General features: G+C 45.7%; 9 protein-coding genes across 17 annotated transcripts in view; 5 read left to right on the top strand and 4 right to left on the bottom strand.

Moving 5' to 3' along the window:
• Positions 1–2,521, top strand: part of pomgnt2 (protein O-linked mannose N-acetylglucosaminyltransferase 2 (beta 1,4-)) — an 8,018-nt gene extending 5,497 nt beyond the window's left edge. The window contains exon 3 of the mRNA XM_057045515.1: positions 1–2,521. This exon is cut by the window's left edge and continues 596 nt beyond it. Within this exon, the coding sequence (XP_056901495.1) occupies positions 1–1,270 (1,270 nt within the window). The 3' untranslated portion in view covers positions 1,271–2,521.
• A 2,602-nt stretch (positions 2,522–5,123) lies between these two features.
• gask1a (golgi associated kinase 1A) lies at positions 5,124–18,748 on the bottom strand. Of its 3 annotated transcripts, XM_057045696.1 has the most exons (6): positions 18,419–18,748; positions 9,455–10,921; positions 6,756–6,878; positions 6,553–6,656; positions 5,959–6,181; positions 5,124–5,626 (listed from the first exon to the last, which is right to left on the bottom strand). In XM_057045696.1, the coding sequence occupies exons 1-5, from the start codon at positions 18,419–18,421 to the stop codon at positions 5,977–5,979; spliced, it is 1,902 nt and encodes a 633-aa protein (XP_056901676.1). In that variant the 5' UTR covers positions 18,422–18,748; the 3' UTR covers positions 5,124–5,626; positions 5,959–5,976. The 3 variants fall into 3 exon arrangements, with proteins under 3 accessions (XP_056901676.1, XP_056901675.1, XP_056901677.1); XM_057045695.1 differs by having other exon boundaries at positions 5,124–6,181; XM_057045697.1 differs by lacking the exon at positions 5,124–5,626 and having other exon boundaries at positions 5,932–6,417.
• A 16,803-nt stretch (positions 18,749–35,551) lies between these two features.
• On the top strand, positions 35,552–53,114 carry tgfbr2b (transforming growth factor beta receptor 2b). Of its 4 annotated transcripts, none has more exons than XM_057046213.1 (10): positions 35,552–35,790; positions 41,624–41,768; positions 41,842–42,032; positions 46,938–47,230; positions 47,310–47,558; positions 47,658–47,771; positions 47,842–47,979; positions 48,587–48,728; positions 51,982–52,109; positions 52,194–53,114. In XM_057046213.1, the coding sequence occupies exons 1-10, from the start codon at positions 35,718–35,720 to the stop codon at positions 52,452–52,454; spliced, it is 1,734 nt and encodes a 577-aa protein (XP_056902193.1). In that variant the 5' UTR covers positions 35,552–35,717; the 3' UTR covers positions 52,455–53,114. The 4 variants fall into 4 exon arrangements, with proteins under 4 accessions (XP_056902193.1, XP_056902196.1, XP_056902195.1 ...); XM_057046216.1 differs by lacking the exon at positions 35,552–35,790 and adding an exon at positions 35,903–35,923; XM_057046215.1 differs by lacking the exon at positions 35,552–35,790 and adding an exon at positions 35,964–35,984.
• A 1,995-nt stretch (positions 53,115–55,109) lies between these two features.
• On the top strand, positions 55,110–76,956 carry LOC130533075 (dolichyl-diphosphooligosaccharide--protein glycosyltransferase subunit STT3B-like). Its single transcript, XM_057046212.1, has 16 exons — positions 55,110–55,670; positions 68,038–68,146; positions 68,447–68,734; positions 69,120–69,185; positions 69,988–70,087; positions 70,867–70,965; positions 71,245–71,391; positions 72,071–72,119; positions 72,588–72,742; positions 72,967–73,178; positions 73,292–73,479; positions 74,138–74,309; positions 74,477–74,650; positions 74,869–74,982; positions 75,051–75,260; positions 75,377–76,956. The coding sequence occupies exons 1-16, from the start codon at positions 55,399–55,401 to the stop codon at positions 75,455–75,457; spliced, it is 2,436 nt and encodes an 811-aa protein (XP_056902192.1). The 5' UTR covers positions 55,110–55,398; the 3' UTR covers positions 75,458–76,956.
• An 85-nt stretch (positions 76,957–77,041) lies between these two features.
• kiaa1143 (KIAA1143 ortholog) lies at positions 77,042–78,382 on the bottom strand. Its single transcript, XM_057046223.1, has 3 exons — positions 78,149–78,382; positions 77,825–77,975; positions 77,042–77,741 (listed from the first exon to the last, which is right to left on the bottom strand). Exons 1-3 carry the CDS (start codon positions 78,260–78,262, stop codon positions 77,530–77,532), a joined length of 477 nt encoding a protein of 158 aa, XP_056902203.1. The 5' UTR covers positions 78,263–78,382; the 3' UTR covers positions 77,042–77,529.
• Positions 78,343–112,425, top strand: LOC130533080 (adrenocorticotropic hormone receptor-like). 2 transcript variants are annotated; one of them, XM_057046220.1, is made up of 3 exons: positions 78,343–78,861; positions 110,655–111,297; positions 111,418–112,425. In XM_057046220.1, the coding sequence occupies exons 2-3, from the start codon at positions 110,945–110,947 to the stop codon at positions 111,968–111,970; spliced, it is 906 nt and encodes a 301-aa protein (XP_056902200.1). In that variant the 5' UTR covers positions 78,343–78,861; positions 110,655–110,944; the 3' UTR covers positions 111,971–112,425. The 2 variants fall into 2 exon arrangements, 1 of the variants encoding a protein (XP_056902200.1); XR_008952477.1 differs by lacking the exons at positions 110,655–111,297; positions 111,418–112,425 and adding an exon at positions 89,015–89,155.
• On the bottom strand, positions 100,199–106,989 carry zdhhc3a (zinc finger DHHC-type palmitoyltransferase 3a). 2 transcript variants are annotated; one of them, XM_057046218.1, is made up of 7 exons: positions 106,842–106,989; positions 105,644–106,054; positions 105,417–105,541; positions 105,166–105,262; positions 104,990–105,071; positions 104,523–104,653; positions 100,199–101,232 (listed from the first exon to the last, which is right to left on the bottom strand). In XM_057046218.1, the coding sequence occupies exons 2-7, from the start codon at positions 105,977–105,979 to the stop codon at positions 101,026–101,028; spliced, it is 978 nt and encodes a 325-aa protein (XP_056902198.1). In that variant the 5' UTR covers positions 105,980–106,054; positions 106,842–106,989; the 3' UTR covers positions 100,199–101,025. The 2 variants fall into 2 exon arrangements, with proteins under 2 accessions (XP_056902198.1, XP_056902199.1); XM_057046219.1 differs by lacking the exon at positions 100,199–101,232 and adding an exon at positions 101,555–103,593.
• Positions 112,426–112,565: 140 nt separating the features above from the next.
• On the bottom strand, positions 112,566–122,557 carry mc5ra (melanocortin 5a receptor). The gene is made up of 5 exons (XM_057046217.1): positions 122,448–122,557; positions 117,323–117,521; positions 117,116–117,222; positions 116,266–116,454; positions 112,566–115,126 (listed from the first exon to the last, which is right to left on the bottom strand). Exons 2-5 carry the CDS (start codon positions 117,476–117,478, stop codon positions 114,556–114,558), a joined length of 1,023 nt encoding a protein of 340 aa, XP_056902197.1. The 5' UTR covers positions 117,479–117,521; positions 122,448–122,557; the 3' UTR covers positions 112,566–114,555.
• A 10,311-nt stretch (positions 122,558–132,868) lies between these two features.
• LOC130533081 (uncharacterized protein C18orf19 homolog A-like) lies at positions 132,869–135,732 on the top strand. 2 transcript variants are annotated; one of them, XM_057046221.1, is made up of 5 exons: positions 132,869–133,020; positions 133,611–133,646; positions 134,019–134,477; positions 134,904–135,015; positions 135,102–135,732. In XM_057046221.1, the coding sequence occupies exons 3-5, from the start codon at positions 134,056–134,058 to the stop codon at positions 135,414–135,416; spliced, it is 849 nt and encodes a 282-aa protein (XP_056902201.1). In that variant the 5' UTR covers positions 132,869–133,020; positions 133,611–133,646; positions 134,019–134,055; the 3' UTR covers positions 135,417–135,732. The 2 variants fall into 2 exon arrangements, with proteins under 2 accessions (XP_056902201.1, XP_056902202.1); XM_057046222.1 differs by lacking the exon at positions 133,611–133,646 and having other exon boundaries at positions 132,871–133,020.
• The last annotated feature ends 4,044 nt before the right edge of the window (positions 135,733–139,776 follow it).

The following is a 139,776-nucleotide window of genomic DNA, read 5'->3' as shown; positions in this document are numbered from 1 at the left end:
CGACGACCTGCTTCCAGCCTTCTACACCATGAAGCAGTTTTTGGACTCGGACGAGGATGCGCGCCTGGTTTTCATGGAAGGTTGGGAAGAGGGGCCGCATTTCGAGCTCTACCGGCTTCTCAGCAACAAGCAGCCGCTGCTGAAGGAGCAGCTCAGGAACTTTGGAAAGCTCATGTGTTTCACAAAGTCCTACATTGGCCTGTCCAAGATGACCACCTGGTACCAGTATGGCTTTGTCCAGCCGCAGGGGCCCAAGGCCAACATTCTGGTCTCTGGGAACGAGCTCCGGCATTTTGCCAAAGTCCTCATGGAGAAAATGAACATCACACGGGCGGCAGGTGGCGAGAAGGACCAAGGCAACGCTGAAGATGAGAAGACCAAGGATGAATACATCGTGGTGTTCAGCCGGTCGACGACCAGGCTGATCCTGAATGAAGCCGAGCTCATTATGGCTCTGGCGCAGGAATTCCAGATGAGGGTGGTGACGGTGTCCCTGGAGGAGCAGAGCTTCCCCAGTATCGTCCAGGTGATCAGCGGCGCCTCCATGTTGGTCAGCATGCACGGAGCTCAGCTGATCACCTCACTGTTCCTCCCTCCCGGAGCCGTCGTGGTCGAGCTGTACCCCTTCGCTGTCAATCCAGATCAGTACACCCCCTATAGAACACTGGCCTCCCTTCCAGGAATGGACCTCCACTACATTCCCTGGAGGAACACGGAGGAGGAGAACACCGTCACCCACCCAGACAGACCCTGGGAACAAGGCGGCATCGCTCACCTGGAAAAGGAGGAGCAGGAGCGGATAATGGCGAGCAAGGACGTCCCCAGGCACCTGTGCTGCCGCAACCCAGAGTGGCTTTTCCGCATCTACCAAGACACCTTAGTGGACATTCCGTCTTTTCTAGAGGTGCTTCAGGAAGGGGTGAAGGCAAAGCCCCTTTTGAAGAAGTCAAAGCTGTCCAGCACGCTTCACCCCGGCCGGGTCAGGGACCCCCAGTGTCAGACCTCCGTACAAACCAGTAATGAGGCTAAACTGACCGTCTCCTGGCAGATCCCCTGGAATCTGAAGTACCTGAAGGTCAGAGAGGTGAAGTACGAGGTGTGGATTCAGGAGCAGGGAGAGAACACCTACATGCCTTACATCCTCCCCCAGCAGAACTACACTTTCTCAGACAACATCAAGCCCTTCACCACCTACTTGGTGTGGGTCAGGTGCATCTTCAACAAGAACCTCCTGGGTCCCTTTGCAGACGTTCTCATGTGCAGGACGTAAACGGGCGGCAGCACTTGGACCCAGAACTCAGCAGATTTATTCATGTGCAGAATAATTTATGGAGATGATCTAGTATTAGTCCAACACTGGTTCCTGACCTTTTCCAGTATGCAATGTAGCTTCTCTGTGGACAGCAAGAGACTTTTTTTTAACCTTTTCTGATGTCCTCTGGTTTAGCGGCTGGTTTAGCTGTTGCAGTTACCTACATTGTTGTTTTTTTAAACCAAAGTAACCTTTTACACAATGTTATTACCCCAATATTTAATTAAACTGGTACCACTATCCCTGCAGTCAAGGACAGCGTTCTTCTGATGACGGCTTTTTACCCTGAAAGCAAAAAAAAAGAGCTATAATTTATGGACCATTTTGTGACGTTTTCTCGACTTTTACAACTATTCAACAGCGTAAATAAATGAACGTTCTGGAATTTATGCTAATTAAATCAGCAGAGAGTGAATTTATGAGGCAAGGCTGTAATTAGTGTTTCAGTCCTTGGCAGCGAGTTGGCCACATATTTAACACTGATGTTCTCATTAAAGGCTCATTTATGCTCTTTGTTTGGGAAAAGGTGTGCGTACAAACACCGGAACAGGAAATGCTCAACCAATAGGTGTACATTTAAAAACCTGTGAAGTGTCAACCGCTTGCATCAAAAACAAAACCAGATGATTTTTCAATGTGGAAAGTCAGCGGTTTTCCCAACAGTTTATTTTTTAGTTAATTTCTAGCTAATTATTGAAATTATTGTGCAATTTGTGCCTCACAGGTGCCCCCTGGTGGACAAACCTCTCGAATATCCTATGTAAAAAACAAGCAAACGTGTATCGCATAAAACTGGACCATTTTCCCAGTAAATTCCCAGCATCCACCTCCCCATCGTCCATCCACAGCCCGATCACAGGATTTGAATCGGAAGCTTTATTTAAAAAGGTCTTAGACGCACAGCAGCAGCCGGTTGTCGGAGCTGTGAAGGTGGAATAAAACTGACTCCCAGTGACGTTTGTGCCATGTTTTGGTGATGATGTGAACCTTCTTGATACTTTTAATGCTTTTATTTTCTTTACCGTGATGTAATATTTTGTCCTCTTTGTCCTTTTAATGCAGTTTTTCCACAAAGTTCTCAGATGCAGTTCAGAGATGTAGGATGTTGGTGGTTTTCATGTCTTGTGTTGCATCCATCAAGTGTTTTTGGTTTTTTTAGGAAATAGCAGAGTTTTATGTCAGTGGTTTAATAAAGAAGTTTATTTCTTACAGTGTCTGATTTGTTTTTATATTTTCAGGGGAGAATCATCTTACAAATTCCATCAAAAGGTTCATTTATCCCATAAAGATCAATTTCTATTGTTCATTGTCTCAATGTTGTTGCTACCGGCTGGAAGACCTTGGGGGAAAAATGTCACGCTTTCATGCGCATTTATGTAGAAACAGAGAAAACGTTAAAAGAGCTGAAGGCGGACGTGCGGCCAGAGCTGAGACTCGCTCCTCTCCTCAGCTCCCACAATGCTCTCTGCTCCCTGGGCTATTTTCTGCTAGCTTAACCGCAGAGACGAGATGGCGCCTGACAGGTGCAGATGGGCGGCGCTCGGCTAAGTGACAGTGGCCTTCAGTGGAGCAGCTCTCAGATGGACTGCTGCTGTGTAATGGAGTGTGTGTGTGTGTGTGTGTGAGAGAGAGAGAGAGGAAGGGGGTGGGGGGTAAATGGACCTGAGCCTCGAATAAATTCCAGATCCGTTCTTACACCTGAGCAGAATAACGACACGCTGTGAGACTCCGCTGGGAAAGACGAGGTCCAGGGTTTTCTTTGCAGGGATTAAATATTTTAGCGGGTTTCTCCAGCATGTTTAGCGTCATTAAAGGTTAAATCAAATCCGACCTCAGAGCAAAATCTGAGCTGCTTTGACTCCTTAGACTGGAGAATCGTGGAGCTAAACAACAGAAGCAGGTCCCAACGCATCCGTTTGGAATTCATCCCGCTCCTCTGGAACACGTGGCGGTGGCGAGGAAGGCCGGGAGGTTAAGCTGCGTGTATTTGAAGTGGTGGTTGCGCCTCATTGACTCTCCCTTTCTTCTCCCATCGCTCTCTTCATCTCTCCTTCGCTCCTTATCTCTTTCCTCATGCCGGCTCTTTGAACTGAGGCTGAAGCTTCCCAGGGTCTCTGGCTCCATTTCTCTTTTATTCCTCCTCTTTGATGTGTGTTAAAAGGTTAAGGTGACTTTGCGGCTTGGTTCAGGTTGCAGAGGGTGGAAGGTTCTGGTTCTGGTTCTGGTTAGGAGTGAGTGCCGTAGGTGAACGTTACTAAATCAGAGGTCAAGAGTTCCATGTCATTAAACTGATCCTCTTGTATGTGTAGAAGTACCTGCACGTTTTGCAACATGGTGACGTGCACAGCGTGCTCACGTGCCATTTCTACCATAAATGACCCCTGTTCTACGGGTGTTTGCCCCATTTTGCTCACAGGTGAGGATGAAAGATGGCTGCTGAGTCGGCACTTCTGTCCATCTGCCTCCATCTATCCTTCATCCAGCTACTTTACCCTCCGAGCTGGTGCAGAAGACACACACGCGCGCACACACACCTTTCTGCCTACCTAGGGAAGAGGTTTGTTGTTATGGATACAGACAGAAATAAAAACTGTGAGAACTATGAATTATTTCAGCGAGGTGGGCGGAGCTACAGGACCAGATGAGGCCATTGGCTGATGGATCCAACGGCAAAAAAGGAGATTACTTTAGATTCAGTAATGAGGACTGAAAAATTGATGAGGCCTTTAGAGGTCCGAGCAGCAGAAATGGAAATAAATTTAGGTTTTACAAGCTCTGGGTTATTCCAGCTGTCGGGCGGCCATTAATATTTCAGCCTGCAGATGAATGTGAGCTGCTGCACCTCATCAGGACTGTCTGGCTTTCCTTAAACATGGCAGATGCTGTCCCAGTATAACCAGTCCATTCATCCACTGTCTCAGTACGAGACATTAGCACCGAAGGCTAATTAGAGTTGATCATCTTTAAGGAGAAACCCAGCAAAGCTAACAAAGACACTGATGCAGCTAATGCTGCTCACGTTGGGCCTCTCAACTGACAACGGAACATGTGAGTGATTCTGAAGTCGGCGTTGAGCTAGCAGAGCTCTGAATGTTGGCGCCGCCTCTGCTCCTTTGCCCTCCAGCTGTTCCCAGTCTGCAGAGACCAGCAGATCAGTGACAGTGGAACATTTGTCTTCTCTTCTGTCGTTTCCAGGCTCCGGGGCTGCAGGTAATGCAGATTCAAACCTCATAAATGTTAATAAACCACAAGACTCAGCGGGTAAACCTGAAATCACATTACAGGGGAGATTAATTTAATATTTGCTGTCACTGTAATTAGGAAGAGGATAAAAAAACCTCATTATGGACCAAACTCCAGGTCACACAGACCCGACCTGCAGGTAAGAACTTTACATCACATCCTCTTAAATCGGAGCGTTGCTACTCCGTGACCCAGCCGTGGAGCCAATGTGTCGTTTTACACAGTCCCTGTTTTAACGACAGGATCCTAAAGGAATTTTGGGAAGTGAGATTCCAAGATAATTGCTCCCAGGACGGATGCAGAGATCCATCTGGAGTTTGGAAACCAACTGCTGAGAAATTGAAATGACTCTGTCTTCATTGTTGCCATTTGTCCCTGGGAATTGGGTCATTTTGAGCCACTGTCCATCCTTTGAGTGATCCTAATCCATATCTATAATCAACACGCTGAAGCATGACAGAAGGAAACGATCGCAGTGGAAACGCCGAGCCAACGAAATTCCGAGAATTGAACGGCAACAATGGGCGTGCAGCGGGAGAGCGAGCGGAGATCAAGAGAGGATCACACATTTGAAGCTTTCCTCATCAGACACGTTTATTGGGGAATGGCAGCGAGGAAATGTGGCTTGAATTACAATTCAAAAGCTTCAAGCCCCGAAAGCCTCGGCTCTTTAATCTCCTTTTATCTACTACAGTCTGGGCTTTTTTTAACAAAGTGCTGGAAAAACAAATTAAAAAAAACAACCTCTGGGGAAAAAAAAGATCCTTTTCTATCCCAGGGAAGCAGCTCTTTGGTTACAGTCATTTTTAATCCCCCGATTAGTGGAAAAAGCTTATCACAAAAGAGCAGCTGTCCAAATCAATCGCTGTCCGCTTTGATGTAGCTGGAATATTAAAGCACAACACCAGAGAGATTTGGGTCCATATGAAATCATTCTCCAAGGTTTTTTTTTTTTTCCTGTGAGGCAAAAACATTTGCGAGAGGAGTTTGACTGCAGCCTGCCAGCAGGGGGCAGCACAGCGGCTTTGAACTCCATTTGGAAGCTCTTTCATCTCAGCAGGTCGTCTTCTTCTGTAATTAAATTGCGAGTTGAAAGGTCAGCACCGCCAGGACACTGAGGTGAACAAGGACACAGAGGTGAACAGGTACGACGGAACCTGGATCAGACTAAACCCTGACGTTAGCTGCACATCAGCCAGGACAGTCGGTTTCACTGAGTGGGACACCGCCCCCTGCTGGATGCACCATGCCACATCTGTGCCGGTCCAAAGTGTGCAGCAGTAATTATTCTGAAATTTATGTTATCACATTTAAAACAGACTATTCTATCTCCCGCTTACACACACATGCACACACTCGTGTTGCCACCTTGAAGCAGCTGGATCAATAATGTGTTTAATCACTAGGAGGGTGGGGGTCAATCACAGGTCCCTCTTCAGCTGTAATTTCTTGTCCCTGATGTGCTGGAGGAGGATCTTCCCTCGGCGTTCCACAGAGCGGATGAGAGGCCTGAGACCCTCGGCCCCTCCCTGGCTCTCCCAGAATTCCCTGTCGGTGTAAAGGGAATGAAGGAGGAGACTCTCCAGACAGCCGGACTGGAGCACCGACACCGCCCTCTCTGGAAACCTGACAACAGAAACACTCAGCTAAGAGCCGCCCTCACATTTCCCTCAAATCCACCATATTTGGTTTAATGGATCACAAACAATTTCCAGGCTCACACTGTTTTCAGCAACAGACCAAAGGACGTCAGGCCCGGCTCCCTCTGCACGCTGAGCGGCAGGCTAATTGACTGCAGGCTAATCTATCCAGACAAGCTTCCAGGCAATGTTTCCCGTGTTGCTAATTTGAGTTTGGATCACCTGGGAAATATGTGGTTAGATCCAAAAACATTCTCTCAGCCTGCTGTGAGCACGAAGACGACCCGTGCTCAGCGTGGCGCCAGCCCGGATGCCAAAATGACCTTGGAATATGAATGCTGAGACTCTGAGACTCACTCGTTGATGCCCTCAACCAGCCGGAAGTTGAGGTTGTCAATGGACTGATGGGGTCTGCCGGAGTTGTCGATGAAAACCAGCCTGGATGGGTCTGCCCGCCTCACCTGATGCACATCACAAGCAGCATGCTCGCTCAGAACCAGTTCATTCCCAACACTCTCCCCTTGATCACAACAACAGTGTTAGCCTAGCTGCTAACGCACCAGGATATGAACCAGCAGCAGGTCTTTGGTGTTGCCACACCTGGTGCGGAGCATGTTTTCCACGCAGAGTTCCGTCGGATCAGGTGAGAATCCGCAGCAGTACCGGTCCAGCCGGTCGTTCACCTGCAGCAACAGACGACAAACAGGAGTCATTTGCTTGGACACGATCTGAAACCTCGATATCGAGAACACAAAATGAGCCGACTATGGACCCCAGCTTTGGACCATCCAGATGCACAAACCTTTTCTAAGCCGGTTTCTGAGCCACAAACAGAATAATTTTACACGTCGATGTTATTTTCCCTTTCAGCGACTCTCAGGGAACAAACAAGCGCTTGTTAAGAGAACCACATAATTCCCCTCCGTCATCTCCCCCACTTTTCTGTCACGTATGGGTACGTACAAGCTGTTGCCGAGGCAACCGCACAGATCGCTCGGTCGTCTGGATGCATAAAGCCTGACTAACCCGAACTCTCAGACTCCAACAGCGTGACCTCCGCGGCACCAAATCCTGCACGAGCAGCTGTTTGCAGATGACAACACGAAGGAGTTTGTCTCGTTCTGCACAAGAACAGCGATCGGTTGTTGCCGTGACGCTGATGTGAAGAGCCAAGCAGATGCAGCCCTGATGAGATCTGCCCTCAGGGCCCTGTGTCTGTTTAGACTCGTGTGTGTGTGAGTGTGTGTGTGTGTGTGCGCCTGCCGCTCTGCCCTGTATTGGAGATGGAGGAGGTGTTTGTGTAAAGCTGGGAATCCATTTGTGTGGTGATGCGAGGACATTGTTGCCACGGTTGCAGAGGAATTCGCTCTTTCAAACATCAAAGGAAACAGTCTGATCCTGCGCAGCTTGAAGAGAAAAGGAATCATTCTAATATGGGTAGAAGCACTGCTCTGTTGGTTGGACCATGCTGGGATGTGATGCAGATCAATGCCTGGCAGGAAGGGGCGGGGCCTGTCCACAGGTTATTCATGTTGGGATCCCAATACGGCAACGGCGGTCTGAGGAGGCGGAACGCCACCCTGAGAGGAAGCTGAGGCCGTCACCCGAAATCAATGAAAAGCTTTATGTTAATCAATGTGAAGGGAACCTGATACAAAAGTCTATTGGTGTTTACCGTCCAATAAAAGGCGCGCAGGGCAAAGTGAAGGTTCGATGTTTGCACTTTTATTTGGATCGTCTTAATTTAAAGTCATATTGATGTCACGTTTGTTATATTCAGTACTCGGGTGGAAACGCGTCCTGCGCCATCATCAGAACCACTTCTACCACCATTAAAGTGAGCCAGTGCGGTGGATGGTGTGGACACACACCTGTGCAGGGCTCTATTAGAGCTTTAACTGAGATGACAGCAGTGCCCTCATCAACATGCTGGACGCACCAGCTCATCAGCGAGTGTGTTCTGCTCGTTAAACGGCAGAAATGGTGCCTCGATTATCTTAATCTCTTAGTCCCTTCAGTAAAATGATCAGGTCAGAAAATCAATTTTCCTTCATTACGTATTGGCTACTGAAGACACACAGCAGAAACTCTCCTTACGTGTGTGTGTGTGTGTGTGTGTGTGTGTACTTATCTGTATATGAAGCTATAAGAAATATATATAAAGCAATCTTTGTTGAACCTGTGGGTGGAGCTTTGTAACAATGGGTGTGGCTTTGTGGCAGTGAGTGGACCTTATAAATGTGGGTGGGGCTTGTCTCATACCGGATTCTGTAGCATTAATGCTAACTGATTTCAATGTTTAAACAGCTCCCTCTCTAGTGAGGGACACACACACACACAACACACACACACACACTCCCGCAGCTCTTATGTGTCGTGTTTGTTGGCACCATGAACTGGACAATAATTTCTTGGCTTTTATGGCAAAACTCTGATTATAATGAATTACACCAACTTAGATGTGCTGTTGTTGCTCCCTGACAACATGACAACAAACCAACTGTTACCAAGCCGACTGCAGCAGCAAACAGCGACGCTAAATAACCATAACAATATTGCTGTTCGAGGAACACAGCGAGGGTTCCTCTAACAGCAATATTGTTATGGTTATTTAGTGTCGCTGCTCCTTATTCTGACGCAGGCCACCATTAAACACCTGTGTTCTTCTCAACCAGGTCAGGTGGTATCTTCTCACAATTAGCCTTTGATCACAGTCTCACTTTTATGATTCTGTCAGGATGACAACTGGAATGTGTGTGTGTGTGCGTGTGTGTGTGTAATGGGAAAGTGAGAACAGAGATGAGTCACTTCTTATTCTTTCAGCTAATGAAATCACACCATGTGCTTGAAGCAAATGTTTTCTGTTAGCGACCATTCAAACAGAGCTCACACCACACTCGCGTATTTTTAGCAGCTATCTGCTAAATTCCGCTCACGCCTCCTCCCACAACGATAATACCTGAGCACAGACACGAGCACCCATTTTATCATCAAACCTGGACTAAACTAAAGTCTTGTTTGAGGTGAGCAGATGGAATCAGGCTGCATCTGCGGCCACAAGGTGGCGCCAGAAACAAAAGGGGATCGCTGAACGCTAGGGTTAGCATTAGGGTACGGTTTGCTATATTTTGCCTGTGAGTATTGTGAGGGAGTACACGATGCTGTGATTGGGCCAACCCTTCAGGATTCCTGCAGTCACCAACAGGACTGGCAGCTGCACAGCTGCTTATATCAATAAAACAAAAGGAACATTATTTACCTGCAATAAGAAGTCAAAGAGCCCCAGTCTCCCCCACTCCGAGTGGTGAATTCCCACACAGGGCGCCGACCACAGACCCACGTCGATCCCACAGCGGATCTGGAGCAGCTCCTGGTACTGGACCCAGCTGAGTGGGACTGAATTCTGGTCATTGTCTCTGTTGGCCAGGTGCTGAATGTCTGGATCCCACCAGACTACAGGTCTGGGGACGCCGCTGATGTATCGATATGGCAAAATCTGGCTCTGGAACTTCCTCAGCACGGCCGGGAGGCTTCTGTTGAGCCCCAGAACTCTGTCCAGGTGGAAGGCGAAGACTTCGAACCAGTCGTCGGTGCGTTTGACGAGGGAACAGAAGCCCCGTTGGCAGCGTTCGTCGTGGGACTCGGGTCGTCTGTGTTCACGTGCGTCCTGCGATGAATTCCCCGCCACGCCATCACCTGCCCTCATCAACTGCGGGTTTGGAGCCAGCGCCACCTGGAGCACCTGCCCGTGCGCGGGCAGCTTGGCCTTACTCACCACCTCGCCCCCAGCAAGGAAAACCATCTTCTGGACGTCGTCCTCGCTGAGCCAAGGCAGAGGCCTGAGGGCGGGGCTGATCCTGACGCGCCTGCGGTCGGCGTCAGACAGGTCGTGCTCGCTGATCCTCGTGCACACGCCACCGTCGCCTCCATTCCGGGCTGTGTCGGTTTCCAACAAAGGCTTCCTGCCTTCCAGCGAAGCGGGCTTTTCCCTCGTCGAATCCTCGGGGGGATTGTGGCACTTTTTCAGATCTCTGAGGGGCTTTTCGACAGCCAGCTGCCGCTTCCCAACCGCGTTGGATTTCCCAGGGTGCCGTCTGTTCTGCTCAGCCAGCGTTTTCCCCGCGTGGCGGTCTGTCGGCACGTCTGTGCGTCCATGCTGTTGTTTACCTGCCTGTGTGTCTGAAGCTCTTGTGTTTACCTGCAGGTGTGGATCAGGGGATTTTCTTTCAACATGAGCCTGTACTCTGCGTCCCTCCCGCTGGCTGTGGCTGCCAGGCTGTTTCCTCTGCTGTGGCTCCTTGTTGCTGCCTGTCCACTCTGGGAGACCGAGGCGTCCGTTTGGATGCCGGTCGGCGCCTGCCGTCTTTTCCGCCTTGTGTTTATTCCTGGACACGCTGCTGCGGCGTGTATCCGCCCTCTTTTTGCCATTGTCGGGTACTATGGGGTGTTTGGATGGCGAGCGCCAAGCGTTCGAGGCCTGGTGGTTAACGTGGGCGGGTGGCGGCAGGGACAAAGCGGCTGGAAGCAGCTGCGCCGCTCGTGACCTGGGCCTGAAGTCCCCCGTAGAGCTCAGGGAGCGCGACAAGCGCTGGTCGATGTCGAACGGTGGCAGAGGGAGGGGGAGCGTCACCGTCATCACGGAGACCATGAGGAAGAGGAGGAAGGCAGGGTAGAGCAGGAGCAGCCATTTCTGACCACAGCAGACTTTTGACCACAATTTCCAGGCCTGGAAGAGAAAATAGAGGGAAGTCAGACCGAGAGAACCGTAATTATAATGGCAGGAAGCCATAAATTGTCAGAATGGCATGTTACTGATGGCAGATTCCTGAGAGTTAATGATCTCTCTGCTCCAGACATGTGGAAGGCAAATGTCTCCAGAAATAGGAAAGGAAAACGCAACATAATTCCACTCAGAGCTGCAGCGGGACAACAGAATCGGTGACCGACTCTGATGGCAGAGATGGAGCAGAGCAGCAACATCCTGCTTATGCTGCACAAATCTCAGGCACAACATAAAGCCGCCCTCACACCGCTCCGGGTTTTCAGCAGAATTGGACTCATCCAGCCGGGACCAATGAGACTGTGAGGTGACCATATCTCACTGCTGCCTTCCTGCACGCAGCAGCCGTATTTTTCCAGATATAGCTGAAGGCTTCATACAGGAGCTGTTTGCTGGAGGAATATCAAGCAGAAGCACCAGGATTTTCCAAGTCAAACGGCCAGTAGGTGGCAATCTTCATCGCCAAGACATCAAATATAGGAAGAAAACAAGTTTCCCTTTTGTACTTGAGGCTAAAAATCCCGAAAATGGCATTTTTGTTTCCACTTAAATTAAGCTGATTGAAATCTCACCATTAGACTAATGGTAAAATAAAATAAGTTCTCAACTTTAGTTGCCAGTCGCGGCTAAAAGAGAGAAAAAGATTCAAGCTAGATGCAGACAAGTAAATTTAGTGAGCAAGACAAGTTCTCTGAAAAGAACCCGTTTGGAACATCGGGAGTCCTCGTACCCTCCGAAGCCTTTTGATTTCTGTTATGGATGCAACAAAAGCCTTTAAAACACCCACAGTAGAGTCATCACCTGCCTGAGGAAAACCTTTACTGTAGGTGGCTGAAACGGATGGAGGAGGACGTCTCCCCAGCAGAAAGAGAGCTGTAATGTCTGGAGCAGCTTTATCAGCAGGATTACCCAGATATCTGCTCACTCCTCTCGCAGCTCCTTCATTTAGGCAAACACAGTGTTTTCAGGAATGTTCCAGGCCCCTGGGACGACCTCCCCATTTTTACAGCCTTTAACAACATTCCCAGATTCCTCCACCTGTGAAAGGATCCCATTATTCGCCGGAATGCCCTGATCCAGCAGGGCAGCATGGGTAATCTTGCCTTCATACTTTAGAAATGAGCTGTCCTTTTACAGCGAGGCAAGGCTGTGAATACTAATCGCCACGGAAGATGCTAAAGGAGCATATAATTGCCCCTGGGTGGTGCAGCTAAACTGGCTGCTCAGAGTTTATCGACATTCTCTGCTCACGCCATCAGGTTGGAGTTCAGATCAAATCTGATCCGCTACGGCAGCATGAAGGACAAGAGGAGTCCAGGCTGAGAGCAGACACACAATATCCAGCCTGGGGTTGGATGGGAAATGGAGTCCTGGGGGTCTCCTCTCCCTGGGGAGACATCTGGAAGGCTGTGTGAACCGTCTGAACTGGAGGATGAGGGGCAGCGGTGCGGGGTGAGGGTCTGTCTCTAATGAACCCTGACCCCGGCCTCAGACCGGGAGGCCTTCGTCTCTGCTCGTTCACACTTGGCTGCAAACCGCTGCAGCAGCAGCTGAAGGTCACCTTGTGATGACCGCGTCATCTGCCGAAATCAGAAATGGAATCCAAAGTCCACGACCCCACGTGGGCTGGTGAAGACCAGCTGGTCCAGTTCAAACCCCCCCGTCCATACATTCAGGCATTTATTTATCATGAGAAATGACAACGAAGACAAACCTGCAGAGTTGATTTTCAAGCCTAAAAGAGTGAAAGTGAAGCAACCAACAGGTTCCAGCCCAGCAGGAACGTTGCCTCGGTGCTGCCACGATGTTCCGCTACATGTCAGGACCCGTTTTTACTGCCGCCCCAACACGCGCAGCGTGGAGAGGAAGTGTCAGCGTGAGAGAGCGGCGTCGACCATCAACACCCCGTTACAGCAAAACAAACACGGGTGTTTGGACCGTGCTCTCCTGACCTTTGACCTGATACCCGGAGAGCAAACACGGCGCCACCACATGATGAAAACACAGGCGGTTCGCGGCGGGCGGCGGTGGTTTGTGGGGAAGAGAAAGGTGCTCCAGCCCGGTCATCCCACACTCAATGTGATCCCAGTCTCCATGGCAACAAAAAGGAGCCCGAGTTCAATCTGCTGTTGCAAAGATCGATGCTTGGCCAGTCAGAACAAGAGCTCAGCTGTCAATCATGAGCTTCCATTGAAACACATGCTAATTTCCGCTGGGCAGCCTTTTTCTGGGTTTCTCCTGACAGAACCGGGCCTTCCTCTCTTCCCCCACCCGCTCCAACAGGTGGCCCGACTCTGTTCCTCACAGCATCTGTGCCAGCTGAGGGCTGCAGGGACGGCATGCAGAGGCGAGGTGGAGACACGCCGCAGGCAGACGGCTGTCCCGAGGAGCGGGCACAGAGGACCGGCAGGAGGAGGGGCGGGAATGTCTGGAGGCGTCTCATTAAGCCGTCCCGGACATCCAGGTTCTGGAAAACACACTCAAAATGTGTCCAAAGTTAAGCTAATGCAGAGCAAAAGCCTCAATGTGTTCTTTATTTCTAAGCTTCTAAGGAAAATTTAAGAGCAGCTGATGAGGCGACAGATGAGCTGATGTTGCAAATGAACCGGCGGTTGTGGGTATTTAATCGTCGGCGGAGCTGGAAATATGTCTGAAATTCACGAGGGCAGCAGGTCTCTGCGCTTGATTAAAACAGCGTTCAGGCAGACGCGCCTCAGAATCAAAGCCCGATTTCTCCCCAACCGGATCAAAGAGGATTCAGAAAGTGATTCTGAAGGAAGAGGAAGAGAGACCCGCGCAGGCCGTCAGCCGCTCATTAGAAGGGAGACAAGCACCGTTTTCCATCAGAAAGCGGCATCTATAATTAGAATCCAGTCATCCAGCAGTTTAGCACCTCATTATTTAAAACAAAAGCGGTTCCGTAGCTCAGATCTGGCTCGTTTGTTGACGTCGACGATGCAAATCTTCACCCTTTCCTGACATTTCAGGCAGCAGGAGAGAATAAAAAATGGAGAATTTGAATCTAAATTTCTCTGAATCCCCTCTGACCGATCCGGAGGTAGAATCAGGGTTAAGGAGGGCAGGCGGGTCTCTGGGCTCTGTTCCCCCTGACGAACAGATCTAGACTCAAGTCTCACACGTGGCAGTTTTGGCGCCGAGCTTCTCTGCTCCGGCGCTCCGGTTCTGGAGTGGCGTCTCTTCATCCCTGCAGGCAACAGGTTATCTGCTCCATCTGCACTCTCTAATTACGTCCTCCTGCGCAGCGTTCAGCCATAAATACACGTCAAATTACGTGTTTATGTCCCGCGACAGCAGCTCGGAACCCAAACACACATCAACTCTCTCCGCCTCTTCAGCCCTCAGTTTTGTTTTCATTCGCTGTGAAAATCTGCAGCCGCATCGCAGGAACACGGCTCCCGGAGCCGAAGGAGACCTCATTCTGGGTCTAAATAAAAACTCACTAATAATTCTGCTGCCAGTTCTCCCACAGCGCCGCCATCAATCTCTCTTTAACGAGCTTAACCAAAGCCTCATCTGGAGGTCCGCGTATTTGGCTGCGGCCCAGACAAACCCGGTCAAGTCAGAGCCGAGCGATTTGTCCAGTGGCCAAGAGTTGGTGCTGCTCCACAGGCCAGCAAACACTCCACTATTAGACCAACGGGAGAAACCCGTGGAGAAAAAAGTGCAATTAAGATTCGTTCCTTGCAACAAAAAAAAGATATCATTCAGCTCCACTTCCTGCGAGTTTGTCTGATTGTTGCCCACAGCGGCACGACTGAGCTGCATCTGAACCAGAGCAGCATCGCAGGGAGGAGAGGCAGACGGCCGCCCCGTGTCCCACTCAGGAGACCTGAATATTGTCATTCCTCACAGGGAGACTGAAGCAGAGAACGGGAGACGAGATGGAAAGAACTTGTAAACACATTTAATGGGCGAGATGGAATGTGCACGTGTGTTTGCTTTATTACAATCCCCATTAGCCACAGGCCTGCCTCAGCTGCTCCTCCGTGTGTGTGTGTGTGTGTGTGTGTGTGTGTGTGTGTGTGTGTGTGTGGGTGTGTGTGTGTGTGTGAACCTGCCAACTGCAACATAACCACAATGAACCGGGTCAGGTCGTCGAGGGGGACGCGTGGAAGATAAAAGAAGGGCAAAAGGGAGGCACCAAGAGCCACCATGTTGGTGGAGGGCAGCTAAAGAGCAGTCAGGAGGCTGAGGATCAACGTGGCAGATGAGAAGTAAATACGAACGCTGGGCTCCAGAGACGGCGGAATGTGCCGAACAGAACAGATTTTCCCTTATCTTCCTGAGGAATGTCGGCAGGAAAAGCCATCATTCAGAGGGGATTCAGGGGAACGGCTTCACCGTGGAGCTTCCTTTCTATTGAGCCTCTGGAAACAACGCACAGCCGGAGAAGGGATGAGGGAAATTGAGTGGGTGTCAAAGTGTCGCATTTAAATTCCCAGCACATCCTGTGTCCCTTTCCCCGTAACCTTACGCTCATTTGTGTCATTTATGGTTTAAAAATGTGTGAAGGAGAGGAGGAATCCTCAAATGTTGCCGTGGTTTCACAGAGCAACGGGGTCAAACCTAAAATTTATGATTCTTGGACTTGGTAAAAACATCCCGAACACCCACATGCTGGACGCTGGAGCCGAGCGAGCAGCTGCTCAGCCCTGACAGACCGGTCAGTCATCGATCACCAGAATCTAGATCAGATCGGACTCCTTGCAGGTTTTTGGACTCATTTAAGGTTGTTAGCAGATTCCCGTGTGGTTTCACTGGTGCTGAACCGGGACGTGACCACACATTCGCCCCTGCAGTCAGTTTTCCTGCTGAAACCAAGGCGGAGGCGGGACGAGGGTGCAGCGATGCAGGAATAGGTGGTAATGCGGCGGCCGGAGGCGCCCGAGGGGCACGAACGCACCAGCGAGCGGCGGAGCGGCTGTAAGAGCCGATAAATGACGCTAACGCTCACGTGTGCAGATGTGAAATGGCGCCGCGAGCTGCTGCGCACGTTGTTAGTTTCCTGTTGAGGGGCGAACGCACCGATGAGCAGGTGGCGGAGCAGCCGGGCCCAAGAGGAACGTTTCACTGTTGACGACCGCCATGTTTCTGTTGCAGCCCGAAATCCTCGGCTGGGATTATTTTGGCCACCGTCTGGTTTGTTTAGCGATATCTCCAGACGGGTTTGTTCCCTCACACATGCTGCAGCTGCAGGGGCATGAAAACACCAAAACCATCGCGATTCATCTCGAAGAGACGGCCGGCACGTCCGCAAATCTTCACGTCTCCCAAAGATTTTAGCCGAACGCTGAAGAATAAATTGGATTTTTCTAGATTCAACTATAAAAAAAGGCCATTTTTATGGATTATGGAGCTGGAGCTCCAGGGATTAGCTCTGGTCCAGGCTCTGAGCGGCCTTATCGCCCATTTTTCCTCAGTATAAGGATCTTTGGACAGAAGAGGCAAAAGGAAAAAAAACCTCTTTACCAGGAATAAACCTTGAGCAGGACCAGACCCACGGGCTCTGACGCTCTCTGATCCTCAACTCTTTCTTCTGCCGTGCACAGATTCACATGTGGCTCCCAAATGCACATTTGGAAAAGGAAGCAAATGAGCTTCAACACTCGCCAAGAAAAGTGGCTGACTGAGAGTAACCGACGGGGCCGTGTGAGCCGAACTGCTTCCTGTTTGCTCAGTGACTCAGGGACAGAGGCGAGTTCCCTGCTCTGTACAATCGGAGGAGGCGTTTGGACACAGGCCACCAGGCTTTTAGCGGCGCGTCGTGGTCACACCTCCACGATAAAGACGACTATAAACACACTCGTCTCTGTTCACCCTCCTCCCAGAGTAGAAGCTTCAGTCCTGCAGCGCTGGACGGCGTCTGACTGCTTTAACCAGAGAAATGGGTCATTTTATCTGTTACAGATGAAGAAACCCCGATTGTGTCGAGGGAACCGTGAGCCGTTGAGGCAGCAGCCGCCATTCGCATCAAGCAGCAGAACCTCAGAGGCCCCTTCCTGATTAAATAAGAGGGGTAAATCTGCTTCAGCTGGGCTGTGCTGGGTGTTCTGGGTAAATAAGCATGCATTAGAGCATTCCGCTGCACCCCAGGCGTAGCCGCTCATCATATCGAGTAACCCGGTTCAGAATCCAGAGGTCCCCTAGAATTTCCTGGGTCAGTTTAACCAGAAGGCTAGCACGCTTGCTCTAGCCCGCTATCAATAATAGGAGCTGCGTTGGGTGTTGGGGTCGCCATCGGTACAGTTCCCATGAGAAGACAGCCTGAACGGCCGACGCCTGCGGGCGTTGGCGCGGCTCAACGCGTCAGGGTGCGTGCTGCCTTGGCGCCCTGGTGATCACAAACAGCCCCCCAGTGGATCCAGAGGAGCCAGAGGAGAACGTGGAAGGACAGCAGAGCCAGCGGAGGGCTTCTTGGTTTCCACTTGGCACTGCTCACCAGGAGCCAGGCGGCACTACATATGGAACCAATTTGAAACGTGAGCGCGTAGGGACCGCATGAGAGACGGAGTCGGCCGGACCGACGACACCAGAACAACAACAGCCAACGACTTTCCCCTCGTACTTCACCACTCTTTAAACATTTCGACTGTTGTTGTACAGCTGTGCAGCCATGCGTCACTGTCTCATTCTGAAGTGAAAATAAATTCCAAGCTGGGAATTTAACTGGCATAGCAACAGATGGCGTTGAACAAATCAGACCAAAGGGTTATTATTTTATTTATTTAATATTTACTTCTGTCCTTTGATCCGGGCAGAGAAGGCGGATATTTGTTGTATGAAAGGAAACGCCTACAGCTGAGCAGCTGAGCTCAAACCCTGGGACAGCAACACGTCCTAGAAGCTTGTTATTACGCCTCCATTTATTTGATTATACAAGTTACTGATGGGATTTTCTTGGAAATCTTACATTTTGGAGACGCCATGTGACCGCAGCTCAGCTAGCATTAGGCTAACCGTCAGGATTGTGCTGCAGAGAACTTAATTAAATTCAGGGAAAGTAACATCTGTTTCAAACCTGAAAGAAACATCTGAAGTGCCTGGACTCAATTTATTTCAGACGTGGCTCTAAACTTCTCCCACACACACACTAACCGACCCAAATTTAGACAAGCTAAATGTACTTTCTCAGGCAGAAAGAAATGATCCTGTCCACACTGTATAATGCCATTTATCCCGCGTGTTTACTTTTCAAACTGCTGTGGGAAAGAGGTTTGATTTTTTTCTCATTTCTACTCAGGTCTGAGTTGATAGTTCCGGATTTGATGGTTCCGGGGTGAAATCAACTCACCGCCCCCTCATCACCAACTTATTAAGCATTACTAAATTAGACAAGACGCAGCCAGAATGTTCATTTCTCCCGGTTTTGAGCTGAACCGGGTCATGAAGCGCCCCAACTCCGACCTCTGATCGCGGTCTTACCATGGTTCCTGTGCCCGCTGGAGCTCACTCGCTCTCCGGCCTCATCGGTCCTCTCGGCTGGACCCTGATGGATCTCCCAGCAAACAGCCGGTGGTCCTGAAGCTGCGCCGGTGCGCGGCGAGAACCAACTTTTCCTTTGTCTTTGCTTTATAAGTGCAAGAAAAGCACCGAGCGCTTCTCCAACATGTCGCCGGACTCACCTGTGCGGATACAGGTGAATGAAACCGCAGATATTTTACAGCTTGCAGCACTCTGCGGGAAGTTTTAACGCTGCTCAACGGGCTGTCGCGAGCTCCAGGCTCGCTCCTCCGAGGGACGCGGGGACGCGCGTTTCCACGCCAGCGGCTGCCACGGTGATTTCAAAATAAAAGCACCGACATTTACAGTACTTATAAAATTGGACAGATTTAACTTTAACTACTTTTCGTATGATGATTTTGGCTGGATTTAAATTGTTGCATTTAAACTTATCAAATAGAAATACGCAATATATCTTCCGGAATATAAACCCGTCCTTGTCGTAAGCAAGAATTATTGTGGTCAGCTTCACCTGCTGCTGTGTAAATGGGACATCTACCAGGTGGGATTTGTTGTGACAACCTCTCTATAACAAATAGTTTTGTGGATAATTTGCCTTTTGGTTCCTCCACCCAAACGCACCAAGCTCCGTCTGAAATACCTTTAGGAGACGCAGCGTAAGCGAGACGTCTCAGATGCACCTCTCATCATGACCACAAGGTGGCAGTCTTGGATCAGATTTGTGGGTAGGTATATTCTCTTTACTTTTCAGTAAAGAGAATATACCAGTAAACATTATTAACAAGGAATATTTGCAGCTCGGAATCAGAAAAGGCTTCCTGTGAGCTGCAGCCCTTAAAGTAAAAGAAACAAAGGTGGATGCATCCTTTCATTCCTTTCATTCCCTTGCAGGCAGCTTCTGCGGGAGCAGCTCAATGACGGGTTGGTACGTGCCCGTAATTATACTTTTTTGGGGTTCACAGCAGGAAATTACAGGCGATTCCCAGATGTTGACAATGGTTTTAAAAGCCACATGGAGTCAAACTACTTTTGTGCCGCTGGTTTATTTGATTATACTCTTTTCCGTTACCTCAAAACTCCATTACTTCCATAACTCCATGATTTTTACTGCTGTTACTACTATTTAATTATACATTTTTATATCTGATTACTTAATTATTGACTTGATTGCTCGGAAAATTGCTGTCTTAGTTCAGCATCTTTTTAAATTCTACGATGAAAAGGGAGATTGCGACGTGATTTCATGAGGGTGGTGTTTTTAATTACTTAGTTCTTTCAGATTTGCTGAAATAACAGGAAAAAAACCCAAGGAGCAAAATGTTCGCGAGATTTTGTTCTTGTGGTTTTAGCGCCCCCTGGAGGCCACACCTTAAATTAACATCCTGTAATACAGGATTGCACAGATATGAAAATTCAAGCTGCTTCTCTTCTTCTGTTAGTGGAAAAGTTTGAAACTCCAGAGAAATTCTGCGTGAACCTTTGAAAAACAAATCAACCTTTGAAGTAAAATCAAATTCCTGTTCGGATAAAGGATTAAAACAAAAACCAAGGTTAAGAAGTAAAATCAAATACTCAAACTGCGTTTTGTTGCAGGTTCTTTGACGATGAAGTAACTTTTTGTAATAAAAGACAACTTAGTTTCCTATTTTTATTTGCGGAGACCTGTCAGATGTGTTGCGCAGCCGCTGTCTGTAGGTGGCGCTGTTGGCGCGTTTGATATTCGATCGCGACTGAAGCCTTTTAAAATCACACGTGAGGAGATAAAACGTCAATATTCAAGTGGAACAGATAAATATTAAGTACACAAATTTGATTATTGACGTGCACGTGGGGCAGCGTGGACCACTGAGAGATGTTTGATCTGGCTGCAGGGCCGCCAGCGTCTCGTGGAGGCCCCTCCTGTGTCTCTTCACACTGAGCAGCCACAAGTTTCAAACCACTGAGAAAGGTGGCACTGTGGTCCCGCTGTTGCCGTGGTAACAGTCAGGAACCTGAAGAGGAACTCTAACCTGAACAGGACCCACAGTGGAACACAGCTAAAACAGGGAGTTTCGTGGTTTTTAGGGCTTCTTCTTTCATTTTATGGATAATTGAAGTTATCATAGTAAACACATGAGCCAAGAAGCTGATCTACGCTCCCCAAACTGTTGTTATATAACAAATCTCTAGTGTACAGCAGAGATGCACAATGATGTGTGTGTGTGTGTGTGTGTGTGTGTGTGTGTGTGTGTGTGATAAAGATGAGTAGATTGAGCTCATCAACCCTCTGACCTTTGCTGCCTCCTCACTCTTTCCTCGTCGTCAGAGCTTCTTCTTCTTCTCCTCCTTCGATGAGACAATCTGCTGATTCTTGTGACTGCGGTGACCTCTGACCCCTGACCTTCCAGCCTCAGCCCCTCAGAGCGTGACATTTGAGCCCATTGAAAGAGCTGCTACACACTAGTGTGTGTGTGTGTGTGTGTGCGTGTGTGTGTGTGTGTGTGTGTGTGTGTGTGTGTGTGCAAAAATACTCATTCTACTGGCAAAGTCAGGACATTTTTGGCAAGTTGTCCTCACGACTTTAAAGGACTGTTTGAGGGCTAAGATGTGGTTTTAAGGTTGAGGGTGATATTGGGTGTAGGTCAGGCTCGGGGGGTTAGTTGGTTTGGTTTAGGTCAGGTTGAGGAGCTGCGGAATCCCTAATGTCTATGAAAGTCCTCACAAAGATAAATGTACAAAGATGTGTGTGTCTCAGAATCAAACGGGTGAACAAGTTAATAAAGTGATAAAAAAACAAACTTAATTTCTTAATTTCGCTGTCCTGTATCATTATTTTGCACCCATAAAGTTGAAAAAAAAATCAGACTTTATTGGCTGTTTGGCTGAAACGGTCTCATTCAGTCAGGCTGACCAGAGACTTGAGGCCTGTTGACTGGACCTCGCCGTGGGTGGAGCTTAAACATATGAGCCGCATCGTTCAGGGAGACTCTAATGGTGTTATGGAACAGAGGATATTTCCAAACCACAGAGAGAGAGAGAGAGAGAGAGAGAGAGAGAGAGAGAGAGAGAGAGGAGAGAGAGAGAGAGAGAGAGAGAGAGAGAGAGAGAGAGAGAGCTTTGTCCCCAGACCTTCATTTCTCTATTTAATGTGATGATTGTGAGACCTGCTGCCATCTCCAGTGTGTCAGAGGTCCAGATCAGATAAAAGACGCGTCCCTAAACTCAGGAATGAGAGTCCGGAACCTTTAACCTGAGATAGACGCGTCTTTGTCCCCAGTTACGTAACCTGCTGGTGGCCAGTTTCTCCTGAAGCTGCAGAGACCGGCAGAAGGAAGCCACCCCCTCCAGACCCATAAAGGCAGGCTTGTTTCTCCAGGACGCTGCCCTCCTACCTGTGCAGGTGCTCACTGTTGCTGCGCCAAACTCATGTCACCTGAGGAAAAAGAGAGCTGCTGTGTGGTTTCGTTTTGGGGTTATTAAATGTTATAAAAACAGGAGGAAGTGGTTATTTGTTTGGGAGTTCCGTGTGTGTGTGTGTGTGTGTGTGTGTGTGTGTGTGTGTGTGCGTGTGTGTGCGTGTGTGTGTGTGTGTGTGTGTGTGTGTGTGTGTGTGTGCTCCTGGTGTGGTTCTGGAGAGTGATGCTTCTGTACTCAGAGGACGACCACACGACTGCACGTGACGGTGCACGGCGGAGTCACGTGATCCATCCTGTTTGTGAAGCGTTGCTTCATTTAGCTGTTGACATTCCGTTGCAAGGTGGACGCGTCCCTGACCGTGGTGCTGGGTGGACACGGGACCTTTCGGCCGCAGTGTGACATCAGAGGAAAATGGACGCCTTGTCGGTCTTTGGTGTATTATCTCATGGAGCAGGAATGACTTTGGAAAGTTCTGTAAAACCCTGGTGAGGAGAGCAGAACCCCCACTGTTAATGAGCTCAATGTGGGTCTGGTCCAGGGTGGAGGCGGCACCAGCTCCGAGCGGGTTCTGTCAGGATCCCCGTTTTTACACCCCAACTGTGCTTCTTCTTCTACGTCCTTTAAGTTTTTAATCATGTTCTTGTTGAGGGAAACACTTCTTTTCTTGATTCAGACATGCATATAATAATGTGAAGGGGTGGGGCTTATCCTTTGTCTCCGCCCACCTTCTCAACATATTAGAAATTAATAAATAGTACAGTAATATAAATGCAGATCTCAGGCCTGATCCAGAGTGAGTCTTTGGTAAAAGGGCCCCTGTTGAACTCCTGGAGGCCTCCAGCCTTCACCACGGTGCCCAGATGGTTCCAACTCAAACTGGGAACCTCAAAGAACCTCAGTGAAGTGAAGGAAAAAACGTGCAGTTGTCACGCACACGTTAAACAGAGAGCGGCGTAGACACACAACTACAACAGAGGTGTGTTTTATATGTGTATATTCCTTTAAGACCATATTATTCTGCAATACTGGTGTGCTTATAGTGTGTGAAGGAAACAACATGATGAAGGAATCTTCTCTTTTCTACACGCCGGATCCTTTTTCCACACGAGCCTTAAAAGATGATTAAAGCTGCAGAGTTGGACTCACATTCCCACAGATGTATTTTTGCTGCCATGTCTTCGGAGTGTTTTTAGCCTCTTTTCCTCCTCCTCCTCCTCTTCTTCTTCTCTTCTTTCTCCCTCTTTGTGGGCCTAAACATGCCGACTGAGGGCCCAGACTGGTCACCATGGCGATGGAGCGAGCAACAGAGGTAAACAGAGTCTTTAAAGGGGAGAAAGATGGAGAGCAGATAGAAGAACGGAGGTGAAAGGGTGAGGGGAAAGGTTGCTACAGACGGGGGCGATGGAAGTGGAGGGGCTGCGTGGACGAGGTTCAAACCTCCTTATTTGAACACAGAGATGAAACCACCGAGGGGAGGAGTGTGATGTGTACATTCACTGCTCCGCTGAGCAGAGGATGAACTTTTAATAAGACGAACGGAGGAGCAGAAGAGGACGGGATAGAAAACCCGCACGCATTCGTCCAGAATGGACCGATATTTGCTCTTATTGGGTCACACAGGTGCAGCGGTGAGAGGTTTCTGCAGGGTTTGACCCTCTTCTGTCGCACCACTCAGTTGTTTTAAGTCCTTCAACTTCAGCTACATGCTAACATGGCTAACGCTGGTGAGAAAACCCTCTGTTAATAATTTCAGGCGTCTAATCCCTCCTCTCTCCACGGAGCGTTCCGCCTGTTCCACCCAGCCGCCACTTGGGTTCCTCTGCCCAGTTCCAGAAAGTTGATGACTAACTCTGCGCTAGGTCATTAAATCATCGGTTTCCACGCATCAGCGATCAATAACTTTGCCAAGTCCTGCTCAGCTGACCACACAGGCACGCTAACGTCACCCTCGCTACAAGGGTCCGCCCACATCAGCCCTATTAGATGTCATGTTTACATCTTTTCTTCCGTCTCTTTTATGGCCTTCAGCTTTGATTTAACGTGCCTTTAATGTCTGTTGGTGACGTAAAACCGGATTGTTTTTGTGGCTGTTTGAAGTGTGGAGTGAAGAGAAGTTTAGCGTGCAGCCAGTTAGCCACATGTGAATCAGCACGGGACAGAAGATCCCCACAGACGCCCAGAGTCTCATCCCAAACTGCTTTCGAGGGCCGACAGTTAAGCCGATCGTGCCTGTCTTCTGGTCACAGTCTCTCCCTCGCTGCATTAATAGAAACAACCTCAAAGGAAGGGCCCAAATAAAGAAAACGCAGGGGCGAAACTCTCTCTAGTTCACAGCTTTGATGCTAGCGAGGATAGAAAGCATCTGCTCTGCGGTGTGATAGCAGTCAGCTGATGCTTGTGTACACGCGGGCTAATTGAGCTTTGGTTTGTCTTTTCTGGTTAAAGCGGGCGTTTGATCTCCCTTAAGCCTCTGACCACTGTCGGGACTGTCAGGCGGAACAGGGGATCCACCACTCTAGGACACTGCAGACCGTAGCACATTAGAACTTTCCTCTCAGCCGAAGGGATTTCAATAAGGTGAACCTGAGCATTAGTTCACCTTCTGAGAAAACTTTTCTTTTTTTTTTGACATTCAAACTGAGGAAATCAAAATAAAACCGTGAATGTGGGCGGGAATAAAAGCGGGAGCATAAACACGCTTGCATAACTGGGTCCAACCCGGTCAGGGCTGCTAACAATGTACAGCTGCTAAGGATTTCTAGCATTAGCTCATCCCGCATCAGTCTTTACGGGAAAGGACAGGCTACGCTAGCGCGTCCAGACTTTGGTGCACGTCTGCTTGGCTGGCTGCCACCAGGTCATGGTGTCTGGGAAAAAAACTGTTTCTGTTTATGAAATGGCGCCAAACAGGGATTAACACAATAACGATCACAGATATCTGTGGCGTGATCCTCTGCTTGTGTTGTCATGTAAACAGCTGCTCACTTAGCTTCCTCGCTTTAGCACATCTACGTTTATAAAGGGGTGTGGCTTAAGCATTTTGCTCCACCCACGGCCCGCATCAATGGCTTTGAGGTTCCATCTCCGGCTGACTTGTGTCACAGGAGAACGTCCGTGACGGCGTCTCCATACTTGTGGCTGTGAACTCGACACTGTCCTTTATTTCCCCCGCTCAGCGGAACCGCGGCTGTGTTTATGTTTATGCGTTCGCACAGTCTAAACACCGCCCCAGACAACGCGCGAAGTGTGTTGGACGAAGGCGGCGAAGGCGGCTTAACTCCTCTGGATCGTCTCCAGCTCGCTCTCACACACAAACAAAGCTCCGCGGCCGCAGACGATGCGCAGCACACGACAAATCCATCAGAGACTCTTCTGAAGTGACAGGAAGTCACCCCGGTCCAGACGCCCGGCTCGGCTCGGCTCAGTGACCTGATTGGCCTCAATCAGAGGAAGATGTGAATCAGGAGAGGGAGTGAGGAGATGAGGACGCAGAGCTGGCCAACGAAGGGCAGAGGTGACTTCCCTTTTGGTGGGATGTTGATTACGGCATCGCTCCTGCTGCAGCCCAGTCAGGAGGTGACACCATCCATCTGGACTCTCTGGCCCGCTGGGATTCGTTAGGACGGGCCGAGCTGCCCGGCGCCGGTGACCGGTTCAGAGCGAGTGTGTCAGAAGGGGAATGAATGATCCGTTTCCTGTTGGGAGAGTGAGGGATGACATTCACTTCCCTCCGTGAGCTTCTCGGGTCCGGCTCAGCCCTCATTCGGGCCACCTGACGGTTCCAAGTGCCCCCCCCCACGTCGCCTCACATCAAGCTTCCTGTTGCCTCTGAGACTCTGAGGCTTCACTGGAACAGAAACTGAACCATTGAAAAAGAGAGAGAAGGAAAACGACAAAGAAAAAAGGCAGAGAGAACTTCTGACGTTCCTTTGAGTTCTGCTGCCTGACTGGAATCAGAACTTTCACCCGACCACACCACCACTTTAGAGGGCATTTGGACTATTAGGGCATCCATCCATCCATCCATCCATCCATCCATCCATCCATCCATCCATCCATCCATCCATCCATCATCCATCCATCCAGCATCCATCCATCCAGCATCCATCCATCCATCCAGCCATCCATCCATCCATCCAGCATCCATCCATCCAGCATCCATCCATCCATCCATCCAGCATCCATCCATCCAGCCAGCCATCCATCCATCCAGCCAGCCATCCATCCATCATCATCCATCCATCCAGCCAGCCAGCCATCCAGCCATCCATCCATCCATCCATCCAGCCAGCATCCATCCATCCAGCCATCCATCCATCCATCATCCATCCATCATCCATCCATCCATCCATCCATCCATCATCCATCCATCCATCCATCCATCCATCCATCCATCCATCCATCCATCCATCCATCCATCCATCCATCCATCCATCCATCATCCATCCATCCATCCATCCATCCATCCATCCATCCATCCATCCATCCATCCATCCATCCATCCATCCATCCATCCATCCATCCATCCATCCATCCATCATCCATCCATCATCCATCCATCCATCCAGCCATCCATCTGTCCAAGTGTCCCGGGTGTGTGTGTGTGTGGTGTGTGTGTGTGTGTGTGTGTGTGTGTGTCTGACAGGACTGAACCCACATTCCATGCAGACCCAGGGGTGAGGGGGGCACCATGTGACCTACCACACAAGTCCTGGTTCCCAGGTGACCCTCATGACCCCTGACCCTGAGTCAGGATGAGGTGGTGGAACCTGTCTTATCTGCAGTTTCCTGCCTGATCTCAGAACCCGTCCATAAGAATGGAGCTTCTGAGGAGGCCCCAGGCCTCATTTCACCGCATCAAAGATGTTAATAAGCCATCTGACCAAAGGAGTCATAATTCCACTAATCTTTTCAGGAAAACTCTTTCAACAAATAGAATCCAAAGGCAACGATGATTAAAGGCCGACTGGATCTGGTAAATTACGGAAAAATGAATCAAAAGGAAAAGTGTGGATGAATTAAAGGGGGTCGGACCAGCCTCCCACCCCCATCCCCTCTCTGGGATTCTGAGTGGAGCTGCAGAGGTTCGGAAGTAGATTAAGAGCAGCCGAAGGGAAATCACAGGGCGGGCCCCGCGGATCGAGTTCTGCTGACTGATGAGCTTCTGCTTCCCCGTTCAGGAGGAACCCTTCAGATTAGGCTTTTACCTCCTCCTAAAACTTCTGGAACATTTAAAGCAAAATGAAACACCCAGCTGTTCGCTCCAGCTGTTTACGGCTTCTTCTTCAGTGCTTTAACGAAGTGTGCGAGGAGTAGTTCCAACAATAGATTCTTCTCCTTCTCCTCAAAACATTAAATATCTGGATTTCCTTCCTTTTCCTGTTAATTCAGACCAAAACATCGATTTTCCTTCAGTGACGTCTGAATGTTTTAGCAGATGTGCCCCTGTGTGTGTGTGTGTGTGTGTGTGTGTGTGTGTGTGTGTGTGTGTGTGTGTGTGAGATGGTTTTACCAGCACAGAGCGCTCCTGTCCGACCATCTTGAGAAATGGGAGGAAGCGTTTTACAAGTCGCTCTGTTGTACTTCCATAAAGCTGCCTCGTGCTGCACATCTCAGCCCCTCTGCTCAATGGAGGGATTGTTCAGCGTTCGGAAACAAACATCTCCACTTCCAAAGATGATCCATCGTCCGTCTTAGACTTACAGACGCGGCTCCAGCTCCCGGAGGCCCTTTCTGCATCTTTCGCCTTTCTTCTTTGTGTTTGGGGACATTCCAGGGCTGGAGAATATTTGCTGAAGAATTTAATCAAAACGGGAATAAAAATCAAAATGTGGTCTCAAACCCTCGCTTGAGATATGAATAATTATTGGATTTTGGCATTGTTCCACTGGTATTTGACTCACATAACTGCTGCCTTGGCGTCATTAAAAAGCTCCAGAATGACTGACTGCAGCTCCTCTCAAAACTGGCCTTTTGTTACTCTGCTGGAACTTTAGGGTCCTTTTCCGGAATGCCCAGCGTTTCCTCATCACGCTCCGGTGGTTCGATGCACCCGTGTTCGATACTATACAGTTGCCCTAAACTCTCATGTTTATCTTCCTCTTGTTTTTAAAAAGAATTATGAGGATGAGATGCTGCAGTACCACCTGGAATAGTGGGGGCAGTGTTGAGTGACGAGACCGGTCAAGCTACAGTAGAAACGCTAAGTCTGTGGAGATCTTGTGCAAATTAGCCTAAACTTCTAAAAGTGTTTAGGATGTTTCCCCATGCAAATGTGAGAAAACACAACTCGGCTAGATAGCTAGCTAGTTAGCTGGAGAGAGTGGGAGAGCAAATGGTTCCAGGTAGGATCGTATAGTTATATCAGTCCATATCTGTTTCAGAATTGAAATAAGGCATAAATTAGCATTTATTTTTTCACAGGAAATTGAAGCAGCTCATCCCAAAAAAAAAAGAATGGACACTAGGTGCCATTGTTTAGCTTTAGCTTGTTTTACACTGAGTGATGACCTCATGCAGTATAAACACAAGAAATTCTGTGCTTAAATCTGTTTATTTAATCTCTGTAATATCTTTCGGCTACTGATTTGTATCCGTTTTATCTCCTCCATTACTGTGGCGGAGACAGCTGGGACAACTGGGTCCAGGACCAGCCGTCCTTATATGTGTTGCGTGAACATACATGTGAAATGTGTGTACTTGTCAACACATGAGCGGTGGGCCTCGCTCTCTGGCCTATAAATTAGGCCTGAAAGGAGTCTATTATCAGTTTGTCCCGCCCACCAGGAGGTCAAAGGCCAAACCTCTGAATGCAAAGCTGAGTGGTGACATTTGAGATCTGAGGTACGCCGCAGAAGAAGAGGAGGAGGAGGAGGAGGAAGAGGTCACATGGAGTCATCCAGCTGAGCGAGCGGAGTTAATAACGACACGAATGCAACATCAGAACAAATCAAACGATCTTTGTTCCCCATCGCGTCCCCTCTCATTCCCGCTGTCTCCTGTCCTGTGATTCATGTCACTGGCGGAGGGATCGTGTTCCAGAACGACCTCTGATTATCAGACTCATAATCAGAAACATTTCACATGTGGAACGCAGAGGTTGATTAAGAGTCTTGTCAAACATGAGCGAGCGGATTAAAGCCAGAGATGATCCCGTCACGCATTCTGGAAAAGTTTTCCTGTTGTTTTCATTATGGGACATGCGGCATTTTGACCTAAATAATCCCCCCAGCAGGCCCCGCCCACCCCACGCTTCTTCCCAACAACGCCTCACGCTGCGCCTCTGACGTCGCTCTTTCCTGTGTCTCTGCCAGGAAACCCCAGATAAGTGATGAGGTAGAAAGGAAATGTGGGAGGAGACCGAGGCCTTTCCCCTCGCTGTTGTTCAAACATTAAATAAGAAAGACAGGACGCATCCTAAATGTCCCACACGGTCCAGCTGTGGCACCAAAACTGGATTACGGCTTCTTTCGTGAGGACCTAAGAAAGGCTGCCGCATGTGCAGACATACGTGCAGGAGAGTGGAAGTACATTCCAATCTTGTGGGGGGCCGTATGCGAACAAATGCTCGACTTTTGACACCTCTCACACACACACACACGCAGGCACAAACTTATGTTTGGGAGGACTTTCATAGGTATAATCCATTCCCCAGCTCCTTACCCGAACCCTAACCAACACAAGCCAAAATGTCCTCACTTTCCTAGTAAAAAGAGTATTTTGGACACACACAGGGCCTCACAGCAAGAAGGCCCCGGGTTCGATCCCCGGTTGGGACTGAGGCTGGGGACTTTCTGTGTGGAGTCTCCCTGTGCCTGCGTGGGTTCTCTCTGGGTACTCCGGCTTCCTCCCACAGTCCAAAGACATGCATGATTGGGGATTAGGCTAATTGGAAACTCTAAATTGCCCGTAGGTGTAGGTTTAGGTGTAGGTGTAGGTGTGAGTGTGAGAGAGAATGGTTGTTTGTCTATATGTGTTAGCCCTGCGATTGACTGGCGTCCAGTCCAGGGTGTACCCTGCCTCCGCCCATTGTGCTGGGATAGGCTCCAGTCCCCCTGCGACCCTCAGTGGAGGAACAAGCGGTAGAAAGTGAGTGAGAGAGTAGAACACACACACATGCACGGGCCCGTGTGCTCTCTACGTGCTCCTTCGCCCACTCCTATCAGCTGTTATCTGTTCTAGAGCTCACATTAATCACGGCCTCCCGCATGAGCAACACTGATAAGGACTCCAGCTACCATCAAATGCGCCTGTGCTTTGTCACAAAGCTAAAGCTAAAGCTAATTACCAGCGTATTCGACTGTTGCATTAGCCGATACGGTGTACAATCCACAAAGACCAACGGGAGCAAGGACATCAGAGGAAAAGTTAGCCGGCTTTGGTCACATGATGTGACCAATCAGTGGACAGAAGCATGAGAAGCTCCACCTCCTCTGGTTGCTATACAGTGTTGCCCCATGCAAATGATCAGTAGTTGATGATCACAGATAGAAAACACATTTAGATGCTGGACGACGGTGGGGCGGAGCCAACGAGGCGCGCACGTGTACAGTAGATGAAATCAGGAAGTCTCCCTCTAAACTGTGATAAATGCCTCCAACAGACAGTTTGGGTGACGGATTTCCTGTTTGTGTTGAATTTCTATTTATATGTTCACCTCAGCTGATGGTGGTGTTGGAACGGGTCCAAGTCCAGCAAATTCTGCCGGATTAAGAGGGAGACGCACCCGTTCCTGTTGTCTGGTAATAGCGAACAAGCTGTGATCCCAAAAAGATCCCATCAAAAATGACAGAGGAAGACATGCTGATCCTTGGATTACAGCTGCAGGAACAGCTGCAGGATCACTGATAGCGCCGCCATTCCCAGACAGGAACATCTGAAAGACCAACGCAGATTATTTCACTGCAACCAATTAAGCTCTTGATATCGATTTTGTTTTCCTGAAATATGTTCCTCGTTATTCGTTGCACAACCGTCCTCCCCAGCGTCGTCTTCTTATTTTGACTCTCCCGTTCCTTGGCTTCGGTTCTTCCCCTTCCTGTCAGCAACATTCCACGCAGCATACCGAGCCTCTCCCACCGGGTACAACCATGGAGATGAAGTGCCGTCTTCCCAGGACAAACGCAGCCAGCATGTGTGACCAGGGTCCAGTTTTGTCAGTGGACGATCAGAACCGAGATCAAACCGAGAACAGCAACAATCCAGGAAACGTGCAAAGTCGATTTACTGAATTATAAATAACAACATTTAGGGACTGTTGAACGATAAGGGTGAAGATTTTATCCTGTTCTTAAGGTGCAAGATAGTAGATAGATAGATAGATAGATAGATAGATAGATAGATAGATGATAGATAGATAGATAGATAGATAGATAGATAGAGATAGATAGATAGATAGATAGATAGATAGATAGATAGATAGATAGATAGATAGATAGATAGATAGATAGATAGATAGAGAGAGAGAGAGACAGACAGACAGACAGACAGACAGACAGACAGACAGACAGACAGATAGTAGATAGATAGATAGATTTCACCATACAGCACCATTAAAAGAGTGTGGGAGCTGATGATAGAACCCTGGGGTGCGCCACAACAACGTGTTATGACATCTGCGCTGCTTTCATCCCCTCCCTGTGATTTCATGTGCAGGAAAACATTTGAACCATTTTATCTGGGAAACTCCTTTGAGTGGATCACAAGCAGTTTTTTTTTTTTTCCGAAACAATGCTCCTTCCTCAGCACTGTTGGGCGGGTGGGTACCAACAGGCTGGAGAAGAATTAGTAGAGGTGGGTGGAGGGTACTTCCCAAAGCACAAAGAACCGCTGAGTGAGGATGTGATGAAAGGTCCCAATGTGTCCAACAGGCCGAAACAATGACGGAGCAGAACACATGTTGTTTTATCTTATCTGGCACCTTTGGAAGGACTGAAGAGAGTTTTCACCAACATTATTCCTTCTTCACCACATTTCTTCCTCTGTTGTTTCACAGACAACCACACGCTACAGCGCTAGCGTTCCCTCGGTCGGCAGAGCAGCAGGTGGGAGGGGCGCACACGCACGGGGCCATTTCAACACACACGGCTGCTTTCAATTAGTGGTGTGAACGTCTGTGGGCAGGTGTGAGACCCGGTTTACATGTGTCAGCCTTCTGGTGGCCCCGCGTGTGCTAATCACCTCGTAATGTGTCCATTAGACTACAGCTCCGTCCTGAGATTAAGCACTTAAATGCTCAAATCCTGTGGACTTCACCAACCGAAGCTGGTGCGAAGAAGATAATGACGCAGGCAGCTAATGTGGCAAAACTTTGATGGGGACGTGTGTGACGGAGCGAGACTCTGGCAGCAACCATGGGGGAGGAGGGCAGGATATTAGCATGGTCGCGGGGCAGTTGTTGCCGTTTTGTTTTAACTTTGACAGCAGGGAGGCAAATGTTCCACACCGAATGTTTTAGCTGTTGCTAATGCTAAAATCCAACACTGACCTTAAGTCAGTTGAGATGTTTTCCTCGAGTTGCGTAATTTACTGGCTCCTGTTTCATTTGTCTCCTTGGTTACTGCTGTGAAAGTGATATAACCACCACTTAGAGCAAGAAAGTGAACAAGTCAGTCAAAAAATACTCGACTTACTTGTGTCAATGTTATCAAAGTGCTAACAGATGCTAACGTTGAAGCAGCTCAGTGTCTTCAGGCATCGGTGACATTATGCAATGCAACTGGGCAAGTATGGGCTTGTCTGTGTCTGTGTCTGTGTCTGTGTCTGTGTCTGTCTGTCTGTCTGTGTGTGAGACAGAGAGAGAGAGTGAAGCAAGGACTTCTCCAGTCTCAACAATCACCAGAAATTATTTCCCTGGAGAAAACGTGTTTTCCTTGAACTGATTTGCTGGTTACTCAAGTGATTCTTATTAAGAGCAGGAATAAAAGCGCAGCTGCTCGAGGTAAAATGAAGAAACACTTACTGCCGCACGACCCGACACGTTAATGTTGGTTTGGTGCGGCAAGTCCACGGACTCACGGTCTGGAGATAAATGGACTTTATACTAATTAAATATTGACTTTTCCAAAGTTGTACAAATGTTTAACTTCTACTGCAGAACCCAACTGTTTCTCCTTGACCAGGTAAGTGAAGAATAGATGGACTGAAGCTTGTTTGATCATCAGACCACTTGTAAGTGTGTGCGTGCGTGTGTGTGTGCGTGTGTGTGTGAGAGAGAGAGAGAGAGAGAGAGAGAGATCATGAGGTTAGGTTTCTGAAAATTCCTCCCCTCATGTCCACAGCTGTTCTCAACATTCCATACTGGAGTCTGCTGGACGTTCAGAAACAAGCTGGCATGCACACACACACACACACACACACACACACACACACACACACACACACACACACACACACAAATAGGACTCTTGGCAACTGCTCCCGTTCACATTATCAACTTGCACATATGATCAGTAAGGCTTCGCTAGCAGAGCAGGTTGCCACGGTTACCCATGATTACAACCTATAGGAATGCAAGTGTGTTGACAGAGGATAAAAGAAAGGTGACTGAGGCAGCTCTGACTCAGACTTGCGCGTGTGTGTGTGTGTGGTGGGTGGTAATGTGTGTGGGGGGTTTCAGGTCAGGTACGTGAGCTGAACTTTGTATGAAGCTGAACTTTCAAAAATGTGACGAGTGGCTACTCCAGCCAAGACCGTCTTTAATTGTCCACGCATCTTGTTACATGTTAGCATTCTCCTCGGATAGAATTTGTGGGAGGGAGGCAGAACAGATTTGCTAGCTGCAGCCAACCTTTAGAGGGCGATAGAGGTGCCTTTTGGGGGGGAAATTCCACTTCATCCAACTTTTATTTTAACAATCATGCTAACTGCAAAATGTGGTTTGTGGACTTTTTTTTCGTGATCATCAGAATTTTAACTTTTTTACTTGGACAAAGTTGCATTTCTTGCTCACCACATGAAAGCGATAAATGCGACCACTCCATTTTTCTGCTGACAAAAAAAAGTGCTGATGTCCCAGAAAATGATGTCATTCATCCTTGTTCTACTTCTGTGTTATGGTGAGAAACAAAACTGATCCCGGCTGAAACAAATGTGTGTCCCACACTCAGTTAACAAGTTCTGATTTAAACTGTCAACCTGCTCTCCAGGGGAAAACCCCTGGGGCAAATGAGCTAATCTCCTTTAGCATTTAACCCCCCACCCTGCCATGACATCATCAGAATGTCATCCGCATAGCGCCACTAACACACGACCACGAGAGGAGATAACAGTTTAAGGGAACGACCCAAAAAACGGGATCAGTGATGACATTTCATTCGATCAATGAGGCTTTTGTGACTTTTCTGTGAGCCCATTTAAAGTGAAGGACATCTTTGTCTCACGTTTCCCTGGACGCCAGCAGGGCGTGTTCCTGCAGACCAGTGGGGATTCGATGCATCTCGTTTTTAATTACATCGGGACACTTTCCCCCCACGAAAAACCTTGTCGGGAAGCTAAAGCCAACTCACCATACAGATGTTTCCTGCAGACTCTTGTGTTTAAATCCCTTTTTGATGCCTTTATGTTGCCGTAGATGCCTCAACTGTCCACATTGGGGACTGGGGGCTCTATTCTATGCAGCAGTTTGCAGACGACGCTCTTATTTTCTTTAATAAATTAAGTCTTTGTCTGGTTTCTTTTGCTGCGGATGCAGTCGTTGCCGTCTGTGTTACACATCCTGTAGCGAGAATACAACCCACATCAACCAGCCGCACCATGAGATTTTAAAATGTAGCAGAAAATCAAAGTACTCTCTGGTTCCAGACTCCACGGATGATGTCTCGTTGGGATGCAGCAGAACTCATCTTGGATCAATTATCCTGAGCGCTCGAACAAGGAGGATGACTGTGGTCCAAAAACACGCCGTCTCTGTTTATGTGTCGCCTGGGACAGAAGAAACAAAGCAGACACCACATGAATCAGAGTGAAATATTCTTTTAATTCCCCACCAGGCCGTCGATCCGTCCTCGGCCAAATTTCTGTCCACATTGTTGTCAGGCATGGGAGTGTTTCACGCCACCCGTTCGGGACCTTCACGGGTTTAAGCAGCTCTAACATCGTCACCCTGTCAACCCTCATCATCAGCTGTCAATCACACCCCTTAGTGTGACTGTAGGTCATGTGGAACACTCACAAACCAGTGTAGTGGTGATAGAGGAGCTGTGACTGGCTAACAACGCTGTCCAGGTGTGACTCCGCCCATTTTATCTCCTGTGTCCAGTGGCAACAAAGTCAAAACTGTTGAAGTTGATGCATAAAATGCAACATGACTACACAACTTAGGAGTCAGAAAGGCACACACACACACACACACACACAGACACACACACACACACACACAGAGTCTCCGATGTTCATGTTTTTGGTCATGTGGAAGGAAATGGAAGGAAAACCCACACAGACGTGGAGAACATGTAAACTCCGAATAAGACCTGTTAAAGTCATTGAATCCAATATTACACATTTCTGATCAACTCAAGAAAGTTACAGCTGAAGATCATCAGGGGAAAAGTATAAACTTAAACCTCCCACACGGGCAGCATTCAAGAAAACTAAGTCATATAGAATCAGTGCTTCTGTGTGTGTATGTGTGTGTGTATGAGAGAGAGAGAGAGAAAGAGGTGGAGAGAGAAAGAGAGCTGCCACCCTCCTTCGTTTCCTGTCAGTGTGTGTATAGAGCGTGCGGGGGTGTGTATACAGTGTGTGTACAGTGTGGATGGTTCCGCAGTAACTCTCCAGCTGCCGAGGGGAGCGCACAGCTCAGCGGACACACCTCGTGCCTTCTGAACGGACTATTTGACGTGAATGAGAACCAGCGGAGGGAAACATGGAGGATCAGCGCTGCTCTTTATCTCTGTCCATTTTCTTCTTGACGGTGCTGCTGGACTCCGGTACCACCGGTGAGTCGCTTTCTGCCTCCAAACTTCGCTCCTCGGTGCGTTTGAAGCGGATCTGAAGACTTCTTCACCGCCGGGACGCGCTTGCCAAAACTTTCCCGCACGTTACGCACGGCCCCGCAGCGACGCGCAACAGGTGACTCATCTGACGTGAGCTGTCCTGTTTGACACGCCGCAGGAGTTTTCATCGAGCCTAGGTTAGAAAAGTGTTTAGAGCTGCGGGGTTCACGTTTTATTCGGCACAGGTCGGAAACAAGTTAACATGGATCCATTGCGTTTTGATATGAAGTGCGCAGTCTGTAAATGATGCTGTAAAAGTCACCAGCGTCTTTATAAAGTCCCCACACAGCCTCCTAATTATCGTCCCAAAAACACAGAATATGTACAAAAAGGGCTGCTTAAGTTTAAGTGTTCATTCATATGTACTCATAATGTCTGGAGTATGTGCGCATGTGAATTAACAAAAACACCTCTAAAGTCAGGTTTTTGCTTATGGGGAAGCATGTTCCACCTCGATGTAGGTGCTTTGTTGTTTATGTTGTGCTTTTTCTGTATGGCTCAATAGTCGCGTGGATCTGTCTCAGTGCGTTTGAAATGCACCATGGGAACTGTAGGATTTGGCGCTTTAAACACTTGAAACACTGACAAGATCTCCCCCAGTGCCTCTTTCCCCGTCTTGATTTCAGGAACGCCCCATAAACAGTGATTAGCTTTGACTCCACACCTTAAAGCGCATCTGTCATCTTTTTAAAACAGATCCTTTGGGGTGAGCTTGAATCAATCAGAACATTTTCTGTGCATTTTCTGCTAAACTAAGCCTAAAATAGTTGGTAAATTGGCAAACCGCTACCGGTTTTCTGACATGAAAAGGAAACTCTGGATTACATTCCACCAGATTTCTTGGCGACTTTGGGTGTGAATCCTACAGAATCTTCCATCTGTGGTTCAGAGCTGGGCAGAATGTGGGATTATAATAATAATAATTAAACCCAACGCGCTCCTCACTCGCTGTCTCTGCCCTTCTTCTTCTCCCCTCCCACCGTGGCGGCTATTTTCAACCTGGAAATCCCACATACCAGAAGAATGTGTGGTCCCGCTGCATCGAATGTGTCGCAAATAGACGTGCACACACATGCACGGCACACAAGCTTCCACCCACAAGCTTCTTCTCCGCAGCACCTCGGACCTGCAGGAAACCCTCTCTGCTCTCCCAGTAACGGAGGAGTTTGACACTGTGGTTATCTAAACACCGGGCCTGTTTTTTAATCTCGTCTTTCTTTGTTTGCCTTCAGTTGATGTGGATAACCTCCGCGGGTTGTCGCAGGAAGGCAAGGCTCCTTCTTCCTTCCTTTCCAGGGACTGTTTTTGCACATTTCCCAGCCTACAGAGCCGTAGCCAAAATCTCATGAGATGCAGTGAAAGTCACACTGATAAATGCGAAGGGGATTACTTTATTCATTTTTATATTTAGGTTTAGGCTAACTGTGTAGCACTGAACCCTTCGCTGACCCACGACACTAAAACTGTCAATACTGGGGAAAAAAGCTACCAGAATCTTGGGATTGTTTGAGAAGCCGCATCTCGTTTTGTTTTTTAAAGGCTTAGCAAAGAAAAGGTGGAGGTCAAATATCATTTACTTTTTTCAGCAGAGAAATACCAATAAAAGTTAAAAAAAACTGTTAGAGCTGAATTGTTTTATGAATTAATTAACTTTCAAAAGAAAATGGAAGACAACATGCTCGAGTCTGCCAATTCCTGCCATGTTTGCTTCAAGAGGAGACAGAAGGGGTCTTGCACTCTTCTGCCGTCCCTCTTTGACTTTGACCATATTAGTCGGCTCTGAGCGAGCCCGCCCCCCCCACTCGCATCTCGTCGTTCAGACTTTTCTGGACAAAAACATGAAAGAAAGGCTTGAAAAGAGAGGTGGCAGGATACTTGAGTGAGAGGAAGGCGGGAAGAATGAGAGGATTACAGTGAAGCTGTGGGAGGAGGGGGCTTTGGGAGGTGGGAGGATAAGTTTCAGGAGCAGAGAGGGAGCCAAGCCGCCTGCTGTGGCAGTCCTGTTGCCTCGCACGGCCTTCTGCCAGTTGTCTCCCCTCGTTTGGGACACTTTCGGCTGAAGACTAATGTTGCCGTTTCAGGTTTTTTTAGACGTTGATTCTCTGTTAGCACAATTGCACAGGTGAACCTCTGCTGAATCACTTTTAGGCCGCTCAAAGACCCAGAACCTGTGGAAAAAGGAAGATTTGATTTAAGATCCTGATCCAGATTCCAGACTCCAAGCCTGAATGCAGATGGAGCAGGTGGAGATTTATGCTAGAGTAACGATCCACACCTGCTTGGCCCTGGGAGGGGGGCTCTAAATGTGCTGGGAGTCAGAGGTGCACACAGGTGAGAAGCATGAAGGTCAGCAAGCAAAAACATTGATAGAGGATTAAATCTGCGGCACGTGGATGCTGCAGCTTCTGCGGCTTCTGTGTGTTAGTTTCAGCTGCGCTCCACGTGCATCCTGTCAACAGTCAAATGACGCGGAGCTCGGCGCTAACGCAGGTTACCACCGCGGTTGTGGAAACTGCAGCTGTTGTTTTGGCTTGTGTTCACGCACTAAAGTTTAAAAAAGAAAAGAAAAGTGTGAGCAGTCTTTCCACTTTTTCCGACCCGACTGGAGCAGATTTCTGCAGCTCTTCCTGTCCTTGGGTCAGGTCGGGTTTCCTCCTCCCGTCCACCGTGAGGTCACATCCTCCACTCAAAGTGGAAAAGCAGGCGGCAGGGGGTGGTTTTGGAGAGCTGGACGTTCACAAGGCACAAATTTGGATTTTAAATCAGCTCAGACTTCTCTGAGGTTCAACATTTTTAACATACCTAAAAGCAGTTTTTCATTCTTTCTTCAATACCTTCTGAATTTCATGAAATTCTGCCTTTGAGCTGATGCAGATCCAGAAGTTGGATTCACAGTTGAGAGTAAATCAACTCATTCCTTTGGTCGTTCCACAGCCAGATGTCAAATTTCATCCAGATCAGTTGAGTTATGCTGGTATCAAACACGCCAACATACCAGAACCTGGACCCAAGTTTCTCTGCTGGTCCAGATGATTGATAGACCTGAAATTTGATGCTGCAAAATCAACCAAATTCCAGTCAAAGTGTAATTTTTATATTAATGTTTATGGCACCGGTGCTGTGTCTGCCACTTGCAGTTCCTTCTTAAAATCTCTGATTATTCCAGCTCGAGTAGCATCTTTAGGCCTGTGGATGTTATGGAACATGCCTCATCTTCTACTGGGGCTCCTCAGGTAACTGTCGATTCTTTATGGAGGATGTTCATCGGTCTGAGCAGGTCACAGTAGGAAAGTTCTCCCCCCGTAGGAGAGCGGAGCGATCTCACCTGGTAGTTACAGCCCCCTCAGGAGTCCAAATCCGATTAGTCCGGCAGCTGGAAGAGTGGATCCATCACAAACCTTAATGCACCGTTTCCCTCCTTAGAGGAAAGTTGAGTTGCAGCAGTGAGCTGATTTACATGCATCACCTGTTCTCCTCCGCCGTGGCCACGACTTCCTGTGTTATACACCGACCGCAGTGATTAATGCTGCTGCTGCCTGAGACGCCCCCCTGGTCGACCTCGGGCCGGCCAGCATTAACCCCCACAGCTAGGCTGGATTTGTTCAGAGCTCGTGCACCGTGACTTCTCGTGCACCGTGACTTCTCGTGCACCGTGACTTCTCGTGCGTCGTGGTCAACCTTTCTCCCCGTCAGACGTTTTCTCCCTGCCACTGTTGCTTCGGTGCAACAGCTGGACTTCACTTCTAGGTCAGTCAGTTTAGAATAAAAGCAGCATTTGCCGTAATGTCAGTGAACAGTTTGAGTGCACACTCGTGTCTGGTGGCGTGCAGTTGTGAGTTGCCAAAGCCGCAGCTTCCATCAGCCTGTTGACAGACTCTGGGAAGTTGCGGCCGCTGGCTCTTCCAACACACTTGTCTCTCGCCGCAACCACTAATTGTCATTAACACACAGATAAGATCTGACTGTCACTCGTCACAAAATAATTACAGTCTCGTGACACCGACAGAAGAATCTCTACTCTGTAATTTATTATAGGGAATTATTTGAGGTCACAACCTAGACCGCACACGCGACGGAGTGCGTCTTGAAAGAATATCAACTCCATGAATGGATAATCCAGCCTTTGCGGACCAGGTCACGGCATCTGTTTGGAGCCGACGATGAGATCGTGATGAAAAATGGGGCAAGTGAAGCGTGGCGTCCTCGTCTGAACCGCTGCGGTCCTGGTCCCAGAGCCGCCGTGTGGGGCGATGTCCCGATAGCGCTGACTGCGCCGCACGCAAGTGTTTTGACTGCGTCTTGGATCTCAGACGTGCGCGGCCTGTCGTTGTTTGCATGGAGATCAGATCCCTCCGGAGCCGTTCATGAAAGGGTGGCATGCAAGATTTAGAGTCAACCATTAACAAAAATGGAGGTGTCAGGTGATCTGATCCGCTCAAATGTTCTGCTGGTTAGTTTCACAGAGGTTGAACACAAGGAACTGGAGGAGGACCCTGTAGAAATTGATCATGCTGCATTTATTAACCGTTCCTACCGCCATTGTGCTCACAGAAGCTTTATTATCCAGTCATAGTTCACGCAGTCAGAGGTGATTTCTTGACCAAACCAGAACAACGCTCTGACAAATGAAGCAGAACCAGCAACTCAGGGGTTTGACCTGAAGGTCCCGACTGAAGGAGTTTGTCCTGGTTCTAGAAGTCAACATCTGAACGTCTGAACACAAGAGACGGACTCAGGGGCCCCGTTTAACCCAGGTGGCGTTGAGTTGACCTCGAGCTCTTCCTAGACTGAGTTCTCTCGCCGGCATGCAGGAACTGGAGGGCAGGTCTGAACAGGCTGTGGAGCGAGATAAATCAGAGAAGCAGCAGCAGCTCAAATCTAAGGAGGACGATGTGGATAAGAACCCCCCCCCCCCCCTTCATCCCGGCCAGGCAGCCCCCAACCTGCTGCGCCATGTCAGGCCATGTCCAGACAGACCTGCAGCGTCAGCTATATATCAAGGGCGCTGAATTCACATAATGAATTAGCATAAATAAACGACACCAAAGAAGAGTGTTTATAATTAACCAACTTCGTCATGCCGGGCATGTTTTCGCAGAGACGTGGTGAATCACTGGCTAAACTTTTACAAATTTGTACACTGAGTTTCTTCTCTGGAAAATCTTCTGAATTCACACCACCTCCCTCCACATCCTGTTTTTATTGCATTTGCGGATGAAACAACTAAAAGGGAGAGTCTGATTTATTGCCTCTTTCTGTGTTTGAAGGCACAAACATTCCTCGAGGTTTTTGGTCAAGTGTCTGAAATAGTCCGATCTGAAAAACTGCTGTAGTGTAGTTGGTTGTTGGGCTCCGTCCGTGTTGCCTGTGTTGGTCCCTGTGCAAGGCGGTGGCCTATTTTCGGTCATTTTATCCTGGAATCGCTTCACCAGTAGCCCAGGTAACATCTGGACACCTGCAGCATAGTACAGATTTACAAGATTTTCAAGCAAAAATGTGCCTGATGTTGCCTGAAGAGGCAGCAGTGAGCCGACAGGAGGAGATATTTTACCATCACTGAACATTAATGAACCGTCTCCTTCCTCCAGGAAACATAGTATGTACTCCAGAAGTCAGTGTCTGATGCTGGGAATCGACAGAGTTGAACTGTTTAATCGTCTGTAAAATGTAATATGAAAAACAAATGAGAGGAGGTAAAGCTCCCGTATGAGATGAGGGTAACAACACTATTCAGAAACCTCATCCCTAACATTTCCTCCCCTGAATATTCCCACAGGTATGCCCAGCTTCTTCCCGATGAACCAGCTCTGTAAGTTCTGCGATGTTGAATCCTCTAACTGCAGCGGGACGGGGACGTGCACATCCAACTGCTCCATCACATCCATCTGCCCCTCCGCTGAAGAAATCTGCGTGGCCCTCTGGTAGGTCCCCGAGCTCAGGAACCTGTGTTAGCATGTGAAGGTGTGACTTACTCTGTGCTCATCTATTCCTCAGGAGGAAGAACGAGACAGGATTCTCCATCGAGACTCTGTGTCACGACCCTTCAAAGTCACTTTACGGCATGATGCTGGATGATTTCAACAGCTCCGCCTGCTTGATGAAGGAGAAGAACACGACCGGTGGAATGGTTCAGGTCTGCTCCTGCACGGGGGAGGAGTGTAACAACTTTCTGATCTTCTCTCCCGGTGAGTGCAGGAAACCTTTAGCGATCCTTCCCTGGGTCAAAAGTCTCAGCATTTCTCCCGAACTCGCTAGCAAACCCACGTGCGTATCGTAACCTGAATTAGCAATGACATCTAGCTGAGCTGTTCTGAAAGTTGTGGGCGTGAACATTTGCATTGCTGTCAAGTATAGAGAGAAAAAGATGAAACCCATCGTGTTTCTGCATCAATAGATGCAAATGAGCTCTTCTTCATCTTGAGCTTCTGAGTCTGGTTTAAGCGCGTCTGCCTGAACTCCTCCTGAAATTACATCCAAAGAAGGATCTCCACAAGGGAGATAAAGCCCCATCAGTAGGTCTGGGGCAGACTGGGGGCAGGCTGCACCTCATGTAAAGCCAAAGGTGTAAAAGAATTTTTAGGACCATGAGATTAATTTCTACTGCACCCAAACACTAGAGGGCGACCAAGACCCTCATACCTTTTGCACTATTGATTCAAACTTTGTTTTTTGATGTAACAACGCAGAAGAGGATCAAACCAGAGAACCCATCTGCGTAGAGGAACTTTGTTTGTCGCCCTCACACGTGTGGTTGAAAGTTGTAAAAGCTCTTATCTGAGTTGCTGATAAACCCTTTGTATGCTGAGTAAGGCGCCACCGCAGCATGCTTTCTTTACATCACCTGCCAATGATTAAACAAGTTATGTTATCCGTCACCAGATCTTCCATTTTCCCCGACACCCTCTCGCCCCCCGCCAACCCACTTTCCCTCCAACTGCAGATGCTGGTTAGCGTGTTTACTCTGTTTGCTACCGTGTTGTTTGGTGAGAAAATCTTAAGCAGGAAGTGGAAAACTTTACATTGAGGAAATCTATAACGTGGTCACATCTGTGCATCAATGATCTTCTGTGTGCGCATGTGCGTGTGTGTGTGTGTGCATGTGTGTGCGTGTGTGTGTGTGTGTTGGGCTGCTTAAGCAGGCCAGCCAGACACATGGTTTCCTGTCTGTGTTTCACCCAAATCAGAAACATCTCCTGCACATGCCGAGCAGCTCTGCTAGATTCAGACACCTGCTCTCGCTGCCAGGGAGGTAAAGCCAGTCAATGGAGAATCTAAAACCCTCATGTGATTGAAATTTGGCCGCGATACAGACGTCCGACATCATAGGCTAGCTGTGGCTCTTCTTTAGTTTAAGTTTAACTTAATTACGCTTCAGATGTAATTCACTCCACCCACCAAAGGGACCACAACAACAGTTATAATCCTCACGCCCATACATGCAGCGAGAGTCTGGAGGGCTGCTGTTCCTTCCTCCCATTGAGGACTCATGCAGCAGGAAGTTCTTGTTTGTTTACTGGAACTGGACCACAACTTATTTCTCCGCGAATGCCTCCCTTTGTCCTCCGGCGGTGTTGCATTTTTTGACGTGCCTGTCGGTCAGTTGCGGTTTGCTGCTTGAACGAGTCTGTTATCATCTAAACTTTCTACACGTGGGTGTGAACATGACAGCCACGCCCCTGCTGACACATGAAGAGGTAAATCATTCGGAACATAAAGTTCAGTGTCGAGAGGCCGGAACAGGAGGTCTCTGAAGGACACGCTCAACGAAAAGACTCCTTTTAAGAATTATTAGCTGCTGCTGTGAAAGGAACAATCATCCAACATTGCAGCAATGTCTGACACACCTGTGTCACCAGTGTCACCAGTCAGAAGTTGAGGCTAATCAAAGTGGAAATGGCAAAGAAATGCTTGTCTGTAAGTAAAATGTATCTGGAGCTGGACCTAAAGACGCAGGCTTTCATCAACCTGCCTGCCCAGGACCAACAGTAATGATCCCATGTATTCAGGAGCGTTAATATCGCAGGCAAATGGCCTGTTTTGCTCTGTAATTAGCCTGTAATTAGTCTGGTGAGCTGTCAGACTGAAAGTCAGTCTCACGTGCTCGGAGAAGCGGAATGTGAGGAATCAGCCCAAGGTTGCCATGAGTCCCAGTCCAGATCAAACCACGCGCCTGTGTGTTTGGCACCAACGTCACCCGATATTGTTTATTTTCTGACCCCTCTAAGATGAATGTAACCTTCCTCGTGACCCAGTGTGGAAATCAAGAGCCACTTTTAGCTAGCCGATCGAGGAAGAGGAGTTAAAAATAAAGAGGATTGCTAACAAACAACCAGTGAGATGAACCCAGGCTGCAGGGAGGAAAAGACGATGCAGAGCTGCATAAAGAGGCTCTGGCCATATTTGCATTCCTATATTTTTATAGTTCCTCTTTAAAAGCTGAACCTTGGCTGCAGCGTGAGGCAGCGGACGCTCTGTGACTCACAGGATGGCTTTTTAGAGGAATGACTCAAGCAGGCTGCCTGGAAGATGCATAAAGAGGTGTAAGACTAGCAGGACGATAGGAGGCCAGCCGATAGGAGCCGTGTTTATGAAGCAGTCTGGCTCATAAAAGCGGTGCTGTTACCATAACGAGTACCTACGCACATAAAGCAACGGCGCCGCGTAAGGACGGGTTATTTAAATACGTTAAGGGGCGTAAACGCACCGTTATGAAGTTATTTAAACACAGCATCTGAGGAGGGAAATGACAGCTTGGTAGAGTAAACAAAGGGAGTCAAAAATTTCCCCCTTAAAGAGCGTAAAGGATCAACTTCATTCACATCAGACGGGATTTTATGATTTTACGATGGTTCATAAGAGTTATGATTGACACCGTCTGGCTTTCCCTGATAACAGCGGCATAAAACTGACGTCAACACAGAGGCAACTCGGCTGGAATGTCCTCTGTCCTCTGAAGGAATAATCATTTTCCAAAATCCGAAGACAGAACTAAATGAATTGGGCCGTGATCATTCCCACAGCAGCCTCCTCTGTGTGTGTACCGGCTCCCATCTCTGCGCCGTCTCTCCTCCCATCACCTGTTTTCAGCATGAACTCACGTCTGCTTCTGTCCTTCCTGCAGCAACCTCGGGTCCTTTTAAATATCTGATGCTTTTGTTATTCACCAAACACACTGCGAGCACCCAAGTAATTAACAACTGGCGGGACGGTTACGAGCGTGAGTCACACATGTGCGCACACACGCACACGCACACTTAATTACAGGCTGGAGTCAAGATCTCTCTATTACTCCAAATGATGTGTGAAAATTAGTCGAATGCCGCAGGAGAACTTGCTGGCGTGCTGATCGGAAAAGGCTGCACGATTCCGATTTCCACTTTGTTTTGGCCTTTGCTTCAAACACACCGATACACACACACACACAGGCACAAAGGCGCACGCACGCTCACATGCGTGTGCTTGTAGTTGTTACCTTGTGAGGTCTTTTGTAGGCATAATGCATTCCCCAGCTCCTTAACCATCCCAACTAACCCCTGATCTAAATCAAATTCTAACCTCAACCTTTAAAACAGGTCTTAACCCTTTAACAGCTTTGATGACCAGCAAAAATGTCCTCACTTTGATAGGAGAATGAGTATTTTGGTACTCACACACACATACGCACACAAATACACTATAATCATGGTTAAAACGCAAATAAACCTAAAACCTCAAAACTCTCCGGGCAGTCTGAAAACCCTGGGAGTAGTTGCACCAGCCCCACACACACACACACACACACACACACACACACACACACACACACACACACACACACACGCACACGCACACACACACACACACAGAGCTGGAATTTGAGAGGTTCTGTCTGACTGTCTGCTTTTTCTAAAACCCTCTTTACAACCAGACATTTGAAGTTGTTTCAAATCTAAAAATTTCTCAGTGTATGTTGATTTATTGCACCTGCAGCTCCCTCCAACACAGTCAAAGAAAAAAGAAAAAAAGGATTTGCTGCCTGACAATTATACACAGATGCTGGACTGCAAAATGAAGACGTTATATTTTTACCCCTGAGCAGCTCGGTGCAGCTGTCAGAAGCAGACACACACTGGTGCTGCTAATCTGCCGCACAGTTTCGTCATCTTAAAAAGAGAAAATAAAGGAAACGGATCAGATTTTGCAGGTAATTTATTAGATGAAACATGTGCAAACGACAGAAAGTGCACGTGTGGAAAATGTGAATGTGGCAAAGGTGCAGAGTGACTTTTTGACTGGTCATTCCCTCAATTTACGGTTAAAGCGAATGAGTCGGTCTTTGAAGAGGTGCCCAGTACAGGAGACCAGTACGGCCAACTGGAGCCACACAGCCTGCCAACTGTTTCCCTCTCACCGCTGCATCTCGGACAGTTGGCTGCCGTCGAGTCCGGGCTGGCGCGCCCAATCAGTGGAGGCAGTGATGGCGGAGTCTGTGAAGACTGTGGACTCCCAGAAAGCCAGTGCCTTTATACAGTCTGTCCCAGTATAACCAGGCCATTTATCCACTCAGAAGGTGGTTCCAGAAGTCCAGAATTCACTAGACAGCTAGCACATTAGCATTTTAGTGTGTTGCTAACTTTTATCCTCTGGGTGTGAAGAGAAAACAAGATTTTCTTTTACGTCTGATGACGCGCGCCTCGATGCCAGCATTAACGTCATGCCTAACGAATATCCTCTCTGTCCACTTCCTCGATCCCTTGTGTGGTGACCTTTTAATGTGTTAAATTTGGCGGAATTTATAACTTTTTCCCCTCTGTCGCTGCATCAGAACCCACAAGAATTTATCCACGCCCTTTATTTACCCATTTAAAGTGGAAAATAGGAATAGGAGGGCTGTTTGGAGTGAATGGCCACTAGAGGGCGTTTTTTGTTTTGTTTTTTTATTCTGATTACAAGCTCATTCATATTCATGATGCTGTTCTCTTGGCGTTTATGTTAACATCAGCTGTTTTTTGGACATTTCCGATGGTACTCACCAGATCCTGAAGGCACCAAAGCCAGTCAAAGATCACCTACTCTAGCCAACCACTTCATCTTCCTCCACCTTTTTTCAGTGGTGGATCCGACTCCCGACGACCCCCTGGTGTCCGTGGTGCTGGTGAGCCTCCTCCCTCTGCTGGTGATGGGCATCGCAGGAATGTTCTACTGGTACCGGGTGCACCGGCCACGCCTGCGCAGCCAAGAGTGGAAGAGCAGCATCAAGAAACGCAAACCGAAAAGCGGAGGCCTGGACTGCAGTGACGTCTGCGTCATCATGATGGACGACGACAGATCTGACAGCAGCTCCACGCACGCCAACAACCTGAACCACAACACGGAACCGCTGCCAATAGAGCTCGATCAGCTGGTAATGATGTTTCTAACGTCTAAACTCTGACTTGCAGACAATATTCCTCCTTGAGTCTGAACTATTGTTGCCGTGGCAGGTGGGGAAGGGTCGCTTCGCCCAGGTCTACAAGGCTAAGTTGAAGCAGGCCGCCTCCGATCAGTTTGAAACGGTGGCCGTGAAGATCTTCCCGTACGAGGAATACGCTTCCTGGAAGAATGAGAAGGACATCTTCTCCAATTCAGACCTGCGGCACGAGAACGTCCTCCACTTCCTTACAGCCGAGGAGAAAAAGGCTCAGAGGCAGTACTGGCTCATCACTGCCTTCCACACCAGAGGAAACCTGCAGGTAAGACGCCGCCGTCCACTGACGCGACACAGAAAAGCCTACACTGATAATAAACACGTTAGCATTAGCATTTATAACCATAAACGCCTTGATCTCCAGGAACACCTGACGCATAACATCATCAGCTGGGAGGAGCTTAAGATTCTGGGGAGCTCGTTAGCTCGGGGCGTCTCTCACCTCCACAGTGACCGCCTCCCCTGCGGACGCCCAAAGGTAGAACGCCAGCGCTGATTTTCCTAAATGTGAAAGGGAGATTTGAGCCGCGCCGCTCTCGCACCTGTAGGTTGCCATCGTCCACCGTGACCTCAAGAGCTCCAACATCCTGGTGAAGAACGACCTGACGTGCTGCCTGTGCGACTTCGGGCTGGGCTTGCAGCTGGACAGCAGCCTGTCTGTGGATGATCTGGCCAATAGTGGACAGGTGGGTGGAACTTTTATGAATGTTCTTGATCACATGACCCTGGAATGTTGTTTTTTACCCTCTTGCTGCAGAATTCAAATGATCACGTCATTATCCGGATCTTTCGCTCAACTGGCTGTACCAAAAGTCATTATCCTCCAGTAGATGACGGTGTTCTGCCCCCGTCCAGATTTAGACGTTTAACTACAACAATCGCAAGAAAGAACCAATGAAAAGAGACGTGAAGGTTGTGTTGTGGCAGGCATTTCTTCTGGGCACTTTTCTCCAGTGAATCTGTGTCAGCCTCCATGTTTGTCTTTGCCTTTCTGGTTCCTGACTCATCACCTCCTGTCTGGGCCAGGTGAGCGTGGGTGTGAACGTGCTGAGACAGTCGGTAGAGGAACTGACTGTCTGACAGTCAAGTCTCCAGGTGTAGACCTGAGAACTCTGTTCCGCTGCCTCATCCTCCTATTTTACCCTTAATAGGCAGTAATTACACCTTTTGTGTGCCTCCACCTGCTGGTGAACGTGTGAAAGGTGTGAAAGGTGTGGATGGCACGCTAGTCTGTAGTGAGCAACAAATTAGCCGTGTTTCAAATATTGATGAATATTGGGCCTTGCATTGCAGGTGGGTACGGCCCGTTACATGGCTCCTGAGGTACTGGAGGCCCGGCTGAACCTGGAAAACATTGAGTCCTTCAAGCAGGCCGATATCTACTCCATGGCGCTGGTGCTTTGGGAGATGACGTCGAGGTGCGAAGCTGTTGGAGGTCAGTGCAGCTGTCAGATTTCAGCACAAATGAGCCCACTGGCTGGTGATGATGTCGTGCTTTCAAAGTAAAACATTTTTCCTGACTTGAAATGCTCCGAACAAACAAAAGCTATGGTGTTCTGACCATGATGGATACGCAGGCAGATGGAGATGAAATGAGCAGACCTGTACAGGTGAATCACAGGAGGGTAACTGCTGGAAAACCAGGGAAGAAAAACAAACCTCTTCAGTCCCTCCAGGACTTGGAAATAAGTTTGTGCAGGGGACTGTTGTTATGGTTGAATTAGCAGGAAATGCTAAACTAGCACTTTATTTAGCATGCTGAAGCATCTAATTACAACCGTGTTTGTGTGTTTATGTGTCCTACATAGGGCAGAAATGTCATTAAAGGTTGCTTCCTGTCTTGTTTGATGCTCATGTCTGCCGTGCTGGATCTCGGCCCACGCTTCACATCCACAGCAGGAATCTGAAGAATGTCTGTTATGTGACAGAGACGATCTGAACTCGCCTTCTTTGGGTAGAAAATCCAGGATGCTGTACCTGCTTCAGATGGATGTGCGCTTGCGTCAGCGGGGAAAGAATATGTGTTTAAAACATCCTGGGGGGAACATGACAACAATTTGTCTGGATGAAGAAGGAAAAACCATAGAAAAAGCTGTTCAAATCAAACCTGAGGCTACCAAAAGAACATTTCGTGAAATGCTCACATGTGTTGCCGACGAGGAATGTGCAGATAAACCGGAGGTTTTGATCTGTTGGCAGGAATTTGTTGTTTGGCGTTAACAGCGACACCTGGTGGCAGATTGATGCCACAGCGCCGCACTGCATCAGCTGCTAATCACAGATTCGGTCTCACTGGCAGCAGTAAACCGTGATTGAACCCAGATTTCTGTGTTTTCTGATATGAGCCGGACTGGAGTTTGTAAGAGACTCAAGAATGTCCTGATTGACAAGCGGGGGTCCAGTCTCGCAGTATCAGTAGAGTCTCTCTGGTTGACCTCCTTCTCTCCTCCCGTGTTTCCAAGACAGTCTGAGACATTCAGAACTAGACAGTCACATTCCTGTGTGAATGTGTGTGCAAGAGAGAGAGTGAATGTGTGTGTTGTGTGTTGTGTGTGTGTGTGTGTTGGGGGGGGGGGGGTGGAAAAACACCAGTGTCTATTGTAGTCAATTATGGGACATTCTGTGTGTGAGTTTTTTATTGAAATATCCTGAATTAGACTGCAGGGCGCGGTACGGCCGGCGTGTTCTGCCTCAGTTTGTGGCAAAAGAGGGGACCAGAGCAGGAAGCAGAGGCGGTACACCACCAAGTTAAACCCCTGTGGTCTGCGTCTTTGGCACCGGCTGCGTGATGGTTGTAGTACGCTGCAACAAAGACCGTGAGTTTGGAGCTGAGGCCAAATGCAACAACCTTAGCTGAGTTTAGCCTGGAGTTTGAAGCCAGGCTTGGGTCTGTCTGCAGCGCTTTCCTTTTTTAAACTCCAAACACAACCAGGAATGATCGTGCTTCAGGGAGGACAAGCTTGTTTTGGATCATTGGCAAATAATCACACGCAACTAAAAGCAAAAGTAAAAATTTTTACACTGAAAACAGCCATCAGACATATCAAAACACTTGGACCATCTGAATGAATTTGCAGAGTGAATTAGCTTCGTAAGCTAACAGGTTGATACCCTGCTGGGTGCCAAACGTGGAGCTGCTTCTTTTTTTAGATAGCAGGTCTCAGACACTGTATCCAACCGCAGAGACTCCTGCTGACCTCCAGGCCACAAAGTTTTCAGACAGATAATCTAAAAAGGAAACTGCCCTAAACCTATTCCCACTCCTTAGATTGGAAAAACCAGATACACCACAGGCCCCAGACAGTGTGAGGGAGTCGGTTGCAGACTGTTGTGAAATCTGTTCCTGAACTGAGGACAAAATTCCTCTCATATCTTTCAGACACCCAGACCTGCTGTCGGGGAGCAGATTGGCCCTTTGCAGATCTGCAGCGCTGCTTCCAGTTTATATGATTCATGAGCGCGAGACCGAGTTGTCATCAGTATCAAGTGACACCCTTTTCTCAGCTTTGGTGTGCAGACACGCTTTGATGTGCCTTGATGTTCTGTTCTGAGAGCAGGAGGAGCAGGGTCTTGTTTTAGATACTTAAGGAACCAGGGGAAGTTCCACATGTCAAAAACAGGAAGTGAGGGCCTTGCAAAGCCATTCCCGATTCCAGCCTTCCAACTTCCTGTCCAAGCACTGCCCTCCTGCCTCACTTCCTGCAGCAGGCAGCAGGGGCCTGACTTAAATGAAACAACTGGGTTTCTGATCCGTGTACAATCAAACAATTGTGGCACTTGATCCACAGCGCATTAGTGTGACAGTACCAGCCATTGACTGTTGCTGTCACGACCTCATCTGGTGTCTACTACTGCAGTGTGGGACGGATTTACAGCATATGCCGGGTCCAGCCAGCAGGGGGCGCTTCCAGTCAAGCTGTTGCCATGTTGCTCTGGTAGCTTTGTTAGCAGCTTAGAGTTGTGCACCATGAATAAACCCCGAAAGCAAAGCTCTTTATTAGGAATGTACCATTTTCAGAAAACTATAACCAAGAGCATTCCAAATGACACTAATTAGGGATCTGTTAAGACTGTTGTTGAACCATTTTTAGCTCAGATTAACATGTGTGAAGGAGCACAGCAGGACCAGAACTGCAAAATATACTTAAACTAGAGTCCACACAAAGTGAAGGCGGTCGGTTCTGCCAGGAGGGGCAGCACGCTCGTGCCCACCCCCAGTCCCTCAGATAACTTTGCAGGAAATAGTGTCTCATTTCACAACATCTGTGAGATCCCGAAAGCCTCCTCGAGACCGAGTGCAGCTGTTGTGAGTTCAGTTTCATGACATCTGGACCTGATCCCAGAACTTTGTTTTTCATTCCCCAAAGTTCCAAAGCTCTCTCTCTCTCTCCCTCTCTCTCCCTCTCTTGCAGATTATGATTTTGGTGTCTGGGGTTGCGACTGTAATTGCTCGTTAGCACAGAGCGTGTTGTTTTTAGACTCAGCCGTGTGCCAGGGCAACAACAATCCTCCCTCAGAAACATGCTAAATGACCGTCCTATTTCCAACCGTCTGCGTCAGGTGGCAGCTGAATGATTGAGGGGCAAAGACCTGGTGCCAGGATGCTCAGCAGGCACCTGCTTCCCTCACGTGGTGCGTCGTTGTGTTGCTCTGCATCGTGTCCTGATGAACCTGGTTTGTGTCTGCAGAGGTGAAGGACTATGAGCCTGCCTATGGCTCCAAAGTGCGAGAGCACCCCTGTGTGGAGAGCATGAAGGACAACGTGCTGAGAGACAGAGGAAGGCCTGAGATCCCCGACACCTGGCTCAGACACCAGGTCAGAAGAAAACTCTGAAATTCATGTTCTTTCATTTGTGTGGACAAGTGTAACCTCACTTCTGCACTTGGCTGCCCCCTACAGGGCGTGGCCATGATGTGCGGCACCATCATGGAATGCTGGGACCACGACCCCGAGGCCCGGCTCACGGCCCACTGCGTCGCCGAGCGCATCTCCGAGATGGAGGACGAGATGGACAAACTGTCCAGCCACAGCTCGTCCACAGAGAAGATCCCCGAGGAGCTGAAGATCCCGACAGAGGTGGAGATCCCTGAGGAGATGATGAAAATCACAGAGCTACAGGACATCATCGCCGTCGACTGTTCGGTCAGCGACCAGAAGTGAGAGGGGAAGCGATGAGGAGGGACGTTTTTATCCGACACGCGCACTTGTTCTGCTTCGACGGGGACAGAGAGAGCAGAGCTCCAGGAACTTTGAGCGGAGTCGTGGTGTCAGACGTTCTTTTTTTAATAAAAAGACACAAATCAGCCAAACTGGAATTTTTCTGATGTTCCGAGGAAGAATCGGAGAGTCCGACATTGTTCTTCGTTTTTGTGGGAAACAAACAGGGCAACAATTATTAAACCAAAAAACTTTTGCGGTGCACTTTACTAAATAATAATTACAAACTGTATTTTCATACTTTCAAATATTCTAACAGGTTGGACTTTAAGGGAAAATCTCCATACATGCCTTTGTGTGTGTGCGTGTGTGTGTGTGTGTGTGTGTGTGTGTGTGTGTGTGTGTGTGTAAATAAGCACAGTGTACATAGAATCAATAACTGTACATAAGAGTTGATTTACAAAAAGGGAAATAAACCCTGCTGCATATCTGTGAATGCAGAGATTAGGAAATGTCAGAAGTGTATTTTTCAAGTGTTTTCTGTTTGTTACCAGGAAACTGAGGAACGTACCAAATATCTTTTACCTGCCTTACACATACAGTATATATTCATGTAAAATATTGTAAATGTATTATGCATTAAACTATCTGTGTATACTGAGACTCTTGAATCTCATTCTGTATCACATAAAAACAAATAGATTTGAACTCTCTTTTCCATCTCCAATCAGCAGGAAGTCCCCCTAAGTGAGCCTGGTCCTGCTCAGGATTACTTCCTGTTGGAATTGAGGTTTTCCTGGGGTCAGGAATTCTGGAAAATGAACGGCGTTGTTGATTGTTAAAGATTCTATATAAATTAATTAATTAATTACCGTAGGCTGGAGAAACTCTGCCCCCTGCTGGAACAACAGCAGGGGGCAGAGTTTCTCAACAACAGTTTTCTAGTTTGAACAACAACCTCTAAGCTTTGAGATACGCACACATTGTTGCCCCCAACACACACACACACGCACACGCACACACGCGCGCGTTGATGAGACATCATTAGATTTCACATAAACAGCAGAATAATGCATCAATAAAAAAGGACGAACCATCTGAAATATGGAACACATGTGTGTTTAAATTTGGTCATGTTGACATAATGTTGCATATAAACTGTACATAGAATATACAAGTATGCGTTCCACGGGCACTAAGCACGTTTATCACGCCGTATGACTGTGAAATTAATATTTGTTTACGATATACAGAACAAACTCTACTCTACTCATTTAATTTCATTTTCTGTGGGATTTTTTATTTTAAATACCGCTTTTGTTTAAATAAATATGTAAAATCTAAAACACCTCGACCAGAATCCTATCAACTCTGTAGTTTCTGTGATATTGTGTTTGTTATAAATTAGAGCGCTGTGACATTCAGCCGCATAATGAGGGATTATCACAATAAGGATTATGTTCTTTAGCATGTAAATGCAGATATTGCAGTTTCCAGGCAGGAGATTTCAGAAAGAGGACACCTACAATTAGTAAGTGTAGTCGATGGTTAAACTAAATGTTCTTATCTTTAAACTAATTTTAAGAGAATTCAGCAGTTTAAGATCAATTACCTCATTAGAAAAAAACCCTCCTGTGACATTTTTACAGGAATCACAGATTTGTGTCTCCAATTCTTTGATTGCATCAAAGTCTTTGAGCAGCAAACTTTGAACAACCTCAAAGACTTTTCTTTTCCCCTCCAGGTATCAATGGAAGTTATTACCTAAAAAAAAAGAACCCCCTCCAATTCATTTGGTAATTAATGTTTAATTTAATAGCAGTAATAATGTTTTTTTTTTTAATTCTCCAGTGTTAGTAGAAATAAGCCTGAAATGCTAAAATATTTCAACACACATTTCCTGTGAGCATCTTTGTTCTACAGCAAACTCTCTTTGAAGTGCAGAAGTAACAGGAAACCGTAGAATTCTACGAAATAATACACCATAGCTTTCTCAGGAAGCCCCCTTGTACTCGGCTAATTACTCTTTAGGAGGAAAGTGTCCAAGAGTGCATCTCTACAGTTCCAGCTTCATTTCCTGCCAGTTGGAGAGATACTGTTACCAACATTTGTACAAACACAAGTTAAAACCAGAGATTTAACCTTTAAGGTCAACAGCTGACTGCTTCCTGCTCTGATATGAATAGTATCATGGGAGCAAGGTGACAGCAGCAACACTTTTGCTTCAATTCTCGGTTTTGTGCACGTTTCAAGCATTTTATTCCATTTGAGTCACATGTTGGTGGTCGCACGTTTGGTAAAACGGCCTCAGATTCTGGACTGACGTCACGCGACTCGCCATACAAACCCATGTCCTGGGCTCGTGCTCCGGCTTTGTAGAGATATGAATTCATTTATTTAATTGGCTCGCGCCCTCCTGCGTTGTTCGCGTGCCATTCGCTCTCCCGCCTGTCCGTCATCCGCCACCTTTCACATTTCCTCCGGCGCGTCCTCGGCGTCGCTGACTGATGTCACCATTGGCTGGCGCGGCTGTCCGTCACAGGCGTTCTGTCTCGTGATTGGTCGCCCCCGGGAGCCGATTCCCAACCGGACGTACCTGTCTCACTCTGAGAGGCTCCGCAGACAGGCCCCGCCCCCTCAATCCAGCTCCAAGGAAGGAAGGAAGAACTGCTCCATCCGCATGTGTCACTTCCAGTATGCTGCAATGCCCCGCTGCTATGAGACGTCCTGGGATTATTTAACTGGCTTTGCACTTGATGGGAAGTAAAGTTAGGAAGTTTGGAGAGAAAGCAGGTATTTAGGGGGTGCGGGCCGCGCAGGGAAAGGTGATTCTGTCGGTTTCGGAAGTGGAGCGTGGCAGCGAGAAGGAGGGGGCACACTTTCCTTTCCTGCGTGATAAAGAGATAGCTCGCTTCGCTTGCTGTCCACGGCGGGACTGACGTAGAACATGGCGGAGCATCACCCGGTTACCGACGGCAAACAGAAATCGTCGCTGAACTCCGGGGCGTCGTACTCGGGCAACGGGCGCAGCAGCGCGGCGGTGGAGCGAGGCAGCAACGCCGGGGCAGCAGGAGGTCTGTCCGGCGGCCTGTCGCAGCCGGCCGGGTGGCAGTCCCTGCTGTCGTTTACCATCCTCTTCCTGGCCTGGCTCGCCGGGTTCAGCTCCAGGCTCTTCGCTGTCATCCGCTTCGAAAGCATCATCCACGAGTTCGACCCCTGGTGAGTGGTTTTTCTCTCTCCGGCGAGGAAAGTTTTTCTGAAACGTGCCAGGTGAGGCGCGTGCACCGGCGGGTACACGCGTGCACCGGCGGGTGTACGCGCCTCGTCTCGGTCGCATTTCACGGTCGCGGAGGCCGTAAACTTTGGAAGCCCGCTCGCGCCGGTTGACGGTGAAAACGACACCGACGCTTCTTCTTGTGGTTAACTCGCGTCAACGAGCCGTGCAGGTGGCGACTAATCGCACCTTTCTCTGCTTAAGTACGTCACAATGTTTAATTTGACGTCATCCTCCCTGTCCCCAGTGCGTGATTCTTGTAATTCGTTGTAAAGTGCGGGATGGGGGGTCGGTCACGAGGACAATGGTGACAGCTTCGTCTGACGCGTGGTGAACCCGGAAACGGGCCTTCTGACACAGATTCCTCCTTTGTTTTCCCGACGAGCCCAACGCAGATTATTGCAAAACACTCGCGTTTGCACCCGCAACCATCTGGCTGCTACAGCCTCTTCTGCTACTCACCATGTTAACAAGGACTTTGCGATCTGAAGCACATTTTCTCAAGATCATCGATTCATTTGGGAGAAACGAGGCAGGAGAGCTGCAACTGCTGTATCAGCGTTGCTTCCATGTCCACTGAAGACACACAGACGTTCCACTTTGGTGCTTTAACAGTCCTATTTTCATTAAAAACACCATGTTTAGTGACAGAGTCCATGAAGTGGTCAGGGCTGGAGGCTTCTGTCTTGTCATTCAAGGAAGATGGCTGTTCAGTTACCTTAGAGAACCAGCAACATGGCAATTAATGCCGTTACCCATGGAAACCAAAACTTAAATTCACCATTCAGATGCGAACCACAGTTTAGCTATGTTCCACGCTCCTCTTCTTCTGTCTGCTCTGATATTACAACTCATTTGGTAATAAAACCTCGTTTGCTTCGAGCATTGAAGATGATTTTGCCATGGACAATTGTTTCTTGAACTGCAAACCCCGATCTGGCTCCTGCTCCTGCTCCTGCGTGTGTGGGCTGCAGAGCCGTGGCTGCAGCGTAACATCATACCTGCAGGACACGCTGAGCACTAGCTCGACAAGTCAAGTGACATGTCGCATAAATGTGCATGGATTATGTCTTAAATATGCAAATCATTGAAGATTCCAGGGTAAGGCAAAAAAAATGTAAGCTTCAGCTAGTTGCTACATGAGTTATGTATGAGAAAGACAAATATTTATGGGTTTAATTTGTTTGTAAGTTGAAACGGGAGAAAGGAACAGGTATTTACCGGCGCTCTTCAGAAACAAAACATGCTGCTGCATGCTCCTTAACTGTCTCAGAATAGGGTGAAAAAGACCTCACTGTTAGACTTTCACCCACTTATACTGAGCTGCTTTAATTGTGCCACCGTTCTGTGTCCTACACGTCCCAAAGATCCCAAAGATGTGACGAGTAAAGTTGAAATGCCGTTCCTCCGTAGTTAATTGGCACGTTTTGCATGGCAGCGGGCCATCGATGCGCCCGGCCGCGCTTTAGGCGAAGGCCAGATGAATGCAACTACTGGATATTTACGTGGCGTGGGTGCAAAGACGACACGTGTGTCCGACGTATCCGGAGCATTTGTGGTAAAAAAACATCTTAAAAGATGTTTTAATTGCAACGTGACCACCTCCAACTGATGCCTTCTCAAGGTCGTGATGGGTTTTTTTATCATCTAGTATAAACAAAGTTCCCAGAGGTGAGCGGACGTAGCTGGGAGTTGATGTGCAACAGAACGAATTTCCAAAGTGCTGCTGATCTCTTCCTTTTTTTTTCTGCCAGAAATGGGCTTTTTATGAGGACCGTTGCCTGGCCGGCGCCTGCGTTGCATCACCGAGAGCTTTCAGTGATTATTCTGAGAGCAGAGGCATGGATTAACATGCCAGCTTCATGTCTGTGTGCTGAATTAAAGAAGAGGCTGGGGAGGTTTGGTGGGACCGAATCCTCCTGTTTCTGTACGCTACTGGCTAGACACGCTAACGCGTTATGACGGGGAGTGAAATTTATTCAAACGACCGTTCATTGTTCTGTCATTCAGTCGTTCAGCTATATGTAAAGGAGATGTTTGAATAGCTAAAGAGAGCGCCGTCTGGCTGCTAAATGAAACCGTTGCTGATGCAGAACATTAAACGCTCAAGTTTAACTCGGCCGAAGGGTTAAAATCATCGTGGAAACATGGAGCGCCTGATTGTTGCATCTCGATTCAGTTGTTCTCGGTGGGAAAAGATGTGAGTGAAGAAAGAAATCTGTGTGTGTGTTCATGCGCGACGGGGACTACGCACGCGTTTCCTCTGTAAATGTGCGGTTTCACTCTGCAGTCTTTCTTTAAAATGTGGACTTTTTTTGGTGACACTCGGAGGTCGTTACGAATCAATCGGGATAAATGCAGCAGGTTCCGATCAGCGATGGATCTTCTCGTACGTCCCTGCGCACAGCCTCACTGGAAGGGTTCTGTCATTATGTAGTTTTTCTTTAAAATGGGATCAGAGCGGAGCCAAAAGTCGTGCCACCCTCTGCTGTTCCACCCAGATCACATGCTCTCTGATGTGCCCCTTTGATGTCGCTGCGTAATGGTCGCGTTCCTTTAAAAGCGCTAGATTGTGCTATTAGATCTGACAGCAGAGAGGTTCTGAGGAGCAGCCGGCGCTGTCATTGATGAGCTCCGCTCTGGTTTTTGTTAATCACACGCGGGATAGCGACACAAAGGGAATGGACAGATTCATTAGCACTTGTGTCTCCTCTGCTGAAGGTTTCCTGCCAACAAACTGGACCTCCTTCAGAGAAGAGTCTGACAGGCAGATGCCTGCTTCTGATCCAATGCTCATCGCGCATTCAAAGCTGCGGCGCTGCAAATAACCGCTCTGAACAAACACGAGTGCAATTAACGTCACATTGTTGGATGTGGTTGATGTCGGTGCTGACGTGAAACCGTTGGGTTATTCAGAGACGATCCAGTCAGGAAAAGGAAACATCCTCCGTTCGCGGCTACATGATTGTCTTTGTGGAAGGTTATCGGCTGTGAATCCGCTGGGGTGACGCAGGTTCCCTCACGCGTGAAGGTCTCGCACCGCCGATTCACCCGACCCCAGAGATGTGGTGCCGGGAGAGGCCCGTTTTGATCGCTGTGGCGGGCTTTTATTTTAATCTGATTGGGTTTTAATCACAATTATCTTCAGGGGAAATAACGCGCTCTTAACAGGAAGAAACCTTAGACAAGACCAGATCTGTTTTTTTTAGTATATAGCAGAGAAACATTGCCTCAGTGGTGATTTAAGCAGATTATTGCTGATATGTAGTTCGTTATCCTGCTCCGGTACCAGCTGGATGAGAACAGCCCAGTCTCCCTGCTCTCACAGAACAGCTGCTTGTCGCCCCCCAGCCTCCCAGATTTGCTCCGTGTTGCACGGGAAATGCGTGGCACATTGGACATCCTTCAGATGATAAATGTGCAAGCTGACAAGCAAAAGTTGCTCCACAGATTTGCTAATGAAAGCTCTCAGAACTCCGGAACCCTGAGGAATCAGCTGGAAAAAAGGGGGGGGGGAGCATAACTGGGGCCTGGAGAGCAAGAGAGAGCAGAACAATTGCAACACGCTCTCACACAGCAGTAGATTTAAGCCAAAAATGCACGACTCTTGGAGGCATACAGGCAACGGGTGCACCTGAATGCACCACAGTAGTTGTCTAACACGTTGCACCTGAAAGGTGACCCTGTGGTGAACACACGCCTCTGAGAAGTCACATCCGACCACAGTTCTAGTTTTCATGTGGAGGTTACAACACCCTGTTTTTGTGGCATGAAAAGAATTTGATGCCAACTTTAAAGCCCAGCCCTTCTCCAGCGGGATTGTTCTAAATCTTTTCTTCTTCAGAACAGGAACTCATTAGGTTCTCTGTGGTCTTGTGTTTCTCTCCTGCTGCGCATTTGAAGTCATGCATTTATCCAGATCTCCACTTTCATACCTGTTTAAAGGGTTTTTCTAGCCTGCAGAATCAGATACAGCTTCTCCACTTCTGTAAACAGCTCTGTTATTTTTGCAACATGACTGCAGTCTGATTTTTAAATTTGGGTAAACCCAAATGTGATTTCAGTCCAGACTTGACTGGCAACACCAACTTTACGAATACAAATGCGGTGGCTAAAGTTCCGGCTTCCTGACTGACTCGCCTCCGTGCACCAGCATCGATGCAGAAATTACCATGATTTCAAATGTTTTTCCTCGACGCCGCAGCCTTTAGTAGAAATGTTGCCTGGGTGCGTGAAGCGCTGACAAATCTTGTATTGGGAGTCCGCGAGGCGAGGCCCTGCGCCTCCTCCTTAATGCAGATAAATGTTAAACTCCACTCTGAAGCCACAGGATTTCTGCAGGTTGTATTCTGTCAGGATTAGCTGGACCTCTTTTCTGTTGCGCTGCCATTTTTTATGTGGATCACCAAAATTCAAGTCCAAACAAACGCAGCAACAGAGCGATAGATGAGGCTTAAAGGAGACCGTTGTCCTCTTTGTTCGCTCATGCACAACTGGGAGATAACAGAAAGTGGGCTGGCATGAGCCAAGGCTCTGTGTGTGTGTGTGTGTGTGTGTGTGTGTGTGTGTGTGTGTGTGTGTGTGTGTGTGTGTGTGTGTGTGTGTGTGTGTGTGTGTGTGTGTGTGTGTGTGTGTGGTGTGTGTGTGTGTGTGTGTGTGTGTGTGTGTGTGTGTGTGTGTGTGTGTTATTGGACCCATGCTGCAGAATGTCTTATCAGTTGTGTTGCTCGGCGAGGCACTCGCAGCACTACGACAGGTCTTTTGTGTTTGGTAACGAACGGTTATTAAACTTGGGCCGCATTGCTGTGGTGCGTCTGCCTGAAACAAGTGGACTTTGCTTTTTTCTTAAGAGGAAACGAAGAAAAATGTGCACACGGAGCTTTTCTTGGCGAAAATATGAAAATGCTCTCCTGAAACGGACTAGGAAATCAGAAGTGGTTCCCTTTGTTGGTTTCATTCACGCACCTGTTTCTGCTTCGTCCCGCATCTTCTTTAATGGTCAAACAGTCCTTATTTCTTAGGTTTCTCGGAGATTTTTTCAAACCACGTACTGGACCCGACCACCTGTGGGGCATCCCTGGGTAGCAGCCAATGGGATGCTTCCAGTCGGGGATGATCCCAATTGTCTCTTATTACTGCTCCGCTCTGATGGACATGTCTTTGGCAGGAATTTGGACTTCAGGAACTGTCCAAGGACACTCGAGCTGCTTTTCCATTTTAATAAATTCAGTGGGGTCGGACCTTCCCCGTGTGACGTTCTTAAAGTAATCCAGGAGCTTCGTTTCCATTCGGGGTCACATTACTCTAAGGTCACCGTAGTTGTCGCTGACTCGGCAAGATCCGTGGAAAGACCGACCAGATCACACGGTCACGGCCTCCGGCGTGGCGTTACGAGTCGTCTCCCCTGAAACTTGACGCGCTGGACGCCACCGCTGCCACCGCTCTGGAACAAATGCTGCTGACCAGCTGCCAGATCAACTGACAACGAGATAAAGAGCCAGATCGTCTGTGTGGTTAACACATCAGCAGACTCCCGGGGCAACCGATGCAGACTGGACTTTACTCTGGCCTCTTACAGACCCGGTTATGTTGCATTCTTCTTTTAACAAATGGGTAAACTCGCCCATGCTGAGGGTTGTTGTATTTCATTTTGCTAACAGTAAATCTTTTACATTTTAATAGAAAATTTGTATAATCTTAAACTCTTGTGGCTGCGTGTATATTTATAATATTTGGAGGTAATTCTGCTTTTTCTTTATCACAATCTCTGCACGCGTCTCGGAGGGAGTTGGCCTCAGGAAACTGCTCTGAAGCCTCATTCTGACACGGTATTTCTCAACAGGAAGTTCTCCTGACTGAATACACGTTCTGCCCCCGCTGGAGCCAGATAATGAAAAAGAGTTTAAAATGACACAACAGCCACATCAGGGGCCGAGTCTTCCAAGCCCGTCCTTCAGAGTGGGGGGGCTGGACAGCCTGGTGCAAGATGGTGGAAAGGTGTTCGATGAAGGGAATCTGACTCAGTGTCTCGCGACTCGTGGCCTCCGTGGTGTTGTGAGATTCATTTGTCATTTTAATTTAAAAGGCATTGGAGCAGACTGTTGCCACTCGGGGGAGGGGGAGGAGATGGGGGGGAGGAGATGGTGGGGGGGGGGGCAGATAACGGTCTATGTGAACGCGTACATTTGTCTGGGTGTGTATGTGAGAGACAGAGGAAGTGTCAACGTTTTATCACCTCTAGCATCAATACTTCCTCTTCTGCTACAGCTTTTTTCCCCACTCTGCAGCATTTTCTTTGAGGTCCTTTGATGTTTGACACACAGTCAAACATTTATGAGGACGTTGACCCTGCGGCCAGCTCGTCGTCCCACTGCGCTCGTTGTACAGTTATGATGAAACTGGTGCACAATAAACCGTCGCATGTTCTCCTGGTCCTTTCTTTTGTTGGGGTTTTCTCTGCCTCCTCTGCTGCATATCAGTCGCGTTGTCCGATTTTTGACGTTCCCAGCCCTAAGTTGCTGACTCTGCAACACGTGAACTACCTTGACCTCTAAATATATAAAGTACTTATGAAATTAATTTTTGCTCCATCTGTCTCATGTGTTCGCTCTCTTTTCTTTATACCAACGCCACATCGCCACCGCCAGCTAAGGGACCGTGCTCTCTGCTCCATACTGCTGTTTGGGGGCATTTTGCGCTTAACCCCACCCACTGTGTGGAGCAGGTGGGGAGGCAGCGCCCCACTGGTCGGTGTGGCTCTTTTGTGGTGCTTCGACCCGTTAAATCTGCCAGTTATCAGAAACAGCTGTTGTGCTGGGGTCATAACGAAGGTTGTTGTGTTTAACGAATTTCCCCCGCAGCGTAATACAGTGGGACCTCTACTTACGAAATTAATTGGTTCCAGAAGTTGTTTCGTAACCTGAAAATTACGTAAGTAGAGACGCGTTTTCCATGTAAATGCCCTAATCCGTTCCAAGCCCCCAAAAATCCGGACATAATTTTTTTTATAAATTATAAAAATGCATCAAAACATGTAACAAATACATGTTACAATTAGATTACCGCACAATAAATGTAGGAATTCAGTGCAAGGCTTCTCCAGGAACAAAATGAACTTTATTACAGGCTAATTTTACGTTAGCCGTCATTACTAATAACGAACGTTAACGCTTGTGGTAACACCGCCATCTAATGGACAAACATACAAACACCCACTATAAATCCCGGTTACGGCCATATTCTTTGGCGAGATCAACCAAACGCATCCCTTTTTCATGCTTTTCTATTATTTCTTGCTTCATTTGTATGGACAAAAAAAGCTCTCTTCTTCTTTTTCACTTTTCTCCATCACTTTCCTGGGGTCCATAGCGAATCAAAGTTAAACGAAGACAATGCTGGGATACACACAAACTTGTACATATTGACGTCCCTCCTAGCCAATGGGATGACAGGAAGATGCGAGTAGCAGCGGTAGCGTATTTTTGCCTTTCGTGTCCTGAAATTTATTTCGTAATGAGGAAATATTTTCCCGTTGAGACTTTCGTAACCTGAAAATTTCGCATGTAGAGACGTTCGTAAGTGGAGGTCCCTCTGTATCATGTATTATTTGCCTCTTCTAGAAACATGCGCGGCCCTTTGCGAGGCGATCGCGACATTCCACTGGTGTAATAAAGCAAACTGCGAGGAATAATTGAACTCTTGCTGATGAGCGCTTGCACTGTCCAGATTAAGTACGATGTTGTTTTGAAGTAGGGAAGGTAAAGTTTACAACACTCTCCTCAATGCTAGCGGTGTAGAAAATCTGTGTGAGCCGACAAAAACTCTTGTTTAAGCCTCTGACGCTCCAGGAAGTGTCTAACTTACTGTATTTTCATTTGGAGATTTGCATCCAATGAATTCCGGCGTAGAAATACTGGTGAAACTGCGTGGGGGTGTCTGCTGTGGATAAAACCAGCTTTGATTGATTCTCGTTTGTCTTAGTGAGGATTTGATGGGGATCTTTTGATGAGTAAATGGATCTGATCGTACCGGCGCACCGGTGTTATTCCCGCCTCCTGCTGGAGTCTCGTTAATATCGCTTTATATTGCAGTAATTATCTGTGGTGAACAGAAAATGGAAATTTTGGTGTGGAAATCTGCATAATGAGGCATCGGGACTCCAGCTGTGCTGATGTTTAGGTGCTGCTCTGAACGCCTGAACATTCTTGCAAAGAGGTACAACATGTTTGCCCTCAGGAGGTCTGTGGTGGGATCAGAGTTACTCATGATTTTTGTTCATGGAAAACCCCAGTGGATGCATTAACCTGTCTTATATCCTCACGGTTCCCGTCTCCAGGGTGAGGAGCGCTGCAGGAGCCCTTCATTACTGCACTCTGCTCCTCCCTCTCTGTATTTATCTACACAGGAGTGCACATCACAGGGAACAAAGCAAAACTTAACTCCCATGTCAGTTATAATAATGAGCTCACCTTCTTCTCACTGGCAAGTTGTTTTTTATCATTTACTGACTAACAAAGTAAGATGGGACCTGGTTCTTTAGCCGGGGCTGCTATATTGCACTGTTATTACAGTTTCAGAGATCTTTGGGCTCGAGCAAGCCCCGCCTCTCTGCATCAGTTTAAAGCGGAAAGGCGTGGCTTCATCGATGGCCCCTCCCTCTTACGCCTTTCCTGAGCTTCCATTTCCTACCCTCACTCCTCTTGTCGATGTCTTCCTCCAGCTTTCATCTTTCTGTCTCCCAGTCCACTTATTTAATTATTGATCCACTCTTGGAGATGGACGGCCGGGAGAGCAGCCGCCCCGGTTGCGGCGTGCTGCTGTGAATTGCCAAGTAAACACACGGGTGTCAGAGGAGATGGCTTCTGTAGTTTCCTCTGATAAATGGATTTGGGGGGGTTAAATAAGGAGATGGAAGCTTGGATAAAAGCTGGTGACCCAGGTGACTGGAGGAAAGCGAGCAGTGTCAGATATGAGGCAGAAGGCTGCTGGAGTCCAGAAACCATCTTTGCTTGAGATCAATATTTGAACAGCAAGATAACAGGTTGAGAAGATGCATTTAGTTCTTTAGGTCTGTGCTCTCAGGAAGGCTCATTTAGGTGATGTCCACACCATTTAGTTAATCTACCGCCCCGAAATGAAATGAGTTCAAGGATGATTTCAATGTGTTTTCTGTAACCGTCATATCTAAGTGATTCTCCAGACCCGCTTCAACATCTGAATCCTAATTCCTTTCAAGTCCATTAGCAGTCTGAAACTGGAGGAATCAAAATGTACATTTATTTTTTGTTGCCAAATAAATGAAACACTCAGCAGTTTTTTGATTTGGTTTGTCTAAAAAATTCTTTGGACCCCCAAACCCTCATGTTAATAGAACGAGCATGTTTGAGTAGTTTAGGAACCAGTTAACGAGCTGCAGGTTACATGGCAACGGCTCTTCAGGACTCACAAAAAGAAGCAACCAAGGTCATGGTTCCACTACTGTCTATGCTGGAATGGGTTCAGTTCTATTCCCTTAACCTCTGCTAAGCTGGTTTTGTTTGTCTGTTTATTGGTGTAACGGTGGTGTTTTAATTTTTGGGTTGAATTCACAACAAAATGAAAGAAAATTGAAGGGATAGTTTGCAGACCGAGGTCCACGAATATCTTTTAGCATTAGCAGAGCTGAGAGCTATTGGGGGGTATGAATTGGTCAGATAATGACTCACTTAAGAAAAGGTATGGGTAATGTCTGAACTTGTTTTTCCATCTCCTGGTTTAAAAAGAACATTTCTCTCCTCCAACAACATTCTGGGTAATCTTAAATAGCACCAGTTGAACAGTGGTGATTTTACTTTTGTCATGTGTTTTTTATGCAGGAATGTTTTAAGCAATAACGTAACCAAATGCTAACATGGGGGAGCATGGCTGTGTTTTTATTCAACAGGCACTTTGCAGCCTGGAACAGAGCTGAATCTGCCCCGTTTTGCGATTGGACTCGGCTCTTATTAGTTTTCCTCAAGCTGTGAGAGCAGCTTGGACTCCCTCGTTCACCTTGGCGTGTGTGGTAAATGATGGTTTGCAGAGCCGGTCTGTCTCCTGTGATCTGCTGCACAGGAAAAAAGACGTGTTGAGCTGCAGAAGCAGAACAACTCCTCATTAAATAATCATCATTCCTGCGCTGGGCTGAGCCACTGTTGTTTCTGCTTTTAACAACTCTGGCCGGGCAACAATATTACAAAAACAAGCTCAAATCAAATATACAGTCCAGTCCCGTTTTACCCTTCAGTAAGTTCAGTAGGGAAGTTCCAGCTGTTCCAGGAGGAGACCCAAGGGTTCCAGGACTAGATATAAAGTGTAGTCCCTTCAGTGTCTACTCCTGGCTGGACACACCCAGGAGAGGTGTTGGATACCTGGCTCTTCCACATCCAAACAATCACACTAATTAAAAATGAGGCATAGCAGACAGTAAAGGGATTCCTCTCCTCCATGATGGGGTTGGCTCCCTCTGCTCTGTCCAAAATGTTCCTCTCTGTTTGAAATTCTGACTAATAAAATCTGAAAGTAAGCACCTGCTCAGGTAATGAGACAACGTTCCTCGGTTCCGTCTGTGCACACACCAGCGCGTTTTCCTTCCTGTTGGAGGAGACTAATTGGGATTTAAAAAGTTATCCACTGAAGTAGAAAGCACAATGAAGAGACGCGCTAGGTTTAATTTGTAGTTGTAATCAACGCGCTAACGGTTGCGCTGAGTTTTGGGACTGTCCAGATGGCGTTCTTGCTACAGTTTGCAAAAGGAGACTGATCAGCAAGTGTTGGCCAGGTTTCTGATAGTCCTGAAACCAGTTAAAATTCCTATGACCCACTAAACCAGCGTGTGCATGTGGAAAAAGACTAGCTGTGGCAGAAAGCTCTGGAAACATCTGAAGCAACAGGAAAATGTTGCACATCTCTGACACAGCTTCAGTTTCTGTACTTGGAATATTCTGTTTTTCACAAGCGTTGTATCATATTATATTTAAATCATGAAAATCCAGTTGATCTTTACCTCTGACGGACTGCTGAAGCTTGTGTCCCTAACTACTCTTCCCGTGTAATGTTTGCAAACTACCAGGTGTGTTTGTTCCAAGTGCCTTGATGTGCACTTGCTCCGCCACTTGAGACACCTAGGTATCCCACAATGCACTTCAGCTCACCAGCGACAGTCGCAGCGATGGCAGACAGTGTGTACTTCACAGGATCCACATGCAGTTTCAGAGCTGGGAGCTCCTGTCTGTAAACATATAATATATTTATCTTTCTGCTAATGTGCACTTTTCCCCCTCCTTGGTGTGGCCTCCTGTCATCTCCTCAGATCAGCGTGTTTTTCAGTCCTCCTGTTTGGCGCTCCCACGCGCACCATCTGAAAGCAGCAGGGAGCCATCACCCCGCAGACGTTGTCGTTACCTTGCCTTCCTTGACAGATAGCGCTGCGGATAGTTAAGTGGCGGCGCCGACCTCTGTTTCGCCATCTGCTCTGGTGCAATGACAGCCGAGCATTCGCCGCAAGAGAGGAGGAAGATGCTAATTGAAAATATTACTGAAATAAAGGCATTAGCATATTAAAAGATGGTTTAAAATGACCTAATGAACGACTTTGCTCATGTCCGACATGAGAGTGGCTAATGCGCTGCAGTCTTTTATGTAGCTGTCACCACCAATATAAACTGACCCAGAAGCCTGATGCAGTTCATAATGCCACCTGAAGGGGCGCCAGTTTTTTTATTTATTTATTTTTTTCCTCTGTGGAAATGTTTTAATAAACTGAAATTCATCCTAAGGTCTGTTTGGAATGTGGTTTTAAATTCCCTACGTGAATCCAAGTCTCGGAAGGAGCGCAAACACCCCCAAACCCCGTCCCTCCAGAGGGGATCCAAAATAACCAAATTCTGCAAGGCCTCTATACCATTTCCTGCTTTTCTCACCGTTGCCGGCGGTGAAGAGGCTCAGGGGAGATAAGAATAACTGCTGCGTCTGCTGCAAAGACCAAGTCTCAGGGCTAGACCCACTATTCATACAATGGCTTTTTGACTAATTGTAGGTGACGCTGTAGTCGTGTTGTTCCTCTTAAATCCTTTTTGGCTGTAAACACTTGGGAAGACGTGGGGAAAATGACTCTGCACGAACAGGACTGTCCTCCTGACTTGTCTTAGATAAATGTAAGAATCCCTTTGTCTGTCTCCTTGCCTCACTAGTCCAGCTTCTGTAAAGCGAACGAGTGATTTTTATGCTTTGATTGGCTGCCTCTCTGTTTTTGATACTGTGTTGACTGACACCTTCTTCATCTGGTTATTGCAGGTTCAACTACAGGTCAACTCACCACCTCTCCACCAATGGCTTCTACGAGTTCCTCAACTGGTTTGACGAGAGAGCGTGGTACCCTCTGGGCAGGATAGTCGGGGGCACGGTGAGTGTGTCGGCAGTCCTGCAGGCTTCAGTTTGCAGCTGGACCTGCTTCAAGTGACGGCCTGGCCGCATGATTAAACGTCTCCTTTAGGGATGCAGCAAGTCCCCATTTAGAGATCAGTTGCATCCTTGCAGCCGCACAACAGCCCCTTTAAACATTATATTTGAACCCACGCCCTCGTCTGCATTGTTGTGCTCTGACAACCAAATCAGATGTTGATGTGAGACAGTTTCTACAATCACAGACCCAATAATTCAAGTCATGTGGAAGGTTAATTATCTCCTCTTTGTCTTGGTCCAGGTGTATCCCGGTCTGATGGTCACGGCGGGCCTCATCCACTACGTGCTCAACCTGTTGCATGTCACCGTGCACATCCGTGACGTGTGCGTGTTCCTGGCTCCCGTGTTCAGTGGCCTGACCTCCATCTCCACCTTTCTGCTCACGAGGGAGCTGTGGAACCAGGGCGCCGGCCTGCTGGCGGCCTGCTTCATCGCCATCGTCCCCGGCTACATCTCTCGCTCTGTCGCGGGCTCCTTCGACAATGAAGGCATTGCCATCTTCGCCCTGCAGTTCACCTACTACCTCTGGGTACCTGCGACATTCTGCCGCTCCTTCTAGATTTAATGTGATTGTCAGATGTCAAAAAATGATTATTACCTTAGTTAAATGTTGCCTGCAGCCACCAAATGTCACTTCGAATCAGCCAATGGTTCAGTATAAAGTTCCCCCACCATCATCTCCCAGTTGTTATGACCTTGTTAGCAGCCCTTCTGTGTGGAGCCGCTGAAGCTAACAAAGTGTAGAACACAGTCCTCGGCTCTGCAGGTCATTAAAGGCAGAAACACGCTAAATAATTCACACTCGTGGTGGGAGAGCAGCAGCGAAGCCTCCTGCAGGAGCCGCTCGGCTCCTAATGGAAGCACTTGTTGTCATCTGCATGTTATTGCTGACTCTTGTGTTGTGTAACACGCAGGTGAAGTCGGTCAAGACGGGATCGGTCTTCTGGGCCATCGGATGCTGCCTTTCCTATTTCTACATGGTGAGACCGCCAGCAACACTTACTGTGACGTCGTCTGTCCTCATGTTCTGTTTGCAAAAGCGCCTCTCAGTCATATTCTGACTGATTATAAATTGGGTCCGAGACAAACTGCAGGCTAACCAAGGCTTCCGTCACGCCCCAAAGTGCAGCGCACCCCCCAACAGCAAGTCTTTGGGGATTTTTCCCCTCCCCCACTTATACTAAGATGAACCCTTGATGAATCATCTCTTGGTGTAATCGGTGACGTCTGTTCTCTGGCAGCCGCTCGCTGTGACAATCTGAGACAATGAGCATAAAGATTTAAAAGCTTTTTAAAGTGTGTGTGTGTGTTGCGTGCACGGGCAGACTGGTGTGTGTGTCCTGCGGGTGTCCTTGATGATCTGGCAAACAACAAAAGGAGCTTTTCCCCCCCCAGTCTTCACTGGACTGCTGTGGTGTTCCTGAGGGCTCCACAGACAGCGGCATAGCCGATAGTTACATAATCACCATAAACAACTTTTTATATTCAGAGAAATGTCTCTCATTTGTTTTTGTTTTTCCCCAAAGTGTTCAAGTGAAAACAGCAGATGTAAATAACTTTGAAGAACATCTGGAAAATGGATTGTGGGATTTTTCAAAGACGATTACTGGTCCACTTAACGGGCACATTTCTGGATATTCGACGTGGTTCTGCCGTTAAGACTGATGCTCACTTATGGGAAATTACCGCGGTGCCTCCAGCTAGCAAACGGCTACCTCTTTAACTGCAGGCAGCAGGATGATTCCCGTTATTGCAAACTCAGATTTTTGGCTTGCTCCACAGGTGTCTGCGTGGGGCGGGTACGTCTTCATCATCAACCTCATTCCTCTTCACGTCTTCGTCCTGCTGCTGATGCAGCGTTACAGCAGCAGGGTCTACATAGGTGAGCTGTGGCATGCAGACACACACAAACACACCACGCACTTTGACTTTGGGAATGTCTACCATCCTGATCTGAGCTGTGTAGCCCTTCACTGGTTCGGGATCGCCCCTCACATGAAAACTGACCTCGCAGCTCACGACAAAGTCTAATTTGTTTTCTGTGATATCACATACGGTCGGTCATGCGGGCGCGGTCGGGCGTAGCTTGGTACTAGGAGCTGTGGCCCAAGCAGGAGAGGTTGTTTGTGACAGAGTTGTTGGCAGAATTAGAAATTGAGATTTCCCATGTTGCGTCTCTGGTCTGATCTGTGCGAGAGGTCTGCTCTGCACGGTCCGCCTGCAGCCGCGCTGTAATCAGGTTAGTCCAAAGTCACTCCGCCTCTCTGCGATCTCTCGTTCTTTCGTTCCGTCCGTGGCCTGCTGTCGCACGCCCGCTCCTGCTGTCGCACGCCCGCTCATCCGTCCTTGCTCCTCTTTCCATGGCAGGTACAACAAAAGATGCAATCAAGGCTGGTATTTCAGCAGTGCCATCCGCACAAAGGGCAGAAGGGCACACGTTCACCAGCACTGTTAGAACATTGAAATTACTGGGGAAAATGCTGGAGGACTTGCAGGGATGAAATTAATGCCATTTTAATGAAATCGCACTGATTGCATTTGTAGTTTTAGCCAAAAAAGGGGGGGAAACATCGATTTGTAGCTATTTAAGGATATCATCCTCTGGAATGAGTTTTTGGGTCTGTGTTAATTGGATCATTACCTTTGCTTTCTGTTTTCCAGCCTACAGCACCTTCTACATTGTTGGTCTGGTCTTGTCCATGCAGATCCCCTTCGTGGGCTTTCAGCCAATCAGGACCAGCGAGCACATGGCTGCCGCAGGTGAACAGCCATATGGATGTAAAGCGGAATAATGAGGATTTGCTGAGCGTCTGTGAAATAAATGTGCTGTGCAAATATTTTCCTGTCGATTTACAGTTCATGTCTGTTTAATGTTCCATTTGAACCAGCTCCACATGGGCCGTCCCATCGTAGTAAACTGTGGGGAACGTTAGGTGTTACACATTTGATTCTAAAGGAGATAAACTGAAGCGCTAAAGAAAGCGAAGGTCTTTCAGTCTGGCATCAGAAATATGTCCCTCATTCCATGTCTCTTTGCAGGCGTGTTTGTTCTGCTCCAGGTTTACGCCTTCCTGCAGTACCTGAAGAACAGACTGACACGACATGAGTTCCAGACTCTCTTCTTCTTGGGAGTCTCTGTAGCTGCTGGAGTGGTTTTCCTCTCCGTCATCTACCTGACGTACACAGGTCGGTTCGATAGATTTACTGGACCATTAAGAAAAACAACAACTTACTGTTCACCTTGAAAGTGGATCCATTTGCTTTGATTGTTAGCATTGTTGGCTAAAACATCTCATAACAACAACACCACGCTGCATGAAAATGACAGAAGGTGTCACAAAAGTTGGCACATCCTGTTTCCACAAAGTGGCCGTCTGGGACTGTAAGCTGGCAGTAAAAGTTGTCCCCGCCGGCCTAAACTGACGCCCTGATGCGGCTGAACCTTGACGGCTGCCATCAGTTTTATGACAACAGTCGGGAAAATCCTCCGTGAAACCACATTGGCTGGTCCTGACTGGAATCAGGCGTCCAATGATGGCTCGCATCTATCACCAGTCTGCACTGGGACCACCTGCTGGGGTTGGCTCGTGTGTTCTCGTTTGTTCCGGTACCGCAGAGTGGAAACGCAGCCAGCGAGAGTCCATTACAGCCGCTCAACGCTTGTGCGGCACGCGGGCGGAAAAAAGACATTAGAGAGGAATTGGGGGATATATACAAGTAGCAGGGACATTGAAATCCAATTACACATTCCAGTGATGTATGACAGAATTTCCAGACGTGTGTGTGTGTGTGCTGACATTATAGTTTGTCTAAAAGGTCTTGTAAGTACAGTTGAGCTCAATGCTCGTGTGTGTGTGTCCTTCAGGGTACATTGCGCCATGGAGTGGCCGTTTCTACTCTCTCTGGGACACTGGGTAAGTCATCACAGTTGATGTTCTGCACTTAAGAGGCGTGCTTAAAGTGAGCAGAGCTGCTCACTTCTCTCCGAGGTCGTTTCTCCAAGATTTAAATGTAGAAACTCCATTTTTTGCTTCTTAATGCTGATGTTTTATGATGCCTTTATTCCTCTGACAGTTACTAAATAAGGTTTTTTTGGGGGGGGGGTTTCAACACTAATTGGTCCTAAATGACCAAATCTTGTTCCAGAAAAGCTATTATTAGTGATTTCTGGGACCAATGGCACTCATTTGTAGGAAGTTTAACGTGAAGGTCAGAGCAGCGCCCGACCATCTGCCAGTCTGGCTCGGTCTCTTCTCCTGTGGAACAGTGAACTTTTGTTCCCATTCTGAATAACAGCTTCAGTCAGGCAAAGGCAACTAAATTATTTAAAAGCCATTCATTCATTCATCATTGATTAATTTATAACCTTTTATCTTCATCAGCTACGCCAAGATCCACATTCCCATAATTGCCTCGGTATCGGAGCACCAGCCCACCACCTGGGTCTCCTTCTTCTTCGACCTCCACATCCTTGTCTGCACCTTCCCAGCAGGCCTCTGGTTCTGCATCAAGAACATCAACGACGAGCGCGTCTTTGGTAAGACGGCAGAAACGGCTGCTATTGTGTTTGACGTTAGCCGTGAAACGTGTGGAAGGGCTGGACAAACCATCGTATGGGGGCGGAAATCCCCTCCGCTGCAGACATGTCTGTGTTGTTGACTAGGAAACCCAACGTCCAAGTGAAGCAACTGTGTATGGATGTCTTAATTTGATGATATCCTCAGTTCAAAACTTGGCACTTCCTGTCCTTTTTCTCTCCAGTGGCCTTGTACGCCATCAGCGCCGTTTATTTTGCTGGCGTCATGGTGCGCTTGATGCTGACTCTGACTCCAGTGGTGTGCATGCTGTCGGCGGTGGCTTTTTCCAGCGTCTTCGAGCACTATCTGGGAGATGACACCAAGAGACAGAGCCCACCCATGGAGGACAGCAGCGACGAGGACGACAGGAAGAACGCTGGGAACCTTTACGACAAGGTTGGAGTATTTTCAACTATTGTTTTCAACATACATTAACATACAGCGGCTCTGGAGCGCCGTCGGGTCGTGTCGACGGATAGTGACACGTTGACGTGCACTGGCTCCTGCAGGCAGGCAAAGTGCGCAAACATGTATCGGAGCAAGAAAAGGCTGAGGAGGGTCTGGGGCCCAACATCAAGTCCATCGTCACCATGCTGATGTTGATGCTGCTGATGATGTTTGCCGTCCACTGCACCTGGGTCACCAGCAACGCCTACTCCAGCCCCAGCGTCGTCCTGGCCTCATACAATCACGACGGGTGAGAATAGCGAACGTTCTGATCCCTCTGAATGTAAAGATAAAGCATTACATAGCTGTTTATTTAGTGGTGTTCCTCAGGGCTCTATTCCAGGTCCTTGGCTGCTCGTAGCATATGCTGCCTCCGTTAAAAGTTAAACATTTCACTGTTTGTTCCGGAAACGTTTATCTTTCTCCAACCTCTCGTGGCTCAGCAGACTAGCTGCACACTACAGCGATTATCTCAGTGGTTCATCTTCGTCTCCTCCCTCTCGGACTAAATTGTACCTGATTCGTATCAGGTTTTTTGAGAAGACTGAGAGTAGCTGCTTCACTTCTGTTTTCACTTCCTTAAACACTCCAGCCAGGCAGATGTCGACTACCTCCTCGAAAAACAAGGCAATAATAGTATGTTCTTCCCCCACTGGAAACTGCGCTGCAGCCTCCACAAGTTGGCCGTCGAAGGACCGAGAAGCAGCCACATTATTTTCAAGATCAAACAGTTGCGCTCGTTGTCACATCCCTCATTCTTCTCAGTCAGGCTCCAACAGTTTCGCAGCTTTGGCTAGTTTCAGTTATCTTTTCAGAACAATGATGAAGGTTTTAGTTGTGCGGCCAACATCACCTGATGAATCCGAGCCTAAACCGACACGCCTGACGTAGCTTCTGTCCCCTCCCAGATCCCGTAACATCCTGGATGACTTCAGGGAGGCTTACTATTGGCTGAGGCAAAACACGGATGAGCACGCCAGAGTGATGTCGTGGTGGGACTACGGATACCAGATAGCAGGCATGGCCAACAGAACCACGCTGGTCGACAACAACACGTGGAACAACAGTCACATCGCTTTGGTGAGCAGGATCCACCCAGGCTGTCTGTGAAATTAGTAGCTTTGAGTTGTGCGCCACCAAGTGGACAGAGTGGAATATCGCAACATAATGAACATCTTTGGAATTGAACCTTATTCCGTGATTCTCAGAAATAGATTAAAAATGTTTCTACTTGTGCATTCCCACAGGTGGGTAAAGCCATGTCGTCCAACGAGACGGCGGCCTACGAGATCATGAAGTCGCTGGATGTGGACTACGTCCTGATCATTTTCGGAGGGGTGATCGGCTACTCGGGTGACGACATAAACAAGTTCCTGTGGATGGTGCGCATCGCGGAGGGGGAGCACCCCAGGGACATCAGGGTGAGGAGGAGCTAATGGAAGCAGAACTGGCCGTGCTGGTGAAATATTGACTGGACAGATGCGAAGTGGAAATATATGAATGTTTGATGTTCTCTCATAGGCAGAAAAAGGTGGCTCGGAAACCGAGATTGAAAGTTGTGTCCCTGAATGATTTTATGAATTTAAATTGCGGATCAAAGCACCAAAGCTCACTCATTCCTCCGCTTCCATCTTCGCAGGAAAGTGATTACTTCACCCCGCAGGGAGAGTTCCGAGTAGATAAAGCCGGTTCCCCCACGCTGCTCAACTGCCTGATGTACAAAATGTCCTACTACCGCTTTGGAGAAATGCAGGTATGTTGTTAGGGAAGGGGGTGGGGGGTTGAGATTTTAGAAACTTCATGGTGTCTCATCCCCTTCAGCTGGACTTCAGGACCCCGCCGGGCTTCGATCGGACACGCAATGCTGAGATCGGCAACAAAGACATAAAGCTGAAGCACCTGGAGGAGGCGTTCACGTCGGAGCACTGGCTGGTGAGGATTTACAAGGTCAAAAAGCTGGAGAACAGAGACCGCGTGGAGAACAAACTCCGGGGAACTGACAGCACCAAGCAAAAGTACACGTCCAAAAAGGTGAGCCGGCGCCTCAGACCCGCTATAATGCTGCTCCTTTTGTAGCATGCCAGCACATACGTGTAGCTTACTGATGACGTTTTCAACAACAGACACCTGCTTCCGTTTCTCCTCAGACTGCCAAAAGGAAGCGTGGATACGTCAAAAACAAGCTTTCCATCAAGAAGGGCAAGAAACTGACCAAGAAGTCTTTATAGAGTGCAGACGGCCAACAGGCCGAGAGAGGCGAGGACGAGAGGCGGAACGAACTTTAAACCACACAAAACTTTCAAGAAAAACGAGCAGCAAACGCATAACCACCAAATGGCACGAGGCTCCACCCACCACCATCAGAAAGGGGGAGGAGCCTCAGCTGAAGGAGAGAGGGAGACGTCCTCGCCACTCTGGCTTCTGAGGAAGCGTGACCTATGACCTGCTTTTCTTTTTGTACTTGAAGGTAGAGAGAGAGTTTGCGCTTAATGCAGGAAATTGCTCGTTTATTCATCCCTTCAATATCACCGTAATGGTTAAGAATACCAGCTTCTTTAGTCTTTACAGGCAGTCAGCAGCTCCCAGATCCTTTCTGCGGGTGTCTGTGCTTTTCCCCAAACCATTTTTCTTTCTTTAGAATTTGCTGATCAAAGTGGGAAGTTTGTCAGGAGGACGAAAGGAACTCGCATATCATCTTAAAATTTCACTGTAGAAGAGCCTGAAAGAAAATATTCTTCTTTATTACAACTTGGATCTTTGCATCATACTATTTGTAGATTAAAGTAACTCAGACACATCAAGAGTCTGGAAAAACTGTTGAATTGCTGGCAGAATTTTTTTTTTTCCATAGAAAAAATCTATTTGATAAAAGCTTTCGCTAAGGTGCATCTACAGCAGTCGGCCACCGGCGGGCAAACAGATCCCTTAATGTCCACTTTTACGTATTTTTTAGTGTGGTTTTTCTCTACTTTAATGCAAATATTACATTTCAGTACCTTTAATATGATGACCGTGATTGGTAAATTAATCAACTGTCCAAGGGGAATTTAATTATTTTATTACAAATTAAGTTCTAAGTATAATTTGAATGCGGTATTTTAAGAATTTAAGTTAGAAACGCCATCAATGCCCTTAAAAGCGTTAAATGATAAAAGTAAAGCTAAAAATAATTCTGAAAAAGTCCAAGTTGTAATGAACTTGAATACACCTTGAGGTGCAGTCACGTGTCACTACGTGCCACGAGATGAGAAGACGAGCGCGTTAGGCCGCGTGTGCAAGATGACCGTCAGCTGTCACCTGTCGCGCCCACGCCGCACGCGCGGAAGCAGGCGGACCCGCCCCCGTTACCGACGGTTCCGATGATCTGAACGCCCTCTTCCGATTCTGTAGTCAGATTCTCGATTCAATCTCATCTGGTTTAGTCATCACCTCAAACGCACCCATCCTGCGCGTCTCGAGTCGGTTGTGAGTTTTTGGTTTATTTTGGTGTTAACACGGGCCTTAATGGAGTCTATGAATAAAACCCAGTTTCCTGAGCTCGACGGAGTCGGGTGTATTTATTAGCGGGTGATGGAGTCTGCATTGACCCGAAGGGGAAGCGTCCCGTCGCGAAATGCAAAGCTTTGATTTTACTTTTTTTCTAAATCGATTCTTCCATCAATTGTAATGATTTGGATGTGGGCGTGAGAATGAAACATGCCTTTTTGAATAAAGAGGTTGAGATAAATCTCGTATCTGTAGAGTGGTTGTTTTAACTTCTACTTCTGTCACATCCAATGGCTGCATCAGAAAGACATTTGAAATAAATCGCCTTCTCCACTTTGCAAACGTTTCTTTGTTGCAAATGTTTGTCACCGTTAACATTACACAAGAAATACAGTCCACACTCTACAAGTACATTTACATGAATGCATCGTTACAGACACTTGCAGCTCCCTTTCTAAAGCTAATGTACATTTACACACTCAACACGTGACTGAACAAAAATTTCAATTATTTCTCTGACGAAAAAGAAGCTTGAATATTTAAAACAACGATGGTTTAAGAGGAAGATAGCCATTCGTGTAAATTCAGCCAATAGCCACTAGGTGGCAGCGCTGTTTACACAATAGACAGAACTCCCAGAACCATATTTGGTTCGTTTTAGGCATATTGAAGTATTTTCTTCCCCCAGATTTGATAGTTGTGTCCTTATTTGAGGAAGCTGCGCTTTGTAAATTTAGAAAATGTGAGCTTAAATATTGCTTTCTGCAATTTGTTGCCCTTCTGTCTGAGACAGTCTCGGTTTGAACAGGGTCAACTAGTCTTCGTCCTCCTCCTCATCTCCTCCAAAAGACAAAAGGCTGTTGTTTTTTATCTTCTTTCCAGACTTTTCCTTCTCCTCCTCCTTGTTCTCACCGTCATTTTTCTTCTTTTTGCTGGAGCTGGCTGTGATTCCCTGGAATTTCTCTGAGGAGGAGCGCTTTTCCGGTTTCTTGAACAGGATTTTACCATCTGCAGGAGGCTCTCGACCTGTGCACGAAAACAGGGTATAACACACAAAATGAATTCTAAAAATTATCAGAACCGGCGGCCCAACCTTAAGTCCCCCCCACCTTTCTTTGTCCCGGTGACAGGATTTTCTTCGTCTTTGATCTCTTTCACCTCATCCGCGGTCAGATCGCCGCTCTTTAAGACCACAACTTGCGGTAACTCGTCCTCTCGATCACTGGCGCTGTCGTCGTCCGGAGTGGGCATCTGCTGACGCTGGAGTAGTCATTTACAACCATCAGACAGGTAAATATGTTAGGAAGTAACTGTCCAGGTTAATTCCACCACGATTCGGTGCACAATACATAAATACGGAAAAAGCCGGTGTGACATAACGTGTTTTACAAGATGCTGCGTTGATGATTAGCTGAAGTTAGCTAAACCATTACCTTCGTGTCAACTGTCGGTCCTTCTTTGTAACCAACGTCATTTTTAAACTTCTTTAAAAAAGACGGTTCTGTTGGTTTCACCCACGACACACCACTGGCCTTGCTTCTGTTCATTGCAACACACACGACACCGAAAACAACGAGATCTTTAGCCAAGTATTTGTTTAGGACTCCATTATTTCGCACACATTTACGTCATCAACACGCGCCGAAGGGAGTCGCGTGTGGCCGCGCTTGGTTGTGATTGGTGGATGGGAAAACAAGTAAAAGTTAAGTTGACGAATTAAAAGCAGTAGAGTGTGATGGCAAAATAAAATTAGGGATTTTTCGAAGTTGAATATGTTTTCACGCGCGTTAAGGTAAGTAAAATGTATCTAGACACGATATATTCAATTCAGGAAGTTGTGGTTATGACTTGAATATGGCGTTTGAAATTAGATTTTCTTGGCTGTTGCACTTTTATTTTGAATTTATTCACGATACAAAACTGCCTTTTCTAACTTGATGCCTGTGTCATATAAACAGTTCCGTCCTTGAGTTGTATGTCCTGTTCAGACATGGTTTCGGGCACTTTTTACGCATTATTGGCCGGTTTTTGGGGCGCTGCAGCCTCTTTGTGTGCCAAACTGACACTCGGGACGGACTACCTGAAAGACATGTGCCAGTCAGGACTGACCGGCTGGTCCACCGATGGAAGTGCAGCGTGTGACTGGGTGAGTCTCACATCACATCAACAGAACGGTTGAATTGTTCAGGTGTAACACCAGGTACAACAAGTCGGTTAAACAGTCTTCCTCCGAGAGTCCGTGATGGTGCTGTGACCGGCGTAATATGGTCATTTACCTGGAGTTAGTGAGGACTTAAACCGTAACGTATGTAACGTATACACCGTAACAATAATCTGACCGACTGAAACTGAAAGAGTGAACAAGTTCCTCCGTGTTCTTCAGATAGAAAACACTCCTTTCATGCAACCTTCTTTCGTTGGCCATTGGCAAAAACTTTGACATAATTGATTTGATGAATATACTTCGTGGAGAGCAAGTAAGAGAATGTAGTCATGTGACATCGACAGATCATGTGTCACTCTCATAAGTATGGTAAGATATGTTATCTGAGTTAGGGGCAGCATGTTGACATTAGGTAGAAGAGAGCCAAGAATGGACACCTAAGAAACCCCATGTACAATGATGTGACATGGTCTCCATGGGTAAATCTGAGGACCTCCAGAGCCGCCTCATCTCCAGCCTGGCCTTGGATACATCTGATGTCCTCTCCATCCAGCTTCCCTGCGTGAAGTTCTTTTTAAAAATCACCTTACACTGATTTAGATGTGTGTTCTGATGTTTTAATATCATGAAGCACATCTGACACCTAAATCTGCGTATTAATCCCGATGTCAGTGACCTCAACAATTCCATGGGTGTCAAGGTAAAAATGGTCTTGTCTCTTTGAATGTAACTGTTGGTCTATATTACCACTTACATTTAGATGGTAAAGATTTTATAGATATGTAAACTATTATTTGTATGCTGTGAACTATGGCCAACTATTGTTGAGTTTATTTAATATGGTTTTGGTAGAAATAGGTAATGACATGTATGACTTCTGATATGAATGATTTTTGGTTCCTGGGGGAGTGTTCCCTCCGGACTGGATTTTGGGGAGGGAACACGGGGGAAATGATGGAGAGAAACTCGTGGAGTCGCCTTGTAAGTTGCCTCGCTGGTTAAGAAATAAAAGAAGTTATTTGCCATTGTAACCTGTCTTCCTTTGTACCCACGAGCCCGACGGAAAAGAACGGACATAAGTTCAGGTTACAGACTGGTGGCAGCGGTGTTTTGTCTTTCCTCATCGCGTTCAGTCTTTGGCAACTTCTGAAACCAGGTAAAAGGCATCGAGCAGCAGCTGCTGCTGTGTGGCGCGGATTTGGTCGAGCTAGCTTGCTAGTGTTGGACTGTGAGTTTGCTCGATTTTGTCAGATTTCTTTTTTTTTTTTTTCCTGGACTTCAAAATGTCGGAGGACGAAGATACCTGGGGCTCTGAGGTCGCTGATGGCTGTGGTCCCAGCTCTAGTACTGGCCCTAATGCTACCGCAGCGCAGGGCACTGACCAGGAACGTAACGTCAGAAGGATCGTTCACTACAAGGTCGAGTTGCCGCCGTGTTTCCACGGTGATGGCAACGATAAGGACAGTTTCTCCCTTTGGAAGGCACGACTCGAACTCGCTGTGAAAGCATGCTCTGATAACCTGCAACAGGATCTCGCCACCATTCTACCCACTCGGCTGAGTGGGGATGCGTTGGCGTATTGGCTGTCCTTGGAAGAGGCAGAGAAGAAGGATTATGACACAAGTATTATGAAGCTGAATGAAGTTTTTGGGAGGAAACTATTTTTGTTGCATTTTCAAACGTTTGTTAATGCCAGACAACGGTTGATCAAAGAGCCCTTGGAAGTGTCTGCTGCTGAAGTCACCAGGCTAGTGCTTGAAGCTTTCCCAAATTATGGGGCGCCAGCCATCGCAATGGAGCGGTTCAGGAGGTTTGTTGCTGGCCTAGATCTCACTCTTCAGGCAAAGTGTCACGAGCATGGAGCCACTACGCTGGAGGAAGCGTTGGCCATTGCCGGCAAGTGGGAGAGGGCTCAGGAGGCTTTGAAACTTTCAGCCCCTGTGTTACGTTTAACCCTTTTTGAGGGGGGGTTAACGTAGAGACTAACAAGCCACCAGGGAAGGACCAAAACAGTTTATCAAAATTGTGCTTTATTTCTTAACACACGTGCATACATCAAGAGTGGAGGGAGAGGTGGAACAAACGGGTCTGTGCCAAAACAAAAGTCAAAAAACGGGGCATCTTAAAACATCAAAACACAATGGTGGCCACAGCCCATAACCTAGTGTGACTAACAATCAAAACCTACGTGCAGCAATGTATGGGGTACCCCGTCCTTACCTTGTCCCACCTGCCCTCCACAAACTCTCCCTGTCAAACACTGAGCGAGAGAGCGAGCCCCCATGAAATTAGGGGGGAGAGCCTTTAAAGCGGGCCTCCGCTGGTGATTGGTCAGACAGCCACAGGGGAGCCAATCCTAAGCTACCCCCGAAGTCCACAGGTGGTGTCTATCTTCCTCATCACCAGCACTGCCTTTCGGTGTTCCATGGGTTCTCAGCCTCTGGATGGCGCCACTCTGGGAGGTTACCAGCAACAAAGAACACAACAAGAAACAACAACTCCAGACACGTAACACCCTGCTGGCCCTCAGTCACCGACTGTTAAAAATTCCTACCATGTCCAGCAGATGCGTTGGACAGTTTGTCGGGGTCGTGTTGGTTTAGTACCATGGACCTGTCTAGTGGCTATTGGCAGGTGGCTCTGGACCCACAGGACAGAGAGAAAACCGCTTTTACCACCGGGAGTGCCCTTTACCAATTCAAAGTTATGCCGATGGAGTTCACAAATGCACCCCCAACTTTCCAGAGATTGATGGAATTGGTACTTCGTGGTCTTCACTGGAAAGCGTGTTTAATTTATTTGAACGACGTACTGGTGTTTAGCACCTTTTCGGACCACCTGAACAGCCTTGAGGAGGTCTTTAGGCGGTTCAAATCTGCGGGCCTTAAGCTGAAATCCAGCAAGTGTCATTTTGCTTGCAGCCAGGTGACCTTCCTAGGACATGTCGTTTCTAGCCAGGGCCTTCAACCAGATGCCAAAAACCTTGAAAAGGTTCGTGACTGGCCAACACCCAGAACCACTATGGAGGTGAGAGCTTTTGTCGGGCTGTCTTCTTATTACCGTCGCTTCGTGAGAAACTTTTCCATCCTAGCATCACCCTTGAATGCTCTCACTCAGAAGGGGGCCCTGTTTAGCTGGACATCTGACTGTGATGAGGCTTTCCGGTCGTTAAAACACACTCACAAATCCACCAATCGTAGCTCATCCCAACTTTTCTCTGCCATTTTTGCTTTATACAGATGCGTCTCAGTCCTGCCTTGGATCGGTATTAGCTCAAGTGAAAAATGGTAAAGAGCACGCCATTGCGTACGCGAGTCATACGCTCACGGCAGCACAGCAGAAATAGGCCACTTACGACCGAGAACTCTGGGCCATCATCTGGTCGGTGAGACATTTCAAAGACTTTCTGTCAGGGTCCCCATTTAAAATAATCACGGATCATAAGCCCCTATTTAGTCTTACAAAAGCTCAGATCGATAATGATCCCACTGGTAGGCGGACACGATTCTTGAACTACATGTGTTTGACTACACCATCCTTCATCGTGAGGGTAGACAACACGCAAATGCGGATGCTATGTCCAGACGCCCTAGCACGGAGGTGGACACTAAAGCGGTACAGTGTGTCTTGACCCCCACCAGCCCTAGGGACGTAGCAACCTCGGCTGGCAGGACAGGGGAGGAGGTACTGAATGCCCCAAATCTTTCTCCCGCATTGTCGATTGATTTAGCTGAGATACGGGGACAGCAGCAGGCGGATAAGTCACTGCAGACTGTCTTATCTTGGGCAGAGATGGGTAAGAACAGACCCCCCATGGGAGTGTTGAAAGGAACAAATCCAGTTGTACGAAAGCTTTGGCATGAGTTTCCGAAACTGAGTATTCAAAGTGGTATCCTATGTTGTGCCTTCAAACCAAATCCATATGCTGCTGTAACCCACCAGGTTGTCCTACCTGACCGACTGGTACCTACGGCTCTGAAAGCTCTTCATGGTGACAGTTTTAGTGGACATTTGGGTGCCGAGCGTACCCTACGCAAGGCAAGGGAAATTTGTTACTGGCCATATATGTCACGCTACATATATAAGTGCTGTAGTGAGTGTCTGCCGTGTCAGCGGCGAAGCTCCCCCACTCCACATGAGAAAGCACCTTTGCAGCCCATGCAAGCAGACCGGCCATTTCAGAAAGTTGCCGCAGATATAACTGAACTCCCAGTGACAGCAGGAGGGTACCGATATGTGTTGGTCCTTATGGATTATTTCACTCGTTATGTCAATATGTATCCAATGAAAGATCAGCGTGCCACTACTGTAGCACAGTGCATTTCTGAGGATTACATTAGGCATCATGGTATTCCTGAATCCATACACACCGATCAGGGCAGACAATTTGAATCGGATTTAATAAAGGAGCTTTGTGCTTTACTAAAGATTGAAAAAACCCGTACATCCCCATACCATGCCCAGTGTGATGGCATGGTAGAATGCTTTAATAGGACCCTCAAGGACCAACTGGCCAAATATTTGTCTCACACTGGGGGAGAGTGGGTGCAGTACTTACCACAGGTGGAACTAGCATACAACAGCAGTGCCCATTGTAGCACAGGATTGTCTCCATTTTTCTTGGCGCATGGGAGGGAACCACATCTACCATTACACCTTGCATTAAACTGGGGTCCTACAGCCACATCTGCAACACCAGGTACCCCTGCAGCTTATGTCAAAGATGTTACCTCCCGTCTTTCTCTTACCCTCAGGGAAGCTGCTCAGAGATCTGCTACTGCAAAACTCCACCAGAAGCAACAGTATGATAAACAGGTGGTGTTCCACCCTTATGAGGTGGGGGACTATGTGTTATTAGATGACCCAGCACAGCGGATGAACAATTTGGCAGCTAGATGGAAGGGGCCATTTGTCATATTGAAACGATTTGATAAGGGGGACAGTGTTGGTGTAACTTACGAAATTACCGATCCAAACAAATCAGATTCCAGGAAATGGGTGGTGCATCACAATAGGCTGAAGGCCTATAAGGGAAGGTTGTCAGATGAGTCACCTCGCAACACAGGACCCTCAGAGGCAGATGGGGGTGGCCCAGTACCTGTTCCTAATCAGTCCACTCTCACAGCATTATCAGGGGCTCTCCCCTATCGACCCACAATTCCTTTAAATACTGCTCCACAGGCGCATAGGCCAGTGCCTAGTACTGATACGGAGGGGGGTTCTCAGGTTCAATTTTGTTCTGACCCATTGCCTATATCAGTAGCACGTCCTTGTCCTCTTGAAATGCCAGCTGTGGATGTGGAGTTCCAACCTTTGGGGGACGCTGATTCAACTGCCTCACCTAGGCAGTTGCCGCCTCCAATGACCACACGTAGTGGCCGTCAAGTACGACCACCAGTTAGGTATGGGTACGATAATTAATGTATTTCTTTTCCCTTGTTCCCGCTTTGTTCTTGTTATTCCTTTTCCCAAACCTGTTTTGGACATCTCATGTTAAGTCACACTTGTTATTGGCCACTATGTTGATCCGTGTTGTTGGTGACGCTGTAGGTGAGCCAAGGAGTCAGTGGACCATTGCTTATTGGTTTAATGTTAGGAAATGTGGTCATTTCTATTTTCAGCAGGGGACGACTGTAAACTATTATTTGTATGCTGTGAACTATGGCCAAATATTGTTGAGTTTATTTAATATGGTTTTGTTAGAAATAGGTAATGACATGTATGACTTCTGATATGAATGATTTTTGATTCCTGGGGGAGTGTTCCCTCCGGACTGGATTTTGGGGAGGGAACCTTGTAAGTTGCCTTGCTGGTTAAGAAATAGAAGAAGTTATTTGCCATTGTAACCTGTCTTCCTTTGTACCCACGAGCCCGACAGAAGAGAACGGACATAAGTTCAGGTTACAGACACAATGAAAAGCAACTGAAATGTAAGGTTTCTGAAAATAGTTCCGATGTAGCGTGGGATCTGATTAGGAATAAGTTTTACAAGCCAAATGTGAAACATTTTCTACAAGGTAAATAAAATATTGCTCTATGAAGGGAATTGAAATGGCTTCACTTGATAATCTGATTTTTTTTTTTAAAAATCCAAATTTATAATTCATAGTGACATAGTGATTTATACTATTTTATTAGACCCTGGTTCAGCCATCTTTAAATTGCACAGGGTCTGACCTTCATAATGGTTCAAACAGTTATTTAAGAAATTGTCAAGCAGATATTGATGAAGATGCTTTAATCCTTTATCTGCAACATCCAATAAAGACTCTTTTCAGGCAGAAGGCATGGTTGTCCTTCATGTCTAAAAGTGATTGTGTCACATTTGGGTAAGTCAATCAATCAAAGAAACATTGATGAGATTACTTTTTTTATCTGCAACATCCAGTAGAGACTCTTTTCAGCCAAGAGACAAATTCGGTGGCCATACTGGGCTTCTTCTGTATCTTCAGTTGACATAAAATGATGGCAACTGTACAGTCGTGAACTGCTTTATCATTCAGGGACAGATGAAGAAGCAGATTTTCTGCACAGCCAAACTCCTTGCACAGTTTCCTGTACACCTGATTCTTGAGTCCATCTAATCTTTTGGGTTCCAATAAAGATGGATCTGACCCTTCCAACTTTATCCACGTTGCCTCAGACAACCTTTGAATGACTGTTTCTGTGTCATGACCAACAATCTTTGCTTGCTTGACAAGTTTCCACACTAGAAACTCGATGAATAAGTAGATGAAGGTTTTGTGTTTTTTTCTTTCTGCCAGCATCATGTTTTTATCATCAAAGTAGTCAAGTAGAAGTGCTGCATTATCAAAGCAATTTGAATCTATGTCTTGATCCTCAATGTCATTTGAGTCTGCCTTTGCATTCTCAAGGTCATTTGACTCTGCGCTTGCATCCTCAAGGTCATTCGACTCTGCGTCTGCCTCGTCGAGGTAGTTGGAATCTTCATCAGCATCCTCAAGGTTATTTGAATCTGTGTCTGCATCCTCATGGTTATCAGCTTGCTTGTTTGCATACGCGGGGGCTCCTGCCTGAGCAGTTGAAGCATTATACAAATAGTTGAGCATTTCTTCATCCATTTCTTCATCGTTGTCCAACTGGACATCTGAATCCGTTGAAGTTTCTGACTGACTAGAATGCGTAAAGTCAAATGTCTCTATTTCCTCCTCGTTGAGGTTATCAAACTTGATTACTACATCATCGTAGAAAGATGAGTCAGAGGCTGAATCTTCGTCATTTGACTCCATGTCAGCATCCTCTGGGTGATCTGACATCAGGTCTAAATCCTCAAGGTCATTTGACTCCACGTCTGCATCCCCAAAGTAATCTGACTGGATGGTTGAATCCTCCAGCTCATCAGTGTAGACATCTGAATACTCATGTGTGTCCATCTCCCTTTCTTGGGAATTGGTGTGGTTTAAATTGAGCAACACTCTGTTGCAGCAGTTGCCCACCTGGGTGTCACTCCACCATCCCAGCAGAACCAGGATGTTCTTCACATTTTCCCTGACTGCAACATGAACATCACTGCACTGAGGATCATGTGGATCAGGGCCTTCTGCTTTGACCTGGTGTTCAGAGTCTTCTATCACATGGCTGTAGATGACACCGACCAAAGCCTCTGTGAACCCTGACCTTTCAGCTCTGGATACAAGGCGGAGTCCCTGGCCCTCTTTTTCAGCTTCCAGACATTTTATCAAAGATTCCACATTGTTTCCAAGCAGCTGCAGAGACTTCTTGCGTTTAACTGAGGATGTTGTTGGAAATTTTGTCTTCATCTCTGCTACTTTTTTGTGTATTAAAGCGTTCGCAAAAGACTTTATGAAAAAGGCTCTGAGCTCGGCCAAAGCTGCCTGGAAAGAGAGTTCATTGCCAGTAATGTAATCTATGATGGCCTCCACCTCCTGAGATGTTTCTGAGAGCACCATCTTAGCCTGGTCCTCTGGGATAGCTTGTAAGAAAGGTGTTAAGATCTCTTCAAGCTCCCCAGTCAATGATGACCTCAATGCTGCCTCTGCAGTTGTAGATTGATCATCTTTTTGTGTAAAATACTTTGACATGAGGAACCTAAAACTGTCACCATTATGCAGCTTAATTAGTTTTTTCTTTTTCAAGAACCTAATTTTCTTCATTTTGTCTGGGAATTTCTTCAGCATCTTGAAGGTTTGTAGGATGATTGTGTTCAGTTTGCTGGGTGGAGTGATGTGACTTGTAGAACCAGAAGCATCACAGTTCAAAATGTCTGTCACTTCTTTACTGAGAAGTTTGTTCAACTGTTCAGAAGCATCAGAGTGAACTTCAGCTTCAATGTGCAAAAAAATGGCAAACATCTGGGGCAGAATGTTTCCCAGCATGTTCTGCACATTCTCTTCAGTCAGGACAATTTCTGCTGACTTGAAATTTTTTGACACACATGTTAGAATATCCAGAATAAGCTTTGCCAAGAGAATTCTTGTGTAATTATCTGGAGTCCCTGACAAGAGAGACCTCCATTGATTCTCTGTTAATTCTTTTGTAAATGTCTCAATGTTAGGATAAATCTGAAGAAAACTCAAATGGTTTTCGTCTGTTGAAAGTGGTAATGGAATGGACATGTTTTCTCCCTTCAGCATCACAAATGACAAACTTTAGCTTATTAGGTTTAGATTAAAATATTACAAAAATAGTTGATTGTCTAATTTACCTACCTAAAAACAGTTAACCACATAGGTCGTCAATCCTTTTAGCATCAGAGGCACAAAGCTTTGATGTTTCAAGGACTTGTAAAGTTTTGGGGCTTTGATGTGGTGAGTTTGAGCCTGAAATACAATATAAAACAAAATGTTATGGCTGTAGTTTTTGTCTCCTGAAGGAGAAGAATGAGGTAGAACATATATTGGAAGGGGCATCACACAGGCGTGGCCTGCTGAAGACGCCTCTTTTGTGGAAATTCTGGAGACTGTGGAAGAGACACCCTGGAGCAGTGGTCCGCAAACGCCGGCCCGTGGGCCGGATACAGCCCGCCTCCACATTTGGTCCGGCCCGTTGAACAATACCAGAAAGCATTTTGATTTTTGATTTTTATTTGATAATAAAGTTGGATTTTAGAGACTGTTCATATGAGTCATTTAAGTAAGAGATTCTGCTCTGACAACTAAGCTGAACTTGGACCTGTTAAGATTGTGCACAGCACAACAGAAGGTTTATGTTCCATGGACTTTTTTTATGTGAAGAAACCAGAGAGGGTTATTTGGTTATTTATTTCATTAATAGTGTTATTATTTATTTCCTGACTTTTGTTCTGTGATGAATCCAGAAAGGGTTATTTGATTGTGCTTTCTTAAAAACAATACATTTTTACGTTTGGGCACTCCTGCAATCCTCACAGTTTTTTTTATCTGGAGTTATCAAATTATCTGGAGTTCCTGATGTGAGAGACCTCCAATGATCCTCTGTTAATCCTTTTGTAAATGTCTCAATGTTAGGATAAATGTTATGAAGAAAATTCAAATGCTTTTCTTCTGTTGAAGGTGATAGTATAGTTGTGTTTTGTCCCCTGTAATCGCAACTGTCACGTTCTTCCATTTTGCAACATGGGTGCCCTGTATACTGTTGTGACATTTCGTCTGACTGGTTTACGATTTAAAACCTCAAGTACACAAGCAAATAATCCCGACCAACAGAGTTTTGATCTAATATTTCATCCAAGTGCAGGCTTGCTGGGTGTCAAATCAGGTGGCCTTTTATGTCATGAGAATTTGCTGAGAGTACATTGCTTTATGGATGCCCATCATGATGGATAAATAACAGATGGGATGTTACTTTGAGGAGTAATACACACCTCATTCTTGGAGACAATTTCAGCCTGGCATTTCAGCTGACATCAGTTTTTGCATAAAACTCACATGATCACACGAGATCAAAGGGAAAAACAAGTCATGTGCTCAATGCTACATATTAAGAGTGGGTATCAAAATTCAGGTCGCATTGGTTGGCCTCATTCTCTGATTTGTTCATAAATCAGAACAGTGTCACATCTGTCAGAATCAAGACGAGGCTTGAGATAGTGCTGCTTCTATTGAGGTAATACAGAAACTAAAAAGAATTTCACAATGAACACGGGGGATTTTTCCCATTTGCTGTGTGATTGTAGCTCCATGTCCCCCTGCGCCTGTTGTCTGGAAGCCTGTTGTTCACCTGTAATGCCATCATGTGGACATCGTTCTCCAAGGCTCTCCAACACTGCTCCTCCTCGGCCAGGGTTACTGTCACTACCACAGCATCCAACTTCATTTTCTCAGTAAGTGCATTCCTTTTCGTTAAGGCACTTTCTCAAGGCTGCACGTTTAATTGAGCATCTTTCTTTGTGGGCGTGCAGGCCATTCTAGGGAGACTGGTTTTTGGAGAGACTCATGCAGCTTTGTGGTGGCTGGGAATCTCTCTTACATTGTGTGGCCTACTGTTGCTTCATGGATCCTCAGCCCAGCCGCTTGCACAAGAGGACAAAAAGAAGATGTAATTTGACTTTAGAGACAGAGGAAAACACCCTGGTCAGATTGCCATCAGTCACATATTCACATCAAGGTGGAATCCTAATGTTCACATTTCTGGACTGGGTGAGGAAACTGCAATTGAAGTTGGAACCATTTTTCCTGGTGTTGATTAACAAACTTCAATATGTTGTGCTACCTGCAGCTTCATAAATGTATTTATTTTACATGAAGTTTTTTCTGAGGGGTTAACAAACAGAACATTTTTCTCAATGTGTAATATCCAGCTGAAAGCTATATGTTAATAACTCATTTGATACTATTAAACCATGTAACTGCTTTATCTAAGATACTGTTATAATGTGGACTGAAATCTTTTTTGCGGCTAAAATATTGAATCTTTAGACTATTTTAAAATTGCAAAGTACCGTATTTTCACGACTATAAGGCGCACCTAAAAGCCTAGAATTTTCTAAAAAAAATCTACGGTGCGCCTTTTAACCCGGAGCGCCTTTTGTATGGATTACGGTAATTTTGGTTAATCGCGGCTACCGTAGTCAGTAGGGGTGGCCGAGGTAACAGCAGTAAATTCAGTCCCAAACCATTTCTGTCTGTAAAGACCCCAAAATGGCTCCTTGCAAGAGACGCGCTTACGACGCAGAGTTCAAACTGAAGGCTATCAGTCATGCAGTTGAACACGGAAATATAGCAGCGGCAAGAGAATTTAACGTGAACGAATCAATGGTGCGGAAGTGGAGGAAGCAACAAGACGACCTGCGCCAGGTAAAGAAGACTCAACGGAGCTTCCGAGGAAACAAAGCAAGAAGTGGATTAACAAAGGAACTCCAGCCGCTAGATATTGGTGTCAACAGGGCATTCAAAGCTAGACTGCGAACTGCGTGGGAGCGGTGGATGACGAACGGCGAACACACGTTCACCAAGACGGGGAGACGGCGCCGAGCGTCATACGTCACTATCTGCCAGTGGATCGTAAATGCCTGGGCATCGACCGTGGTCCGAGCTTTCAGGAAGGCAGGGATTGTCACTGAAATGCCAGACAACACCAGCGACACCGACCCTGATGACGACTTTGACGAGACGGAGCCGGCCATGTTGGACGCCGTATTCGCACAACTGTTCAATTCGGACACCGAAGAAGAAGAATTCGAGGGATTCCTGGATGAGGAATGAACTGATAAAGTGAGCTTTACGTGTTTCTTTTGTGTGTTTACAACTTAACAAGGCTGGTCATACTGTGAATATGGACATTACCGTTTGAACAACGTTGTTATATTGCTATTGTTATATTGCTATTGCTATCGCTTTGCACTACTTCGAGAGTTCGAGTTACCGTATATTGTGTTTGCACTAACGTTTGATTTACCGCAACGGTACTACGTGATAAAAATGTTGCACTAAATCAAAGATTTATTAAACTCCACTATCCACTTGTGATAAAAATGTTGCACTGCCTGTTATAACTCGCTGTTATTAAACGAACTGTGTTACGCGAAAACACTACGTCACTCGGGAAAAATAAAACAGCTGTTTATTCATTTTGGGAGTGAATGGAGTTGTGAGAACGCCGGTTTGTATTCTATTAATAAAGTTTGACTGACTTATCTGACTGTTTTATTGACATTCCTTTTAGCGCAGCTCGATCTAGTGAATGCGTCATGAAACCACAGGCACTACGCAGTTTCTATGCTATGCGCCTTATAACACAGTGCACCCTGTGTATGAAAATATTTCTAAAATAGGCCGTTAATTGAAGGTGCGCCCTATAATACGGTGCGCCTTGTGGTTGTGAAAATACGGTAATTCTTTTGAGGAATCTTTCTTTTAAGGAAACACCAAAAATGTTAACAATTTAGATTTCATAATGAATGGAGTTCTTGATTTATACCATTTTATTAGACCTTGGTTTCAGCCATGTGTACATTGCACAGGATCTGACCTTCATAATGGTTAAAAACAGTTATTTAAGAAATTGTCAAGGGGATATTGATGAAGATGCTTTAATCCTTTATCTGCAACATCCAGTAAAGACTCTTTTCAGCCAAGAGACAAATTTGGTGGCCATACTGGGCTTCTTCTGCATCTTCAGTTGAGATGAAATGATGGCGACTGTGCAGTCTTGAACTGCTTCATCATTCAGGGATAGATGAAAAAGCAGATTTTCTGCACAGCCAAACTCTTTGCACAGTTTCTTGTACACCTGATTCTTGAGTCCATTTAATCTGTTGGGTTCGAACAAAGATGGATCTGACCCTTCCAAGTTTATCCACGTTGCCTCAGACAGCCTTTGAATGACTGTTTCTGTGTCATGACCAAAATTCTTTGCTTGCTTGACAAGTTTCCACACCAGAAGCTCGATGAATAAGTAGATGAAGGTTTTGTGTTTTTTTCTTTCTGCCAGCATCATGTCTTTATCATCAAAGTAGTCAAGTAGAACTTCTTCATGTTCATGGTGAGCTGACACATTTGCATACTCTGAATTATACAAGGAGGCATCCATGTCTTCATGGTCAGAGAGGATGACTGCATCCACATGGTCCTTTGAGCGGAGACATGAAGCCACATGGTCCTTTGAGCGGAGACGTGAATCCACGTCGTTCTTTGAGCGGGGACGTGAAGCCACGTTGTCCTTAGAGCGGAGACGTGAATCCACGTGGTTCTTTGAGCGGGGACGTGAAGCCACGTGGTCCTTTGAGCGGAGACGTGAATCCACGTGGTCCTTTGAGCGTAGACGTGAATCCACATGGTCATTTGAGCGGAGATGTGAATCCACATGGTCCTTTGAGCGGAGACGTGAAGCCACGTGGTCCTTTGAGCAGAGACGTGAATCCACGTGGTTCTTTGAGCGGGGACGTGAAGCCACGTGGTCCTTTGAGCGTAGACGTGAATCCACGTGGTCCTTTGAGCGGAGACGTGAATCCACGTGGTCCTTTGAGCGTAGACGTGAATCCACGTGGTCCTTTGAGCGGAGATGTGAATCCACGTGGTCCTTTGAGCAGGGACGTGAAGTCACGTGTTCCTTAGAGCGGAGACGTGACTTCACATAGTGCTTCGGATGGATGTTTGCATCGGGCAGCTCATCATTGTGGACATCTGAATACTCTTGTGTGTCTCTTGGTTGGGACTTTAGGCAGTTTAAAGTGAGCAACACTCTGTCGCAGCAGTTGCCCACCTGGGTGTCACTCCACCATCCCAGCAGAACCAGGATGTTCTTCACATTTTCCCTGACTGCAACGTGAACGTCATTGCACTGAGGATCATCTGGCTCAAGGCCTTCTGCTTTGACCTGGTGTTCAGAGTCTTCTATCACATGGCTGTAGATGACACCGACCAAAGCCTCTGTGAACCCTGACCTTTCAGCTCTGGATACAAGGCGGAGTCCCTGGCCCTCTTTTTCAGCTTCCAGATCTTTTAGCAAAGATTCCACATTGTTTCCAAGCAGCTGCAGAGACTTCTTGCGTTTAACTGAGGATGTTGTTGGAAATTTTGTCTTCATCTCTGCTACTTTGTTGTGTATTAAAGCCTTTGCAAAAGACTTTATGAAAAAGGCTCTGAGCTCGGCCAAAGCTGCCTGGAAAGGTAGTTCATTGCCAGTAATGTAATGTATGATGGCTTCCACCTCCTGAGATGTTTCTGAGAGCACCATCTTAGCCTGGTCCTCTGGGATAGCTTGTAAGAAAGGTGTTAAGATCTTTTGAAGCTCCTCAGTCAGTGATGACCTCAATGCTGCCTCTGCAGTTGTAGATTGATCATCTTTTTGTGTAAAATACTTTGACATGAGGAACCTAAAACTGTCACCATCATGCAGCTTAATTAGTTTTTTCTTTTTCAAGAACCTAATTTTCTTCATTTTGCCTGGGAATTCCTTCAGCATCTTGAAGGTTTGTAGAATGATTGTGTTCAGTTTGCTGGGTGGAGTGATGTGACTTGTAGAACCAGAAGCATCACAGTTCAAAATGTCTGTCACTTCTTTACTGAGAAGTTTGTTCAACTGTTGAGAAGTGTCAGAGTGAACTTCAGCTTCAATGTGCAAAACATCGGCAATGATCTGGGGCAGAGTGTTTCCCAGCATGTTCTGCACTTTCTCTTCAGTCGGGACAATTTCTGTTGACTTGAACTTTTTTGACACACATGTTAGAATATCCAGAATAAACTTTGCCAAGAGAACAAGTGAAACATTATCTGGAGTCCCTGACAAGAGAGACCTCCATTGATCCTCTGTTAATTCTTTTGTAAATGTCTCAATGTTAGGATAAATCTGAAGAAAACCCAAATGGTTTTCTTCTGCTGAAGTTGGTAATTTAGTGGTCATTTTGTTTCTGTTACTTGAAATATCGTACTACCATAATAACTATGTTTCATATATTTAGTTTAATACACTAGGTTATTATCAAAGGTATATTAAACTGTAAACTGTTTAATACACTAGGTTATTATCAAAGGTATATTAAACTGTAAACTGTTTAATACACTAAGTTATTATCAAAGGTATATTAAACTGTAAACTTTTTAATACACTAGGTTATTATCAAAGGTATATTAAACTGTAAACTGTTTAATACACTAGGTTATTATCAAAGTTATTCCAAATTGTAAACTGTGTAATACACTAGGTTATTATCAAAGGTATATTAAACTGTAAACTGTTTAATACACTAGGTTGTCTGTGTAAATTCTCAGTCATCCAGGTCATTGTATCCAAGGTAGTTTTCTCTGTCAACCGGAGAAGAAACCCAGTCCAGTTGACAGAGAAAACTACCTTGAATACACTAGGTTATTATCAAAGGTATATTAAACTGTAAACTGTTTAATACACTAGGTTATTATCAAAGGTATATTAAACTGTAAACTGTCTAATACACTAGGTTTTTCTCAAAGGTATATTAAACTGTAAACTATATCAAGCTTTTAGGCTTTTCAGCAGCAAAGCCTCTTCAGATCAAAGCCTTGCAAGGATTTACTAAAGCTAGACAGTGTAGAAAGCTCACCTCTGGAATTGAACCCCAAACCCTATTCTTAGAATGAAAAAACTAAGTGCTTTCTTTTTTGCTTTAAACAGTTTTTAATACTACCGTATTTTCTGGACTATATGTCGTTCCGGAGTTTAAGTCGCACCAGCCAAAAAATGCATAATAAAGAAGAAAATTAGATATATAAGTCGCACTGGACTATAAGTTGCATTTTGGGGGAACATTTATTTGATAAAATCCGAGACCAAGAACATGCATTTCATCTTGAATGGCAATTTAAAATAATAATGGATTAGCAATAGGGTTACGGTATGCTAACGTAACACATTCAGCTACATGACCCACAACGAACTGAATACGTGTCTGCTTTGTTAACGTAACATATTAACAGTTATTCAGATAACTATAGCATAAAGAACATCCGAGCAAGTTTACCAAACAAACAAGGCTGTTTCCGAAACCACACACTCATTCCCTATTCACTACTCACTACATGGGGGACATGGATTGAGTGAACTACGTAGCGCACTCAATTCAAAATTAGCTTTCGGACACTACGGACACTACGGCGCACGTAAAATGACGTAATGTTGTTGCATAATAATAACGAACCGGTTGCCGGGAAAAGTGGCCAGGTCCATTTAATTATTTTAACCCATCCGAAACATACCCAAACACATTTAGCGGTTGTTTCTTTGAAAATGCAATATTTTACTCTATTATTATCTTTATATAATAATAGATTGAAATATTAATGTCAATAATAATAACATAACACTTCCTTATTATCTCAAATAATTAGTGACATTTTCGCGCCATGACATGATGGTACATTCTCAAATATATATATACATTTAGGACTGGTCTTCATAATCCAGCATTTTGGAGCATGATGTCTGTTGAACCTAGCTGGTTCCTCTTAATTTGACAAATTTTTGTGTTCCATTTTTGTAAATAGTTATTAAAAAATCCCAATAGGATAAATGCAATTTCTTTATGTGTGTGTGTGTTTATGTAAATAGTTTTCATTTCAAAATCAAAAACTGTATCAATTAAATTTAAACTTTGAATAAAGCATTTGTTATCAACCATATGATGCGAAGAAAGTAATCTTTGATGGAAGTTAACTTGATTTAAACAATTTAATATTACAAATACAACTATACAATTTAATATATTCTTTTTTACATTTTATCTACCAGTTTCTGTAACAGATTTAAAAGATATGTGAAACAAATAGCATATAATAATAACAACATAATATTACATACATTTGTACGTCATGTCTGCTCGTTTACCCGCCATTGACAGATTATCAGGTGATACCGTAAAGGCTGATGGGATATATTACCGAGTTCGGGTGCATCGGTTGTACACTACTTTTTGCAGTGCATTGTGGGATACATTGAGTGCACTCGCGATGCTCACTAAGAATTCGGACACTATTTCAAAATGGCGTCCACACGATTAAGTGCACTATGTAGGGTATAGGGGGTGGTTTCGGACACAGCCCAAGTCTCACTCCATAGACGAAGCGCCGCTTCTTCTTCTGCCTCGCTAGGGGAACTCGTTCCTGAGGTACAGGTACACAAGCCTAGCGCACCCTCTTGTGGTTGTCAGTGTGAAAATAACGAACATGTGAATTTCTGTAATAATGTATTTATTTTACATATAAGTCGCTCTGGACTACAAGTCGCACCCCCTGACAAATTATGAAAAAAGGTGCGACTTTTAGTCCACAAAATACAGTATTTCAAAATATGTCACGTTCCAAAAATATGAAATATTATGAAACAAACTGCATAACTCTTAAAAAAACAGCCTTCAATAACCCCCACCCCCCAAAAAAAATCCCAACAAGAATAATAAAAGAAGCTGTTTTTCTGTCTGATCCAACATAATTGGGCAATGGTGGCAGTATTTTCCCTGTGTATTTCTTTACTTTTTTAGAACCAAAGGACAGTATCTGGTTATTTTTTTTCCCCAACAGGCCTTTTTTTCAGATTCAGATTCAGATTTCCTTTATTTGTCCCACACGGGGAAATTTACAGTGCAACAGCAGCAGCAAAAGAAAAAGTATAATAAAATAAAATTTGGGGTAAAATATACAGAAAAATGATGTATATATACGATAATCCAAGATAAATGGATAATTGGCCCTTGTATACCTGTACATGGCACAGAGGTTGTATACAATATACACATCGATATACATATCAATCCAATAAACATCTCAGAATATATAATATTCAGACTTTGCTATTGGGCATTATGTATATTGTGCAGTCTGACAGCAGCCGGCAGGAAAGATCTGCGATACCTCTCCTTCACACAGCGAGGGTGGAGCAGCCGCTCACTGAAGGAGCTGCCCAGTGCTGTCGGGGTGTCCTGTAGGGGGTGGGACAACAGTGTTGTTCAACATAGATGACAGCTTAGCCATCATCCTCCCATTTCTCTCCGATCCTCCTAATTTCTCCCCCATTTTCTTTCTTCATTTTTTGACCACAGTTTTTACTGATTTCTTTTTGTGACGCTCTCTCGGAGAGAAGATTGATGACGAAAGCGATCTTCTCACTGTTGCTGGAGTAGGTGAGGGGCTGGAGGTCAAAAACTCAGGAGCACTGAAGCAAATAACTGGCACACGCTCCCACCTCACCAGAATACCGCTCCCGAATGGGTACGTGGGTCTCCTGTGGTGCGACGGCGGCCGGCTGAGGAATGGCTCTCGGCGTCAGCAGGTCCGCCACGCTGGCATTGAGGGTCTGGAGCAAAGTCCAAATATCCGTGAGGAGCTGGTCGTGCTGCCCCAACAGCCTCCCCCAAGCCTCCAGCTTTCGGCGCACTGCACCTTGGTCCGCCGGGTCCATACTGGTAGGAGAGTTCTGTTAAGAATTTGGGTTTTTACAGGACCCGAAAGCAGGCAAAACACAGTGATAAAAAGTCCAAGGACTAGTCTTTATTTAACAAACAAGCCTAACTGGCAGTCCTCCTGGACCGCAGGAAAGCACTCGTCTCGTTTTCCGGGCTGCACAAAGAGCTCCAGAGCAGAGCATTCAACCATAAAGGTCTGATTCATATGGTCTAATCTGAACATGGGATGTTAAGATGTGTCTGCTTCTAGAACTCTGTAAAGTATTTATGTGGGCTATAAGGTGAGGGCCTCTTAATTTTCTGTTTTTGAGGCTGGTGACTCATGGCCTCTGCAGCTGCAACTGTGATTTAGGATGCATTTAAAGTCTTTAAAAATCTTCCAGATTGATTGCTCTTCATGTCTAAAAGTGATTATGTCACATTTGGGTAAGTCAATCAATCAAAGAAACATTGATGAGATGATACTTTTTTTATTTGCAAGATCCAGTAAAGACTCTTTTCAGCCAAGAGACAAATTTGGTGGCCATACTGGGCTTCTTCTGTATCTTCAGTTGACATAAAATGATGGCAACTGTACAGTCGTGAACTGCATCATCATTCAGGGACAGATGAAGAAGCAGATTTTCTGCACAGCCAAACTCCTTGCACAGTTTCCTGTACACCTTTTTCCTGGCACTTTTTAATCTGTGGGGGTCAAACAGAGACGAATCTGCCGATTTTAAGTTTACCCACGTTGCCTCAGACAACTGTTGAATGACTGTTTCCATGTCATGACCAACAATCTTTGCTTTGTTGACAAGCTCCCACACCAGAAGCTTGATGAACATGTCAAGAAAAGCTTTGTGTTTTTCTTTTTCTGCTAACTTCATTTGTTCAATCTCAAAGCTGTCACATAGAACTGCTGCATGATCATGGTGATCTGAGTGCATGGTTGCATACTCGGGCTTAGAGAAGAAGCCGTTTATGTCCTCATGGTCAGAGAGGGTGACTGCATCCTCATGGTCCTTTGAGTGGACACGTGCATCCTCATGGTACCTTGAGTAGACACGTACATCCTCCTTGTCATTTGAATGGATGTTTGCATTGGAGAGCTCATCAGTGTGGACATCAGAATACCCATGTGTGTCCATCTCCCTTTGTTGGGAATTGATGTGGTTTAAAGTGAGCAACACTCTGTTGCAGCAGTTGCCCACCTGGGCGTCACTCCACCATCCCAGCAAAACCAGGATGTTCTTCACATTTTCCCTGACTGCAACATGAACATCACTGCACTGAGGATCATGTGGATAATTTGCTTCTGCTTTGACCTGGTGTTCAGAGTCTTCTATCACATGGCTGTAGATGACACCGACCAAAGCCTCTGTGAACCCTGACCTTTCAGCTCTGGATACAAGGCGGAGTCCCTGGCCCTCTTTTTCAGCTTCCAGATCTTTTAGCAAAGAATCCACATTGTTTGCAAGCAGCTGCAGAGATGTCTCATGTTTAACTGAGGATGTTGTTGGAAATTTTGTCTTCATCTCTGCTACTTTGTTGTGTATTAAAGCCTTTGCAAAAGACTTTATGAAAAAGGCTCTGAGCTCGGCCAAAGCTGCCTGGAAAGAGAGTTCATTTCCAGTAATGTAATCTATGATGGCCTCCACCTCCTGAGATGTTTCTGAGAGCACCATCTTAGCCTGGTCCTCTGGGATAGCTCGTAAGAAAGGTGTTAAGATCTCTTGAAGCTCCTCAGTCAGTGATGACCTCAATGCTGCCTCTGCAGTTGTAGATTGATCATCTTTTTGTGTAAAATACTTTGACATGAGGAACCTAAAACTGTCACCATCATGCAGCTTAATTAGTTTTTTCTTTTTCAAGAATCTAATTTTCTTCATTTTGCCTGGGAATTCCTTCAGCATCTTGAAGGTTTGTAGAATGATTGTGTTCAGTTTGCTGGGTGGAGTGATGTGACTTGTAGAACCAGAAGCATCACAGTTCAAAATGTCTGTCACTTCTTTACTGAGAAGTTTGTTCAACTGTTCAGAAGTGTCAGAGTGAACTTCACCTTCAATGTTCAAAACATCGGCAAACATCTGGGGCAGAATGTTTCCCAGCATGTTCTGCACATTCTCTTCAGTCAGGACAATTTTTGCTGACTTGAACTTTTTTGACGCAGATGTTACAATGTCAAGAATGAGTTTTGCCAGGAGAATTTTTGTGAAGTTATCCGTAGTCCCCAACATGAGAGACTTCCATTGATCCTCTGTTAATTCTTTCGCAAATGTCTCGATTGCACGATGAATGTTTTCAAGAAAACTCAAATGGTTTCCTTCTGCTGAAGGTGGTAATTTAGTGGTCATTTTGTTTCTGTTACTTGAAATATCGTACTACCATAATAACTATGTTTCATTTATTTAGTTTCATACATTAGATTATTATCAAAGGTATATTAAACTGTAAACTGTTTAATACACTAGGTTATTATCAAAGTTATATCAAACTGTAAACTGTTTAATACACTAGGTTATTATCAAAGGTATATTAAACTGTAAACTGTTTAATACACTAGGTTATTATCAAAGGTATATTAACTGTAAACTGTTTAATACACTAGGTTATTATCAAAGATATTAAACTGTAAACTGTTTAATACACTAGGTTATTATCAAAGGATATTAAACTGTAAACTGTTTAATACACTAGGTTATTATCAAAGATATTAAACTGTAAACTGTTTAATACACTAGGTTATTATCAAAGTTATTCCAAACTGTAAACTGTTTAATACACTAGGTTATTATCAAAGGTATATTAAACTGTAAACTGTTTAATACACTAGGTTATTATCAAAGGTATATTAAACTGTAAACTATATAACGCTTTTAGGCTTTTCAGCAGCAAAGCCTCTTCAGATCAAAGCCTTGCAAAGATTTACTAAAGCTAGACAGTGTAGAAAGCTCACCTCTGGAATTGAACCCCAAACCCTATTCTTACAATGAGAAAACCATGCGCTTTCTTTTTTGCTTTAAACAGTTTTTAATACTATTTCAAAATATGTCACATTCCAAAAATATGAAATATTATGAAACAAACAAACAAGAATAATAAAAGGAGCTGTTTTTCTGTCTGATCCAACATATTTGGGCAATGGTGGCAGTATTTTCCCTGTGTATTTTTTACTTTTTTAGAAGCAGAAGACAGTATCTGGTTAATGTGTTTTTTTTCCCAACAGGCCTTTTTTCCTCCCCCATTCTTTTGTTCATTTTTTGACAACAGTGATGTACTGATATCTGTAAAACTGTAAACTCAGAAAAATTAGACAAGGATACAAACTCAAGAGACAGACGTGGATTTCCCACAGACACAAAAGGCACAGGTTGGATTCAAGGCATCAGTGGCAGTGAAGTTAGTGGTTCCGTTGCAGCGGGGATCACTCGCGACCAACCGCTCAGCAACACTTTGGTTGTTTCACTTCATTACAGGACAGATACCACAGCATCCACGTGTTTTGGTTGAAAGTTCACCGGTCGCTTATATTATCCATTTAAATATCTGGAAAGTTTGGTGTAAACATTTGTGTGCTTATGTTAAAATGTGTTAAATGTCTTAGACTTCCAAAACACCTCTTTTTTTTTAAAAAAAGATGGTTTTAGAATTGGAGGCTCTCCATTTTGTTTGCAATTACAAAAAAACAGCCCTGAACCACAGAAGTCCCAACAGTGACACTAGTTTCCCATGATTAAAAATAAAAATATATAAATTATACAATCAAAATGGATTAAAGTTATTTAAAAATTAGAAAGCAAGAGGAGGACTTCTGGAATGAGAACCAGGCAAGATTACTCAAGGGGAATCTCAATAACGTCCTCCTCGATGATCTCTCCCAATGGGACTTCGACGTGCTCCGTGGGGGTCCGTTTGCATGTCACACCTGTGAAGGGACTGCACCAGGAGAGGGAGAATGGCCCCCCGAATGCCAACTGCATTGCCTCCCAGCATGGCATCTTCCCCCACTTGCCGGTCTCCCCCTTCAGACGCTCGATTCCCTGGAGAAGACACAACAACCATGATCCATGGTGAGAAAAGGCTGGAAGACGTGTCTGTGTGTGTCACATGCATTATCCAACACACAGCTGGGGCATGTTTCTCAGAGAAAATTAAGATTTTTATGCCAGAAAAGATTTTAATTAATGGGTGAAACTCTTATTCCCTTTTCTGGATTGAGGATGAGGAACTTTGGTTAAGCAAGAACCCATTTATTGCATCATTTAAAGTTCAAATATACGTGATAAATTACTGGTTAAATTAGGGAGAATATATAGCATTTTATTCCACCTTGAAGATTATAAAATTTGCAGCACACAGGCGTTTGGAATTTTAGAATTAGTTCTTTTATTTCTAAGAAACAAAGCCCAAATATTAGAGGGAAAAAATCCCACCACAGCCTACAGAAGATGAGCTGCATGCACTTTACAATGAAGAACAAGGACACACGGAGGAGCATACGAACACGTGATGTGGCACATGCTTCATTCATTCATTCACGTTTGGCTGAAAATACAGAAGATGAAGGAATAAATCAAGACGCGTAGCACTTTTCTCCTTTCAGAATGGGGTCTGCATGCTTTGAAGCGTGAAGCTAATTTGACCTTAAGCTTACCTTATTTTTTCTTTTTATAAAGAGCTGTTTGCTTCCTGGCAGAATATCAACCAAAGCATGTGCACAAGTGCGGAGAAACATACACGGGAAAGATAAAACAGATGGAGGGAATACCGACGGAAAAGGAAAGAGTGACAACAAGGCAGGAAAGGATGATATGCAGGGAAGTGAAATCAAAGCCCACACGGTTCTTACATTGCAACTGAGACGTGTTTATTCTCTGCACACGTGCTGAATTCAGAATATTTAGAAAGAAATAAAGTTTGTTTTTATAAAAAAAACTCCCCAGCAGCAACGTACCAGCACAGACGCCATTAAATTAACCTTTGTTTCATCCAGATAAAGAAAAATGAAATGAAAGCACTCTTTTGAAAAAGTCTCCCAAGATAAAAACAAAATGTAAATTTGTCGTCAATAAATAAGTGAAAGAAATTCAAATATGATTTAAATGCTTTGACACAGCTGCACATTTAAACGTGCACAGAGCTGTTTTCAAGAGTTCCCACTATTCCAGAGGAAAACCCTGCAAATGTTATTTTAGAGCTAAGACGACGACCTTTCCCATTTTCCCAGTGCAACTGGCTGGTTAACTGAACTTATAACACACTCACAACACAACAGGTAGCTTTGAGCAGCTCACACACACACACACACACACACACACACACACACACACACACGGAGTGCTGGTGTTAATATGGACCAAAGTGAGCAAAGAAACTGGTTCCATCCTGTTTTTGTTCATCTTCTGGGAAACACAAATTAAGCAAGAGAAACAAAAGGATCCCTTAGATCCATTATCAGTCATTTATGCTTCCACAGGTCATCCATTGTAAAACATGGTGAAAGTTCAGTATGATCTTAAGAAGGTTTTCTCACATACACGATTTGAAAAATATTAAAATGGCCCCAGTGGCCACTTTGGTCACCCTGAACAGTGATTACAACCTTGGGACATTTGGTTCGGTCTTTATTTTTGCATGTGGAGGCGAAGAAAGAATCTTTTTAGCAGATTCTTTTTGCCCATCTCCTTGAAGAGCCCAGCTCTCAGGTCTGAAATAAAATACGGTTCCTTTCCTGCCACAAATACCAAAAATTGAAAAGATAAATTAAATCCAGGGAATTTAAATTGAGCATTTTTATCTATTTTCAAGTTGTCTGAACGGGACAGCTCTGGAACATGTGGCTGTGTCAGTTCCCATTCTTGTGCTGGGGTTCAGAACAAATGTTTTTAACATCACACACCACATTTAAAAAAACACAAAAATCTTTGTTTCAGTTGACACTGAAAGATTAAAGAACACAGAGCAAGAAAAGAGAGTCCTGAAAGAATAGAAAGGAAAAGATGGAAAAGATTCATCAGCGTTTGCAAACAGGATTCACAACGTGTTTTCTTTCTCTCTGCAACTGCACTCAGTCAAGGCAACACGAAAACGTTTAACACGCTTAGTTGACGACACAAGAAGCAGATGGCGGGCTGTCCATGGCTAGCACGTGTGTTAATCGTGTTCAGCATAGCTTTCTGGGGCTGGACCCAACGTCCCACTTTTACTTTTGACCTGTCCGCCTTGTTCCCTGCGCTGAGCTCTCACACCACATACTGGTAGGTCTCAGCCTTCCCATGGTCAGGGGTGGAGAAGGGACTAAACCACAATATGGAGAAATGGTGTCCAAACACTGCCCTCATGTTCATCCACTTAGTTTTTTTAGCCCATCTTCTCTCTTCCTTTTTCAACTGCTCTATGCCCTGAAAATGAGAGACAACCAAACTTCAGTGGACCTTTTGTGACCCAGTAACCATTAATTTAAAAAAAATAAAATTGTTAAGCTGGTTCCTCTGCTCCTGTACATGTGTCACGGCCCATTGAAATAACCCTGAGTTGCAGACAAAAAGAAAAAGAAAGGAGTTGAAGGATTAAGCCTGGTACACACGGACTCGTCTGAAGGCTGACAAGCATCTACCTGCAGCTGCAGCAGTGTGCTATCTGATAAAGTCATTCCAACTGGCAGATTAGCTCAAAGTAAAAGGAGAAAAACTGGCATACAGAGAAAATGAAATGAAAAAACTTGTACATAGTCACATTTTATATTCAGAACACATCAGCAGCTCATCCCGATTGCGGTGGCCACTGATGACGTCACAGAACCATTCCCCTGGTCTGTAAACTGGGCTTTACCGACTGACACAGTCTGTTTTTCGTGTTAGCAGTGAGTTCAGTGCTCATCGGAGTGATAACAGACACAGCAGCTGCTTTTTATTTTGAGATGAATGACCTGGTGCTGGTGTGTAGAACCCTCATCTCATAACCAAACTGCTCCAGATTCTATTAATGCTGGAAGAAGGCCTGATGAACTCTGTCATTATTTTTAGGAAGGAAAAAACTATTTAAATACAATTTCTATTATTCAATTAATAAACTTTCAAAGTCATAACCCTGCCTCTTTGGGTGACATAAGCCCCTCTTAGGAAGGTGAAACTGAAATTAAACCAGTATTAATTCTGTGTGAGACTGCTGGTCTGAGTTTTAACCCTTTGAATGAAGGCGTTAAATTATTTGTCTTCCGCATGAAGCAGAACAGAACTCTCAGGATAAAACAGGTGCTCGCCGCAGGGAAGGGAGGTGCTGAGGTAAGAGGATTTCGGGAGGACTGGAGGTCAATTAATGGGTCACTTACAGTCTCGTCGGTACAGATGGAATGAACCTGCGTCCCAAACATCACAGAGGTGAAGATGAGGAAGAGGAGACCTTCAAAGCACAGGAGGATGAGAAGGATGACTGTTGCTGGAGGAGAGAAGGAACTGCACTCTGGGGAAAGGAGGGACAAGGAGGAGGATGTGGAGGGCAAAAGAAGATGGAGGCATGAAGAAGCGCTACTGTGCTAACGCCACAACAGCAACCGTACTGCCCTCCACTGGCCGCCCGACGGCAGCACCAGTCAGAAGTGACGGCAGAATTCATCGTTTGTGAGCTGGGATCTGAGATTTATCTGCGTTATCTGATACTGTAGCAACATCGGGATGAGCAGTAATTTCTACAAACTAATGAAGGCTCGTGTCTATCTATTTGATGATTGTAGAAACTACAGAAGCAGGACGGTGGGAGATGAGGGAGGGCATTCAGAGGCTTCAAAAACAGACTCACTCGTCCAGTCGTCTTCAAAACAGTTTAGGAAATGGAAGACCACCATGACCAGCGCGTGGAGAGAGATGAGTGCAATATACATCTAGAAGAAAATACAAAACAAAGGCCCAATCAGCACATGACGAACGCTGTCATTTTCTGACGTCTCCTTAGAATAATTTCATTTGTGGACTTACTGTGAAAAGCACAAAGTACTTTTGGTTGTTCTCCCCAACACAGTTATTGACCCAGGGACAATGGTGGTCCATTTTCCGTATGCAACGTTTGCAAACACTGCGGGTGGATGAAGTGAAGGACAGAAAGGAACATTTGAACCCAAATATTTCTGAATGTACCCTAAAACATCTGGAACACAGATTAATGTAAAGTAGAATGAAGCGAGTGAGCCTCTATAAGCTTGACTCACACCACTGTGTTGGGGACGTACCTACAGTGGTGCGCTCGGTCCGGCTTAATGCTGCAACACTTGGGACATTTGTAAACCACCTGTCCTGGTTTCAGCTGGAGGCTTTCTATATATTCCTTAGTAGCATTCCCTTTTGGCACTGCACCCTAACAAAAAAAACCCAACGGGACACGGATTATTCTAGAGGAAATGCAGATGGAATGTTTAGCAAATATTTGTATCCAAGGGTAAGAGAATGTGGCCCCTACCGGGTCAGTGCACATGGCCCGGAGGTGTGAAGCGAGAGCAAGGAAGGTCAGGGTGTTGAAAAGGGTCCCGTTCACGATGCTGTACGTGAGATTCTTGGAGGGGAGTAGCATCACAAATAGCACCACAAACTCTGCGTAAAACACCAGCAGCCACGTGATGACGGCACACATGATCCCGCAAGCGTCCTTTATGAACCACATGGCCGAGGCAGAGGAGGACGTGATGACATCTTTGGAGATGGGGATGCGCTGGTCAGCCTGTAGGTAGTTGGTTCCTGCCCCACTCTGGCCGCGGCTGTGCTCCACGTCCCTGCATCTGTGCACCGGGCTCTTCATCCTTCATCTAATCTAGATGGTTGTTGCCACCAGAGCCACTCTGCATTCAGGCCTCAATTTCAATCACAATTTCTACTGAAGGAGAGGAAGATTACAGATTATAGGAGATGTTCTGATCAAATTATGTACCTTTGGTAACCCAGGCAATAGGTGATAAAAGAGATAACAAAGAGGCTGAGTATCTTTTTTTTTAGAATTAGTAACAATTTTTAAATTACAGGGACAGACATTCTAAATCAATAAGATGATATTAGATAATAGTATTAAAAGTAAGCTTTATGAGTGGCCATAAATATTTTTTATAACGTAAAGGTCATATTTTGTCATATTATATTTCTGCGGTATCTTATATCATTATATTATAGTACACTAGTTGATTCTAACAAAGCTGTAATAGCTCTGTTACTGTCAACAATGCAATGCCACATAACTTGCATCTAAATACTGCAACAATAACAAAAAATATAATTATTTATCTGCACATTTTCAGCAATTGGACTTCATTGCAGTTTAGTTCCATAAAGTGAACATGGATTTAAAGGGAAAATGTGGTTCATCGACTTCAGCCATGATTCATTAAGAAACATGCGTCATTGTTCACAACCCTCAGTAATGGTAGACAACACAGGCAGGACATTAAAACTACCTTTCCACTTTAAAGAATCCATAACCATATACGCTGTAGTAAACGTGTCTGGTGACGCGAAGAACCAATTCCATACATTGACCAACGGCTGCCCATGGTAGCTTAGGCTAGCTGGTTAGCTATCATTCTAAATCAGGTTCCGTTTACGTGACGTTTAGCGTTTACTCGCTATGCTTTAATGCTGTATGAACACCGGAATACACAGAACCTTCTTACCTATGATTATTTATGATGCACTCCGCAGCCTCTCACCTGGAGACCGGGCATCGCGTTGATGCCCCCGGGGTGGGTGGCTCGGGGCTCCGCTAGCTTCCTGTCGATGCGTTCCTCCCGTGGCCACGCCCACCAACAACGTCATCACGTCGCCGCGCCCTGTGTTAAAGAGGAGAACCGGTAATTTCACACAAACAAATGGGGAGTTATTTTTCTTCAAAGTCGTGGCATTTCCATGGATAAACCCTCTTGTTCAAAATTTCCACGTTTGCAACAAGGAGAGAAATAGTTGTGGAAAGTTCATTTTCTCTTTTTAGTTTTTGATACCTATATTGGGGCAGAGACACCCCCCCCCCACACACACACACACACACACACACAATATAAATAAATAAACATACAAATGACAGCAACCGCAAATATTAATGAATTGACAACGCGTTATGCGTCTCTTCAGTGATCACCAGGGGGCGGAATAGTTCACAATCCCTCACGTTGTTTCACAGCAGACATTTCACGACCGGCCTTAATGCATTGGATTCTGGGAATATTTAGCATTCTGTACGTGGCGTGGACATTAATTTTGGAGCCAGAGAGGTGAGGTTGGTGGGGAAACCATCATATGGACGGATACCTAACTCCAGTGAATTTCTTCAACTGCCAAAAGAAATATTTCAAACTCATTAAAATATACACCATCTCAGTCAGATGAAGAACAGTTCCTGTTTTCCATATGTGGCATGAGTTATTGAATATGTTATATAAAATGTTACTCAACAGTTCCTGTTTTTCCATTCAAACTGCCTTATACTATTATAATGACCTCTCAGCAAGTACTTATTCTCACGAGAGGGGGTTTCATTTGAAGCGTTTCATTTAATGACCGAAACAATCACATATGGTCGCCAGTAGAGTACAATCACTTCTCTGTATAGTTTCCTAGGACCCGTGATGGAATATGATTAATATAATCTGAAGCACAAATTTTAAAAAGCTGTGTAAGAAGTATGAGCATTCTAGATCCCTGCAAATTGCAAATTAAATTATGCTAATTTGTGAGCGCATCAAAGAAGGAAGTGAATAGCCCTTCATTAATGGTGATATGATTTTCTGAATATAAGCTTTGGTTTACTGAAAAATGAGATTTCTGCTGTGCTCAATGAAGACATGAGGCTGTTTTTCTATATTTACCTTCAAAATGACCCATCTGTGAAACTCCTCTGTAGGCTAGTGTGAAATATAGCTATGCAGGGACCCAAGGTGAGGCAGGGGTGGAGGTTACAGCGACTGAATGTACATTTAATGATGGAAGGCTGTGACTCACCTGCACTCAAACTCCTTTCTGATCCACTCTCTGTCTGCCTTCCATCTCATCAAGCTCCCATGGCTAAATCCATTTTGGATCTGTTGCTTCCTTTTAATGTCTGGCTCTTCTCCTTCTTCCCACCTTCCCTTCAATCTTTAAGTTGTCTATCAAAAAGACTGAGGCGTTTCTTTCCTGCAGCAGATCCTTTCGAACCCTTCCTGAGGGGCTCAAAATGCCATTCATAGGATAAACTCCGATGTGACCTTATGTAAAAAATCTTACAGATTATGACAGTAAGAAGCAAAGAAACGTGGAGATATTTAGCCAGTGATCCTGCTACACCTACGTCAATGTGCTGTCTAGTGTGTGGGTATTATTAAAGGCACATTACGGTATTAAAGCACTGGCATCAAATAAACAACCTCTTTCCTGGAGAAGGATTCGGACTTATGCCACGCATGTTTTGACTGTGAACAGATATGCTGTAGTGTAAATATAGATTGGAATTCCAGGACAAAAATGGAAGACACCTGGGGAAAATGCTTTACAGAGCTAAGATATTAGAATTCCAGACTAAACTGGTGGATTTCAGCAGAACTAGAGATGGAATAAAACCTGTCGACAGCATTGCTGCACATGCTGAGCAAACCACTCTGGGTTTGGGGGCTTTTTTAACATCTATCTCAGGCTAATGATTTATAATCAGTGCTCGTTTAAATTTAAATCTACATGTGGCCCATAAGCTTAAGCATTCTCTGGGTCTGTGTTCTGACCCACACCTACTACTGCAATGTTGCCTCCTTTGTCAGCATCTGAGTTTAATTTAAACTTTCCCGATACCTGACATGATATTACAGCTTAAACATATTGTTGAGTTCAGACTAGTGACAATTCTTTGATTGAACAGAGAGAAAATTACATTAGACAGGCCATCCTTGGACTGATGGTGTTTTGAAAGTAAAAATAAAGAAAAAGAGGAACAGCCTTGATGAGGTAACCATTTGGAGGTTACAATAACAGTGTCCTTATCAGGACCCCTCAAACCACTTAAAAACAACCTCTGAAAGACTGCTTCACTTCACTTCTCATCTGGCAAATTATCTTTGGGAAGGCTTGAGAAAGCAGGATGTTTGAACCGCTTGCAGTGCACCGAAGAAAGGCGTGAGTAAGCTTTTAAATAATGGTCAGACTATAGCAAATTGCAGCATAGATGGGCTTTAAAATGACAACATTGTTCAGATTATCAGAGAGCCAGTAACCCAGAGTAAATGGTATCTAAGATACAGTAGGAGGCTCTGCTGTGAAGACGGCAAGCGGAGGTGGAAACTGGGCCAGCACTCAGCCACTAAAGCTTCATTCATTACTCCCACTTTGTGTGCTTGTGCATGAATCATCTGGCTTTGATCTTTCAGTGGCAGCGTGTCTGTGAGGGACGGCTGTCACTTATAAAAACGTCTATATCGGGTTTGAATTGAAACACATACGCTGCAGATGTCATCTTCTGGTGTCCTCACCGCACGGGCAGGACGTCACACTGGACGTCCAAATGAACAACGTGTCAGGCTTTGAGAGGCCAGCCGTGACAACCAGCATCAAACAATGTGTTTGAAGGGTGGAACGGGTTAAACATGGATTGAGTTCTGTAAATGAGAAGTCACTTGAAAAGCTGTCAGTGTGATTGAGTCAAGGCTCTGAATTGAGGAATAAGTTGAACTGCCAGGTCGCTGAGCAACCTGATGCTGAAGGCTCATCATATGGGCGACATTAAAGGTTCATTTCAAACCAATATATTCAGTCCTGATCGTTCCGATGACGTTCCTCCCAGTTCTGCCAGTCAAACATGCTGCTGGGAGACTCTACAGTGCCTTCTCGGATTGTATGACTTTAATGGTGAACAGTCCAGGGTGTATTCCTGCCCAGTGGGCATGATTTACATTCATCATGCAGATGTGTTAACAGAAGCACTCGTATTATTAATTAGTATAAGTATTATTAATGAAGTACTTGCATAGAGAGAAGTAACATCTTGAAATCTGTGAAAATAATCAAACTTTTGAATATTATATCTCATGTCTCTGTCAGTTCGTCTCTCTCTCTCTCTTTCTCTCTCTCTCTCTCTCTCTCTCTCTCTCTCTCACACACACACACACACACACACACTGCTCAATCAAATGACTTCCCAAGCCCCCTGTGGGGACATTTTTTCTGTCATTATGTTGTCGATAAACCCCAGTAAGACTTTAAAAAGGATGAGATGAACAGATCGATTCTCATCTCCATCTGTCAGGTCCTTCTGGGCTCAGTTGAATTTCTCACATCACCACTGGTTGTTTTTCTTTCTCGTTATGCTCCCATTCTGCTTTCTACGTCAAATTCTGCCTTGAATAGCAACATTCCGGTTCAACTACAGAGACTCACCCTGGGCTGAAATGCCATGTGATCCATCAAAGACTGTGTTGTCACTGCAATTCTAAATGGCTAAACAGACTCTACCCTTCCTCTTCCCACAGGTTACACGGATCCGATGATCTGCTCTAGAACATCCTGGAAAAGCTTCTGGCCATCATTGTGCAAAGCTGAAAAAAACACTAATAACATTGATTATATGATTGTGTTGCAAAGAGCAAGAACCTGACACATTCAGCAGCAGTAGAGCATAAATAATTATTCTGGTGTTCTGGTGACAAAATGCACACAGGAGCGTTCACGCTCCCACAGCACAGAAGGCGGTTCTAGCTCAGGCTGAATTTTTAATGTCTAATCCTCAAAACTACACGTTCTCAAATTCACTTCATTAGCAATGAACGCTACGACCGTGAACCGATCAGACTGCCCAGAGGTGAATGTTCCCATCCACGTCTTCTTCACCATCGGTTTTGTGAGCCTGCTTGAGAACCTGCTGGTCATAGGGGCCATTTCCTGGAACAGGAACCTTCACTCGCCCATGTACTGCTTCATCGGCAGCCTGGCGGCCTTCAACACGGTGGCCAGCGTCACCAAGACGTGGGAGAACTTGATGATCACGTTTGCAGAAGTGGGGCACCTGAGGAAAGTGGGTTTCTCCGAGCGGAAGGCGGATGACGTGGTGGACTCACTGCTGTGCATGTCGTTTTTGGGCTCCATTTTCAGTTTCCTGGCGATTGCTGTTGACAGGTTTGCATGATAGTCTTATTTATTCATTTTTACACACGGGTGTTTTGCCGTGTTGTTTTGTGCAACTCTCAGAGGAGACACCATAAACTTCTTACCGGACGGATTTGTTTTCACTTTCAGGTACATCACCATCTTCCACGCACTTCGCTACCACAACATCATGACCATGCAGCGCACAGGAGCCATCCTGGGCCTCATCTGGACAACGTGTGGTGTTTCAGCCATGCTCATGGTGAGGTTCTTCGATTCCAACCTCATCATGAGCTGCTTTGTGGTCTTCTTCATTATCTCCTTGGCGATTATCTACATCCTGTATGTCTACATGTTCATACTTGCACGCGTCCATGCCAGGAAGATTGCTGCCCTGCCCAATGGCAGTGGGAAGCATCAGCACCAGAGGCGGTGGGGCCATGGCATGAGAGGCATCTTGACTCTAACCATCCTATTTGGGGCCTTTATGGTTTGCTGGGCGCCATTTTTTCTCCACCTGATCTTCCTCATGGCGTGCCCCATGAATCCGTACTGCGAGTGCTACCGATCTATGTTTCAGCTACACTTGGTTCTGCTCATGAGTCACGCCCTCATTGACCCGGTCATCTACGCCTTTCGCATCCCTGAGCTCAGACACACCTTCAGGAGGATGTTGCCTTGTTTAAACTGGAGGTGGCGCTAAGTCTCTAAAAGACTAATGTCAACAGGAACAAATTCTAAATTCTTTTTAACCTAAAAGTATGTAAAGTCTTTAATATATGTATTTATACTCAACAACCTCACAACAACTTTACTAATCAATGTTTATTGCTGTTAATGTGGGTTCCCTTCCATGGGTGCCGTTTTTTTATTTTTACAATAGCCCAGGACAGAATATTTATACTGGAAATTCATTGATTGCAAGTGTATAAACCCATTTTCTTTAGATCTATTTAGATGGTTCTTGCAATTACCTCCAGTTAATATTCAAAATATTTGTCATTGTTAGAAAAACATGAGTCAGTTTTGTCTTTAATAGGTTTAATGATGAAAGGCAAATAAAGTTTGAGGTTAAGATGTTTGTATGAAAATAGTTTTAATTTAATGTCTTGCTGCTGTCTTAGTCTCTCCCTTCTCAGCTGGTTTCTTCTTTTCTCTGTGCTCCAACAGCCTTCACCATATGTAATGCATAGTAAGTGATCTGCTCTTCCATCACACTTAGATCACAAGATTGTGAGCCCCCACCCCGCACGCATACACACACACTCTTTTCATTGTCCTACACCAAATTAAAGTCATTTCACGTTTACTTTGGCTTTAATTGGACAAAATACTCACAGTAACAACTGAACATACAGTGCATAATTGTATAATTTAAATAATTACACCACCATTCACATACATAAAAGTCCAGTCTGTGTTTTACCATTTAGCAATCAATTCCTAATAAAGGCTTTCAATAGACCTGTTACAGTTTAAAGCTGGATGTTGAACTGCGCACATAGAAATGGACAGAAGTTAACGCAATAAAAGGCATAATTTATTCTGGAATGTTTGAAGTTATCTTTGTTTGCAGTTTACACACAGAAGACATCTTAGTTTACTTATTCTCAGTTTTCTTTAGTAAGTTTGTGACACTGCCGTTCAGGCAAGGGAAAACATCGTACAATGTTATAACTCAAGGATGTCACGTTATAACGAAAAATAATCTGTTTTTATTACATGCTTTTAACGTAAAATATCGGACTTTTTTATAATAAACATATGGCACGATTACTGAATATTAAAAACCTGCATAATATGAAGAACGGTCGAGGAATGTGATAAATATAGCGCAGGGAGAAACGTTAGACCGAGACTATTGCTTTACTTGCAACAACTTTTATCCATTTCGGAAAGAAAATAAACCGTTTCTCTACCATTCGCTACACTTCAACAACAGAAGAAGACAGTCTTCTTCTACTACTTCTTCTATATCCACTTGTAATTCACTGAGATTCAAACGTGCGCCCCTAGTGGCAATGATTGAAACTGCATTTCATTGAGTTAACGGAAAGAACCTTCATGCAGGTTTAACAGGATTCTCAAGATCATTACAATTTAATCTCAGTCTCAGCACATCAACATATGTAATATTATCCAGGGTGTTAAAAAGCATCAGATTATCTCTGTGCCTTAGGTTAAATCAGGAACTGTCATCTCGTTTGCCAAACAGTTTTCCCATGGTTTCCTTTTTAATATGACGCGATGACTTGATATGTTTAATATTAAACATATATGCTTATTATCATGTTGTAATGTAAAAACTGAGCACATTAAAATATAAGATTATATAACACTAAAGTATGTAATAAGAAGACAGTTGGCAGGAAAAAGCTAAAGTATCATTAATCTCTGGCACAGTCAGCTGGTATCTGCAGGCCCATCAACTAAAGGATTTTACATGCTGTTTTTTAAAGCATCACTTTATTCAATACGTGTGTTCTCTGTAAGGCTAAAAATTCAAAGGGCTAATTTTGTTGGTTGTTTTTTGGTCATCTGATTAAAATGGAATAGAAAGAGAAGATACACAGTCAAGCTTAACATCATGTTTCACTGAAACAAGCTCTATTCACATAGAAATTTATATATATATACTTCTTTTTTTATTTCGACAGCATCACTAGACTTCTTCAAATACACACCTCTGAAAACAGTACTTTACATATTGATCACCACATGTCACAACAGTCAACAGTTTTAATATTTTAAGCATTTAAAATATCTTGTATAATCAGTATTTGTAGCTTTGGACCAGACTGTGACAGTGATTTTTGCTGTGATTATCTCTGTTGTCATGGTACCAGTGAAGTATAGGGTTATAGTGTCAGCAGTTTTAAAGTTCCCCTCAACAGGACAGAGATGAATAATAATAATGGTAGCCTCTTCTTCTGTGGTTCACAAGTGGTTGCTGAAATTACCTCAGCTACCAAGTAGTGATCGAAGTATTTTACATTCGTTAACTTACAGCTCTGAACATCTTTGGATAATATCGTTGCAATAATCATCACAGTTTTTGCCAAGTATTGGGTAATGTTGGGAACCAAAATCTTGACTTAAACTCTAGAAGGGTTCCATCTCAGCATCGACTCTTTCGAGCCAAAATTCTGAATGAGACCTTGCTGTTCCCAAGCACGTGTGTGTGTCCACCGTCATACAAGACAAAAAGGTGCTTGGCTGAGAGTTCAACAGGGCGTTTCAAGGGAACTCCACACGTGTGGTGATTGCGAAACACTTGTAGCGCCTCTCTCAGTACTTACCTGGAAGAGTGCAGATGGTGCTGCAAGTGTTTCTCAGACTGTAGCAAAAGATGATCTCCTTAAAAGTCTTCCTCATCTCCTGACTCCTGAAGGCATAGATCAGCGGGTCGATCACAGAGTTGCACATGATGAGGATGAGGTACATGTTGAAGTGCGACATGAAGCACATGCAGTAGAGGTTCCGTGGGCAGGAGATCATGAGGATGAGGTGCAGGAAGAAGGGAGCCCAGCAGATGATGAAGATCCCCAGCAGGATGGTCAAGGTGATGGCTCCCTTCATGCTAGCGCGCTGGTGGATGGAGTTGCTTCCAGGCAGGGCGGCGATGCGCTTGACGTGTGAACGCGCCAGCATGAACATGTGGCTGTAGAGGGAGGCCATGATGAGCAGCATGGCGAAGAACATGCACACCAGGCAGATGATGACAGGCGTCGTGTCTGAGTAGATGATGAAGACGATGCCGCAGCCTGTGCAGAAGGTCCAGATTCCTCCGATGATGCATCCGGCTCTCCTCACGGTCATGATGTTGTGGTACCTCAGAGCGTAGAAGATAGTGACGTACCTGCAGACGGGAAGACGGGGGTCAGGCTCCAGGACAACTTTTGATTGCGCTTTGTCTACTCAAATCGATATAACTGCTGGAATCAACCAGACCCTGCGCTTGTTTTTGTTGATCGTTTATCACAAACCCAAGATTTTTGGAGTTAGGAGTTTGGAAGCGACCCAAGGATTGGGTTATTTTGGGCCATGACAAAGATCAGGATCCTTGTTTCAGATCTGGATCAGCAGCAGGCGGCCTTGAACTGGGATGAAACTGGAACGTGCTGACATGGTGGAAACGTGTTTTATGCGTTGATTTTAGGTGGGATGTTCCAAAGCCCACGTGGCATAATGTTTAGTTGATTGGGATCGTTTCCATGCATGTGTGTCTTGAACGCACCACAGATGTGCGGAGGAATTAATACACAGCACCTGGAAATGAGTTTAGTTCAGTTTTGTTTTTGTTTAGTTCAGTGGTCTACAGAGGGAGGAGCCCTTCGTTCTTCCCTGGATTCATTAATGCTTTGGTGTGTGTGAATGACAGAAGGTGAGTTTGACATTGAGGTTGGCGCTTAATTTGTTAATAGCTCTTAATTTCTTAATAGTTCTGAGAAAATCTCATGTTTCGTTACTATTCTGACAGAATTACTCGGAATCATGTTGACTGGACATGTTAAATGTTGGATCTATTTAGATCTATCGAGTGATGAGTATTTAAGGTTGGTTTTCCTGAACTCATTTCATAACTGATTTTCTCTGATTAATTTGTGGGAGGCATCTTAGACCACGAGTCAATAAACCGCTATCAACTGGGAATCTGTTCCTTCGTGCTCTTTAATCAGAACACTACAGCTCATACCACGTTGCGACTCTTATTCAACCAGAATATTCTGGAAAATGGACTTTTTGTTCCTTTTAATTGAGCTGCAACAAACAACCAGCTATTTCAAGACACAAGTAATGTAAATTATATAAAGCAGCATTAAAATGTAATTAAATTTACTGTTTCTGTGCAATTGGCGTAACCAAAGACATTCCTTTTACATTTATGAGCAAAGCAACACAAGATGTCCGTGACATTCACTAAAAGGTTGAATTCAATTAAACTTTAATGGAATCCACATCAGAGGTCTAGATCTGAGGCCAACGGGAAGTTCTTACCTGTCGACGGCGATGGCCAGCAGGCTGCACATCGACGCCACGACGGAGATGCAGATCATGGAGTCAAACACGTTGTCCAGCTGCCGGATGAGGTGATCTTCCGCTATCAGCTGCTTGTTGTTAAGGAGGTAAATGATGATGGTCTCCGAGGCGTTGGACACACTCACCAACATGTCCGCCACCGCCAGACTGCAACGAGCAAACCAGCAAGCTTCCTTTTAGATCTGTCATTGTTCGTGTCCTCCAGCTTCCTGTGTTGTCACCTTATTTTAACCGGTGTCTCTTCCTGGATCAGAGCTCAGAATTTGGTTTACAGGTTTTTTCTGGGTGTGCTTCGCTAGCTGCCTATGCTCGCTATTCTGCTGCTCATGCCCCATCATGTTATAGAACAAAATATGTTTCCTCGATCTCTAAGATTGTTGCACTGTCCACCCATTTTTTTTTAGCAAAGAACCCATCAAATACCCTGAAAATCAAAGTCCCCTCTGTCCCTGAAGGCACCACGTACACGACAATTTAAAACACGTCCAGTCATGAGGCCCACAGGCAACTACAGTCACAACTGTCTGACATTAACGCCAACATTAAGCTGCCAAAATGGTTTTTAATTCAATTTTTCTTTCTACTTTGTTTGACTTTCCCTGTTGAGAGTCACAAGGCCGACGCTGCCAGAAAAAAATCAATTACATGAACATAAAACCCGCAAATCTCTACAGCTGTGTTATTATATAATTGCTGGGTGAAAAAGTTCACAAGAATTTAAAAAAAAAGATTCTTATTTGTGGGGGAAAAGGGAGGACAGCAAATAAATGCTGTCAACCAATTTGAGAAGTTTTAATGAGACGTTCACCTGCAGACAAAGAAGTACATGGGAGAGTGAAGGTTCTTGTTCTTCACGATAGCCATGATGACCAAGATGTTCTCCAACAGGGAGATGATACCCAGGGTCAGGAAGACCTGATAGAGGAGCACCAGGAGACAGGAAGTAAGAAAACTGATGATTGATAAACATGCTTCAGATACTCAGGTACATAGAGAATGTAATTACTATCTGTACCTCTATTGCAATGTGGAGCTGCTCGCACGCTGCAGTTTTGGTCTTTGGCAGCAGCGGGGGTGACAGGGTGAAATTTGGTTGATAGGAGAGCGGATTCCAGGTAGAGTTACCCATAATCCCCTCCTGGGGGTCGGAGGATCTGTGAGATGTGTTCATCTCTGCAGGCCTGGTCCTCAGCGTGGTGCAGAGAAAGTCATGTCTGAAACGGGCCGAGGGCGAAATGGAAAGTCGGTCATCTTTAAAATCCATATTTTGTAGCATAATTTAGCATATCTTAATAGCATTATTAAGATTAAGATTAAGATGTACTTTATTCATCCCCGTGAGGAAATTGAATTGTAGTAGCAACCTATACAAAGTATAGAAACAGAATAAATAAATACAGATAAGATTAGAACATTATAAGCATATATACAGCATATATTATAAGCATATATATAATATATACATAATATAATATATACATATTATAAGCATATATACATAAATATAGAATAAAATAGAAGTAAAATTACAACATAAACATTACATAATTATTGTGATTGGCTGGGTTTGGACGAGTTATACAGTCTGATGGTGGACAGCAGGAATGACTTCCTGTCCTGTTCCTTAGAGCAGCGAGGCTGCAGGAGTCTGCTGCTGAAGCTGCTTCTCAGTTTGTCCACTGTGTTATGGATGGGGGGGGGGGGGGGATTGTCCATGATTGTCCGCAGTTTCAACACCATCCTGTCCCTCACCACCTCGTCCAAGTTTGCAAGTCTACAGCCAACAACAGACCCTGCCTTTTTGATGAGTTTGTTGAGTCTGTTGGCATCCTTTGCTTTAATGCCCACACCCCAGCACACCACAGCAAAGAAGATGGTGCTAGCCATGACAGACTGGTAGAACATGTGGAGCATCCTGCTGCAAACACTGAAGGACCTGAGTCTCCTGAGGAAATAGAGTCTGCTCATGGCTCATTATCACTGTTATCTCAGTTTAAATGCCATTCATTCAATTATCAAGTTACAGCAGCAGGTCTGGGGAAGATTGAATCAACCATTTTGTCATTAAGTTGCATCTTTTTTGATTGAACGCAGTAATTTAATTTCTTCTCTCCTGGTCTTATTAATTGGCAGCATCACGTCAATGGTAAAAAACACATTTACATGTTGATTATCTTGTGTAAAGGCTAACGTGGTGCATCTTTTCAGCTAAGTTCAACCCATTTCATTCATCCATTAGAGTCCTTCAAAGACACCTAATAACATTTGAATTCATTACTTTCACTCTTCCCTCCTCTCTGCTGCACCCCCTGCTGTGATGGGGAAGCCACAGCCAGTGCTAATGTTAGATAAAAAGTGAGTTTTCCCCTTCTCGAAACTCCTCTACATTTAGCAGACATGCTAAGCTCCTCTGGCCTTAATGCTGAAATCTGCTGAGAACTGTGTAAAAAGTCTGGCGATACAAAAGTTGTAAAAGTTGTAAAAGTTGTAGAGTGATGCAAGCAGGCGCCGCCATGGAAATGCAGCTCAGCCAAAATATCTCTGTTTTTCCATTTATGGAGCTCTAATTTTTTTTTTTAAAATTTCTGTGCTGAATTTACTGTTAGTCGGTTACTCATCTTCATTCTCACTGTAGTTTGTGGGAATGAACAATAGTTCAGTCTGTCTGGAATTAGCGTAACGGAGCCTGTTGTGCTGTCTTCATCATGCTGGTGACATGCAGACATGCACCAAAACAGAAATCTCAACTGTGGCCGGCGGCGACGAGCCTCCTTTCTGAGAAAACACATGACCTGTCCGATGGACCCCTCGGGGTCATGTGGAAGCGCTGAAAAATCCCAGCGTGTGGCGGTGGGCCACGAGGCAGTTCGAGGGGGAAGATTCTTAAATGGATGTAAAGTAAACACGCCGAGGAATAACTAAAACAAATCAAGCATCACATTTGCATCTCAGATAAACGTAAACTGAGGGTTGAGTTGACTCGCTGGCCGCGGGGGAAACATGAAAATGTTTATTAGCTGCTACTAAGCGAATAAATGAATCCACCCCAGAAAATCCAGAATTACATTCTCTTCTGCAAGACGAGATAAAATCTCTGAGTCATAATGACTAAACGCTGATACGAGCGACGCTTGTGTCCTCTCTTACGGACCTGATCTGCATCCCAAACGCAAGTGACTGAAACCAGTTTAAACCCCAGGGAGGAGCTCAGACGAGGCTTCACCGCCCCCTGAGGAGCTGGTGCGGGACCCCTGGGGACCCCTGACTCTGCACCAAAACAGAGTGGAAGGATGAAAGTCGTAAAAAAAAGAAGTCATTTTGTCTGCAATCACTCATGCAGACACGTTTAATCCAGCACTCGTGAACTTTATTGACAGCACCTCCCCCATTCCCTCCACACACACACACACACACACACACACACACACGAGTGATTATCTTATCTACTCTGACTGTTCATCACATTTAAATAATCAACTGACACTGAATTATCCGAACAAGTGTGGAAGAAGGAAGATGAAAGAAAACAACACTCACTCCTGACATTTAATCTTTAAAAACATTACAAGCTTTTGGGTTTCCCTTCCCATCTACAGGTGCTAAAAAGTGTTTCCGTAGCGTAATTGTTGCTCAGGTTGATGCCACGTGTGCAGAATACTAACAGCACCAAAATCAAAGTGGTTAATTTGTTTAAAAAAAGTGCAAAAACCTTTCAAAACACAAATCTGTGTAAATGCAGTAAACACTTAACCCTCCACAGGACCGCAACAGTCCCCTTATTTACTAACATGTACGCAAACTCAAATTCATTTACACAAAATGTTCACATCTGGGGAACCAGAGTTGGAAATTCTACCCTGAAGTACTTTAAGATGGGCTGCAAAAGCCTTCAGTAAAACTCTGGACGTTGTTGGAGCTGAGCCAGATAAAAATAATCTGAATGGAACAAAAAGCCCAGAGCAACAGGAAATGCTTCCCAGAGAAACTTCCCAGACTTATCCTTTGTCTCATGTCTTGGCCATCGGCTGGAAATCCATTTGAACAGTCTGAGGGTTTATTTTATGTAATATCAGTCAGTGGAGGGATAAGGTGGGCGTGGGTTAGCGGTGCATTTTAGATAGCATCTCCCTCAAGGCTGAAATAAACAAGACGCCTGATCCTGAGCTGTTGTCGCTCACCCTTGCTTAGAATCTTAGATAACCACCAGCTAAGAGGGAAGGTGTTGAGCAACGCGGCAAACAGGAACCAATTGCAGGACTCTGATCATGGGTCTGAGCTGCACACATTAATCTGCAAGGCTGTGAAGTTGGACCGCAAAGGTCCTCGAACAATCAGACCATTGAAGGACGTGGTGGATATTTCACTTTGGGATGCAGACAGGGCCCTGTCCCTCTTACTGGGAAGTCTTCATTAACTGGAGGGCCGCAGGGTCCTGGCTCTTTAGCAAACACCCAGGACGCATTATGAGGGCCTCCAAATTTGATCTGAGTGCTGCTCCCAGCCGCCCGTCCTCTGCTGGTGTGTTTGCAGGCTCTCATTGCTCCCCCGTGATCAGAAGGGACTTACGGTTTGAAGATGTGACCTTCGTCACCCTGCCCTTTCTGACTTGGTGAACGGTCACCTCCTCCCTCACCATTCCTGCTCCCAGCTGCACGTCGTGTCAGCACGTGGATGTTCTGCTGCATTCGAACCTCCGTGATTGCACCTCTGACCACCATCTTTGCTCTCTTCTCTGGCTCCTCTTTTTAAAGAGGCTGCACACATCCATCCCAACCGTCCCACTGACTTCAGCTTCCTCATCTTCTCACGTTTAACAGCTCCTTCCTACAAAAATATGCTCTTTTTGACACAAATATGCTGTCTGTGTCTTAAAATCATCATATCAGCATCATATCGGGGCAGGAAGCTGCATCCGTCTGTCGGGGGGGTGGGGGGGGATTCAAAAATCCTAATAAATGTGAATAAATCTTCGTCATCAACCTCGATGATCCTTTTCACCTGAGATTCTGGATGTCTCGTCTCTATTGAACCCTCTGTTATAGAAATGAAAAGCAGCTTGTTTGTGGGGAAGCAGCCTTAGTTCAGCCAGTAAAAAAGCTCCTCTTCCTCCTCTGAGCACTGCATCATCAGTGAGATGACTAATGTCCAGGTTTATAAAAAATACAGATGAACAGATCACATCCTGCTCTTTTTAATCAAACACCATCCAGAACAATCCAAATATCAACTATATTTCTATATAACTATATTTATTTCTATAAAACTATATTTAAGATGCCTTTTCATCAATTATCAACTTGCTTGGTAAGTTAAGTAAAAATTCAGGTTGATATTTAGATTCCTCAACAAAATTGTGTTGAATCTGCTCTGAGGTGGTGTGTGTTAATTAAACTTTGGAAGATTGGATGTGTTGAATAAAGTCTTGGAAACAGAAGAACTGATGGGTAAAGCTGTTGATGAGTTCAAAATCTTTGTGGATCTCTTTTAAAAGGGTATGAGGAGCTGGAGGGAGGTTACGTGAACTCATTTTGAGCAGCGAGCACCATTTTCTGAAACAACTGGAGGTTAAGAGGGCAACAAATCTCTTGTTTCTCCAGATGAGAAAGAGGGAGCAAAGATGAGCCATTGTTCTAAAATTCTTATATGATGTGCTTGACAGAAGGATTTGTGACAGTTGTTTCAATACAAGCTACAAAAATGCATCTTTTTCAAGCAAGATTGGCCTAAAATTACGTATTAGTAGCATGTTAGTGGGTCTGTGAGTGTGTGATTTACTGATGTCACAGATAATAGAGACAGACTTGCTCTCCACGTCCTGGTTCTCCGCGCCTTAAACCACACAGCGAACATCACATCTAAAGCACATCTGGCGGGGGGGTCCTGGGAACAGACCCCTCAGCTTGTGTCCCTATAGGAAGTGGCAGCATCCCAACTAAATCCTGCACATTTCACAGCAGCTCCTCAAACATGCAAGGACCAACAACTCATCTAAACGAGTCGCTGCGGGATGATTCAGGCAAATATTTCACCTTCAGTAATGATCTAAGTCCCAGAGATGCCACCATACGCAACATCTGTCAGCGATAAAGTCAGTGAGGGGAGAATGAATGAATCTGTAGAAAGAAAGAAAAATGACCCACCTCTGGAGCTGTGACTCAGTCCCCGCAGCTCTGCGTGGTGCGTCTGTGGAGCATCAGACCGGAGTAATCGTGAGAGAGGGAGAGGAGGGAGAGAAGGAGGGAGAGAGAGGAGAGCAGAGAAGGAGGGAGAGGGAGAGGGAGGGGGAAGAGAGGGAGAGGAGGAGGGAGAGAGAGGCAGAGAAGGAGGGAGAGAGAGGAGAGGAGGGAGAGAAGAGGAGAGAAGGAGGCGAAGAGAGAGGCAGAGAGGAGGGAGAGAGGGAGAGGAGGAGGGAGAGAGAGGCAGAGAAGGAGGGAGAGAGAGGCAGAGCAGAGAAGGAGGGACGGAGAGAGGAGGGAGAGAGGAGGAGGGGAGAGGGAGAAGGGAGAGGAGGGAGAGAGAGGGAGAGGAGGAGGGAGAGAGAGAGCAGAGAAGGAGGGAAGAGAGAGAAAGAGAAGGAGGGAGGGAGAAGGAGGGAGAGGAGAGAGGGAGAGAAGGAGGGAGAGAGGGAGAGGAGGGAGAGGAGGAGAGAGGGAGAGGAGGAGGGGGAGGAAGGAGACGAGGGAGAGAAGGAGGGTGAGAGAGAGAGGGAGAGAGGGAGAGAGAGGGAGAGGAGGAGGGAGAGAGAAGAGGGAGAGGAGGAGGGAGGAGAGGGAGAGAAGGAGGGAGAGAGAGGCAGAGAAGGAGGGAGAGAGAGGAGAGAAGGATGGGAGAGAGCGAGAGAGGTGAGAGGAGGCAGGGAGAGAGGGAGCGAGAAGGAGGGAGAGAGATGGAAGAGATTGGAGAAGGAGGTGAAGGATGAGAGGAAAGAGAAGGAGGGAGTGGAGACGAGAGGGAGAGAGAGAGAAGGAGGGAGAGGGACTGGAAGAGAGGGAGAGGAGGGAGAGAGAGGTGAGAGAGAGCCGAGGGTTCAGAGAGAGGGCAAGAGAAGGAGGGAGAGAGAGGAAGAGAAGGAGGGAGAAGAGAGAGGAAGAGAAGGAAGGTGAAGAGGAAGGTAGGGACTGAGAAGAGGGAGAGAAGGAGGCGAGAAGAGGGAGAGGAGGTGAGAGAGAGGGAGAGGAGGAGGGAGCGGGCAGACGAGAGAGGGGAGAGAAAGGAGAGGGAGAGAGGAGAGGAGGAGGGAGAAGAGAGGGAGAGAGGAGGAGGGAAGAGATGAGGGTGAGAGGAGGAGGGGAGGGAGAGGGAGAGAAGGAGGGAGAGAGGGAGAGGAAGTAGGGGAGAGAGAGGGAGAGGAGGAGGGAGAGAGAGGGAGAGAAGGAGGGGGAGTGAGAGGGAGAGGAGGGAGAGAGGAGGAGAGAGAGGAGAGAAGGAGGGATGGAGAGGAGAGAGGGAAGAGAAGGACGGAGAGAAGGAGATAGGCGAGAGAGAGGAAGAAAGAGGTGGAGAGAGAGGGAGAGAGAGGACCTAGAGAAGAGGGCAGAGGAGAAGAGAGAGAGAAGGGGGAGGAGAGAGAGGGAGAGAAGGAGGGAGAGAGGGAGAGAAGGATGGGAGAGAGGGAGAGCAGAGAAGAGAAGTGGGGGAGAGAGAGAGAGGAGGAGAGGAGGAAGGGAGAGAGGAGGAGAGGGAGAGAAAAGGAGGGGAGAGAGAGGAAGAGAAGGAATGGGAGAGAGGGAGAGAGAGGCAGAGAAGGAGGGAGGAGATGAGGAAGACCGCAGGAGGAGGGGAGAAGGAGAGAGAGGGAGGAGAAGGCAGGGAGAGAGGCAGAGAAGGAGGGAGAGAGGGAGAGAGAGGCAGAGAAGGAGGGAGAGAGAGGGAGAGAAGGAGGGAGAGAGAAGGCAGAGAAGGTGGGAGAGAGGAGAGAAGGAGGGAGAGAGAGGGAGAGAAGGAGGGAGAGGGGAGGAGGAGGGGAGAGAGGGAGAGGAGGAGAGAGAGGGAGGAGAGAGGGAGGAAGGAGGGAGAGAGAGAGAGGGGAGGGGGAGGGGGGGAGAGAGGAGAGGCAGAGAAGGAGGAGAGAGAGAGGGGGAGGAGGGAGGGACAGAGGGAGACAAGACCTCCATTGTCAGGTCTTACTAGCACTTCCATCATGTTGCTACACGCTCCTCTTCCTCCTCCTCTTTGACACATGTGTGACAAAATCTTGGTTTTGTCAATCAAACATTTCCCAGGATTCTGAGAATCAAACCAGAACAAACACTTTAAAAAAAACAACTACAAAATGGCCATTTGCTCTTGAGTTTTACCTCTTCTTAAAGGTCCTTCTCAGATTTGGGTTTAGACGGAGGCAGCAAGGCGGCCTTTTCCCGCGTTACTGCAGACGGCCCCTAGAGGGCGGTGGACACCCTGTTGCTGATATGCATGAAATGGATCCTAGAACTTTTTCAAGGCATCAAATTGGAGAGAGCAGCATCACAAAACTGGACTCTTGTTGTCAAACAGGAACATGGAGACACATTAATGTGGTCCAACTTTATTTATAGCACCTTAATAAAAACCCGCATTAGCGAAGTGCTGTGTGAAAAGGCTTTTGAGTCAGAAAAGAAGAGGTTTCATACAGCAACAGTAGGAAAAATTCCCTTAACAGGAAGAAACCTCCAGCAGGACCCTGCTTCTGATAGGTAAAGGAGGAGGAGGGGGACTAAACTACATATTTGCGAAGCATCAAGTGTGCTTAAGTGGTTTGTGCTTAGGTTGGTGATTTGCTACTAATTTAATACACAGGCCACAAAATAAAAATAACAGAAGAGCTTAAAGTGACTTCATTGATGAGGGAAGCAAAGAGGACCGAGAAGGGTTGATGAGTTTGTCTGATTCCAGAGGCCAGAGCTCACGACCTCGGCTGCGCTCTAATGGCACTTAAGATGGTCCCAACTGTCACATGATCCAATTAGCTGTTTGTGCTGTTTATTTAATTTTATTTTGTTGTTTCCAAAAACATTAAAATATTCTGTTTCCTGGAAGCAACATGGGGAAGCTAATTTTTACGAATATGTAACCCATCAGTGCCTCCCTCCCTGCGCGCGCAAGTGTGTGGTCCGTTTGTGAGTGTGTTTGTGTGTGTGTTTGTGTGTGTGTGAGTGCAATCAGCTTGGCAATTTTGTCTGAGAACCTCTTTTTATGCAAATCTTCATTCAGAACCTGTGTCGAAGTCATTGAAGAGCAGAGCTCTCTTACAGACTCTTAAAGACTGGGGATGTAAATAGCTGCAGCATTTAAAATGTTGCCTTTGAGAACTCTCTGGAACTCTCTTTTCCAGTTTGTCGTCATTTAACCCTAGTCCCCGACTGGTCCCTGAGCTCACGTTCTCCCCACAGACGGGTTGCTGTTCTCCACAGATTTTTCTTTGTGAGCTGTTTCACACGATGTTCTTTAAGACTGTGACCTCCGACTCTGCTCCTCTGCTCAATTATCACGGCCTGATCCAATTAAATGTTCCGCTACCATTCGCTCCCCTGCTATCGGGCTCTCGTGAAAAGCCATTTTTGATTTACAATTCTCTCACATGGCCCGACATGTTTTATTGGCTGTGATAAGCAACATTGCAACAAGGAACATTATTCAGCTTTGTCACAGTTACAAAATGCAGCTCAAAATGATGTTTTGGTCCAAAAATGCAGCCTTATTTTAAGAACCATAAACTCTGACGTCTCTCTTTCACCTGGACATTTGCAGATCATTTAACTGTCATCTCTTCAATGAATTAATGAAGGTTTTTGTCTAAATTTAGTAGGTGGTGGTTCAAGCGGATGAATTGGGTGTTGAATTACGTGGAGAGAGTTAGGGTCCGCCCCGCACGGGTCGACCTTCCTGGGTGGGTGACTGGTCCCAGAGCTCAGAGGGAGACAGGAACCAGAGATCGAACCTCCTCCTGGAGTCCAGCTAACAGCTGGCCAGGCGGCAGACTCGTCTCCTTCACATCGCATCTCCTGGGCCGCAACGTGTGACTCCAGATTTTATTGCGTGCAAAAGCAATGCCTGATACCGCTTTTAAAATAATCTTTTATTCTGCCAGGAAACCTTTACGTTAACCGTATCCATCATCCCCGCAGCACGGACAAGCTCTTTTCTCCAGCTTTATTCTGGGATCTGGCCTGAAGTAACTCCAGATGTTGAGACTGGCCCTAAATGAGTTTCATTATTTATGGTCTCTAAATCATCCGCAGGTTCATTTTAGAACAAATATCAAAGATGATGCTGAGATCCACATGAATGAGGTTTTTTTTAAAGAAGAAGAACTTTTGAAGAGAGCTGAAGAGCAGTCAAAGGTGCCAGTACGATCCCCGCTGTCACGCTGCCATGAAAGATAATTCAATAATGCCAAGAATGTGTACGTTGAAGTCCGAGACACACGGGAGTAAAAGCAGATGTGGGGAGGACCACGGAGACTTTGGTAATTTACAGCTAGTAAAAGCTTGACTCCTCTTTTAAATTTAGGAGCAGTCAGAACGGGGAAAGAGGGGCTCCATTAGGCTCTGTGGACCTGCTGGTCTAGAATGGAAATCCATCTTTTCAGTATAGCTCCTGCAACAATTGTTGTGACTTTCTGCCTTAAATCCTGTTTCTTTGCTTTCTTTCATTCTCCACATTGCTCAAAACGACTTTTGAATTTGTTTAAAAAAAAATCTCTGCAGAAAATGAGATATTTACCATAGAAACAAAAATTAAAACAATGTCAAAGAGCTACAAACTAAAGAGCCTTTCAAGTTTAAAGACCTTGAAAGTTTAAAGACCTCCTGCGCCTCCAGGAAGAACTCTCCCTTCTAGGAAGATGACGCCACACACGCAGTAAAAACATGACAGGGATGAAAATGTGATCTCTGTTCACGACTGACCGTCGGCCTGGAAATCCGGTTCTTGTTTTCCTCTTATCGAACGCCCCCTTGAGCGGGTTCATAAATATCTCACCGTGACATGAAGAACAAGGAGCGTCTTTCCTCTCCGCGATGCCGAGGCTGTGACAACAACAAAAGCTGACATTGACTGCGCTGAAAGGCTAATTTTGTGCTAATCTATTTGATCAATTAGCTGCATCCTGGCCTCCCTTAAGGTAGAGAAGAAAGTCCTGCAGTCAGATCACAGTAGATCAGTAGATCGGTTTATTCAAACTGGTGTGGGTGCTGGTCCTAACGTAGGCTCCAAATGCATCAGCCTGGTCCTGCGGTAGCATTTGGCATTGAGTTGTCGTGGTTACGTCCCTGTTTCATGGCTGCTGCAGACGTGAGCGTGTCGAGCGTGAGAGGTTGGACTTTTGACCAAGAATAAACAAACTTCAGATATTTGTCCACCTTTCAAATGCCCCAGGTTTCAGTTCGGCCTCTGCTCTGCCCCTCGTCTGCATGTGGAGCGCTGCCACCATTCTCAAGGTGCTTCTGCTCATCCATAAATGAGAAGTTTGTTTGCTTCCTGCGGCTACAGAATCCAAATCAGTGGGTAAAGCTCGGCCACACGGATCATTCGGTATGTTTCTGGAAATGCTGCTGTCCTTCCACTCCGGCTCTGCAGCCTTCAGAACCGTCACGGCGGACTATTATGGCTCTGTCTGCAGCCGCATTAGAACTGGGCGGCTCATTTTCATTCTGTTCCCAGGAGACGCTGGAGACGGGTGGGTGTCAGCGCGGCCCTGCAAACAGCCCTCCAACCTTACCCGCTAGGGATCCCACGCACAAACACGTGGAAATTACACTCAGCGCACGTTCAGACTAGCTGTTCCCAGCCCTCTGCAGGGGCATTTGTGTTTGTTCTCTCGGGGTGTTTCGTTAATCTAAAGACGTGTGCGCGTGGCTTGTTGGGCCGTGGCTCGTGGCCCCTGGCCTGGGACGGAAGAGGAGTTTACGGTTGTTTGAGCTTGAATTACTCAGATATTGATAACTCTACCCGTATGGATTCCATATAATCCCATTAATCTGGGGCCAGAAGCAATTTTTTTTTATTCGAGGTGTTTTTCTGCTGTAAATAAACCTGTTGTGGTTTTGGCACCGTTTCTGTGTTTATCCCTCCGCTTTTTACTTGTGCAAACATGTTTTTAACAGCTTTTACAGGCGATGAAAGAAGCCTCCACGTTTCTATTAGACTTTTCTACGCCTTTCTTTCCGAAAATAAAAGCAGCGTCAGTTTAGATGAGGACACTTTTCTCTGAACTGTTTTTATTCCAGTCAATGACAACTTCAGAATAAAGAGTTTTAACAGCGTATTCAGAGCATTAGCAGGCCAAAATGGGAGAAACAGCAGATGCATTTGGTTATGACCGAATTAGGGCCACGGCTCTCTCACAGTAGGTGCCAATTACATGTGAGTGAAGAAAGCTTTCACAGCACTACCTCTGACACGGTGACAAAAATGGCTCTTCCATACCTTCTGTTTTCTGCAGCCGCCTTCTGGGGAGTGTATTTCCACAGTCGGAGCAAAAACAGCTTTGCTGAAGAGAGACAAAAGCACTTCGAGGACGGAAGGAAAGTGCAGGATTACGGTGATTGACCGCTCCCCTGCTTGGGTCTAATAAAAGTTCCTAGAAATGAGAGAGGCACCATCCCGGGTGGGATGGACACGTCTCTCCTAATCCGACCAGGTTTTCCCCAAAAACTGTTCCAACTGTCTACAAAGGTGTCCTTTACCTTGGCGGCGAAAACAAGTAGATGCAAAATGTTTATTTGTCTCTGGATGTTGACAGGGTCAGAAATTTGAAAGGATTTTTAAAAGGTGGAAGAGAGTCTCGACTCGTTCTCCAATAAATAAAGTCCAAATTGATGACAGAGGTTTGGACGCAGCTGCGGAAACGCTGGTTCTTTATTGAAGAGGAGTTCCTGTGATATGAATTAGGACGGACTTTTGGATGAAAGTCGTCTTTTTATTGGAATAGCTTTAAAGATAACAACACCGTTGTTGTCAACGTCTTCTGTGTTTTTGTTTAATTCCAGCTTTGATTGTGTCAAACTCCCCCAGTTGGTTATTACAGTGTGTTTCACCTGTGTCCTGTTAGCCTTCAAGGTTTTTGATGCTGAAGGAGTCCAGGCTTGAGCGCGGTTTGCTAAGAGTAATGTGGATGGGAGGGCGGGGGGGGGGGCAGCTGGCCTTCTTGTGAGTGCACCCTCGCTCTCTTCTCCTGGACTTGCGCTTTAATTTGAATGTTCCTGCTTTCTTCTTGTTTGCTTTCTTCTGCTTCTTTAGCCGTATGCTTGCATTTTCCACAACATTCTGCCTCCTTCAGTTAGATTGTGTTGTCGTGCCAACAACAATCACTCTGTGGCTTCATTCAATTTTTCCTGCTTTTGTTTTTTCTTCCTTCATTGCTCCGTCTTCTCATGTGTGCTGTTCCTGCTCCTCCGTCAGATGTCTGCTTTAATTAAATCTATTCATCTTTTATTCAATTCAGTTGTATTTATATAATATCTGTTGCTTTTAAAATAGTTTCCAGGCAACTGGCAGTTGCAGGAAAACACTCCTTTTTAACAGGAAGAAACCGTGAGCAGGACCAGGCTGGTTTGGTGGGGGTTCAAAGGGTGGCATCATGTGTGACTGTCTTGCTGAAGCTGAGGGGTCGGCTGGTTCAGGCCCACATTAATAAACATCCACGGTGTCACACTCACACAGGAAGCCGGTGATTGGGTGATTTTACGTTCATATCCTGTCCTTTTCACTCTAAATGCACCGTTTGAAAGAGGAAAAAGTTTTAGAATCTTCCTGGTGTGGGACTTCTTCTACATCTGAGGCGACTCGTGCATTTAGTTGCAGATGTTCCTGTAGTTTAAAGTGGATCTCCAGGTTTTACATGCAGATCTGTAACAGTCGGGACCTTTGCTCAGAGTTGGACATCCAGTTTGGAAACAGTTGATGGAGAGTTGGATAACTGAGGGGAAGAGGAGGCGATATGTGCTTCATCCTCTTAGGAGAGTTTCAGCTGAACCGAGATAAATGACTCCTGACGCGTTGACCCTTGACCCCTCAACGCTAACCCTTCTTCTTCTACCGCTTTTCTCTGTCACCTCTCAGCAGAAATTCATTTGTGCAACCACAAACACCAAATATTAGCACTGTCTGTGGAATTTCCGTCCTCTTCATGCAGTTATTGTTTCATCTGTCAGCTGTTTACGAGCTGATTTCCCTCAAGTGGTCATGAGTTCGAGGAGCACATGAGCTGGAATATAAAGGAAATCACCGACCACGTTTCCCACGAGTGATGTACTGAAGGCTGGAGGCAAGAATTCCCCTTTAACAGGATGAATCCTTGACCAGGACTGGGTCAAGAATTTTTTTTTTTTCGATAGAGAAATAAAAATCGAATCACCAAAAGGAGCTGCAAATAAATAAAGAAAATTCTCCTGTTATTGTTCAAAATTCTGAGAATATTTGTAAAAGCTGACGGTTGGTTTAAATGTGATAATCACTGATGGACACAATTTTTAAAAATTGATTTTATTTTCTTGGAAATTCTCATTTTCAAGAATTTTTACCCATTGGTATGAAATATTTTAATGCTTTTGTTAGTGTGTTTCATAAATAAAATTGTGCTTTTTAAAAAAAAAAAAAATAAGACTTTGAATATCTAAATGAATTATTTTGATTGACAGTAACAGATTCTGGAGAGGATTATTTAAGATTAACGTAGAGTTTTACACTTTTGTCTCCTGATTTTCCCAAAGAAAACAATAAACAGATGAAATGTTAAAGGACCAAAACCGCAAAACTGAGAATAACGTCTTTTAGAGGGATCAGCTGGAAAATTGCATTTCATTTTTTGATCTGTGACATCATGTGTTTTCAGCATTAAATCAGAGATTAACACACCATAAAATCATTGCCCTGAAGTCCGTGGTTTCATTTCCATGGTTACCATAGAAACATTCTGTGCTTAGGTTTGGTACTTTGATAAAGTGGGTCCTGACATCTCACCGGCCTGACGGGTCACGTTGGTACAGATGAGAACTGAAGAACCAAAGACAGAAGAGGAGCAGCTGGTGAAAACAAAGACTGGCTGCAGGAGCTGAGTGGGATCAGAGTCGCTCTTCAACAGTCGGACCAAGAGGAACGAGATTCAGCTCATCTCTCAGCCACAGCCTCATGTGTGGCTGAGAGATGAGCTCACATCTCCAAACCTCCTTCAGGATCCTGCTTTAAAAGTCATTTTTACCCCCAGTGTCTGCTGAGTTCTCTGGAGTTTTAAGGGCAGGAGGTCCGAATAACTTCACCTTTCACGACCGTGAGCTCGAAGAAAAGAGGTTCTGGGACCAGCTCAAGTTGGCTCCTTCGACAGCCAAAGACATAATCAATAACAAAGTCAGAGTGAGTGGTGAGGTGGCCTCTTCATGTGAATGTTTCCACACTGAAAGGGATCAGCTGTCACCATAGAAACGGAGAGATGCGTTGCCGTAGGGACGACAGAGTGTAATTAAATCACTGCACTGCTAGATGCAAGTAGACAGGCTTATAAATAACTGTTTTACAGTAAAAATGCACGAATGGTGTGCACAAACAGATGCCCCGATCATAATCATATAAAAATCTTTTATGTTGCTGAGGATATTCTGTGGTCTCGAGCTATAGATCTGCGTTTCCAAAAGGTCACATTTCCGCTTGTAGTGCGTGCAAAACGTTTACATTATTGAGTAATTATTTCGGTGAAATTCTGTAAAGTATTTAATAATAAAGTAATTTAATAATGTGGGGATTTAATTATATCCAATGTTTCCCTCATATGGAAGCTATATTTATAATGTATCCATATGATGTCTGACGTACATGACGAAATAACTCCAGCTTTACGGACTTTGTCAATTTTAGATTATTATTTTAACTGTAGTTATGCCATTGATAAGTTGATGGAACATCATGTCTCATAAATGCAAATGAATAACTCTGGACACTGCTGTCCTGCTTGCCACTGCTACAAAAGTACAAGGTGCATTAAGACAACTGTTATATTTACATGGGGAAAAAAAGAAAATGTGTGACAGAAAGACAGAAGAGTCTATGAATGCAAGAAAGAGATCCCGAATACTCAGCATGCGTGAAGGTATTTATTTATTTATTATATAACATTTTGTAATCTCTCAGGATGAATAGCAGGGTCGCTCGGGAAGCCGGAATATACCGCCACCTTGTGGTATCACGGGTGTATTACAAAATATATTAAACGCGGTAATTATGTGGCCGCTTGAAAAGCGTCAAGTTTCCCGATAACGGCACAGGCAGTTGTTTATGGAAGGCAGAATTAGGCTTATCTTAGAATACAGCACACTGGCAACAATTCGAATAAAACTGACAAATTACGAGTTTTTTTTTACTTACTAAATGAAGCAATTCAATTGAACTTTCATTAGCCTGCTCTAATCGGGTCAATGTGAATAGTTTTAAATCAAGATTACAGGCAACTGTGAAGGTCGTGAAAACATGTTACTGCCGACTACTGTTCCATTAGAGAAGTTAACTTGTTACTGGGAAACATGGGAAATGTATTTCTTATAGGCTTTAAGAGTACAAACAGCGGGATAGTGTAAACTACGTTTCCCATGTGTCTGTTCGGCTGAGTTGACAGTCTTGCGTCCCACGCAGTCGGCATTGCGGTAGCGAAAAATGTGGTCCTTGAATGACACATAACCTGGGTACAGTCGTGTGACCCTCGGGATTACAGGTTGTGTGTCTTAGTCTTTACAGATGACATCCTACGTAAGTGAAGCGTTCTCCGAAAGTGTGCCTTTAATAAGTTTAACTAGCGTACTGCCAACTTGTTTCGAAAAGGCTAGCCGTTCGACTAGCGCGCAGATAGTTAGCTAACGCCAAATGAAAGTTGGCAGCAGTTCAATGCCTACTCTTAACAATCCCGTAAACCAGTAAAGCACAGCAAGTCTCTGATTAACTGGGCTAAACGCGTCTTCTCGGCGCATAATAATGTGTTTTAGGCGCATCACTGTGCTCCAGACGGCACTGGCAAGCGCCAGGTAGCCTAAACTAGTGCGTGCGTAAAGCTAACACTGGGTTAGCATGACTGTTCTCTTGGTGAAACTTCAGGCACATTATTGTAGCACCACCGCTTATCTTGGCTGCTTTATTATTGAACATAAGCGCGTTTGGTGTCACTATTCCACTCGTTTACCTAAATGTGCTGGGAGAGTTGCCAAAAATGATCGCGCGTAATTGTGTTCGACCCTGAGCTTTGCCCTCTTGTCTAATCTTAAGTATTTCTCTAATGTCAAGTATAACAAGAAGAATGATTCAAACATCTAGGCAATACTGATGCTCTTGTGCTTCCCCCCCAGGTGCTGCATTTATGATTGCGCGGTCATTAAAAGGAGGTATTTACGCATACATCAACACGGACATCACAATTCTAAATCATTACTGCAGCTTTGTTAGGTTCAGTACTTTCGGAACTTGATTTGAAGGGTTTAATTTACTGCACAAATCATCCAAGTGCGAGTCAGCCAGTTCTCGTTTGAAGGATCAACAGTATTTCTACTACAATGCTTGTTACGAGGTCATACAAAGTTCACTCTGATTCAGATAAAAGGTTGTAGATGTTTCAAATGTTTACCAAAGAAGAATAGGAACCAACTTGGACTTTTTTTGCCTATAGTTAACTTGTAAAAACAGGACGGGACTGGATTTCTGTGTAAAACATATTTAAAGTTAAACATAACTTTTAATGCCTTCTTCTCTAATCCTAGTCTGTGGTTAAACGTCACAGCAGCACAGGTGAAGAAGATGATGATGCACCGCGTCCTAACTCATCAGACGCTGCGGCGGGTGGCAGCAGTACGTCCAAATCTGGTGGGTGCTGCTTTCTTTGAGCCAGCAGCAGCAGCAGCTTCCTGTTGTTGTGCCCTCCACCTGTGGCCTCCGCCGCCTCGCACCTCCAGTCAGCGATGGGTGTCGTCCTCAGCCTTCCACAAAGCTCCACACCTGCCGAAACCACAGTCGCCAGAGGAGGAAGCCCGGTCCAGATCCACTCCTCAGGCACAGGAACAGAACGACGACACTCCAGATGTGGACCCCCTGCAGGACAAGTCCATCGGCCTGTTCCAGAGGTTTAAAAGAACCTTCAAACAGTATGGAAAGGTGATGATTCCTCTCCATCTCCTGACATCTTCTGTGTGGTTTGGAACCTTCTACTATGCTGCTATGAAGTAAGTTTGGTGAGCTTTGCCTTTGAGTCGGTTATTGATCCTTTTTTACCCCAGTGATACGTTGCAGGCATATTCGCTTTTGACCACACGGGGGCAGCAAGTGTTCGCATATCCAAATAGACACCTGTTGATTTTTATAAAGAACAGATTTTTATCTAAATAAAAATTGTATCTGTCAACTTGTGATAGAAACCATGTTGTTATTTTTAAAAAAAAAACAATTTTGATTTGGGATGTTATATAAAGATCTTGTTAAAGACACACTGACATACAAGAGATTTATGGTTAGGGAGGTAAGAGAATGGCGATTTGTTTAGTTCAATATCTGTTAACTGTGAACATTTCTTTAGATAAGAGCACAAGTGTCCACATAACTCTGGAATGTAATTTTTTTGGTATTTGCCTTCTCCTTTCGCTCCTCCCCAGAGGTGTGAACGTCGTGCCATTCCTGGAGATGATCGGTCTGCCCGAGTCCATCGTGGGTCTACTGAGGGAATCCTCAAGCGGTTACGCTCTGACTGCTTATGCCATGTACAAGGTAATTTCCTCCCAGAAGGTGAACAGTGCAATAGTCTGCATAGAAAAACTCCTTGGGGTTTGATGCGCTTCGTTGTTGCTCCTCAGATCGCGACCCCTGCCAGATACACCGTAACGTTGGGCGGCACCTCACTGTCGGTGCAGTATCTACGCAAGCACGGCTACTTATCCACCCCGCCGCCGGTGAAGGACTACATCCAGGACAAAATGGAGGAGACGAAGGAGAAACTGACGGAGAGGATGGAGGTCACAAAGGAGAGATTTTCTGAGAAAATGGAGGAGACAAAAGAGCGTCTCTCTGGGAAAATGGAGGAGACGAAGGACAAACTGTCAGAAAAACTGCAGGAAACCAAAGACAGGGTCTCTGAGGGGAAGGCGTTCTTCAGGAAAAAAAACGATTAAAGATCTCGGAGCACTTCAAAGACTGATCATAGATGATTTCAACCCCGTCTTAAAGTTTCACCTCTTTCACCTGTTGTCGATCTGTTCTGACCCTGATGTCTGAAAATCTGTCGGCTACGGACCAGACAGCAGCTTCACACACGGCCAGCAACGCTCCAGGTCGTCTCAGTCATTTTAGCCTGTCATCAAGTTTGCTGTGTTATCGACCCCTGATGAGGCCAACGGGCCTGAATTTACTGTCTGTAGAAACCACGTCCATCTCAGACTGAGCAGTGTTGATTAATGTATCTGGTAGGAGAATAAAACTTGAATCACACCCGTGTGCACTGTCTGTTGAAGCCCTTGTGAAGGCTGGCTATCACCTCGTGGCTTTTTATATATAATCCGAGTGAAATCAAGTTTTTCTAACACAATTTTATGCAACTGGACGAGTTGGGATTTAATCTTCTCATACGGCTGAGGGTCAATCATGTGTCCAAGTCAGATGATTTAACGAATCTGTTATTACAGCTTTTATTTGTGTACGTTTACATTTGCTGATTTGTTCATTGAGTCGGCGATATGTGAAGACAGGCCGTCACATGTCAGGTTTGTGGAGAAATGTGTGTCTTTCTTCAGCAGCTGTTTGATTGGAATCACAACTAAATAAAGTAAAACAATAATAAATGTTTCTACGCTGCTTTTATGAACCTTAAATATGTAGCAATCATAAAGCCACCTCGTCTGACCTGATCTCGGCCCTTCTTTCATGACATGACATCTTTGTATAGCATATAGGTAAATGCAAATAAAACCATCTCTCCACCACACGGGGGCGACGGTGAGTCAGCCTCATATCCCCGCTACACAGTCCAAGACTCGAAGAAGAATGGGCTGTCAATCATTTCGAAGCCACGCCCCGACGCACCTGAACTTTATTGACAGTTTCTTTATTTCTGTTCCGTGAGAAAGTCAACTTTCCTGTCTTAAAGTCGCTTATTGCGGTGACGATTACAAACACTAAAATAAGACTTTTACGGTGAGATAGCGGATAAAGAGTGATGCTGAAATCACATCGTAAGTAAAGAAGTAAGCGCAACATGAACACAAACACTAATATTCCTTCAGAGCTTTAGGAAATGTCCTAATAATACAAAATCTTTACGAGGGTGTGATTTTCTTTTGTTTGTTTTTATTTCAGAATTTTGTGGGATAATCACATAAACAATGAAACGGCTCCTTATCAGGGAAAATTAATTGATTTGATATATATATAAATGCCTGGCAGTGTTTACTGCATATGCAGTTTACAACATGAAAGCCTGTATTTGCAGCTGTCGTGGCTTCATCATCTCATTCGTAGGTCTGGACATGGAGGACTTCGGTTAACGGGTGAAGAAGATCATAAAGTGGCAGGTAAGCCATCAGAGCTGCTTCCTGAAGAGCCGTTTTTAACCTCTCCTCCCGAAACACCTACCACTCTCTGATGGTGATGCTTTCCTGAACCAAGACAAATCACACTGGGTTACAAAAGGAAAAAAAATGTAAGTTGTCTGTTTTTTCAACTGAATTAGGACCCTTTTGCACCACCCAATCCAAAAATGACATCGGGTTTTTCTGCTAATTCGATTTTTAAAAATCCAATCTACCAAGTCCTTCTCTTCAAAGGAAAAACGGAGGGATTCTTGATGTCTGTTGCGATTAAAAAGTAATGTGAGCACTGTCGGAGAGGAGGTTCTTTTCCTTCCATCTGGATGCAGAGGACTTTAGCAAGCTGAGATCACTAACTAGATCATTGAGCTCCCTTTGGGAAAAAGGATGTAGAGCATCATCATTAAGAACAACAACTACTACTTCATCATCTTCTTCTTCATCTTTATCTTCTGGAACACTGGAGGAATCTTCAAGATCAGGCTACCTGAGGCTGCTTTGCTTCTTCCTGTTGATCCCAGTTACAACAACAGTGCAGAAGTAGCAGTCATGGTTTGTCGGCTCCCTCCAAACAATGGGAATTCCAACCTTCAGACAACTCTTCTTGCCTTTGGTCCACTGACGGAGATACTTGGTGCATGACTAGCATACCATGTGTGGAGCCCAAGCTTTATCCTGGTCACCACGTTTAAACATGGGGAGCATGATTCATGAAACTTGTGACTAGGTTCCTGTTGGGAACAATAGTGTATACGTCAGAATACGTCAGGCTTATTTTTGCAAGTTCATCGAGTCAAAGTCATTTTATTCACTTGTAATCTAAAAAAAGAAAATATAAGTTGGCACATGCAAAATGTTCAGAATTCGTTTATTGCGCATCATATGATGTGGAAATCCCCATACAGTGATCCCTCGCTATATCGCGTTTCATCTTTCACGGCTTCGCTGCTTCACGGATTTTTTTTGCGAGTCGTTCATTGCAGTTCTCAAATATAATCGAAGGTGGCATATCCGTTTATAAAAATCTTCTTGCTCAGAAAAAGAAAGAGCGCCAACAACTACCCATAACAATGTTCTTCTCTGGGAGAAAGACTCCTGCGCCTTCAGTAGAAACAGACGCTCCAGCGGAGCGGAGTCAGGACGAAGAGGCACAGCTGGGACTGGAAATACGCGAGTGACAATGTTTCCAACCTTGTATTACTATATTAAAATTATTGTTTTAAACAAATTTTGGGCTTTAAAACAGGTTTTGATTTTTGGTTTCATTCTATAGTTCAGTATTGCATTGTAAAATAATAAAAAAAAATAAAGCTGACTACTTCACGGATTTCACTTTTCGCGTGTTATTTTTGGAACGCAACTCCCGCGATAAACGAGGGATCACTGTACATCCAAGGTAGTTTTCTCTCAGAGACCTTGGATACAATGACCTGGATGACTGAGAATTTACACAGACATCTTAGATCACTGTACATGTAAACAAAAACATCAAAAAAGAGATATGTAGATTAGTTCAGAAAGTAGGATTGATTGAGATAACCAATGTGATTTTTGGATTCACCACATCTAAATTATCCTAAACCATCCTAAATTTGCTGTTGACCAGTTATTGTTTTTAGTTGTCGGGAAATTCTGCCACCACGTGGCTGAAATAGGTCACTGCAGCGTACAAGTGGATTAGTGTTATTGGAAAAACTGTTAACGTTCCTACTCAAATACTACAAATGATGCATGTTTCGTATAAAAATAAGTCTGTCACAATACTTCACTTTGTGATATTTACACTGTAGCAGGAACTTAAAACCATGTTTTAGAGCAACTGGTGAAAAAAGCATAGAATCTGCCCACTAAAATTTGTGCGGAAGAAAATGCAAACTGTTCGGGATTTACTTATGCGTCTGTTATTCCAAACTACACAAGGGACGAGGTTGGATAAAAGCACCAATTTATTCGCCCTGAAATGTGATGATGAGGACGCGGTGTTGGGATACTTTAAACAGACATTTGTTTACCTTCTGTAACACTTCAGCGTCCCATCAATCAGTGTTCAAGAAGGAAACGTGTGTGTGTGTGTGTGTGTGTGTGTGTGTGTGTGTGTGTGTGTGTGTGGTGTGTGTGTGTGTGTGGTGTGTGTGTGTGTGTGTGTTGACGTTAAACAGATTCAGACACCAGGCCGGCCGCTCTGTCTTGCATTTTTCATTATGTAAATCAGCCGTGATGGGGAGCGTGGCGCCGTCCAATGACCTCTGAAGGGTGTTTATGTGGTCCCAACACCTGTCTGTTCTCCCACGGGGTGGCGAGACGGGAGGCCGATTGCTGCGTCACGTGACCGTGAAAGGCGAGCTGCGTTTCTCAGGTGAGTCTGCGGACAAACACGACTCAAGTGTCAACCTGCGAGGTGAAGGAGGGGTCAGACTGGCCCAACTCTCTCAAGGCTGGGCTTTCTCCCCCCAAAGGTCACCTCGGTTTGTTTGATGACGAGGGGCCGAGCCCGACCCTGCACCTGAGCGGGGGGGACCAACTGCCCCCATCTGAGGGGGGCATGAATGTTAACATGCTTAATGCGCGAGAACAAGCTGCCTCTTTTTTGTAAAGTTAAAAAACTATTTTATGTGCAGTTGCTGATCGTCAGACTACCGCCCCCCTCAGGCCAGGGGAGGTATTTCACCCAGACGGGCGCAATAAGGGACGATAGTGCAACAATGTCTTCGTGTTCTGCACCTTTTTGGCTCACGAGCCTGAACTGAGTCGAGGGATCACACGGTCTGATTCCTGTAGAATATTTCTTTAGTCTGGTGGGGTTGCTTCATATTCAGATTTGTGTTGGTTCCAGTGTCGGCACCAGTGATTCTCCCTGCCAGGAGCCGACAATAATTAATCTTGATTAGAATATGGAAGTGTGTGTTTGGTGCTGGATAGCCGCTTCCTTCCTGGCTTCCTGTCGGACGCT

The sequence above is a fragment of the Takifugu flavidus genome, chromosome 10, assembly GCF_003711565.1.
Source record: "Takifugu flavidus isolate HTHZ2018 chromosome 10, ASM371156v2, whole genome shotgun sequence".
NCBI lineage: Eukaryota > Metazoa > Chordata > Actinopteri > Tetraodontiformes > Tetraodontidae > Takifugu > Takifugu flavidus.
Note: the sequence above shows the minus strand (reverse complement) of the source record. Positions and strands in the feature narration are given on the sequence as shown.

What these genes read in the sequence shown, in the direction of transcription:
- gask1a (XM_057045695.1), bottom strand. An exon ending in TCTTTGACTTCTTATTGCAG is followed by an intron (nt 6,879 to 9,454) that starts GTAAATAATGTT and finishes CTGTTGCTGCAG; the next exon opens with GTGAACGACCGGCTGGACCG. An exon ending in TGCTGCTGGTTCATATCCTG is followed by an intron (nt 6,657 to 6,755) that starts GTGCGTTAGCAG and finishes GATGTGCATCAG; the next exon opens with GTGAGGCGGGCAGACCCATC.
- tgfbr2b (XM_057046213.1), top strand. Translation starts at nt 35,718, where the DNA reads ATGGAGGATCAGCGCTGCTCTTTATCTCTGTCCATTTTCTTCTTGACG. An exon ending in GAAATCTGCGTGGCCCTCTG is followed by an intron (nt 41,769 to 41,841) that starts GTAGGTCCCCGA and finishes TCTATTCCTCAG; the next exon opens with GAGGAAGAACGAGACAGGAT. An exon ending in CTTTCTGATCTTCTCTCCCG is followed by an intron (nt 42,033 to 46,937) that starts GTGAGTGCAGGA and finishes ACCTTTTTTCAG; the next exon opens with TGGTGGATCCGACTCCCGAC.
- LOC130533075 (XM_057046212.1), top strand. Translation starts at nt 55,399, where the DNA reads ATGGCGGAGCATCACCCGGTTACCGACGGCAAACAGAAATCGTCGCTG. An exon ending in CTGGGAACCTTTACGACAAG is followed by an intron (nt 73,179 to 73,291) that starts GTTGGAGTATTT and finishes TGGCTCCTGCAG; the next exon opens with GCAGGCAAAGTGCGCAAACA. An exon ending in AAAAGTACACGTCCAAAAAG is followed by an intron (nt 75,261 to 75,376) that starts GTGAGCCGGCGC and finishes GTTTCTCCTCAG; the next exon opens with ACTGCCAAAAGGAAGCGTGG.
- kiaa1143 (XM_057046223.1), bottom strand. Translation starts at nt 78,262, where the DNA reads ATGAACAGAAGCAAGGCCAGTGGTGTGTCGTGGGTGAAACCAACAGAA. An exon ending in GACCGACAGTTGACACGAAG is followed by an intron (nt 77,976 to 78,148) that starts GTAATGGTTTAG and finishes TGACTACTCCAG; the next exon opens with CGTCAGCAGATGCCCACTCC. An exon ending in TGTCACCGGGACAAAGAAAG is followed by an intron (nt 77,742 to 77,824) that starts GTGGGGGGGACT and finishes TTTCGTGCACAG; the next exon opens with GTCGAGAGCCTCCTGCAGAT.
- zdhhc3a (XM_057046218.1), bottom strand. Translation starts at nt 105,979, where the DNA reads ATGAAGAGCCCGGTGCACAGATGCAGGGACGTGGAGCACAGCCGCGGC. An exon ending in GACCGAGCGCACCACTGTAG is followed by an intron (nt 105,263 to 105,416) that starts GTACGTCCCCAA and finishes ATCCACCCGCAG; the next exon opens with TGTTTGCAAACGTTGCATAC. An exon ending in TTTTGAAGACGACTGGACGA is followed by an intron (nt 104,654 to 104,989) that starts GTGAGTCTGTTT and finishes TCCTTTCCCCAG; the next exon opens with AGTGCAGTTCCTTCTCTCCT.
- LOC130533080 (XM_057046220.1), top strand. Translation starts at nt 110,945, where the DNA reads ATGAACGCTACGACCGTGAACCGATCAGACTGCCCAGAGGTGAATGTT. An exon ending in CTGGCGATTGCTGTTGACAG is followed by an intron (nt 111,298 to 111,417) that starts GTTTGCATGATA and finishes TTTCACTTTCAG; the next exon opens with GTACATCACCATCTTCCACG.
- mc5ra (XM_057046217.1), bottom strand. Translation starts at nt 117,478, where the DNA reads ATGAACACATCTCACAGATCCTCCGACCCCCAGGAGGGGATTATGGGT. An exon ending in AGCTCCACATTGCAATAGAG is followed by an intron (nt 117,223 to 117,322) that starts GTACAGATAGTA and finishes CTCCTCTATCAG; the next exon opens with GTCTTCCTGACCCTGGGTAT. An exon ending in ATGTACTTCTTTGTCTGCAG is followed by an intron (nt 116,455 to 117,115) that starts GTGAACGTCTCA and finishes TGCTCGTTGCAG; the next exon opens with TCTGGCGGTGGCGGACATGT.
- LOC130533081 (XM_057046221.1), top strand. Translation starts at nt 134,056, where the DNA reads ATGATGATGCACCGCGTCCTAACTCATCAGACGCTGCGGCGGGTGGCA. An exon ending in TTCTACTATGCTGCTATGAA is followed by an intron (nt 134,478 to 134,903) that starts GTAAGTTTGGTG and finishes GCTCCTCCCCAG; the next exon opens with AGGTGTGAACGTCGTGCCAT. An exon ending in CTGCTTATGCCATGTACAAG is followed by an intron (nt 135,016 to 135,101) that starts GTAATTTCCTCC and finishes GTTGCTCCTCAG; the next exon opens with ATCGCGACCCCTGCCAGATA.